Genomic DNA, 144,179 nt, shown 5'->3' on the forward strand with positions numbered 1-144,179 from the left:
TGTGGTGCTCTTTCGTGGCATGAAACCATACTGCTGCTCGCTGATCGTCACCTCTCCTCTTAACCTAGCTTCTATTACTCTTTCCCAAATCTTCATGCTGTGGCTGATCAACTTTATACCTCTGTAGTTGTTACAGTTCTGCACATCGCCCTTGTTCTTGAAAATCGGTACCAGTATGCTTCTTCTCCACTCCTCAGGCATCCTCTCACTTTCCAGGATTGTGTTAAACAATCTAGTTAGAAACTCCACTGCCATCTCTCCTAAACATCTCCATGCCTCCACAGGTATGTCATCAGGACCAACTGCCTTTCCATTCTTCATCCTCTTCATAGCTGCCCTCACTTCCTCCTTGCTAATCCGCTGAACTTCCTGATTCACTATCCCTACATCATCCAACCTTCTCTCTCTCTCATTTTCTTCATTCATCAGCCCCTCAAAGTATTCCTTCCACCTTCTTAGCACACTCTCCTCGCTTGTCAGCACATTTCCAGCTCTATCCTTGATCGCCCTAACTTGCTGCACATCCTTTGCAGCTTGGTCCCTCTGTCTAGCCAATCGGTACAAGTCCTTTTCTCCTTCCTTAGTGTCTAATCTGTCATACAACTCACCATACGCCTTTTCCTTTGCCTTTGCCACCTCTCTCTTTGCTTTACGCTGCATCTACTTGTACTCCTGTCTACTTTCTTCATCTCTCTGACTATCCCACTTCTTCTTTGCCAACCTTTTCCTCTGTATAATTTGCTGTACTTCCTCATCCCACCACCAAGTCTCCTTGTCTTCCTTCCTCTGTCCTGATGACACACCAAGTACCTTCCTAGCTGTCTCCCTCACTATTTCTGCAGTGGTTTTCCAGCCATCTGGCAACTCTTCACTACCACCCAGTGCCTGTCTTAACTCCGGCCTGAACTCCACACAACAGTCTTCCTTCTTCAACTTCCACCATTTGATCTTCGGCTGTGTCTTCACTCGCTTCCTCTTCTTGGTCTCCAAAGTCATCCTACAGACCACCATCCGATGCTGCCTGGCTACGCTCTCCCCTGTCACCACCTTGCAGTCTCCAATCCCTTTTAGATGGTGCCTTCTACATAAGATATAGTCCACCTGTGTGCACTTCCCTCCACTCTTGTACGTCACCCTGTGTTCCTCCCTCTTCTTGAAATATGTATTCACCACAGCCATTTCCATCCTTTTCGCAAAATCGACCACCATCTGTCCTTCCACATTTCTCTTCTTGACTCCATACTTTCCCATCACCTCCTCATCACCTCTGTTCCCTTCACCAACATGTCCATTGAAGTCCGCTCCAATCACCACTCTCTCCTCCTTGGGTACCCTCTCCACCATGTCGTCCAACTCATTCCAGAATTCTTCTTTTTCATCCATCTCACACCCAACTTGCGGGGCATATGCGCTGATAACATTCAGGAATAAACCTTAATTTCCAGCTTCATACTCATCACTCTGTCTGACACTCTTCACCTCCAGCACGCTCTTGACATACTCTTCCTTCAGAATTACCCCTACCCCATTTCTCCTCCCATTCACACCATGGTAGAAAAGTTTGAACCCACCTCCGATACTCCTGGCCTTACTCCCCTTCCACCTGGTCTCTTGCACACACAGTATGCCTTCCTTTCTTCTTTCCATCATGTCAGCCAGCTCTCTCCCTTTACCAGTCATAGTGCCAACATTCAAAGTTCCAACTCTCACCTCCACATGCCTACCCTTCCTCCTCTCTAGCTGCCTCTGGACATGCTTTCCTCCTCTCCTTCTCCTTCGCCCAACAGTAGCATAGTTTCCACCGACACCCTGCTGGTTAACAGTACCGGTGGCGGTCGTTGGTAACCCGGGCCTCGACCGATCCGGTATGTAAGTCTTATTTATGATCCGCATATTTGATTTGGCAAAGATTTTACGCCGGATGCCCTTCCTGACGCAACCCTCCCCATTTGTCCGGGCTTGGGACCGGCACTAAGGATGCACTGGCTTGTGCATCCTCAGTGGCTGGGTTCGTTCGTATAAAGTTAATACTGTAGCGAATTCGGGGGACAGTGCATACACAGGAACTGCCGCGACCGGGAAGCGAACCCGTGTAGCCCGCACCGCAGGAGGCATCGCTAACCGCTCGACTAAAGAGTCACACTCGCGAGCCAGCGGCCAGGGTGTCTTCTTATCCATGCACGTTACACTACCCCCCTCCTTCGGGAAGCGCGTCCCCGCGCTTAAGCATATCAGCTCCTTCACGCCTCAGGGCGCCTACGCTTCCGATGGCCTTACGGTCGCTCCATCCCACTTCTGACACCAATGTTAGCGAATTCGCTAACATTAGCCTCCTGCGGTGCGGGCGATACAGGTTCGCTTCCCGGCCGCGGCAGTTCCTGTGGTTGCGTTGTCCCCCGAATTCGCTACATTGGTGTCATAAGTGGGATGATGAGACCGTGAGGTCATCGGAAGCGCGTGCGCCCAGAGGCGTGAGGGAGCTGATATGCTGAAGCGCGGGGACGCGCTTCCCGAAAGAGGGGGGGTAGTGTAACGTGCATGGATAAGTAGACACGTTGGTCCTTGACTAATGGGTCGGACCCTTCAGTCGACTGGTTAACGTTGTCGCTTGCGGTGCAGGAGATACGGGTTCGCGTCCCGGCTGTGGCGGTTCCCGGGCTGCCCCCCGAATTCGCTACAATATATTTCCACTCATTTAAACCGTCAACAGGGTCCGTGCCGCTGGATGAAGAATGGCAGCGCCTCGCCGCACGCCGAACAATGGCCGAAAATCTTGTTTTAAATACGAATTTCTCCTTAAGCCCTGAGCTAAAGTGGACGAAGTCAAGTGGCAGGGAGTACTCACAGGTGCGAGGTGGGAGAAAGGGTAGGGAGAAACGTCCGACCTTGCCGAACAGATCCGCTGAGGACGCCGCTCTTACTGCAGCACGGTCCGTTCACCTTAAACATGGCAGCCGTCGTCCATTTCCTTGTGTCTCGACCCGAACTCGCACAAAGTTCCGTTTTGCAACTACTAACTTTTTGGTTACGTTAACACAATCAAACAGCAACTTCACATCCACACTCAACTTTCACCGTCTTCCTTAGTTAGGCGCCATGTTCTTTTTTTTCCGACGACACACAAGTCCCGCCCTCTACTTTTTTAAAAAAAAAAATAGGTTTACCGTTGTTGGCAGTCACTGATTGGCTGATGAAGTGCCCACTCATTATTAGAGGCAATTTAACCCTTTACAAGTCAGCCAGTTTCATGTGGTTGGCGACATTAGATCACATAATGCTTATAGAGCCTATGGATTTAAACAAACGGGATCCAACGTGAGCATAACACACTACCAACAAAATCAGATATAACCAGCGCAATGAGTGGGGCGTGTTATTTCTCCAAGCTAGATGCTCTATCTGGGTTTTACCAAATTGTGCTGGATGAGGAAAGTGCTAAGCTATGCACATTTAATACGCCATTCGGGAGACATTGTTTCTTACGGTTCCTGTTGGGTATCAGTTCGAAAGCCAAGTTTTCCACAGAACCGTGCAGCAAGTATTGGATGGAATAGAGGGTGTGAGCGTTTTCATTGATTATGTGGTAGTCTGGGGCAGCAAAAAAGAGGAATATGATGAGAGACCAGGGTCTTCAATCAACCACAAAGATCAGGTCTGAAATTCAATAAACATAAGTTCCAGTGTGGGGTGAGAAACATTACTGACTTGGAAGAGAGACTCTCTGATGCAGGGGTGCAGCCAGATCCGGAAAAAAACCGGGCAATTACAGAAATGCCGGTCCCAGTAGGCAAGAAAGACCTACAAAGAGCCTTAGGGTTATTCAGTTCAATTCAAAACTTTATTGCAGACTCAGGGTCCATAACAAAGACAAATAGGTAAAAGACTAACCCCAGACAATACACGGAGTAAACACAATAAAACAACATAAATGGGACAAATCAGTGTCTTATAAGAAGGCAGCTATACCAGTGGTCCCACTGCCGGCATTGGTAGCGTGTGGCACTGAATCTTATATTAGTTAAATCCTTGATGATTACATTATCAGAGTCACTGAGCCAGCAAATAAATTTATACATGAGCTTTCTTAGAAGAGCCTGAAAGGTACCGACTCCTGCAGCCACAAACATTTCACTTGCACTACACCATCTAGGTCTTTTTAGCAGTATTCTCATGGCATCAGTATAAGCCACTCGAAGCCTCTGTAAGCTTACCTTTTTTATAGTTTGACCACAGGTGTGCAGTATAGAGTGTTGTACAATATGCTCTGAACAGAGACATCTCCACACTAACTCAACACATACCAAACTTGCGTGATAGAGTGTTTTCTTGTGCATACATCATGCGGCATTGCCTATAAATATAATCGTCTGTCATTTGTTCAGTAATATAGTGGCCAAGATATTTCAACTCATTACATACCTCAAGATTATTATCAGACAATTTAAAATCAGGAAATTTTAGATGATTGACCTCTTTGGTTCTGCAGATCATGACAAAACGCTCTTACTAGCATTGTATTTGATATCATGCTCCACACCGTACACAGAACATATATCAAGGAGCTGCTGGAGACCAGCGCTACAGGGACTAAGAATGACAAGGTCATCTGCATACATAATATGGTTCACCAAGGTATTACCCATCATACACCCACTCTTACAGGCTTTCAACTGCTTGGACAAATCACCAATAAAAAGTAAACTGTAGAGAACTGGACACAGAATTCCCCCTTGTCTGACACCATTGCGAAACCCCAAATGGGGCTGAAACACTATTACCCCATTTCACTTGCATAGTCTGGAGGGCATACCAACAAGCCAGAATTCTCACAATGTATTTAGGCACCCACCTCTCTTTGACTCAATTTAACAAACAATTTTCTATGATTAACATGATCAAAAGCTTTAGAAGCATCAATAAAACACATAAGAACCGATGAGTTTTGGCCTCTACATTTGTTTACAATTTCCTTTAAGGCATATATACATAAGTCACTTGGTTCACAACCTAAGGAAATTTGTTCCAAATCTATCAGCAAACACAAGAGCGTCGAGAAGCCTTTTAGAAACTGACAATACATGGCAGTGGAAATCCGAGCATGCACGAGAGTGTGAGTGGCTAAATGTAATGTCATCCAACATTTAGTTGAAATGAAAACCTGCATACTCTTGTGACCACATTCTATTACAGCTCGCATCAGTACACACCATTTATAGTTTGCATTTATATATGAAAATTATTTTAAATGACTGAAAATCCACCAAATAAATCTTGAAAAGAAAGCAATTAATGGATGGATGGAGGGTTGGGGTGTGGCAGATTTGTCAGTTCAACCTGCATATGTTGGGTGGCATGGATGAGAACAACTAATTTACAAGCCTACAATAATTCCCTGTGTCTGTCTTCTCCAGTCCAGCAGGACGGCACCCTAAAAATGCTGAATGAAGCAGTGAGGCAGAAACAGGCTGTTTCCCATGGAGCTATCGCAACTGATGCAGGAGCTCTAGGGATTGAAATACAACTTGACAGTATTGAGAGGGGGACCTTGAAGAAGATGCATCCGATATAACTAAATACACAGCCCTGACGTCCACATCCAAATGTATGCGTACACTGCAATACAATATGCACATGACACACAAATGGTCTCTGAGTGTGTAAACGTAGCAGCGCCTTGCTCAACCATACCTCAGGCTATGTTTGGGCTCTGTTATTACTTTTCTCTTTCTGCTGTCACCTCATGCTGTACTCTCGCTCCTCTTTTCTTGTACCACTTAAATATATCCTTCCACCTGATTTTGGTAATGAAGGAAGGCGAGGGATCAAAATACACTAGGACAAAACACACCAGGACTATGCTTTGGATGTGCTCACATCCTAAATTACACAAGTCCAAATACACGCAGACTCTCGGGCACAGCACTCTAGGATGAGAAAACCCCATGCCAGTGACAACACTGTGTTAAACTTAAAACAAACATGGCGTCATTGTTACCAAGAGATGGCAGGTTTACAAAAAAATGAAACTAATCAACCTAATTATACATAATGAATATAGGGTTTTGGAACCCAGCTCATAAGTTACAGGCTGAAGTTACTGAGGTGACAAGCTGAGCAGCAATGGACTGGACTGGCAAGAAATTAAACTTACATGGTTTTGATTTGAGTTTCGATCAAGCAAACTAAGACAAAAAAAACAACCTTTTTTAAACATGTGTTTACTGGCCTGTATGTGCCCCTGTTGTGTGTATGCTGAAACTGTCATGTATGAATGTGGGTATGTATGCAAAAAAGTGTGTGTGTTAGTGAAATATGCCAAAATGCTGATTAAATCCCTTAGTTTCTCTTACCCAACAAGCTCAGCCACCCATAAACAGCACATCTCTTCCAAAGTTTTGAAAGGATAGTGTCCATTTGAAATCAGGTCAGTAAAAATTCATGAATTGTGTTTAAAAGTAAGATTAAGATTGAATTAAATGTCCACATTTTATAGTAGGGAGCTGTCAATTCAAAGACTGTAATGCTGGTGACATTGTTGGAGATTGTAAAAATATTGAACTTTTCTTGAATGGCAATTTTTAAAGCATTATTAGAGAGCGCTATGTTAACATGAAAATAACAAATAAACAAATGAGCTACACAATAAAAATTTCAGAAAGGACTTTTAACCAAGGTGAAAAGAAAAAACAAACAAAAGACACTTGACATTTTACAGTGTGCTTAACAGATCTCTCTAGAGCATTTATTTCACTTCTCATTCCTCCTCTCTTGACATCTCTCCCCAGTCCAGCCCGGGTAACACTGGCACAGGAAGTGCTTGAAGTGTTCGCTGGAGGGGTCAGGGTGTATATTAGCATAATTAAGGTCAGAGGTCATAGATGACACTGAAGTGATCATGTGACCGGAGTTGGGCTGTCTCCTGGCGCAGCGTCCGTTGCCATAGCAATTTTGGAGGCTGCAGCGTCGGGTGGCGGATCTCAGCGATTGGACGTAGCGGCCTAAGACTGAATGGATGTAGTCTCTAAGAAGAATACATTGATGCTGGTAGAGGGGACCAAAAGATGGACACACACCCGTGCACGCGTGCACATGCAAGCAAGGACACACATTTGGGGAGAGACAGAGAGTCAGACAGAGACAGAGAGAGAGAGATCATAGAAAATTTTCATTAACAATAATGCAATGTAGTCTTTACAAATTTTGCCCTAACAAAGCGATGACATATGTGAGTGTCACACTCAAACACACATACCCCCAATCATACGTGACCAGTTGCTTTTGTACACACATACACACAAAACTTTTTTTAGCAGACACACAAACATACACACACAAACACACTTGTACATAAGAAAATGTTTACTGATTGATTTTTCTTTCCTCACAAATCTTACCTTGGACTTGGCAAACATCAGCTCCCCCCACAGCACCACTCCTGCAGCCCCGAGTGCTGCACTCTCCCCCAGGGTGTGTTCCAGGTCTGACTGTATACACACACACACACGCACGCACGCGCACACACACACACACACACACACACACCGCATAGTTGGTCAGTCCTGTATCTGGAGGACTGTGGTCACGTTGTTGTGCATATGCAAAAATAATTAAATTCCATTGTTTATTTATGTGTTTTGTGATTAGTTAATTAATTTAAATAATGTTGGGAAAATGGTGTGCATGTGCAAGTCTGTATGCATGCATATGCATATGTGCCATACATCATACCTTACTGAGAAAATGGAGAGTGTGTGTGAAAGCCAGTCTGGCATAGGGCAGCACAGGTGTGGCATGGTTGGCAGTTTTGCCATGGTGCCAGGTTGATGCCACTCTCAAAGCTTCCAGCAACCTGTTTCTGTTGAGACAAGAGTTTATCAATCAACCATTTAATCAATCAATCAATACTTTCATTTCAAGGCGGTCAGAGGCCTGCCACATCCTGTGTGCAAGCGGGATTTATTTGTTCCCTAGAGCTACTTAAATAATCATTAGTCTTTGATTCGTGGATCTGTCTTGAGTAATTACTAAGACATGCTTTAAAAGTGCTTTACTAAAGAAATAAAACCAGATGAGGCAACAATGAGAATAAGACCAAAAGACATGAGCACAGAGGAAGTAAAAACAATAAATGAATAAGACCAAATAAGTAGGAATAAAAATAAAAACTGTAAATATAATAACAACAAATATCAAACACTTCCAAAAGCTTTCACAAAGACAAAAGTTTTAAGAAGAGATTTAAGAGAAGCCAGAGACTTAGTGTGAGTTCAGTAGGAAGAGAGGTCCATAGTGTGGGGGCTCTAACAGCACAAGCCCGATCACCCTTTATGGGAATAACCAGCAGGGCTCCATCTGGGGATCTTAATGGTCGAGAGGGCGTATACCAGCTCAATAAACCAGAGATGTTATTTAGGAGCAAGACCGTTTAAGGCCTTAAAAGTGAGCAATACAAATTTCGAATCAATTCAAAATCCAACAGGGAGTCAGTGTAGGGAGGCAACCACAGGGGTGATGTGACCGTCCATCTTTGTCCTGGTAATGAGTCGAATTCGGTCGAGGATGGATAGGCATTGATTATTGAATGAATTTAACAGTGCATCTGGATTGAGCGGGGATATAGAGGGATTAAAGGATGGTGAATTAAAAGCGTCACAGAATTTCACTGCAGAACCAGCATTGAGAATGCGAGAGTGTGTTGTAGGATAGTGACTAGGAATAGAGAGCTGTACTGGAACTTTAAAAACAACAGCTTTATGGTCAGTTACAAGCATATCCACCAGCTTAAGACACTTGAGAGAGAAACCAGATAAGAGTTCAAGGTCTAAGATGTGACCTTTGGAATGTGTGGCCCCTTAACAGATCGAACGAGGCAAAAAAAAGATCTAAAAATGTGAGGTGAGGGAATGGGAAGGACAACACACATGAATAATAAAATCACCAAGAATAAGCACCCTGTCATATTTTGGCATGACAAGGGTTAAAAGCTCAGAAAACTCAGAAATAAAACTAACTGAATTAGGGAGCCTATAAATTAAAATGTGGCGTAAAGGGGGATGGCCGGTGATTAACAAAACTTATAACCTCAAAGGAGATAAAATTACCAAAATGAACAGGATGGCACTTACGACCTAACATAAAAAAACAGCTAGGCCACCCCCTCTTCCAGAGGGCCTGGGAATATGAAAATATGCAAATTCAGGGGGCTAACCTCAATCAGAGGAACAGTGTCCCCTGGGGACAGCCATGTCTCAGTAATAAAAACAAAAAGTCCAGATCATTAGAAACAATGAGATAAAGGACTTATTACCAAGAGACCTCACAGTCAAGAGGCCAAAATTGTTTGGAGTCAAAACAGAGTGAAAAGAAATGGGAATACAGCAAATAGAACATAAATTGCAGATATTTGCTCCAGGTTGTTATCGTTTCTATCATTAGATATGTGGTGTGGATGAGAGGCCCTGGGCCTAATAATAGTCTGTATGGGGAAAACGCCCAGTGAGAGGGTTAATGACAGATGAGGCCAGTGGGAGGAGCTAGCGGGGGGACAGTACTGTGGGATGCCACCATAAGCAGAGATGGAGGCTGCGGGAAGGAAGTGTGGGATATAAACAGTCAGAAATGCGGAGAGGACTGTATAGCACGCTGCGAGTACTGCATCCCTAAACCCCATCAACCTCTGTGGCAGGTGTTTGTTGGGTAAAAGTGCCTGTGTATTAGCTAAGGAAACAATTCAGCTAGTTTGTAGCAAACAACACTTTTGAAGAGCAGAGCGAGCACCCTGAAGCATATCCACTTCATTTCCTGGGTCACTGCCTTTATCTTTGTGCTAAACAAGAAATAGGAAGCCATAGCATGTGTAAAAGTGATTTGTTAGTGGTGATGTTTTCCGACTGTGGTTGCAACTTCAATCATGTTGTCCTTGTACACTCTCTTACAGGGATGTCCTCACACACACACACACACACACACACACACACACACACACATTTCCATACCTGACCATTAGAGCTGCATCCCTGGACCCTGCCAGCCTCTCCGGCAGATATATACTGGGGTAAAGGGCGGTTGACTGGTGCCATAGCCAGGCCAACTGGTCATTCTCCTCTCTTGTCCCGACACAACACTGTCCTGTGTAGTTTCTGTCTTAAAACCAACAATACACACCACACAGACACAGGTCAATTTTCATGCCTCACAATGATTGACTTTGAAATTTCTGAGACGTGTGTTTTAAAACTACCCAGACAACTCCATGTCCTGCTCCAATGCCAGACAAAAAGAGCAGTGTTAATTGATGATGGATATATTAACTTAATATTGAGTGGAACAGTGGTGTTGATGTATCGTGATTTAGACTGATGTGTCTGTAAGAGTCATTCATCCATCCATCCATTATCCAAACCGCTTATCCTGCTCTCAGGGTCGCGGGATGCTGGAGCCTATCCCAGCAGTCATTGGGCGGCAGGCGGGGAGACACCCTGGACAGGCCGCCGGACCATCACAGGGCACAAAATAAAATAATTTAAAAAATTGACTCAATCTGTTGGAATTAATTAAAATGTATCTGGAATAATTAAAAAATATCTCTTTACCTAAAGATTTGACTGCGAAGTCTAAACTGAGTTTCATGTGAATGGGGGTGAAAGATGGGAAGAGGCAGTAAATGAACAAGAGCGGGCGGTCTGTCTGAGTGTGTGTGTGTGTGTGTGTGTGTGTGTGTGTGTGTGTGTGTGTGTCAGTTTTTCATCTACGTCTGTCTTCATGTGGGTTGTTGAAGCAGGTGGGCAATCCATAAAACCCCCAGAATCCACCAGAGCGAACTCTCCCCCCCAACTGCAGCGTCTCCTCCATGATCTTCCGCGCGCCTCCCTCAAACTGCCGCCGTGCCATTGACGTCACCACCCTTTCAGACAGACCGGGTCTCTCCTGCCTGACCAAGGCCTTTGACAGCTGCCGGTATACTGTCTTGGTCCCGAAGTCCATGTCCCACAGCGGACGCCACTCCTCCCAGTCGACGACGGCCAAACCGGTGAAGTTGGGCTGCAGCAGCGTGGCGATCTGCATCTTGGCGAGGGAGAAGTGGGCGGCCAGGTCGCTGCGTTGTGGCACTCCTCCGTTCACCCTCCAACCTGATGGGGAGATGTACGGATACTTCCCCAGGTGGTCACGGTAAAAAATAAGGATTTTCTGCAAAAGGTCAAAAGTTTAATCTCATATAAATGTGAGGCATACTGGCAAAAGGTGTCTTCATGAAATTCCAATTAATAATAATAATAATAATAACACATAGATGACACAAACCAACATTTCATTCAAGTGGAATTTTTCTTTTATTTAAGAATAGGTGGTATTTTCAAACTTTTGTAAGAATACCAACATTTTCAGCATGGGTGCACCGTGCATGGAGCCCTCAAAGGCCATGAGGAACGCATCCTCTGCACCCCATTAGATGCGAACAACATCCTGTAAGTAAAAATCACCTGTCCCTGGAATTCCTCCGGCTGGTTTTCTACTATGTGGAAGTCTCTCAGGTCCAGGTGGACATTAAACTTTTTCTGACAGCGTGCCGTGGGCATGTTCCACACTACCACAAACGGCCCGTCCTGCAGAACTGGACCTGCAGCAGCCAGACCGGGGAGGGGAGCCTCCTCCTCCAGACGTGGGTCTCCATGGACCGAGGTCCCAGCCAGACAGCCTGTTGGAGGGGAGATGAGGAGGAAGAGGGGGGTGAAGAAGATGGGGAGAGGGTGGTGAGACAGCTCCATGGCTGCCCGGTTAAAGGTTTATCCCTCCTGAAAAGAAAGAGACATGAATATCAGGTTAAATCATCCATCCATTATCCAAGCAGTCATTGGGCGGCCGGTGGGGAGACACCCTGGATAGCTGCCAGTTCATCACAGTGCCAACACACACACCTAGGGACACTTTAGTACGGCCGGTTCACCTGACCTACATGTCTTTGGACTGTGGGAGGAAACCGGAGCACCTGGAGGAAACCCACGCAAACACAGGGAGAACATGCAAACTCCACACAGAGAACGACCCGGGACGACCCCCAAAGTTGGACAACCCTGGAGTTTGAACCCAGGACCTTCTTGCTGCTAGGCGACCATGCTAACCACTGCGCCACTGTGCCACCAGGTTAAACCACATAGCCCTAATAACATAGGGCTTAATGGGTTCTAGGAAGGCTTTGCAAGCACCAAAGGACAGGACTACTGATTTTAACATGAAGCGACAAGTTATGAACTTTTAAGAAATAAAGCCAGAGCTCGTGTGTGTGTGTGTGTGTTTGTGTGTGAAGTAAAAATGCAAAAACCAGACGTCAAATATAAACCTTATTTCACATGGGAGAGTCTGTGCACCACTATCTCTCCCCTACTTTTCACTGATGCAGTTTAGTTCTGCACAGGTCATTAGAAAAATGTAAATTCAAAACTGAGTGACATTCATTTTAATGGTTTCTATCGTCTTCTACAGCATTACTGAATCATTAATACTGTCAGCACACAGCCATCTGTGCCATGTGAAGGATGACAAAACAACATTAAGAATTTAAAGAGATCGACATTTATCAAAAAACACACAAAGACAATACACATTTCAATAAAATTCTCTTTGTTTCAGTGACATGTATGGAACATCAGATGTCGAGTGTATTTCTAAAGCCCTCAGTCCAAGTTACAGTCTCTACAAAGGGCTTTACTTGCCCAAAAAGCCAGATTCAGTAAACCCCCACCCCTGGACTCTCGATTTGGATGAGGAAAAACATCAAAAACTAGAAAAAAAACTCCACAAGAGAGAAAAACAAAGAAGACTCATCAAATTGTTCAACACCAAGTCTTTAAAATTGTAGAGTTTAACAGTACTTTGACATTTGAGTAAGGCACATTCAAACCCTCCGTTTCATATGACTCGCTGTCTACACAAGGCTTCATCCATCCATCCATTATCCAAGCCACTTATCCCGATCAGGGTCGCGGGGATGCTGGAGCCTATCCCAGCAGTCATTGGGCGGTAGGCGGGGAGACACCCTGGACAGGCCGCAACTCCATTACAGGGCACACACACACACACACACACACACACACACACACACACACACACACACACACACACACACACACACACACACACACACACACACACACCTAGGGACAATTTTGTATGGCCGATTCACCTGACCTACGTGTCTTCGGACTGTGGGAGGAAACTGGAGAATCTGGAGGAAACCCACACAGACACGAGGAGAACATGCAAACGCCACACAGAGGACGACCTGGGATGACCCCCAAGGTTGGACTACCCCGGGGCTCGAACCCAGGACCTTCTTGCTGTGAGGGGAACGCGCTAACCACTGCGCCACTGTGTGGCCCCCAGGGCTTCAATCAGGTCTAAATGTTATGCAGCTAAATTGTATTTAGACACACTGTGGGTGCGAGAAGCCTGTTACTGCGAGGTGTACACCTGGCTAAGGTGTAAAGAAGGTATGTGTGTAGAGAAGGTACACTACCGTTCAAAAGTTTGGGATCACCCAAACAATTTTGTGTTTTCCATGAAAAGTCACACTTATTCACCACCATATGTTGTGAAATGAATAGAAAATAGAGTCAAGACATTGACAAGGTTAGAAATAATGATTTGTATTTGAAATAAGATTTTTTTTACATCAAACTTTGCTTTCGTCAAAGAATCCTCCATTTGCAGCAATTACAGCATTGCAGACCTTTGGCATTCTAGCTGTTAATTTGTTGAGGTAATCTGGAGAAATTGCACCCCACGCTTCCAGAAGCAGCTCCCACAAGTTGGATTGGTTGGATGGGCACTTCTTGCGTACCATGCGGTCAAGCTGCTCCCACAACAGCTCAATGGGGTTCAGATCTGGTGACTGCGCTGGCCACTCCATTACCGATAGAATACCAGCTGCCTGCTTCTGCTCTAAATAGTTCTTGCACAATTTGGAGGTGTGTTTAGGGTCATTGTCCTGTTGTAGGATGAAATTGGCTCCAATCAAGCGCTGTCCACTGGGTATGGCATGGCGTTGCAAAATGGAGTGATAGCCTTCCTTATTCAGAATCCCTTTTACCCTGTACAAATCTCCCACCTTACCAGCACCAAAGCAACCCCAGACCATCACATTACCTCCACCATGCTTAACAGATGGCGTCAGGCATTCTTCCAGCATCTTTTCATTTGTTCTGCGTCTCACAAACGTTCTTCTTTGTGATCCAAACACCTCAAACTTGGATTCATCTGTCCACAACACTTTTTTCCAGTCTTCCTCTGTCCAATGTCTGTGTTCTTTTGCCCATCTTAATCTTTTTCTTTTATTGGTCAGTCTCAGATATGGCTTTTTCTTTGCCACTCTGCCCTGAAGCCCAGAATCCCGCAGCCGCCTCTTCACTGTAGATGTTGACACTGGTGTTTTGCGGGTACTATTTAATGAAGATGCCAGTTGGGGACCTGTGAGGCGTCTGTTTCTCAAACTAGAGACTCTAATGTACTTATCTTCTTGCTCAGTTGTGCAACGCGGCCTCCCACTTCTTTTTCTACTCTGGTTAGAGCCTGTTTGTGCTGTCCTCTGAAGGGAGTAGTACACACCGGTGTAGGAAATCTTCAATTTCTTAGCAATTTCTCGCATGGAATAGCCTTCATTTCTAAGAACAAGAATAGACTGTCGAGTTTCAGATGAAAGTTCTCTTTTTCTGGCCATTTTGAGCGTTTAATTGACCCCACAAATGTGATGCTCCAGAAACTCAATCTGCTCAAAGGAAGGTCAGTTTTGTAGCTTCTGTAACGAGCTAAACTGTTTTCAGATGTGTGAACATGATTGCACAAGGGTTTTCTAATCATCAATTAGCCTTCTGAGCCAATGAGCAAACACATTGTACCATTAGAACACTGGAGTGATAGTTGCTTGAAATGGGCCTCTATACACCTATGTAGATATTGCACCAAAAACCAGACATTTGCAGCTAGAATAGTCATTTACCACATTAGCAATGTATAGAGTGTATTTCTTTAAAGTTAAGACTAGTTTAAAGTTATCTTCATTGAAAAGTACAGTGCTTTTCCTTCAAAAATATGAACATTTCAATGTGATCCCAAACTTTTGAACGGTAGTGTATGTGTAAATGTATGGCGTGCATCTGTTTTTGAGTCTGTGGTCGGCTAAATCCACTGTCCATCTGTAGGTCTTTGGATATCTGTATTATTCTTTTCCATTCATATGTGCCCGTGTGTGTGTTTGTTGAGAGACGAGGAGGAAGAGGAAAAAAAGAGCATATCTGCACCTTTCTGTGCGCGTTAGGCCATTCCCGTATGCCTTGTCATGTTTGTGAAAAAGAGCGATTGTTTGTGCATGTTTCTGGGCATTCCCGTGTGTGTGTAAACATACATGTATACGTCTGTTGGTAGCTTGTATATATACACGTGTGTGTGTGTGTGTGTGTGTGTGTGTGTGTGTGTGTGTGTGTGTGTGTGTGTGTGTGTGTGTGACTGTATGTGTGTGACTATATGTATTTGTATGTGTGTTGGTGTGTGTGGGCATGTTTCTACCTGTGAATGTCTAAATGTGTACGTCTCATTGTGTGTGTGCAAGGCCAAGTATATGCGCAGATTCGTGTATGTGACTCAAGTGTGTATCAGACCGGTCATCCTATGCAAATGAGGATGTATCTGCATCTGAGTGTATTTGAGAGATGGTGTGTATCTGTATGAGGATGTGCATGTGCGTATTTGTACATGTACACCTGTGTGTATGGCTGTGTATGTGTGGGCACATCTGAGTGTGTGTCTGTCTGTATTAGTGTGTGTTAAACGTCTTTGTGCATCCAGAAGATGGGGACTCCCTTGGCATCTCTGTAGGGCGTTTCAGTGAGTGTCTGAGGTGCCTGTTGTCCCGCTGAATAAGGAGGGGGGAGATGGGTGGGAGTAGGAGAAAGAGGGATGGAGGGAGCTGGAGGAGGGGGAGGAGGAGGTGGAGGTGAGGGGATAGATGAAGGCGGGAGAGGAGGAGGTAGATTAGAAGATGACCGGATGGAGGGAGCAGGTGGAGGAGATTGCAGCTTTGGGAGAGAGGGCCGTGGAGAGAGGAGGGGAGGGGGAGATAAACCAGCAGGAGGGGGCGACATGCCAGCGCAGACACCTCCGGAGTCTCCGTCCATCCCCCGTGTCTGACTGTCTCTCATCTCTGTCCGCGTGTCCGCTGCCGGCATCCTGGAAAACCTCAACAGTGTCTCCATGGGGACGAACGTCGTCATGGCGCCCGCGTTCTGCACGGGCACTGACAGCACATAGCCCAGGTGGGCATAGAAGTGCTGCTTGTCGTGGGTGGTCAGGTACAGGCGCTTGAATCTGCGGCGGCTGGCGTACCGCTCCGTCTCCTCCATCAGGATCCGCCCATGACCTTTACCCCGCTCTGCTTTTGACACCACCACCGACTCCACGAATAGACTACCTACGTGACCTATGACCCTGGACAGCCGGGCATGACCCAGGAGACGCTCCGCCTCCCCGGTGCCCTGGAGAAGGATCAAGCTGACAGGAAACTCCTGGCAGGACTTCTGCAGGGAGTGGACCCTGGCCGCCTGGCTCCTCTGCCACTCCGAGTTGACCAGGTCAGCGCAGGGGACTAGCAGGTCCGGACGCCGGTGGATCGGGACTGCGTGAATCCTCTCCAACGTTTCGCCTGCAGAGTCTGTTTTAGTGTGGTTTGTCAGGGCACTGCAGGGGGTCCCTTCTGCTTCTGTGCCCGCCACTGACAACTGATGGTCATTCCTCTCTGCTCTGGGGTGAGAGGTGGCTGTTAGGACCACAGGCTCCTTTCCAGTAGCTTCCATCTGAGGGTCTGATGTTAGGATGCTGCATGGGTCTCTGTTCAGCTTGTCGCCCGTCTCCCATGTTGAGTTTGCAGATGTCGTTGGTTCACACCTGTGGCGACCGGGGTTCATGTGAAGTCAACTGGCATTCAATTCTCATTTGACCCCCCCACTCCCCCCACCTCCCCCTTTTATGAACATCAACCGAATTTAGCCTAAATGAATCCAATACCCTGACAAAACTTGGATGGAGCTGGACCCGAAACCAAATTCAGATGACATGCAAAAATATGGCTTATACATGACATGCAAACAATGTTGTTAGATGCCTTTTTCTTTGCTCTGTAGTTGATTATACTATACAGCAGGTATAATCAGCCCAGCAGTCACACTGGTCAAAGGCATATTCTGACTGCATGACTGATTCCCACTCCTGATCGGTTGCTATGGTAATAGCTTGTAACCAGCAACAGGTAAGGCTGGCGTTACATAGTGAAAATATTCATGCAAATTAGTTGAATTAATAAGAAGTGATTTGCACAGGTTCATGCAACGTCACTGTTACACAAAGCATTTCAAACACCAACCAAAGCTACACCCAAAACACCTTTTTTTACTGCATGACGGACAAAAGCAAACGAAAAGACAAAAGAAAAGGTTATTGCACGGCAATTGAATAATACAAACGTTACATAAGCAAACTCAACTGATGGTTACCCAAGTTAAGTGACGAGTTAATCTATAAACTGGCCGGACAAAGAAATGACCTTGAAAAAATTGTAATATGCTGCAAAATATTTAAATGAAACTCGCCTTCAACAAACTCAGTTATGCAGATGTCTTTTTCAAGGCTCAGTGCCACTAGTTTCAATTTGCCATCCACTGTTTAAAAATATCAGATGATACAATACACTATTTAGACCGTGAGATAAAGTCACGTGACCTGGCAGCAGCACTTTGATTGTCTGTTGCATGAACTCGGCTGCAAAAAGTAAAACGAGTTTCAAATCTGTTCAGTCTGTTCACACAGAACACGTCAGTGAACTGCATGGGCTAAAAAGACCGTGCAATCGAAACGCAAAGTGAAATGAAACCATGGACCATGAGACAGTTGTGCCTGGGGGGGGGGGGGGGGGGGGCTGTATAAATTCTTCAGAAGCACGGTTGTTTAAATTGTGTTGTTGCACAAAACTTCAGTCCCTGTATTGAAATGAAATGAAGATTTTGATTTTGTCTTTTAAAGCATCCTTATTAAACACAAGTACGATTCCATGACTGAAAAGTAAAACTTTGATAACTTAATAATGATATAATAGCATAATAATAAAATATTTATTCAATATAATATATATGATATATATATTATAATATATGATATATATAATATATCATATAATAAATGATAACAATAAAAACACGTTGTGCATGTCAGGATATAGTCTTTAGTTTCAATTACAACCACTCAGCGACAATCCTTCTGATGCTTACTAGACCACTATCCTGATGTTTACTAGTCGTGTTACAGGAAACATTACACATTTTAAAGAGCACTTCTTACTTTTTTTTGGTACCCCATCCATCCATCCATCCATCCATCCATCCATCCATCCATCCATCCATCCATCCATCCATCCATCCATTATCCAAACCGCTTATCCTGCTCTCAGGGTCACGGGGATGCTGGAGCCCATCCCAGCAGTCATTGGGCGGCAGGCGGATAGACACCCTGGACAGGCCGCCAGGCCATCACAGAACCCCACCAGAACAATGTTAAATGTAAAAATAATGGGCCCCTCATGGATGCCACCACTCACAGTTTCAACAGCCCCGAGCAGGAAACCTCAGAAACAATTACACGGATGTAAAATGAGCGGAAATGAGACGTTATGTTTACAAAAATACACTCATGCCACTTCGGTACCTCACCATCTCATACTACTATAAAAATAACCAAAGGCATATTACAATTTGCCCTGACCCCCCCCAAACTCTTTTAATAAGCCCGGCGACTAAAACCAGCGGCGCCGTCGTGTCCGGGCGGAGATAATGAAGGCGGCTGCCTGAGGAGAGAGCCAATGCAAAACAATTACACTTAGTTGCAGGAGCACAGGTTGATATTCTCTCATGTCCACCCCGTTTAAAAAAAATAATTTTGTTTGTTCTTTGTTTTGTTGTTACAAGGACACTGTGCTTGCAGCCACAAAAGGAAAGCAGATTTGACCTGGTAAATACTACATGCAGGCTTAGTAACAGGGTAAGTAACACACACACTTCATGTGGTGTCGACACACAGCCTGCCACAAACACAAACACATGCCCATAACCACAACAGTGTGTTTGACATTCATTGGAAGAACACTGTTTCCTGGCATTATCTCTGGGTTGCGATTTCACCATACTTTTGGCCGCAAGGCAGAATTGAGACACACACACACACACACACACACACACACACACACACACACACCTCAACTTACCAATCAATAAAATGTATTTTTCTTGCGTGGACTGAAAACATATTACACATTGGTGTGCAGACAGAAACTGTGTGTGTGTGTGTGTGTGTGTGTGTGTGTGTGTGTGCGTGTGCGTGTGTGTGTGTGTGTGTAGTGAACTGAATGAACATTTTATTTCACTAAACCAAGCTGTTGACTCCAAATGGTAAACAATTCGAAAATTAAAGCTCTTTTATTCAGCTACAACTACAAATATACAGATATAAGTCAATGTACACTGTGCATATAGTGTAGCTACACTGGGCTACAGACGCCCCTGTCTTATCAACTGACGTGTGTCTATGTGGAAGATGCTATGGTGTGTGTTGTATGTTGTGTTTCAGCAAGCAAGTCAAAACTATATATGAGATAGTTAAGTTTTAAATAAACTAAGTGAGACTTTTGGTGCAGATTCAGGTCAAAACTAACCTACTGTGACAGACTCGTGAAAACCAAAGCCTTGCAAGGCAATCAGAACTAGTTTTAAATGCAAACTACAATTCTAAAGGAGTTAAACTGCATTTTAAAGAACATGTTGCCACTTGCCAGGTGGCTTTACCACACAATGGTGCACCTTGCAACACCTTCGTGTGGTAAAGCCACTGTGTGGTTTATTTGGCCGATATATCATGAGAGATATATATAGGCCAAATAAACAGCATACCGATTTAGTCCAGAATAAAACACTGAAGCTCTTTATGCATGCTCAAAAATCCAGGCAAGAAAATCACAGGAAGTTGAATCAGTTCATCTGGACACGTTTATTGAGAGAAACGTTTCATCGTTCATCTACGAGATTGAAGAAGTGACTTGAGGTGACTTCGATGAAACGTTTCTCTCTGAATAAACGTTGTGTCCACATGAACTGATTCAAACTAAACCTCCACCCATCCATTATACAGAGTCTGTGGAGCCCATCCCAGCAGGCATTGGGCAACACCAGCCCTGTCCAGAGACACCTTGGACAGGTTGCCAGTCCATCACAGGGCCCACAAACAGAAAGATAAGGGTGATTTAGAGACTCCAATTCACCTATCGTGCATTTCTTTTTGCTGCGAGGCAACCGTGTTAACCACTTAACCACCCTGTCACTTCTAAGTTAAACCTATTTATTCTTACTGATATCATCTTCCTACTTTTTTTTTCTTTTTTGGATTTCCTCTCCTTTTCTCCCCAGTTGTACTTGGCCAATTACCCCATTTTCCGAGCCATCATGGTCGCTGCTCCACTCCGTCTGCCGATCCGGGGAGGGCTGCAGACTACCACATGCCTCTTCCGATACATGTGGAGTCGCCAGCCGCTTCTTTTCACCTGACAGTGAGGAGTTTCACCAGGGGGCTGTAGCGCGTGGTAGGATCACACTATTCCCCCCACAGGCACCCCAACCAACCAGAGGAGGCGCTAGTGCAGCGACCAGGACACATACCCACATCCGGCTTCCCACCCGCAGACATGGCCAATTGTGTCTGTAGGGACACCTGACCAAGCCGGAGGTAACACGGGGATTCAAACTGGCGATCCCTGTGCTGGTAGGCAATGGAATAGACCGCTATGCTACCCGGACACCCCCATCATATTCTTACTTGAATGACTGGACTCAGTTATACCATACTCAGTGTGATAATGGCTGTCCAGACTGCAATATTGCTTTAGTGCCCTATATATTTTCATGTATGCAGTCACAGATATATTGTGTGCCAGTATGTGCTTATCAAATTGTCTTTGCACCGATGCCAACAAGAAAAATCCCTGTCCACTGTACACACAATGTTGATTTGAGCAATTCTCTTGTTAATTCTGTCTTTATCATTGGTCCAGAGGAGGAAGTAAGCCTATTAACCAATACACTTGACTACACAATTTCCTCAGAAGAGTATTCCGTGAGATAAGGTTTGTCCAGACAGCAATATTATTTTAGTCCCCTATGTATTTTCATGTATGCTGTCATAGCTATATTGTGTGCCAGCATGCATTATAAAACTTTGTCATCAAATTGTCTTTGCACCAATGCCAACAAGAAAAATCCCTTTCCACTGTATAGACGGTGTTGGTTTGAGCAATTCTCTTGTTAATTCTGTCTTTTTCACTGGTCGAAAGGAGGAAGCAAGCCAATTAACCAATAAACTTGACTATAGAATTTCCCCAGAAGACTTTTTATGTAGCTTAGACATACATCACATCCACTCCACAAAGCAAAAAGGATCTCATTTGTGTCTTCTAAGGCTCAACTATGGCTCTGTTCTTTGTAAAATAATTTCGTTCTTTGTAAAATCATTTCAACTCTTACTAGGTTTAGTCTGTTGTATTTAGATGTTTTCAGGGATGTCAACCGCTGGAAACAATACTTTAGCAGTGTTAAGTTGTCTAAATTCACAAATATAGCCACGTTTCAATCTTGTTGGCTACAATGTCCAATTTAAGCATGTTGTAGTATGATGTCTATACAGTTATGGGATATAGTGAATACTATCCCATATCACAGGGCTTTACTAGCATATCACCAAATCCCCTGAACGTATTACATAATACTACACATTTAAGACAGTAATATACACTGATGAGCAAAAACATTATGACCAGTCACAGGTGAACCGAATAACGCAGATCATCTCCAAACAAGGGCATATGTCAAGGTCTGGGTAGATTAGATGGTAAGCGAACAATCGGTTCTTGGAGTCAACATGTTGGACGCAAGAGAAATGGGCAGGAGTAAATATCTGAGTGACTTTGACAAAGTCCAAATTGTTATGGCCAGACGACTGGGTCAGAGCATCTCTGAAACAGCAAGGCTTGTTGGGTGCTCCTGGTCAGCAGTGGTGAGTACCTACCGACAGTGGCCCAAGGAGGGACAAACCACAAACCGGCCACAGGGTGTTGGGCGCCCAAGGTTCATCAATGTGCAAGGGCAACGAAGGCTATCCCGTCTGATCTGAACCGCCAGGTCTACTGTTGCACAAGTCACAGAAAATTTTAATGATGGTTACAGGAGAAATGTGTCACAACACACAGTGTATTGCATCCTGTTGCATAGCCGCAGACTGGTCAAAGTACCCATGATGACCCCTGTTCACTGTCGAAAATGGCTACAATGGGCATGCGTGCGTCAGAACTGGACCTTGGAGCAGTGGAAGAAGGTCGCCTGGTCCAATGAGTCCCATTTTCTTTTGGATCATGTGGATGGCCGAGTACCTGTGTGCCCTTTACCGGGGAAGTGATGGCACCAGGATGCACTGTGGGAAGACGACAAGCTGGTGGAGGGAGTGTGATGCTCTGGGCAATGTTCTGCTGGGAAACCCTGGGTCTTGCCATTCATGTGGACATCAATTTGACATGTGCAACCTACCTAAACATCATAGCAGACCAGTCGCAGACCCCTTCATGGCAATAGTATTCAATGATGGCAGTGGCCTTTTTCAGCACAACAATGCACCCTGCACATATTGTTCAAAAAGGTTTGAGGAACATGACGAAGTGTTCAAGGTCTTGCCCTGGCCTCCAAATTCTTCACATCTCAATCCGATTGAGCATCTGTGGGACATGTTGGACCAACAAGTCCGATTCACAGCGCCTCCACCTCGCAATTTACAGAACTTGGAGGATCTACTGCTAAGGTTTTGGTGCCAGATATCACAAGACACATACAGAGGTCTTGCAGAGTTCATGCCTTGGTGGGTCAGCGCTGTCTTGGCGGCACATGGAGCACCAACAACATATTAGGCAGGCGGTCATAATGTTTTACTCATCAGTGTATAATTCACTAGAATGCATCTGGATGAAGCCAAGTTAAAGAATTCAGAGCTTCAACATGAAGAAAATAAGATAGCAATAATAATAATGATAATAATGACAATGATAAATTGGTACAAACTCACCAATGGCATAACCTGAGGACCAAAAAAAATGTCAGTGTTGAGAGCTCACAAAGGCTGTCAAACAGCTATGACATTGTTACCAGCTATGCACATATTGTCATTTCACACACTCAAAACATGTAGACTGAAAAAAGGATGTTGGGAAATTGCAACAGGAAACATGCAACTATTTCCTTATAGCTGATAAGCAAAACTGATGATATCAAACTTTAGTTGAGTTGCAAACGTTGCAAACTAGGAAATGGCCAGGGGTATAACGGTAAGGCAAAGTAAACTACATGTGCTTTGCCCTGAGTTCTTTGCAGCAACTCTCTTTCATATGTTCACAGTCTTCCGGTGCCTTTGTAACGACACTATGAGCCCAAGAACTAAATTATGGTTTGACACTACCAAACCTTTTCACTCAGTTAAACTACATGAAGGTTTACAGCACTTGTGAAAATTTGTTCATCTTCACTGTTTAGCTGCCTGACATTTATTAAGGCTGGTACTAGCCCTGAGACAGGATCCTGTGGTAGTCTGATGGTATGTGTTGTTGCTTCTATCAAAGGATCCTGTACTGCTCAATAAAAGTTTCAACCTGCAGTAGTTGGAGACGTTTATAACGAAGAAACTACATTGAATTTCATTCACCCAAACAGATGTCCACAATCCTTCACTTGCACAATTTATAGGCTTTGTTAAACACGAGCACACGTAAAATTTCCAATGCAAAGAAATCAACGATGGCTGACAAATGCCTTAACTTACTCACTGGTATTCTGTCGGCCATCTTTGATTCATTACAATGGAATTTCTTGGGCATGTTTTTGTGTGAAGTCTATTTTTGCATGGAAGATGTGTATAGCATGTGCTGCTGCGGTGGAAATATACAAAGGAATGATTATGGATATCTGTTCGAGGCAAGTGAAATTTGACGTGGTGTTTTCGTGGTAGATCGCAAGGTAAAATTTCTATGTAGGAGCACAGGACCCTTTGGTAGCGTGGAGGAAATGCTTTTGTTTTATTGCTGCATCGTGCCAGATTACTGTAATGACCTACTTTTCACTCTCACAGATGATAACACCGTTTCTGAATTAGCCGTGGAACTTCGGCATGTTTATTTCGCTCCATGCATAACGTGCACATAATCCGACTGACCCTCGTCTACCTTCCCACTCCCGTGGCTGCTCTGTTTTAGTATCCCATAATTCCCTGTGTCCTTAAAGGTGTATTCCCCTAATACTGAACATCAAAATTACCATGTAGTGAATTGCACCGTTATTCTTCCAAGACCCCTCGTCTTGCCCCCTGTGGACCCGATAGCACTAATAGATATCATTTAACATGGAAAAAATCAGTAGGTGGCTCTCCCCCGGATCAGTCACAGACCGTATTATTATTATTATTATTATTATTATTATTATTATTATTATTCCCTTTACTGGTGGATTGCAAACAACTTTAAGGTGCATACCGCCACCTACTGTACAAAAGTGTGTAACATCGTGTCATTTTTACCCTAATCAACCTTGTGTTACTTAAATAGAGTGCCTACAGACCTAATTTGAAGCGACTTTGTTATTTCAAATAGAAAAATAAAATGTGCTTTGCGAATCACCCGCCATCTTGTGGCTCCTGTATGTAACTACAAAATGGCGTCAGACCGCGGAAACAATCAATGACCGGCCTCCCCAAAGGGACTGTATGAGGGCCAGACCGAGAAGAGATGTTTTGAAAACTGCTTTTAAAATCAGTTTTGGATGGCCAACTGTAGCTTCCAAAACGCGCGTAGTAGAGATAATAAACACAATCTCATTACTCTGCCAATCCGGTTGTACAAGTGAAACCGGGTATTTCTTGCCCGGTGCGGGATTGGATACGGGGTGTACTGCACCACAAGGCGACATCACTAACCGCTCGGCTAAAGGGTCAGACCCGTTACCTAGGGGCTAACGTGTGTTATTAGTAGTTTACACAAGTATTTACCGGATTTTTTTTCTTTCCTGGTTAAAATGACTCAAATGTATACTGACTGAAGTAACAATATACAAAACACGTTTTTTGTTTTGTTTTTACAGCAGACGGACATGAAACCTCTTATTTGAAAAAAAAGCTAGCAATTAAAATTAATTTCAGGAGGGGTTGAAAAAAATACTCAACATTAGATGGAAACGGCCAACCAGCTTGCATCGGTGCGAGTGCGTTTAGTTTTGGGTTACACAGATATGTGATAATAGGCTATTTCACAATACCACAGAAGAGCAGAAGTAGTTTTTTGCTGTGCAATAAGTGGTTTTAACAAAAAACAAACCACCCAACAAAAACCCCGCCTTGTCCAATTCATCTTTTTTTTTTCGTCAAATGCCCGAAAAGGAACTTATTTTTTTCTCGATCCATCCATTTAAGAACTCTGTAGAAATCCCAGCTAGTAAGCTAAACCCAAGTATCGTCCCTCTCCAATGCGCGGATATTGGGGCGCCATTTAGGCAACAGGGCGAAAAAGCAAACAAACAAAAAAAATCTCACTTTTGACTTCAAGGGAAGTAACATGGGTCAGAAACTGTCGCGAACAAAGAATATGGTCAACATGCACGATTGGTTTATTATGTACTTTCATATATTGACCATCATTTGGGCTTGTGGGCTGTGTAAAACAAGGCCGGCGTTATTTGACGGATGGCGGACCACCGTGAATAGGGGTGGGTGGTCAAAACCCGAATTATTACCCAGTCTACGCAGAATACAATTTATAGCGCAGAGACATTTAATTACAATGGATGAGACTGTTATGTCTGCACACATCGACAGTGCTGCATTTGATTTGGTGCTGTTCTATTGTGCTGGGATCGATTGGTGATGCCTGCGGGCTCTGGGTTGTTTGATCGGGTCTGCCTGTGATGCTGTGTCAGTCTAAATAAAGAATGCAACGTAGCGGTTGTGTCGAGCGACAGCGCTGTGTCCTGACGTGATTTCTAAATACAATAGAGACATTTTAAAAAATCGTTCCTCGGCTGGTTGATTAGCAAACGTGTTGACAGCTACCATTCAACACCTCGCATATGCAATAAAGGCAACAAAACGCTTTCCCCAAACTCTCACAGCTGACTGTTAAAAACGTGCGACGGGAACTACAACAGGTGGGGGAAAGAAAGCTTTATAAGTGGAACGCGGCGGACATGTGTGGGTTTCACGCTTAACTCCCGAGTCCTACACGGCGGACTGACCCGTGATTTGGGGCGCTATAAATAAAACGTGACGTCAGTTTTGCAACACCCTGGCGACGTCCATGGTTGTGTGGCTACACTACACCAACCCCTGCCGGCGTCCATATACGGTAAATATACAGACACATTACCGAAGGCTCGAAATAGGCGTCGTCAACTTTCCAAACACAGTAACAAAGACTCAGAGGACTGTTTTGCCAGGGAGTCTGAGGGGTCAAGTGGGAGGCTGACTCAATATGTCGATTTAAGTCAACGAAGAGTCTGCCGGTTTGTTTCTTTTTTGTTTGTTTTGCCAAATACGTGCTCATTCAATGCTAATCTGCCGGGGTGTTACAAGCCTGAGCGACTGTCACTTTTAGCTTGGCCAAACAGACTTCATCCGCACTTCGTTAAAATCAGAAAAAGGTCTATAAATGACCAACGGCCGGTGAATGACCGCCACTGATCAACCAATGAACATCACAGACCTAGCTCGTTCACAACTTCACAATACCTACATTATGAGTTTCACGGTTCGCCTGCGTTGTGCTTCCTCGGGCAATTCCTGCACGGACTTCACACACTGATCTGCGGTCAGATTGAATTTCCACACTATGGTTCGCAATAGAGTTGATCGAGTGTGGTATAACAGGTCCACGATCAGCCTTTGACCGAAGAAGGAAGCGACGTGGCCGCCTTGCAGCTTTGCGGTCTGTGAACGCTGCTGCCACCCCGTGGTTAGGAGGACTTACTCCGCACACAAAATCGCTTGTTTAGCGAGGCAACTGAGGTTTAAATCAAACAAACCACAATCAAATATTTCGGTGTACTACAATCTAAATGTGATACGCAACACCCTTGATGTCGGACGAAGGTCAAATCGTCATATAAGGGTCACAAAGTAAATCAACTACAGACAGCGTCAACGTGACGTCACAGGTTTGGCCTTATCAAAGTGCCTGCAGAATATTTTGCAATCATGTGCGCTAAAAGCTGTGAATTACACTGCAGGAAGTTCAGGCGTCTTTATACAAAACTATCAAATAGCAACTGAAGACATCAGCTTCACCACTTTTTGCTTGGATAGGTGCCAGTACCCCCACGACCCTGGGAGCACAATAAGCGGTTTGGATAATGGATGGACTAAATTGTTGAAACGTATTTTTGAATTGCTCATCCACGTCTTCTCAAAATATTATGCAGTATCTACTGAAGCATTGGAGGAGAGGGTCAGCACTGAATATTAAATTCATTTGTGCAACTGCACGTTTTTAACTACAGTGTACCAAGTTAAGCGAAGTTTGTGACACAATTCAACTAAGACAAGACTTTTAACAAAATGTTTGCTTTATTTTTTTATTCAGGACAACTCATTCAAGAATAATCAAGGAGAAATAAGCACTAACATTTTTATTTAATAATTTTCTGTTTTACATGATGTCTGAGATGGATGGTGTTTTTATCTGAATTGGTCAAAGTAAAACCAAAAAAAATAAATGAATATAATCATGATGATAACAATACATTAATAATTAATTAATACAATGTGTGGCATCGATGACAGAATACCAATGGCCCAGAAACAAAGGGTTGTTATCGTTTTTACTTCTTCTGTGGTACTGCAATAATCACCAGCACTAACTCAACTCAATCAACGACAGTAGAGGAAGAATTGGAGTGCGCTCACAAAGGTCTGTACTCCAGCCTCCAAAAGAGGAAATACTTTTTTTTATTTAAATAATATTTTATCAAAGCTTGTTTTTTATTTTCATAAAATGTTTCTAAAACCTCTCTTCTTTGTCTTTAAACTTTACTCTTTTTTGCATGAATATTTTTCCTTTTCTGCAATTTCTCTATTTTCCCACCATGTGTTTGTTTTTGCAAATATAGGTGCCTGTGTGTTTCAGCATGTATATATGTATCAGTGCATGTCTGTGTGTGTGTCCTTGGCTGAGGCTTGTTGGAACAACTGCGTATTGTCTAAGTGCATATGTGTATGAAAAGCATGTACTTGGTGAGAGGTGTTTTGGGGTGTGTGTGTATGTATGCATGCATGTGTGTGTTTTGCATGTCCTCTCCTCACACTGGTATTACCTGTGTTACAGTCAAACTGACAGGGTAAGGCGGGCAAAAGCAATGACAAGTGGTTGTTTGTGATCTTTTGCCATGTGTGTTTGTGTCTATGAGGTGAGCTTATCAAGGAGTGTGTTGAGCTTATATGTGTGTGAGGGTGAGTAGACTATCTTTTGTGGGTGTCTCAGTGCCTATGTAGATCCCAATGTACATATATCTAAGTGTGTGTGTGTGTGTATGGGGGGGGGAGTGTATATTGGTACATAATCACTCTTGAGTGTGTTAATGTAGGTGGGTAAGCATGGTTGTGTGTGCTTGTGCATGTTCATGATCTGTGTAAAGCTTATGAGTTTGTCTTAGCCACTATGAACATGACATGTGCATTTGTCTGTATGAGTTCTGTGTACGTGAACATGTGTGTATACGTGTGCATGTATGTATATGTGTGTGTGAACACGTGTCTGTGTATGTGTGTAGAAGGCACGGGGGGCAGTTTGGGAGGCTCAGTCTCTCAGGTCCATGCTGGAGCCAAACAGGGCCACCAGCTGCTCCTCATAGTGGGCGATGTTCCTCTTCATGATCTCCTTACAGGAGCCTAGAAGGCGCTCGAATGCCTGCACATCTATTACTGGGGGGAGAGAGAGAAGAAAGGAGAGACATATTAGTACACATCAATGGACAGAGAGAAAGAAAATGCTTCTGTTGTTCTCTCCACATATTTTACTGCAGAAAGACAAAAGAGGAACAGACCCATTAGTGCAGGGAAGATGTTAGGACATTTAATGGAGAGAACGCAAGAGAGATTTGCTATGGCATGCACACATGTTGCGCAGAAAGAGATGGATACCAACATATAAAACGCCTGTAAGTGTACAACTAGCACTTATAAGGGGATTTAGAGGGTGGGTTGGAATGGGGTGGGTAATCAACACAAAAGCACATCGATCACACAGCTGTGCAATTCAGGGTAATGGGGAAACACTCTGAACAGATTTCACTTTGAGTGGATGAGAAAACGAGAGACAGGATCAACTCTTGAAAAACCTGTGTGGACATAAAAAAATGAGGAGCTACTCATCTATTGTAGAGACAGAATTAGTCTAAGCACTTACAAATCCTATTATCGCCTCACTACCTTCCACCCACCAGACAGACAGGGGATCAAACAGCCCATACACAATGACAAAAAGAATTAATCTAAAATTTAAACACAGCTAAATAGCTCATCACTTTAAATGTTTTGTGACCAATGACTAAATGTCTGTCGGTACTGAGCAGGTGAACAAATTAAGTCACTGTAATTAGCTTTAGAAGTATGGACACAGCCTTTAATTTTTTTTTTTTTTTACAATTTCAAACCAGGATCCCAGTTTTGAAGAATATTATAACTTTGTTTTGTGACAGTTTCCCACAATTCAATATACCCATTTAGCTTAAAAAAATAAATAAAATAGTTCAGCACTCAATATGGAGAAATTAAAGTTCATTTTATCCCCAAAATTTATGGTTTAGTAAAAATAGCTTATTGCTTGTTTTCTGTTTCAGCAAGTAATTTTAGAACCAAATACTTCACACATTCATCACACGGTCTATGAACTTAAAAAAACAAAACACCATCAGTAACACATCTCTCTTCTTTACCCAAACACTTGACGACTCCCTCCGCATAGGCTGAGGCGGCACGGGGCTTGTTGGTGACCAAGGCCAGCTCCCCAAAGTAATGACCCCTGCTACAGCGCGCTATTTCCACCTCCACATTGTCTGCATGGTCGGCCTTCGTCTGGAGGGAGGAAGAGACAGATGAGAGGAATGAAGGGAACGAAGTGTATTCCAGTTCATCAAGTCATGATTTGTGCTGTTGCTAGGGCAGAAAGAAAATAAAGGTTAGAAGTATGTTTAATTTTTTTAATCATTGGTGGCTTGTGTGCTGAAGACGTTCACTTGTGTGAGTGCAGTTGTGGAAGTGACAGCAGCTTCCACATGTTACAGAGAAGTTCTTTTGGACAGTTTGGTCGTTTTTGCCAAAACAATGTTAGTAGTGAAAATCATACGACGAAGTAGGACCTGAAGAAGGGACTTGACTTGAAAAGAAATGACTTGAGAATAGAGCTCACAAAAGTGCTTTACATACAGTGGATTTTACATTTCAGCACAGCTTGCGAGGGAAGTCCTTGTCTTGTACGACACTTCTGCAAAGTGCAGCCCCATTAGGCAAAATTGCGTTACTTAAAAATGTGCTACTTAAAAACCAGGCTTGGATGTTAGAGGAAAGAGGAGGTGGGTTAAGTCATTGTGGTTGTCAAGCGCTCGGCCCCCACCCTATCAGACCAGACACCCCTCCCAACACACACATATATACAGTACCTACTCTCAAAGCTGTTTGCCTGCATTTAGGCCTGCTTCATTATGTGCAGTTAGTGTTAGTTAATAGTTAGTGAGACAGCAGCTCACCCTGTTGGCTTGAAACATGCCAACACAACACATACATTCATGTGTGATAGAGAGATGAGCAAATGAAACGCGTTACTCAGTGTGATCAATACACTGTGGGTGTAATATGTTATAAAGAGCATACTGAAGTCCTTAAACTGAACAGTGAGATATTTATAAGACGAAAGAATGAGGGGAGGGGGAGGAATCAGCCCTTACTTTACTCTTCATCATAATCTTCACCTCTCCAGATTCTACGATGTAGAAGCAGTCAGCTTTGTCGCCCTGTGGAACAGGAGGAACACGCACACGTGCACACACACACACACACACACACACACACACACACACACACACACACACACACAAACACAAACAAGTCATTTATATACTGTGAATGAGACACTTATATCAAAACAAGTTATGAGCAGGCCAAGATATTAGCACTAGTAATAACTACAGAAAGGTCTTCAGTGTGTTGTCAAATGACCAACACTTAAGCATTCTGTTTCATCAGTTTGACTGGGTAAATGAGTAAAAAAGGAAATGGCTGCCAAACTTTTCATCCTGTTGGGCACCATAAGGATATTTAGAGAGAAGGAAATAAATGGCATTATTGCAACATCCATCTCTACATAGAAAACTGTTGATATTGAGCTAAGTTATTTACAAAGCTAGAAAATATATATAAATTCCAAGAGGCCCAGTGATGATCAATTAACAATAACTGACAATTAACAGAATTATAACAGGACCTTTGGCATCACCAGCCTGTTCATGTCACCTCGATAAATGCCATTTGGTGGTGGCTCATCCAAATGGAAACATACAATTTCAACATGGTGGACCCCAAACCAGATCCAACCACCGAATGCCATGCTGTAGAGTTTAAGCTATTCTGTACCAAATCTCTGAGTCTCACCTGCATGATGATGCGTTCACCTTCTGAAAACTGCTTCATTCCTAATACATCCACAATCTTCTGCCTCTCTGACACCTTTACAGACAGAGGATTGGGAGAAAAAGAGAGAGAAGGGAAAAGAGGGCACAATGGAAATAGCAAGGCAGTGAGTGTGACAGCGTGTAAGTCAATGACAGAGAAATGTTTCATTGTTTTAGGAGTGTCAATTATGGCCATATCACTACAAACGGACATGCTCTGATCCCTCCTTCGTCCCCCGATCCCCTCGTCTCCCCTCCTCACCTCCAGAGATTTGAGTAGGGGCACAGACTCAATGAAGCACTCGTACATCTTCCTCTTCTTCGCATTGTTCTTCACGATGAGTCTACGGAACGTGGCACGGTCCTGGAGTGCACGCATATGCATGCGCACACACACAATAACATAGAGAGAGAGATATTCTTCAAATGTTTTTTTCCGAAGCAAAATAAAAAGCTTGACCATGAAGCGCTTCAAAAGATTTAGCTGAGGCTTGGTAAAAGTCTGTATTCTTCCAGATTTTGAGACTCTGGGACAGAAATCTCATTACCAGAAAAACAATCTAAAATGTTTAATACTCATTTATAAAAGTCACAACTTCCAAAAATATCAGTCAGTAAATCAAAGGTGACTCCTTTTCTTGTAAACAGTGGAGATGCAGAGGATGGGAGAGTGAAGGTGGAGGTGGTGGACTACAACTCCACAACTAAAACACTGCTGGCTAGGGTAGGGACACCATTTCGCTTGAGACACATTTGACAAAAAGCAATATGAATGCCGATTTTGTTTTGAATTTAATATTTAAGGTACTTTAGCCAGTAACAATTTACTGTATACAAATGTATTCTTAAATACACAAAATGTCATCATTGTGTGACCTTTACAACGCCACTTAATAGCAATTCCATTTATGCTGTGATCGGGTCCCATTTCCCCTCTACGGCCACAGGGGGGTGCTGTGTCAGGGTAAGTGATCAGTAGAGAGACTTCATTCATGGAACGTGGAGAGCTCCATTCTAGTCGTGACATCAGAGCCGGCCCGACGCATGAACGAACTAAGCGCCTGCTTAGGGCCACCATAGCCACCAGAGGGCCCCCAAGAGTGCTTGAAATTTTTTGTGTGATCTATTATGTCAATGGTAATCATTCAAAAATTGGTTAAGTGGTTAGCTTGTTTACAGTAAATGCATTGTCTTCTGGTTTAGTTTGTTACTTTTCAGTACACCACGTTCAGTATGCCACTTGGTAATGTATAACTTTGAATATTAAAGTGCAAATTAACACCAGACCACTCTTGTGAGTTTGCCACCTTTTAAGATTAAAAACCATAGAAGGGTAAAAACATGCCAGGCTGATATTGCTATGATGTAAGCAACACAGCCACAACTAATAAATTTGATAACGGTAGTGTCAGATTTACAGTAGTGCAAATGATTAAGCATTGACAATAGTATTGGCGGTGCCGAGGTGTTGGGGAGGCAAATCAAATTCTGCTTAGGGCCCCATAAAAGCTTTGGTCGACCCTGAATAACACGACTCATACCCAGGACTGAATATGTCTGATAATGGTAACTCAATTAGTTCATTTGACAAACCTTTATAGAGCCCTACAGCTAAAGTCTCTCATTTCAAAATGAAATATGAACATTTCAGAGAACACCATGAGAAAAATAAAAGCAATAACGATTATGAAACTAAACTTAAAACCAAAGGGTGGGATCTCTGGTTCAAGTCTCCATGTTGCCTCCGGCTTGGTTGGGCGTCCCTGGAGACATAGTTGGCCATGACTGCAGGTGGGAAGCCGGATGTGGGTATGTATCCTGGTCACTGCACTAGCGCTTCCTCTGGTCGGTTGGGGCGCCTGTTCAGGGGGGAGGGGGAACTGGGGGGGGGGAATAGCATGACCCTCCCTTGGGCTACGTCCCCCTGGCGAAACTCCACTGTCAGGTGAAAAGAAGTGGCTGGCGACTCCACACATATCACAGGAGGCATGTGGTAGTCTGCAGCCCTCCCCGGATTGGCAGAGGGGATGGACCAGCGACTGGGATGGCTCAGAAAGTAGGGTAATTGACCAGATACAATTGGGTAGAAAAAGGGGGAATCCCCCCTCCCAAAACCCCCCAAAGGGCGGTACTTTTTAAAGTGGGCAATTTACAAACTTGTCTCTTGAGGAAATGACCACTTTTACAGACTTAATTGCATCCCATTAAATACTTTGTGTGTGTGTGTGTGTGTGTGTGTGTGTGTGTGTGTGTGTGTTTAATCTCACCAGTCCCCATAGCGCTCCCTCCTGGGTGGCAACGATGGTTGCAGCACGTGGCGTGTTGTACATGAGTGCGAGCTCCCCAAAGCTGCCCTTATTGTCATACTGGCCCACACACACTCCTTTTACCACGATATCATACACACCTCTGGTGAGGTGTAGCGGGTGGGGGGAGGAGCAGAGATATAAACAGAAAGACAGGGAGAGAGAGGAGTAAAAGATGGATTTCAGAAAAATGGGCAGATGCAAACAGAGGTGGGAAAGAGAGGAGGAGGGGGCCAGAGAGAGAGAAAGCAAGAGAAACAAAGAGGCAGAGGGAGGAAAGAAAAGAGACAGAATTAATTTGCAGAACAGACCAAGTGAACCAGAGAGGGCTCCCAGTGATTTAGTAAGCATCACGCTGGAGCTGGAGTTTAATGCTGATCGCTGTTGCATACTGGCCTACTGACTAGTTTAAATAACCACCCAATTACAGTTTATCTGCAGCCTGGGAATATGGCCTTGGGTCAGCATGGCAGACTGAACCAAAAAGTTTGTAATTTTGTGCACTTTTGTGTGTTATTGTGTGGCTATTTCAGTATAGTTGTTCATATTCTCTCCATGTGTTTGTGTGGGTATGTGTGCATGACTGCATGGGTGCCATCAGTTTGTATGTGTGAGTATTTTCATGCCTGTGAATACTGTTTTGTGTGCTTTGTGTTGTGCCGACTTGCATTTGTTTATATCTGTGTGTGGTTGTGGATAAATATATTGCCAAAAAGCAGTAATACTTCAGTGAAGCACCCCCGCCTTGAGGATTAAACCTGGGGGGAAGGTAATATGCAGCGTTGTTGCTCTGAAGGATTAGCCAGTAATTTTGTGAGATAGGCTGTCCTCCCATTGGCTGTGCAGCCGGCCTAAAAACCATGTTGCTGGTGGAGTATTAACTTAGTTTGACAGGATTACTGTGACGAGGACAATGATGATCACTTGTGTTGTCGGGTGATTGCATACAGTTAAGCACGATGTAATCTACACCCAAAGTAAAACGTATTAGTGCTGCTGTCTGTTTCCATGAATTGAAACTAAGCAGGTGAATCTGGGTGAGGGCTGTAACCTGCAATGGACTTCGCCTGTCAAAATGCCCCTCTGTCAGGGGGATTAAGGTACATATAGTCCAGGCAACCATTAACACCGCCCAGGCGCTACTCTTATCACACTGGGTGACTGAGTCACCATACATACAGGTCTCACAGCCACCACATAATTCACACTACCCCACACTGCAAATTCCCACCACACAACTCTGGGTGCTCTGGTTGTACAACATCACAGAAGAAAAAAAAAACTTTAATAATGTGGTTGTAGCAGTGCATCCAACTCCTGGGGCCCACGATCAGCCATTTATTTTTATTTTTTTTGGTGAAGTTTTGCTGTTATTCAACAGCAAGACAAAAACTGTGTTTGTTGCAAAACAACAATGCTTGTTTGTATTCAAGCTGCACAACTTCTGCTACTGGCATCGTTTCTGCTTTCGTGTTCCCTCCAGCTTTCATTGGCTATTGATGTGGGGTAACTGGTCGCTGGATATCAAACATGTTTGAAAACAGCCATGGGGCTTGCAACTCCAAACGTCTGAGTTGCCGTCTGGATCCATGTTATGTCACTCACTAATGTGAGTGTGCTACACTTCGACAGGAACCAGCAGCAACAGACAGCATTTTGTTGGCAACAAAGCACCAACTGTAATAGTTGGCTATTCTGAACCCACCTTTAGAGGGGTGGACCTCTGGAAGTTAGATAATACTTTCAAACGCTTATTCTTTTTTTTTTTTATCCATATAGTACAGCAATACAGGTGCCATAGTCAACATGACTTGTGAATTTTGAAATGAGCCTATAACTCTGGAAACTGTTAAAATAATGTATTGTAAAAATAAAATAAACCTCTTACAGGCAAGCTTTCAAGGATTGACCTACTGTAGAACAAATACAAGAGCAAAGATATTTGAAAATGTTATGCCAACATAAATATTTCATGTTTTCCCCAATAAAGTTGAAGTAATTTTCAGTTTCCAAGTGTCTTCAGTGAATGCAGACACTTGGAAACACTGCAATGCTTAGTAATAAATCAGGACAGGTATTGCAATTAAACGAAAAACATTGCTACTGGCAATGGTATTGGCTGAAATGACCATGGAAATGGACTATCAGATATCATCAAAAAAATCTAATATTGTGCATCCCTAACACTGTAGGTATCATACTTCAATTCCACGCTACTGGTGGCATTAATACTACCCCTCGACAGACCGGGGGGGGGGGGGGACAAAACAAACAAAACAAAAAAACAGTATGTGACCGGGCAAACATGTTGTTCTCAAAGGTCATCACATGTCCTGTGTACAGGGACTAACTGTACTGGACTGGGTGTATGCAGATGGTGAGATAGCATGCTACAAGTGTAATTGGATGGTAGTGCGTCGCACTGAGCTGGGCTGTGGAGTGGCAAGCTGATATGTGCAGCTCCCGATCAGGGTGGGCCAAATTAACACCAGCCAAACAGTGGTATAGTTTAGTTGAAAATTGTACATATGGTACACACACACCCGCCAGATACTTGGGTAAGTAAACAACCAACATCTGGAAGTACTTATACTTGAGAGGGTTTTTAAATTGAAGAGAACAGCTGGTGCATTTGGAATTGATTATTGACTAGTGCTGGTGCACAAAAGAGCTAATGTGTGGGGGGGTTATTGAAAAGGCTTATCTAACAAAATATGTTCCAGTTTTTAAAGGGTATTAAAATCAACGTACAACTCCACAGTGATTTGATTTACTTTCGGACACAGCGTAAGTATCTCGAAAACCGCATCAGAAAGGCCCTGTGACTCATAAGTAGATTCCAACCCATTATTTTAAAACCTCTACACACTACAGAACATCATAAGCAGTAGAGGGATTAGGAGGAGCAGTAGTACATACTGCTAACATGTACCCATATCAAACTTATATATATATAAAATCCAGTGAGTCAAGTAAATTCTTTATGACAATACAAAAGCCTGTTTCATGCCATAAGCAATCATCAGCTGTTAAGTATTGACAGCTGATGATATCTGCAAACACAGAACAAGACTAGGTCAAAAACTAGTGTACGGCTGGATTGTGCATGATCAACGTTCAAAATTGTGGCCAATTTGTTAAGAGGGGTAGTCAGTGGTAGTGTCTATAATGGGAATTCCTGGATATTAAATGTCCATCTGCTATTTTCTGTAGTGGTCCCAGTAATATTAAAGTAAGTTAAAGGGTACTGAAGTAGTATACCACATGACATGGTTAAGCTACGTTCGGGGGGGGGGGGGGAGCTATAAATGCAGTTGCAAGAACAACACTTTCCACTCATATCTTGGGATGTTTGATTTCAAAAATAACTTAATTTTAATTATAGCTATTCTAATTATCTGTTGTCTCTCATCTGTTTCCATCTGCAGACGTCTCTAATTTTTCTACGACTCACTGGCTTGATGGGCAAATTCACAAAAGGACTGCGCAGCTTTTGCAGCCGCTAAACCTGCACAAATAAGACAAAAAGAAAAAGTGCAACTCTCAAAGCACCCACAAAGGGTAAAATGCACCCCTAACTGCACTGCCATGCAAATTGCATCTTGGTGTTATTTTCACATATCTAGATTAGGTAATATGCATACATTTGGTGAAAATTGGTCCCTTTCTATGTAAATGAGCATCATTGAAAAAAAAAGCCCAATTCACAAACACCACCACTAACAGCCACACGGAGTCAGAGTGAAAATTATCAGTGTCTCCAGGGAGTTGGTGGTAACTGACGTCCAGACTTTGCAGTGATCATGGCAGCAGTGAACGTAGCCAGGCGAAGGCATCGTCATGCCAGGCGTGCTCGTGAGGGGATATTTCGAAAGAGAATATCACTTTTTGATTTAACTGAGATGGAAATAATTCGTGGATACAGGTTGCCCAGTCAAACAGTTCTTGCTATACTTGATGACATCAAGAATAACATTGAACCTGCCTACTGTGTTCTTGATGCAAAGCCACCATTTATCCTTTACCACCTGGATAATTGCAATCAGACGCAAAACAATGGCAAACTGCACTCAGCAGCAAAACTTTATGGGCGTGTTTGCGCTGCAATGTCTTTTGTGAATCGGACCTTGAGACAAGGCAGATAGCAGTTGCAAGTGATGCACAATTCCTCGTGCTATCAGTGGCCGCAATCTATTCTTTGTGAATTCACCTATAAGTGTTTTGCCAGATTGATTATTATTTGGGATGCTTTAAGTCTGCACTCTCCCCTCATGCCTCTCGGTGCACGGACAGATTTTTTCCTCTTCTAAAAGAAGAGGAAGAGGAAGACCAAGAAGCCAATTTGACATTTTATTCTTACAATGAATTTGTTCTCTGTAATTAACCCATCCTATTGTATAGGAGCAACGGGCATCTGTGGGGCAGTGACCGGGGACCAACCTCAGTTCTTTTTCCTATTGCCTTGGTCAGGGGCACAGACAGGAGTATTAACCCTGACATGCATGTCTTTTTGATGGTGGGAGGAAACCAGAGCACCCAGAGGAAACCCACGCAGACACAGGGAGAACACCCAAACTCCACACAGAAAGGATCTGGGACGGCCTGGGTTTCGAACCTAGGACCTTCTTGCTATGAGGCAACAGTGCTAACCACTGGGGCACCACGATGCCCTAACTGCCTCTACTCTGCTCTATGCTGGAGTGTTACCAGATGTGGAAAGAGCAGCAATATATTCTGTACGGTAGCGTGCAATAAACGTGGAATGAGCTGGAACCATTACACATGACCGATTCATTTTGAAAGAGCAACACCCAATAGGGGAACTCCCACTTCCATGTTTACCGGTGACGTCGTTGGTCACCTGACCAATCGTGTAACTTCAGTGACGTTGTTGGTCATCTGATCCAGCGGCCCAATCATGTAAAACTGACCACTGAGTCAATCAGTCAGGGACCAGCCAAAAACACCACAACAAACACTTTGCACACAAATGGTTTTGCTCACATACAAATGTACAAGCTCCACGGACCAAATTTTCACATAACTGGATCAAAAAGTAGTTTAAGACAACTCCTAACATTTTCTGGCTGTGTTTCTGCTGCTAGATGGGTGGTGTTAACTGTGTAAGAACAATCCCACCAGTGTGCGATAAGATGTCTTGTGACTCTCTAAACCTCCTGGCTCCCAATCAGTTTCTCTGAGTGCCAAAATAAACCACACAAGTACTTGCAAATACTACCTGACCCAGCTAATAAAACATACACACAGGCTGATTAACAAGAACCCTGATACATAAACAAACAGACCGAGGGACAAGGCAAACAGTGTAACAGACTAAAAGAGACAAAACAGACAGGAGGACCAGAAAGCTGCACAAGACAGAAATAGAAACAGACCGATAGGCCAAAAGGCAGACAGACAGAGAGGTGGAGATATGGGACAAATATGCCGTGTCTTCTACCTCTCTATGACGTAGAAGTTGTCTCCATCGTCACCTTGGTCGATGACATGCTCCTGGGGCTGAACCAGCAGCTCAAACATGGCATCCAGCACCTCTGAGAACTGCTCCTAGAGAGAGAGAGAGAGAGAGAGAGAGAGAGAGAGAGAGAGAGAGAGAGAGAGAGAGAGAGAGAGAGAGAGAGAGAGAGAGAGAGAGAGAGAGAGAGAGAGAGAGAGAGAGAGAGAGAGAGAGAGAGAGAGAGAGAGAGAGAATGAGAAGAAGAAAGTGAGGCTGTGCCAAAGCGAGAGAAAGAGAGTGTGTAATGGGTTGGACGGTTGTCCCAATCACCACATCTAGTAACTCCAAAAGCTAATCCTGCAGGAAAAGCAGAGATAGGATCACCTAAGATTAAACTTTTATTAATTCTGTTCGGGAAATCGATTGATACGGAACATGAGAGAATAATGAGAAAGAAAAGGAAGGGTGTGTTTGTGTATTTGTGTCTAACCTTGTTTAGCAGTCAAAACATTAGGATTTCTTTCCTAGTAATGTTTTAAACAGCAGGATGTCTTTGTGCGTGTTACCTGGTCTAGTGTTTTAAACAGCAGGATGTTTTGGTGCGTGTGTCTGTATTACCTGGTCTAGTGTTTTATACAACAGGATGTCTTGGTGCGTGTGTGTGTTACCTAATCTAGTGTTTTAAGCAGCAGGATGTCTTGGTGCTTGTGTGTGTTACCTGGTCTAGTGTTTTAAACAGCAGGATGTCTTGGTGCATGTGTGTGTTACCTGGTCTAGTGTTTTAAAAAGCAGGATGTCTTTGTGTGTGTGTGTGTTACCTGGTCTAGTGTTTTATACAGCAGGATGTCTTGGTGCGTGTGTGCATTACCTGGTCTAGTGTTTTAAACAGCAGGATGTCTTGGTGCGTGTGTGTGTTACCTGGTCTAGTGTTTTAAACAGCAGGATGTCTTGGTGCATGTGTGTGTTACCTGGTCTAGTGTTTTAAACAGCATGATGTCTTGGTGCGTGTGTGTGTTACCTGGTCTAGTGTTTTAAACAGCAGGATGTCTCGGCAGGCTTCTTGCAGTCTGCAGCGCTGTTCGTCTGTTTTGGGGTGAACCACTCTGGGCTCTGTGTCCTCATCATCATCATCTGGGTTGAATGCCTCTGCACACACTGTAGGGGGGTTTACACAAACTATACTGTCATGTCCTCACACAAACACACAACTGATGCATCAGTCTATTATGTAACCCACAGAATAGGGAAAGACTAAAGGCAGGAGGGGACAGCTCATCACAGGACACGGGCAGATTCCAGAAGTAGGAAAACAACACATTAAGGATGTGGACACGGACCAGTTTCAGTGGACTAAGAACACCGGGGATTCCAAAACGTGAAATATTGAGGCTATGACATCTAGCTAAGGTATTCATTCAGCCTTGTGTTCACCCAGTAAAAAAGCTCCTCTCGTGAGTGAGTCACGTGCTTGTGTGTAAGATACAGCTTGCCCTGGCCGGAACAGCGAGTTTAATGTGAATTTAATGTCACTTTTATCTTTGAGTTAATTCTGCAGGAATACAGCTTCGTTTATTGAGATAAACATAACTGGTGCTGGCTGCCAGTCGATCCACTGGCACTGAGGTGAAAAGTAAATCCACTTTTTTGCTGACGAGTGATGAATCCGACACTTCCAGGAGAAGGACGGCCTGAGAATCTGAACTCACTATTTCCATTTGTTTACTATAATCACCTTCTAGGAAGGCAAACATTGCACTATAAAAATGAACTACAGTTGCCCACTGGGGACTGGGGTTCGCGCCCCGGTCTTGTCAGATCCGACTATGGCCGGACTCGACGAAGCAGCGATATTGGCAACGCTGTCTTCGGGAGGGGGGCGGAGTCGGCTTGTGTTCGTCACATGAATGCGTCTCTGGGTGTGTCGGAAAAAACAGTGGTTCGGCCTGGAGTCGCCTTGTCACGAAAGTGGCGAGGCGTCTCCTTCGAGACTGCCGGCCGGAGAGATGCAGTTGGCGAACGCACGCAGTACGTGTTTGAATTAAAATAGGGATCGATTGGCCACTAAATTGGTAGAAAAACAGAAAAAATCAGAAATAAAATTAAGAGAAAATGAACTAGATAGTTGATGCATAAAGTCTGACTATTTTGTTAATTTGTCATATTATTTTACTTAATTTTTCACAAAGCAAGAGAGGCAAGATTGAGATGGTTTGGACATGTGTGGAGGAGAAATGCTGAGTATATTGGGAGAAGGATGCTGAATATGGAGCTGCCAGGGAAGAGGAGAAGAGGAAGGCCAAAGAGGAGGTTTATGGATGTGGTGAGGGAAGACATGCAGGTGGCTGGTGTGACAGAGGAAGACGCAGAAGACAGGAAGAAATGGAAACGGATGATCCGCTGTGGCGACCCCTAACGGGAGCAGCCAAAAGTAGTAGTAGTAGATTTTACTTAATTTTTCAAAAATTTACTTTATTTTGAATTACTTTTGTGTAAAGCGCTTTGAAACTCCTGTTATGAAAAGTGCTATATCAATATTTATTATCATTATTATTCAAAAGGATTGTTTTTCCTTTTTTATATACATTTGTTTTCGAAAGGTACTGTATTATTTTGTTTTCAAAAGGCCACTACAGTGAATGCTTTAATGTGCCTACTGTATTTAGGCGAGATGTTTTCAATATAAAGTAGGCTTTTGTTTTATTTAGCAGGACCAAAATAATGTTGTGAAAAATAACATCCAGTTCTAACATGCTTACGCCTTTCTCTCTTCATAGTGTTGCATAATAAATCACCCTCAAAATAAACAAACAAACAAACAAACAAATAAAAATAAATCTCGAAGCCATAAAACTGCAGTATTTCCTCAGACAATTGTCACACCATCAAAATCTCATATTGTGACATCTCTACTACATGCAGAGAGATATGGGCACATGTTTTAGCCACAAATATGGTTTAAAAAAATGCATGTGATTTTCTTCATTCCTCTGCTCCCCTCTCCGCATAACAGTCCTTATCCCGTGGACACTTAGTTCTTCTCTCTCAGAAGGGTGCACCATGTGCTGTGTGCTCATGTCAGCATCCCCCCAAATTGGCCTGCACGACATGAGGAAAATCTGCAATGTGTGATGACTGTTCAATATTGTGATGATGATATGACTAGCGATAAATAAACAAATATCGAAGTGTGCATATTACGTAGTCTACACGCAGTGCCCTTTGGTGTGTTCTCCAGGGAAGTTGGCTGTCTGCAGACATTGCATTTTCAGTTCAAAGTCTTGATCTAACAAGTGTAGAGTGAGGCTGGTGTAGGGCTCTGTCATTCAACTGGACCAAAGATCATTAACATATTAATTTCTTGTGTGTATTTATTATTTCCATTCCTGTTTGTGTTGTGCTTTAAGTCAATGGAAAGGAGGTCCTTTAATCGCTGAATTTCTGTACGCCGAAATCTGTGAAACCTGAATATACAGTGCATCCAGAAAGTACTCAAACCCCTTCACTTTCCCTACAATTTGTTATGTTACAGCCTTATTCCAAAATGGATTAAATTCCTTTTTTTTTCTCATCAATCTACATACAATATCCCATAATGACAAAGCAAAAAAGGTTTTGTAGAAATTTTTGCAAATTCATTAAAAATAAAAAACTGAAATAATGCATGTACATAAGTATTTACACCCTTTACTCAGTACTTGGTTGAGGCACCCTTGGCAGCGATTACAGCCTCAAGTCTTCTTGGGTATGAAGCTACAAGCTTGGCACACCTACATTTGGGGTATTTCTCCCATTCTTCTCTGCAGATCCTCTCGAGCTCTGTAAGGTTAGATGGGGAGTGTCGCTGCACAGTTATTTTCAGGTCTTTCCAGAGATGTTCAATAGGGTTCAAGTCTGGGCTCTGGCTGGGCTACTCAAGGACATTCACAGACTTGTCCCGAAGCCACTCCTTCGTTGTCTTGGCTGTGTGCTTAGGGTCAATGTCGTGTTGAAAGGTAAACCTTCACCCCAGTCTGAGGTCCTGAGCGCTCTGGAGCAGGTTTTCATCAAGGATCTCTCTGTACTTTGCTCCATTCATCTTTCCCTCGATCCTGACTAGTCTCCCAGTTCCTGCCGCTGAAAAACATCCCCACAGCATGATGCTGCCACCACCATGCTTCACTGTAGGGATGGTATTAGCAAGGTGATGCGAGGTGCCTGGTTCCCTCCAGACATGATGTTTGGCATTCAGGCCAAAGAGTTCAATCTTGGTTTCATCAGACCAGAGAATCTTGTTTCTCATGGTCTGAGAGTCCTTTAGGTGCTTTCTGGCAAACTCCAAGCGGGCTGTCATGTGCCTTTTACTGAGCAGAGGCTTCCGTCTGGCCACTCTACCATAAAGGCCTGATTGGTGGAGTGCTGCAGAGATGGTTGTCCTTCTGGAAGGTTCTCCCATCTCCACAGAGGAATGCTGGAACTCTGTCAGAGTGACCATTGGGTTCTTGGTCACCTCCCTGACCAAGGCCCTTCTCCCTCGATTGCTCAGTTTGGCTGGGCGGCCCGCTCTAGGAAGAGTCCTGGTGGATCCAAACTTCTTCCATTTACGAATGATGGAGACCACTGTGTTCTTCGGGACCTTCAAAGCTGTAGACATTTTTTTGTACCCTTCCCCAGATCTGTGCCTCGATATAATCCTGTCTCGGAGGTCCACAGACAATTCCTTTGACTTCATGGCTTGGTTTCTGCTCTGACATGCACTGTCAACAGTGGGACCTTGAATTGACAGTTGTGTGCCTTTCCAAATCATGTCCAATCAATTGAATTTACTACAGGTGGACTCCAATCAAGATGTAGAAACATCTCAAGGATGATCAGTGGAAACAGGATGAACCTGAGCTCAATTTTGAGTGTCATAGCAAAAGGGTGTGAATACTTATGTACATGCAATATTTCCGTTTTTCATTTTTAATAAATTTGCAAAAATATCTACAAAACCTTTTTCACTTTGTCATTATGGGGTATTGTGTGTAGATTGATGAAAAAAAAGGAATTTAATCCATTTTGGAATAAGGCTGTAACATAACAAAACGTGGGGAAAGTGAAGGGGTGTGAATACTTTCCGGATGCACTGTAAATCAATGTCGTTGCACAGGTCTACCAGATTTAATCTGTCGTGAAGAACTTGTTGCCTACGCACACTGTGTCCTCCTTTATTTTGCAGCAGATTTTCCACTTGCTCAAACTAAAAGACTTAGTGTTAGGTGTAAGTTTCAAGATATAACTTGAGTCTACATTAAACGTGATTTGGCGCTACGGTATAACTTTTAGCTGTTCATAAACTTGAACATAGTGCCGATTTACGGTCGAACTATGTAAAGATGTAACTTAGTTATGCTCTGCTGGTGCAGCCGGCTACAAGGCTCCATCTGATAGGTCAAATGTTCCTGTGCTGAGTGTGAATGCATGGCGCGTGTAAATAAAATGATTTTTCTTATTCATCACATTTCAGGCAGTGTTTTGTGACGTGTTTATCGCGCATGTTCATATCGCAATGACGATGAAAATACGATTTCTCGGTCAGCACTACCTCCAAGTCACATACATATTTCTGTGTGCAATTTTAGATGGCTGACCTGACCGCACCTCATCCTCTGCTCTCCTCACACGGCCCTTTACAACAGCATGGAGTTTGAGAAGGAGTTTAAATCGAGCCTACTTAATGCGTGATTGGGTTGAGAGGCTATGATGTCACACAATAGAAGGAAGAGAGGGGAGGAGCAAGATTACAGAAATTTTTATTTATCTATTTAACCTTTATTTAACCAGGCAAATCATTAAGAACAAATTCTTATTTACAATGGCGGCCTGGCAAATGGCAAAGCCTCTTTTAGCCACAAACATGGTTAAAAAAGTGCATGTGAAGGGGGTAGGGTCTAAAATAAATGTCAAAAGTTAAAAGGACAGCAGCACACATTCAAACATTTCCAACACATCCACTACTTAATACAATCACAACAAGCATTACATAAATGACATGTAATCTAACACAAAAACATTGAGCAGGTAGCTAGTTAGCAGACAACCGCATCAGGCAACACAACAGAACAAGAGTAGCATTCACAAACAGTTAAGACAAACAGGCAAAGAACATGGGACAACCACAAGCAGCAGACAGAACAAAGGTTAGGGAATATTAATGGGTCGGGACACAGCTGCATGTATCAGTGCAAATGTCCATCATAGATCATATAAACTAGTAGGGGTGGTAATCTAAACATTTCTATAGAGACCACATAAACAGCGGTGTAAATAACTGCCGCACAGGTGTGTATCTGTGGTCAAAATAAAGGAAGCGCAGCAGATAATATGAAAAGAGGCGCTTTTGTGTACAGGCATTTTTGGGACAGTTACTTACTGAAGCGTTAGGATTTTCTCCATACGTCACTGGTAAGGAAGCCATTTTGAACACTTGTTAATGTTAATAATCAGTTGTTAATCTTGTAACTTTTAGCCTTCGTTCTTGATTAAATGGATTTGTTTTTTCCCCCCGGTGTGCATAACTGCCACTGTGGGCTATGCGTCGCAACTGTGGTCACCGACTCACTTACTCATGGACGACCTGAGAGGGATGTTCAGTAGGATGCACTCGCAATTGATGTATGAACACACGGAGTCTGCAGTTGGCCCCCTTCTCACTGAACACTACCTTGGTCCACCTACACAGGTGGTGCAGCACAGGTGAAGCATGGGTCTGGACCAGTGGTACTCACTCCGTGGCTCGCAAGCCTCACGTGGTTCTTTGATGACTATGTTGTGACTCTTCAAGTAGTCTCTAATTTTTACTCATCGAAAATACTTTTAAACGGGTATTTCAAAAGATTTTGCCCAAGACATTTTTTAGTAGTGATAATCCTATAAAATTTTAATTTGCCATTAGTTACAACCACTGACCTATGAAAACCTGTGTTCTCCTCCCTCTCCCTCCCTTTCTGACCGAACTACCAATTGATCTCTGGTCGTTCTGATCCTGAGTGTGCTCATCTCGACAGTGGAAAGCTAACGTGCAGCTAAAATGGCAAAATAAATGATGAAAACACTAGTACGAAGAACAGGCTACAAGATATTCTAAGATGAGCTGCATTTATCTGCTTTGTGAGAACATCCGACGTCAAGTAACGTGGCCTACCGAACTGATAAACGTTAAACAGAACTGAACTGCCCCTTTGGATCACTGTTTCCAGGTAGCAGAGGACGATTACAAACTATTGTGTTGCAGGAGTGTCACAAATTGCACTGAATAGGGTAAATCCAATGTTTACATCCTGCCAACCTTTTACTGACTAATATACTTTTGTACAGTAAAACTGAAGCACTCTCACTCTGTATGGGTCTCTCTCTCTTCCACCTCTTGACTCTCACTGTGTCTCTCTTTCCCCTCTCTGTCATTCTCGTGTTCTCCCACCTAGAGAACTGACTGTGTGCATGTGTTTCTTTCTGTAGCCTCTCCCCCTCCCCCTCTACGTGTCTCTCTCCATCTCTCTCCCTCTGTGTGTGTGTGTGTGTGTGTGTGTGTGTGTGTGTGTGTGTGTGTGTGTGTGTGTGTGTGTCCTCTCTGTTTCTCCCTGCTGGGGAGAGAAAATACAAAGCTACAGTTACGGATGTTGTGATCACGCTCTGTATGTAGCCTACTACATTCATCTATTTTTATGGTTATGGACTTTACTACAGTTGTTTTGGGCTTTACTACATCAGTGGAGCTTGGGCTGATGGTCTGTCTGTAGTCTAGGCTACTACAGGGGCAATACAGGCATTTGAATTGCCAGGGCCTAAGATTATTCCTGACCCAAGTCTTAAATCAGTTTCAACACATAGGCCTATTCACAAACAGGGCAAGGCCCTGAGTTGGACTAGATCAGTCAAACAGTTAAATAGCCCCCCCACAAGTAACATTTTTTAATTCAAAACGTTCATGTCTAAAAGTGTCATATTGATAGATTGGGCCTCGGTGTCTTAAAGTATGGATTGTGAAATTAGGTGGGTTACAAGGTATTGTGAAGAGAACTCTGTAAATTTTACACAAGGCCAACTGATTACTGACCCCCCCCCCCTTCGTCTCCCGAATTGTATCCGGCCAATTATCCCACTCTACCGACCTGTCCCAGACGCTGCTCCACCCCCTCTACCAATCTGGGGAGGGCTGCAGACTACCACATGCCTCCTCCGATACATGTGGAGTCACCAGCCGCTTCTTTTCACCTGACAGTGGGGAGTTTCGCCAGGGGGGACGTAGTGTATGGGAGGATCACGCTATTCCCTGCAGCCCCCCCCCCGAACAGGCACCCCAACTGACCAGAGGAGGTGCTAGTGCAGCGACCAGGACACATACCCACATCTGCCTTCCCACCTGCAGACACGGCCAATTGTGTCTGTAGGGACGCCCGACCAAGCCGGAGGTAACACAGGGATTCAAACTGACAATCCCCATGTTGGTAGGCAACAGAATAGACCATCACGCCACCTGGACACCCAGCCAACTGAATTTTTTTTATCGTTTCACATATTCCACCTATCTATATACACACATATGAATTTCTTCAAAGGGGCCAGACCACAGGGTCAGCCACAATGCAATGCCCCTGGAGCAGTTTTTGGGGTTCAGTGCCTTGCTCAAAGGCACTTTGGCAGAGACAGTGGGCACCATAAATATAATACCAGCCACCAGCTTTCAGCTAAAATACTCCTGTCAGTGCTGGGGATTGAATAAGCAATCTTTTGATTAATGGTCAGCTTTTTTACCTCTAGGCCATCCTGCCACCTGTGGTGGCACAACATGACAAGGGTACAATTATGTCTTAACACTAGAACCACTGGGATTTCACTCCTACCTAAAACGATCATAGGCGGTCAAACTGACGGCTGGTTTTTAAACTCTATATTCTATCAAGATAAATACCAATTGAGTCATGATGACTGCACATGGTCGTTTTAGGTAGATCTTATAACTTTTTTTGTGCGATTGATCTAAAACGCACTTTAATGCAAATATGTGCAATTTTAGGAGCATTCAGGGAGTGGCAGGTGTGTCTTTTTTTTTCTCACAAAGTTATTAACCTTTGAAAATCCAAAATGGTCATAATGACCACCCATGGTCGTTCTAGTGTTTGAACCGTCATCCCCGAGAGGGAATGATCATATTTTTTCTGTTTTAGGGAAAAAAATGGAGGCCCTCTTCAATGAAAAAAATATGTGATACACTTTAAAAACTGCAAAAAGTAGGTCTTCAACTTAAGGTTAACGCTGCAAACTGTACAAATGAATGTCAAAACTATGAAACATGGCTTTTCACAGTACTGCAACCACCAAGAGGTAGCATACACACCTTAATGTCAGAACTATCATAACAAGCAACCTTCTTACGACACTGTGATAGACAGGAGCAGCTGTCTTTTTAAAGTGGCAGTAGCAGCCACTGTGGTAAATACAGTCACCACCACACCACACTCAGACACTTATCAAAGTGCAGTGCTATGTGACTACTGATCACATGTAATTACACATATGTAAACATCTGACAAGCAAGGCAGAGTGTGAGAACACAGCAGCAACACACAAGAACACCTGTAATATACACTAACATAAGCACATGTGCTCACACACACACAAACACACACACACACACACGCACGCACGCACACACGCACGTGCAAGCATGAAAAGGGACACAAACAGAAAGCATTGACATGCAAATAGACCACAGAAGCAAAAAAAACAACAACAAAAACCCCACACATACACACCGATACAAAGACTGTAATGCACCACTTACAGTGCTTTACATACTGTATACACAAAATACTGAACACACACATACACACACAAAACACAAAACTATGGGTGACAGACAGATGCAAAACAGTACGACAATTCACTTTAGTTAAACAGCATTCGACATGCATGACACACATAGGACAGACACACACAAATACAAGCTGTAGGTGAACCACTTAAGCAGTTAATGTATGCAACAATGTCCCTGGTGTGGATTACATTTGGGCTACATGATGTCAAAGATAAACACACACACAGACACCTTACCTGACACTCTCCTGTTGAATCTGCTGGGTGGTGGAGCTGCAATGAGAGAGAGAAAAAGAGAGAGGGGTGAAATTAACAGAACCGTACTTTTTATTATTTAACACAATGACATTCAATATGATTCTGCAAATACTTTTAAATCCTCATTGCAATTGTCTGCTTGAAACAGACTGTTTGATAACAATAACTGAATTGGGAGTGCAAAATGAAAAATGACAAAAGGAGTGGAGAGAGAAAAATGAGAGAGTAAGAGCACTGAAAGATGGAAAGACAAGAAAAGACAGTAGACGAGGGGGGGGGGAATTCTCAGCAGTGGGGTTAATATTCTCTAGGTCTCACATGGATGCTACTGTGAGCTGTGGCTATGACCTCCATCGTCCCCAGTTACAAAGTTTCACAAACCCATAGGCACTCCCCACGGATTCACACAGCTAAAAACACTAGATAAACATGCAAACACACATGCCAACACATGTCCACACACACAGACTACACACATGCTCTCTCCCTTTCTCCGTCCCAAATGCCAATATATTTATTCTTACATAACTGCCCCGAAAACAAACAGAGTAACCAACAATTAACCAGTAAAAGCCAAGAAACCAAGACCAGGTAGCTCATCCATAGTATAAAATCTACACCTTTATCAGTCCTTAGAGCCAGAGGACCATAAAGTGGTTTCTTTTTAAAATTTACAGGACAGCCAAAACACTTTGGCTTAAGTCTTCTGACCTTACAGTTCTCTAGTTTAACAGCAGCTTAAATATTGCTCTTTGAGTTTTGATAACTTGGCTAGTGAACCAGCAAATGTGGCTGATGAATTCTGACATGCTAGGAACCCACTGTGACCCCTGGAACAATTATTTACATTTGTGCACTGGCTTGCATCCAAAGTGTTGTGTACAAACTCAGTGCAACCCTATGTTTAATATGCAGTAAATCTTAATCATTTTAAGATATATCATCTCTTCAAAAGCCTTTATATCCATTTAGGGATATTCATTTAAGGTAAACTGTTACTTGATTTCCAAGGTTAAGTGGGGGAGGGGTAAAAAAAAAAAAGAACAACAACAAACTAAAAAAGCAAATACCACCCCTACATAGAGTAAATGTTAGTATTTTAACCTAGCATATTAAGGGCTGAACATGGCCTACAGCTTCTATCATATGCCAGTGAGTTTTGTGTTGGTAATCAGCCTGTCAAAGCAGGAATCTCATCTCCCAAATGGTGGACGTCTCATTCAGGAATAATCCTGTTCACTTTCACATGTCATTTTACCAGACAAGACAGCACATCAACTTGCTGCAGTGTCTTGAGATAACATTGGCATAAATAAACTGTTTTTGGACAGCAGTGGATTAGTGGAGACTTGATCAGCAGCAGTAATGATTCTAACTTCTGGTCACGCCCTCTGTGCTCTAATGCTCGGCTAGTAGATAGCGGTCATCCAGTGTCCTGTGCCTGGGAGGACACTGTTGCATATGAACATGCACCAGTCTGTATAAAGTGGTGAGTCAAAGGAGATCAAACTCTGTGGTGTGTGTCATTTATTCTTATGTTTTGCCCCCCCCTTTTCTCCCCAGTTGTACTTGGCCAATTACCCTATTTTCCGAGCCGTCACGGTCGCTACTCCACCCCCTCTGCCAATCTGGGGAGGGCTGCAGACTACCACATGCCTCCTTCAATACGTGTGGAGTCACCAGCCGCTTCTTTTCACCTGACAGTGAGGAATTTCGCCAGGGGGATGTAGTGCGTGAGAGGATCACGCTATTCCTGCCAGTCCCCCCCGAAATGGCGCCCCGACCAACCAAAGGAGGTGCTAGTGCAGCGACCAGGACACATACTCACATCCGGCTTCCCACCCGTAGACACGGCCAATTGTGTCTGTAGGGACACCCGACCAAGCCAGAGGTGTTGGTAGGCAATGGAACAGACCGCCACGCTACCAGGATGCCCCGGTGTGTGTCTTTTTATATCTGTGTTCTGTGAGTCCATGAGTTCTAGCCTTGTAAAACAATTGTTTTTCTTTTTAGGCGTGTGTGTGTGTGTGTGTGTGTGTGTGTGTGTGTGTGTGTGTGTGTGTGTGTGTGTGTGTGTGTGTGTGTGTGTGCCTGTGGATGCAGACATAGCCTGACTCTTCTATGTGTAAGTGTGCACGTGTGTGTTCATGAAACTGTGTGCATACGTTCCAAATGTGCATATGTGTTTGGCACACACACACACACACACACACACACACACACACACACGCACGCACGCACTCTCTCTCTCGTCCATTGCCACCTTATTACCATGCTGTCAGAGTCCATTAGATCGAAGTTGTTAAGACAAGGACCTGGGGAAATTCACATATGCACCACAACTAACACCAGTCACCTGGAGGTGCACACACAAAACAACTCTCTATTATTTGCAAGGATATAGCGTTTCTCCTAATCTGTCCACACTGTGTGGCCATTACATAAAAGTTTCACATTTCCTGAAAGGCTGACAGTACCCCAAACAAGAATGTTTTAAAAATGCTTTTGAAATTTCTATTCTCTTTCAGTTGATATATGTCTGGTGGCCAGTGGGTTGAGAGGTGGCTGAAGCTGTAAGGTTGTCAGCATGTAAACAAACACAAAAATACTACTTTCACATGGACAATCTCTTGAGTAAAGTAAACTCACATCTCTTGTCTTGACTGGCTGTTTCAACTGACCCAATTCACCGTTCCCTATAGACAGACTCACTCAGACCCGTCCTAATGCCAGTGTTTGAATTTTATTTTCATTAGTTTCCCTCCTGCCAGCTTTCACTTTTATTTGACTAGTGATGAGAGACTATGGGGAACTACAGGGGAGAGAAATTTGTTCCTGCAGCAAAAGTCCTGCACTGGGTTTGAATCCAGTGTGCCTGCAGCGAAGGTCCCGCCATTGGGTCTGAATCCAGTGTGCCTGCAGCAAAGGTCCCGGCATTGGGTTTGAATCCAGGACACTGCAATTAGCCCTGAGCCAATATGGTAGGCGCTCCTCTGGCTGAGCTACCAAAGCACCCCAGACATGTTTGCACTATGCCATCTCTAAAAAAAGGTCCTGCCTCAGGGCAAGGGTCAGAAATTGAACAGTTTTCATTTTCAAAACCTTCCAATTTATTTTCAAGGATAAAAAAAAAGAAGTCTAAACCATAGCTGGTAACCTGCCAGAGTGGCTGGCAAGTTTGCCTGCCAACATAGAGCAGTATTTGGGTATGGACTGGAGTGAATTTTTAAAACTGTGAGTCTGTCTCTGTCTGCCTTGAGTTCTTTCTGATACTTGGTGTATCATTTCGCACAGCTAATTTGGTTATTTATTGGCTTTAATTTTTTTTTAAATGCCTTCAATACCTTCTCCAAGTTACTACTCTTAACATTTTACAGTGTTCTGATAGTAAAAGGCGCGAAGGTGCGCCAGATCCATGAAAATGAAAAATAAATTCTTCAATTTCACCATCAGAAAGACATGACTGTTAGGGTTAATACTTCTGTTTGTGCCCCTGACCAAGGTATAGTATAACAAGACGAACTAGAGTCGGTCCCCGGGCACTACACAACAGCTGCCCACTGCTCCTAGCTACACAGCTAGGATGGGTTTTAAACGCAGAGCATAATTTACCCATGAGGATTAATGAAGTATATCAAAACAATTTTTTTTTTTTTAAATTGGATTTCCCTCCAATCTAAACATGTAAGATTTGGATCAATACCCTGCTCTCCTTGCTTCTCAGTGTGAACGCACAGTGCTAGCACCTGGCTGTTTCCCCTTTTCCCTCCATTTTTAGTTTATTTTTGTTACTGCTATCTCAGACAGGGAGTAGTAATATAGTCTCATAAGATCATAGTCCCTTGTTCCCTTTCGGAGTCTCCCTCCTTCTCTTTCCTGCCTTTCATTATATCTCTCGCCCCCTCACCTGTCTCAAAGGGACCGACCCTCCTCCCCCACATGGCTCCAAAAGATTCTCTTCTTTGAAATCAGGGGTGTATTGGTTGGTAAGGTTGTCTTGTGTCATGTTTCATTGTTAAAGGCTGGTGTGGGTGGTGAATTTTAGGATTTATTAGTTACTATGACCAGTGTATAAAACTTTTACATATGCACTGAGGTCAATGTGAACTTTTCAGAGTATAAGTGAAGGGAAAAAAATAATGCAAATGCCCCCAAGAGGAACATTCATGTGACTTCCATGTGTGGTGTGGAGCTGTGTCATTTCCAGCTCCAATGAGGAGGTGCCTCCCGATGGAGTCTGCGCACAACCCGCAGGCAGATCTCTTTTGGTAAAAGCATAGTGAAAGAAATGTGTTCTTTGAAGCATTAGGGATAATAAACACGATCATAAACACAGGCAGGACAATGTCAATTAGCACTTTAGCCCACAATGTGCAGGCCCGGGAGTAAACCCAAACGGCAGCCTTCTCCTTACGACTTAACCCTGGGTTGGTATCCTGCCAAAACTGCCCATCATTATACTCACACTCTGGCTTTCTCTCTCTTTCTCCCTCTCACACATACACACACAGCATGCAAATCTACAAAAATGCATGCATGCACTACGCCCTTATCCTAACTAGGATTCCTAATCATGGCTTAAGTATTTTTTTATATATACTTCAAGTTGCACATGTATGTGGTACATATAGATTTTTTTCTATTTTTTTATTCCATGTATATTTCTTTTGTTTTCAAGTTTATATTTTTTCTCTATCTTTTTATTTAATGTATATTTCTTTTATTCTGTTTTCAAGTTAAGTATTTTGCCTTGCTTTTCTATATAGAAAACGTGCTTAATCAAAAAAAAAATTGATGACCTATTTCTGCCTACCCCAACTTTTTCCCCCCCTTTCATCCAACCTCTCCCTTACCCTTCCTTGCCCTTACCTCATTTCACCCCATCGCCTCTGTCCATAATGAGCTACATACCCACTTAGCAGGAGCTCACATTCCAAGCTGCTTAAAAAAAAGGCTTGTTTTGATCCAGGCCAAACTTATTAACAGGCCACATCACTGCACGCAGGTCAATACTGAGGTACAAAGACCAACACAGAAACACACCTCTACATCCAGACGTGAACATGCAGCACCAAGGGTATAATCGGGTCATGTATGAACACATAAATTAATTGTGCTTAAATAATCAGGTGTGAAAATAACTAGTGCTCATCCTTCACACGCAAGTACCATTACTTTCAAATAACATTTTCTCTGGCAGTGCTGGCCACTGCCTTCTGTGATAGCCATGATTGCTAGACTGCATGCAGGAGAGAGACTAGTATACTGTCTGAATATAAACTGTACAATTACTTAAGGAACAATAAAGAAATGTACAGCTATATTCAGTTCTGATACTTTGATGCTCTGTAGTGAATGAATTTGAAACTCCATCAGGGATTCTATGTACTGAATGCTTTTTTCTGTAATAGCAGCTGGACGTGTAAGTGTTTGCTATTGGGTGTTAACATAATCAAAATATGTGAGCACACACTGGTGTGTGCACCCGTATTTCTATGTTCAGAAGTGTGAAGTGCTCTCCCCACAATCACACATGGAGGACATCAAGTGTGCACCTCGGGTTGCCGTGGCAACCGACCACAGGGAAGACCTCCTCATCGCCATAACAACGCCACCCCCTACTCCCCCCATCCAATCCCCTCCCCTCTCCAGCTTGTAACAAGAGGTAGATCATCTCTCCCTTTCCCTCTCTCTAACCCTCCCAATACACCCACTCACTAGCAGAATGGTCTCAACAGAGGAAAGAGGGAGAAAGAGAGAAAAGAAACAAATGACAGAGACAAAGGACAGGGAAAGATGAAAGAGAGAGGGATAGAGAAGACAGCAGGCAGGGAAAGGGTGAAAGAGGAAGAGAGAGAAGGTAAGAGAAAGAAGATACACAAGAGAGGATGGATGAGATGGCTAGTGATATGAAATGACAGAAAGAGAGAGGGGGTTCAATATACAAGTCTGGTGGAGCAGAAAAGGGAAGTTGGCAATGGAGAGGAGAAGGGAGGAAAGAGGAGGGAGATAATGGCAAGATACCTGTTGATATTAAAAAAGAAAACTAAAAGACGAAGAGAGGGGGTAGCAGAAGGAGGGAGAGGGGGTAAGATGGGGCAGTAGAGTAATAGTGACATGGAAATGAGAAAGAAGTAAAGGAGAAGGGGAAAGGTAGGTGATATTTAAAGAGAGAAAGGGAGAAAGAGAGATACAGCTAAATAGATAAAAACAAATGAGTGAATAAGTAAATAAGGGAGAGAAAGGGAGCCATTCAGCCATCCTCCCAAGGTTTTCCAATTGATTTTCTCTTACAAGCTTTCTCACTGTTTGACTGACTGACTACCGAGTCTGTCAATACTTCAGCCACTTAGCTGGACAAAAACTAAATACCAACAGGAATGTGGTCACTTTTCCACTCACACAATAAACATCACATTTTTGTATCATACATATAAAGGCTAGATTGTTCGAGTGGTGTTAATATGATTGATGAAGATAATCAATAGACATCAACCAGAGCTTTCCATGAGTACCAGCTGCCTGCCAGCCAAACAGCCAACTACTCATTTAAGTCCAGCCGACTACTGTAATATATCCATTTTTGATTCTAATACAATAGTCTTGATTGACAAGCTGCAAATCATTATGCATGTACCTTTATGACCACTAGCTTCAACTTCAAAAGAATGTGAGCATGATGACAGAGAAACGTGCCTGTCTGTTTGTATCAGCCCCGCCCCCACATGCTCCATATGAATGTGTGTGTGCGCTCAGCTGAGAGGCGGTGTCCTGCCGAGTAGAGAGTGGTGAGTCGTCTTCAGTGTTTCAGCAAAATTGATGACAAAACACATTAAGAATTGCACTGACTGCACAGAAGGGGACACCCTCATTAGATGGGCTACTTCTGAAAGCATTGGAAAACACCAGTGGCAGCAACTTGATGATTGCACAGGAAGTAAAAAAGTCCACTGAAAGCGCTGCATTGTCCATATATGCCACCACAGACATTTATGAGCTTAATGAATGAATGAATTATCTTTATTTACATGGCACTTTTAACATCACAGCTATCTCTCTAAGTCACATTGCAAACACACTAAAACAGGCAATGTTGTCAAAGTAACAGGCCTATGTCATAGTTTGAGGAAAATGTAGGCTATGCCTCAGCCTCATGCTGTAATTTTAGTGTAAAATGTAGAATAATGTATGTGTGGAATAGTGGTATAGTGGAATAAGTGGCTTTAGAATGTGTCAGAGGCCACCAAATTTGGGCTTTTACAGCCAAAAATTTTCTCCGACGGGGGGGAATATGCCCCCCCCCAGTTGGTTACTTTCCCCCGCTGGCTAGCTACTCAATATCCTTGTAGAAAGCCCTTATCAACAGAGACAGACAAACAGATAAGATAGTCAGACAGCCCAAGAAACGAGTTAGACACACAGGACACATGATTCCTTTTCCAAGGTTGCGGGGCAGGAATTGTTTTACAGAAGTTCATTCAGTGCAAACATCAGTAAGAAAGGGATATACTATGCACGTGGAAAATAGCCTTCACTCTTCTGCTCTATTTATTTCTGTATTATTAATGACTATACTGGCAATGTTTGCAGCAGTGTTCCTACGAGCTGATGGAACTCACACTTCACTTGCTGTTGAGAGGGCTGGCTTCCAGACAGGAGAGACAGGTGAAGAGAGGGGCTGTGGAAACCAAGTCCTGGCATGGATCTTCTACCACCTAACCTGTTGTTGTTCTCACCTCCTGGTTTCCCTTTTGCTAAATAGATTCTTGGCATTGAGAAGTATGCAGCGGGAAGGAGGGATATTGCCTTTTATCAATTTAAAAACAATCAAATTGCTGGAAAATATCACCCAGGGATAAGTCTGTCAGCAAGACCAGCCACTTTGGCAGGGCGTCAACTGGCATTGGCTGTGGTCTGTTCTGTATGATCAATTTGACAAGAAAAAAAGAAAGAAAACTAAAGTGGCAGGGGCATGTCTCAGGTTGGTTGCCTCTTATCTTGTCACCACAAAAAAAAGAAAAAACAAAAGAAGAAAAAAAGTCAAGACAACTGGCGAGCAAGATGTGGCAGATCAAACTCTAACTCAGCAGCTATAATAGGTTCCAGACACCAGATTTCACGAAAAGGAACACTGTGAGGACTTAGCTCTCTCCCAGTGCACTGACAGCAGTCAGTGGCATTGCTGTCACCAAAATGGCAAATTTGTGTTCACTATGAACATCAGGGGAGCAGCACAAAAGCTGTCCTGTCATTTATAATTTGTTTCATCAATTCTCAGGCAAGATACTAGGGAGCTTACTCTACATGTGCTGTGCCGCTAAATTGGCAAACGAAGTGTAATCAGAAATTAATTGAGAATGGCTTTCTCAAGATCAAATTTAAAGTTGCACAATCATCTGCTTTAATTTTATAGTTGTTGATTCATTTAGGGAGCCAACTCTGTGAATACTATACAACCCTTGCCCATCTCCCTCACAAGTTCTCTGTGATAAAAGCCTGGCACCCTAAACTGACCACCACAATCTAGGATTTTCCCTTTATTTAGGGTTTAGGTGTGCCGGAAGGTGGGGCTGAGGGCCATCAATTATCTCATAAAATCAAATTCGAATTTAGACCTATCAGAATTATCAAAATGTAGATAGATCTGAATCTTACTCATTAATTTGGTCACTAATAAATTAAATATCAGCCAGGTGCAGCAATCTACTCAAAGCAATCTGATACAAACTAGACTACAGTGGACCACATGTTGGTCATAATGGCCTAGAGACAGAACACTATGATGATAACTCACTACCGCATCTTTGAAAAAGATATCCATTTTATTTTCAATAAAAACAAATGACTATATACACCTTGAAATTACATTATTTCTTGAACGACTTAATTTAATAATCAACCAACAGTGACACATTTTCATTTTTGAATCATGATTTAGGATTCGAGCAGTGATTTATTTTTTTAAACTTTGAAGCAGATTTGAATTTTAATATTTGATTCGACAGCCCTAGGTGGGGTTGGGGTTAAAAGGAATGGGTTGTATTGGGTCTGAAACCAAATAAGGTCAATTTCATTATCAAAGATCAACGAGAACCTTTTCAAACATAAAAATAACAACAACAAAAAAATCGGTCCACTATGCACTGGAGTCCTCTCCCATATGAACAGGGATAGAAGGCCAGTCTAGTGTGAATTGAAAAGACCTGCAAGTATTTTTAACTTTTCATGGGCAGTGTGAAGCAGTAACTGACTCCCTGTCAGCCTGCACTGTCAACAATCACTGAAGCAAGCTGCTGGAAAGAGGTGAAAATAAGTTGCTACAGTGATTAACTATCACTTGCTAGCTAACTCGTGTCAGGGACATTTCCATATCAATGAGGGAATAAACTTGGCCCAGGAACCTTTGTCATGGATAACTAATGTATAACAAATAAAAACAGAGCAGGGATGTTGCAAGACTTGGAGGAGAATATAAGACTGACATGCGAGGAATAGGCCTGTGGTTGATTACAGAAGCAAGATAAATTACCTCAGTGAAACATTTGACCAAAGCCAATATTGGGGAAAAAAAATCCGTCATAAAATTAGGCATGTCAGAAATACTGGTAATTACTGAGATATATGACAAGTTGTACCAGATTTTAAGCTATAATTGTCTTTATCTAAATATACTTGCTAGCTTGTCACCACCTCTTCTCTACTATCCTGGGTCTCATTCTGAAAAAGGGCGACATCTTCTGCACTGTCAAGCTGAAAATCAAATGAACTGGTGTGATCCACTATAATTTTACATTGTAAAATACTTTTTATAGAGCCTCTTTCATGCACATAACCATGTATGACACGGGCTACTTAACATGGGTTCAACCTGCACTTGACCATTCATACCAGATCATGGTCATGGGTAAATATAGAGTTTGTCACTGTTAACATAAGACCCAAGTCTGCAACTCAAGTTCCAAATACGTCATTGCTTAACAGGGTGTCTGTGATGAGACTTAATAGTGGCCACTTTGCTTGGTTTTGTTTACAGTGGAGTATCAACATGGCAGACGGTGTAGACTCACTGTAAAGCATGCAACTAATTTTGAAAGGAGTTTATGCATTTTTGTTTTATTTAATGCTGTTTTTAAGCATTCTAGTGATTACCAAACGTGAACTGTTAAATAGTTTTGGTTTAGAACTCTTGCCAGGCAGCTCAACAGACAAAAGTAACATTACAGCCAATGCATCTGCAAGTAAATTTGCTGGTCATTTACAAACATTTACCTTCATTCTTTTATGTTTGGTTGCGGCCCTTTCATACTGTGCTACCTCCTGCAACACAGCCTACAGGAGTCACTCCGTCATGGTACATCAAAACAAACACTAAGAAGGAATTTAATAGTATAAATAACACACTTTTTTTCTTAATGACCACTTAAATTTGCTTTTATAGACTGCTGTAGCATAATGTTAGCTTGACTGAACCATGGAGTGCTTTTTTGCACGGCACAAGGATTGTGGATTTGTCCCCCAATAATTGCACTGAACTGTAGATGGTGTCTGGTATGAATAAATGGATGGATGACTGCGGCAATAAAATCTGCCTATGAACATGAGCACTGAGCATAAAATAGGGATAGACCTAGAAAAAAAATATGAAATGTTCCTTCAAGCAATGCGTTGTCTTCAATCAAAACCTGTGTTGGGTAAACATGTATTCCCTCTTGACCTAGATTAAGGTGCTTACATTGCAGTTGCAGTGATCAAATTATTGCCTCAACTTACATGTAAACAGCCACTCATTCTCTGTCCCCCACCCCCTTTCACCCACTCTGTCACTGTCCGTCTCTCTCCTTCTCCCATTGTTTTTCTCCTCTACTTCTCCCCTCTTCACCTTTCCTGTGTCAGTTCCCTGTCCTCCCCTTTCTACTCCTCTCATCTTAAGGTATGAGTGATAGCAGCACATGCCTCACATGCAGCGCACCACCGCCCACCTGAAAGAGAGGGCTACTGACATGGAGAACCACCATAGTCAAGCGCGCCCGCATACGCACACACACACAGACACAGACACACACACACACACACACAGAAGAAAATGGAATTCACACACATTCTTGTGGTGAGTTGAACTTTGATGCAAAATGCACACACACGCGCACACACACACACACCAGCGTCAGGCACACAAGGCAAACTTGTACTCACTATGTTGACAGACATGCACACAGGAGTTGGAGCACACACACAAAACAATGGCCAAGTTCAATAGCAGACTCAACAAACTACGTCATCATCAGCACTTGTTCCCTACCCTGCAGCCACCCACACACAAATACCTCTAAATGCATTTATATAGAACACAATCATTTTCCTCATCCTGTTAGGTGATAGGAGAAAAGAGCTGCTCAACAATGTTTCTCCTTTTGACATTTAACCATGGAGGACCATCACAGGAAAAAGGAAACACTGCCACCAATGACTGAGAAATTAGAGAGAATGCGTCACCATTAGCAGTTGCATTATGTTGAATTTTTGTTGGTCTGTTTGTTTCACACTTCACACATAACCTCATGAGTTCTTCTACTCTTTTCTAAGCCATGACATTTTTAACTTTGCACTTTCTTCCCCCATTCCTGCTCCTTCCCCGTACTCCTCAACCCCTTCCTCTTTTCTCCTTTTTCACTCTTCTACCACATTATTAATTGAACTAATTCTCTACGTTATTGGCTCTCAACCTGGGCGTCAGGACCCGTATGGGGGTCGCGAGATAATTTTCAGGGGTCGCCAGCTGGTTGTGGAGAAAAAAAGCACAAAATCATACAGACCGATGGTGCACCTGATGCAAAAAATAGGTGTACTGTCTCTTTAATTGCTGTGCTGTAACAGCCCTGAGTATACTTCAAGACTTTGACAGAGCAATGTTAGAGAGAGTACAATACTAAACGGCTGTACATTTAGTAGATAATAAGGTAACACTTTAGTATGGGGAACATATTCTAAGTAAAAAAAACTTAATTACTAGTGAATTAGTAATGATGAAGATGTCACTTTAGTAAGGGGAACATATTCTAAGTAACAACAACTGAATTTAGAGTAATTTAACACTATTAACACTTGTACTTTTGTGTTTTGTTATGTAAGAACAGACCATATTCATTACGTGTTAGTAAGGGAGAATAACTCTTCTTGTGGTACTACCACCTTATAAAGTCCATACTAAGCAAAGCATATTGAGATGGTACTACTAATAAGCAATAATTCTGAGGTTATAGAGGGAAAACTCATAGTTAATGGCTTACTGGTTGTATAATAAGGCCATGCAGAATACGGCATTAATAAATGCTTAATAAAGACCAATGAAGAGCCAATATGTTGCTAATTTGCATGCTAATACGCACCTAATTAATGGTGTATATGTTCCCCATACTAAAGTGTTACCGATAATAATAATCATTCTTCATATCAGCATCATCATGAAAAAACAATTCAGGCATTGAATGTTACAGGAATCGAACATAAATCGCTAACAACAACCTGACTATTCTGGGGGGTTGTGACTTGAAAAGGTTGAGAACCACCGCTCTAGGTACACTAACAACCTGCACTAGAGCTCAAACTGAGTGGAAAACAGGGATGGATGTAGGCCAGAACTGCTAGGGGAAATACAAAAAACCCAAAACAACTGCTGTCGATTGCACAATTTAGTGCATCCAGGTGGTCAGTAGGGTCTGGTTGCCAGCTTTAGCATGTCAGTCTCTGACCCTCTCTTTCTCAGATCGTGTCATCAGCTAACTGATGGGGACAAAAAAAAAAAAAAAAAAAAAAAAAATTGCCCAAACTGCAGAGGCAGGTTGGAGACTAGTGGAAGCGATCTATGCACTGTCTGAGCATTATTCAGAATAAAGATATTTTAATGATGGAAATAATTGATTCATGTGACAAACATAGGTGAACGTGTATTTTGAAAAACACATTAAATATTACGCTTTTCTCTGTGTGTGTGTGTGCGTGTGTGTGTGTGTGTGTGTCTGATGTCTGTTCTGATATTGTGGCAGTCTCATTTCTGCATGTGTACAGTCAATACTATGTGTGTGGTGGTTTTACCGTAGGTTTTGTGTGTATTAGTTTTACTGTGTGTGTGCGCCCTTGCATGTGTGAGATTGTTCTAAACTCCTCTTTTTCTACTTTGTGCTGCCTACAGAAGCTCTGGGTAACCTTTTTTCTTAGGGTTTAAGCAGTAGCAGCAGCCAGTGAGTGTACAAGTGTTGACCTCTGCAGCACAGGGGCCACTACTGTATCTGAAACAGTACCGGGCTAATGGACAAATCTGATTCAACAATGGCCACACTACAGCATAATATACACAGCAGCACATGAATGAACAAATACAGAAACATATACGAGCAAAAAAAAAAAACCCAAGCCAAGACAAAACAAAACAAAACAAAACAAACATGTGGTAACCCATGCACAACACAAAAACACAGTCATACAAGTACACACACACAGACACGAACAGACAAGGTAGAACAGAATCACTCAGTCTATCCACCTTGGTGGCTGATATCTGCTTTTTTCTTAAAGACAAAGTCTACCCTAAAATAGAATTCACACATTATTCTACAATACCAGACAGCTGATTCTACATATACGAACTGCTTTCTTACTTTTTAACTTGGCAATAAAACGCGGAATCCAAGTACTGAAAGAGCGGTAAAATAAAAAGAGAAATAATAGAAAATATTGGAAATAATGTGAAAGTTGTTAGGAATAGTTTGTGCTGGTGAGATTGAGTGCCCATCACTTTTGAACAATTTTTGGTTATGTACATTGAAGAAACAACTAAAAAAAGTAATAGAACTTCTTTAATGTCAGCTCAAAAGAAAACATGAGTAGTTATGTTTTCCATGATGTTTATGAAACAGATCATATCAGTGCAGCTGATGGTTAAAATCTGCTGTGGGTTCCCCCTTTTAGAGTACACCATGGCTAAGAATACTGTCTCATTTAGACTAGATTAATATTTGAGAGCATCTGAATAACATAAATAGGGCTGTGCTTTGTGGCAGGTTTGCCCAGTAGGGTAATCACGGGGAGTGAGCGTGCCCGTCTATTAGTACTGGCTGTTTCACGCTGGCAGCAAAGAACACACAACTCTGTCATATGAGAGTCAGCTGGGGAATATAAATGGCTCATGTGCAGATCACACATTACATAACATGGCAGTAGGCTATTGAATAGAATTGGCACACAGCAATGATGTAAAAGCAGATATGAAAGAATTTTTGTTAGGTTTTGACGTAATTTTGGACTTCAGCTACAAAATTAAATGGGCTATGTAGAGTTTTGTGTATGTGTGTGTGTGTGTGTGTGTGTGTGTGTGTGTGTGTGTGTGTGTGTGTGTGTGTGTGTGTGTGTGTGTGTGTGCACATGCGAGCACATGTGCATGGTCAGCGTATGTTTATGTGTAAAGCTGCTTATGCACACTGTTTAGGCCTCCTTGAAGCAAAATATGACTAATAACTATTACTAACGGTTGTTGACTGATGCTGGTTGAATCAAAGTCAATGTTTCCCCTCCCGTAGCCATTAGTGGGTGGACTGCCCAAAAATCAATAATACCCACCCTCTATCGACAGTGAACTGTGAAAATGAATGATTCATTTTCTGTTGAAAGGAAAACATATATGTGCAACAAAAAGTATTACTGTAATACAAAATTAAAGGTTTTCAAAGGAATAATCTATAGCGCTCTAATTCTCTATTTTTTTCCACAAAATACAACTTTGTATCTTTAAAAAATCCATATAGGAATGCTGCAGCACTCTTGACAGTGCATATGTCGCTCACTGTCTGGTATTTTGATGTTTACAGGAACATGGTGGGTAATCAGTGAAGCCCACACAGAATTTAAGCCCACAGAGCTCGGACGAGAAATCTGCAGAAATTCCACAGAATAAGAATTACAACTGCCACTTCTCACTTGAACTTAATGTTTTATCTGGTGCTACAGGAGAACAATGAGGCAGTACACACTCACACAATGTATATCTCAAACATTTATCCATCCATCATCCAAACCGCTTATCCTGCTCTCAGGGTGATGGGGATGCTGGAGCCTATCCCAGCAGTCACTGGGCGGCAGGCGGGGAAACACCCTGGACAGGCCACCAGTCCCATCACAGGGCCAACACACACACACACACACACACACACACACACACACACACACACACACACACACACACATTTCCACCTAGGAACAATTTATGGCTGATTCACCTGACCTACATGTCTTTGGACTGTGGGATGAAACTGGAGCACCCGGAGGAAACCCACACAGACGGGGGGACAAACTCCACACAGAGGATGACCCCCAAGGTTGGACTACCCCGGGGCTCAAACTCAGGACCTTCTTGCTGTGAGGCGACCGTGCTAACTACTGCGCCACCGTGCCAAACAGCTTAAATGAAACAAATGCTCATCTCGTAAATATTCCTTTTTACACTTAATTATTTCTTGATGCTACTTTTACTTTATCATTGTATATCTATTGTATTTACACTTTAAATAACATTTTACACAAGGGATTCCCAAAGTGTGGTGCATGCACCCCTTGGGGTGCTTGAACTGCCTCTAGGGCAGGGGTTGCAATCTTATCCAGAAAGGGCTGGTGTGGGTTAAGGTTTTTGTTCCAATCATGCAGTTACACACCTGATCCCACTAATCAACCAGCAGAGTCTTTGCTGAGGAACTTGATTAGGAGACTCAGGTGTGTAATTGCTTGGTTGGAACAAAAACCTGCACCCACACCAGCCCTTTCTGGCTAACATTGCCCACCCCTGATAGATCCATGAGAGAAACATAGAAAGATAGACTTGTTTCCATTTATTTTTTGCAGGTTTCCACATCAACTGCTAAAATGGTACTGATCTCAAGCCAGCTATTCTGACGAGTATATCTGTCATTATTCAGCGACAATGACACTTCGTACAGATGTGGGTTATTGCGGGTCCATTGTCTTCAAAACTTTCCCCCATTGTTGTCGATGCGGACGTACCAACTATCCCCATATTGCCCCTACCGTTCATGTGCATATTGCAACTTGCAGACATAAGCGTTAATTTTTGAGGACGTACACAACCAATGCTCCAAACTGAAGCAGGATACGCGTGGCAGCCATCATGCAAAGCGCATGCAAACACGTAGTTAAAATCAAGTTTATCTATGGCCTAAAAGTGTCAGCTTATTGAAACTTTGTTGTAGTGTAGTTTCAGTTTCATTCGAATGTGAGAGTGCATTGTTGCAATCTCTTGAATATTTTGGTATATGTCCTGATTATTTGTGCATGATTAAACTTGATGTATTTAATGGGGCTATAAATAGGCTATGTTGCAGTTTTGTTTTTTGTTTTTTTTTTGAAGGTGTGGGGGATTGAATGTCTGGGCATTGCCTAAAAAGTTTGGGAACCACTGTTTTACATAATAATGATAATAAAAATTGCCATCTTCATGGCTTCTCAAATAAATCTGTCTGGGTCATACAGATAAAATTAAGATAGAAAATGTATCAACAACCTATCCAATTTTTTGGAGCAGGGGTTCAAGTACAGAATTGGGTTCAAGTCAATTTCATTTCATTTTGTTTATCAATCAATCAATCAATCAATCAATTAATCAGATTTTATTTGTATAGCACTTTTCATACAAACAAATGTAACAAAGTGCTACACACAATAAAATCTCCCCCCTCACAAAAAAAAACAAATAAAAGTACAGGCAAATTTCATAAAAGTACAGACAAGTCTAAAACTGAGTTAGTAACATAAATTAAAGTGCCATAAACACCGATTAATTAAAAGTAACAACAGAGTCGAACATATAAAAATAGCAAAATATACAAAACACACTCACACACATACTATGACTTTAGATGTAGGCTGTTTTAAAAAGTAAGGTTTTTAACCTGCTTTTAAATGTGTCCAGTGTGGGGGCCTCTCTCAGGTCCTCAGGCAGGGCGTTCCATCTACTTGGGGCGTGAATCGGAAATGCAGCTTCCACTGCTCTAGACCTAGCACGAGGGATGGTTAAAAGACCACTGCCATTGGACCTGAGAGTTCTTGCTGGTTTGTAAGGAATTAACATGTCTTTTATATAGGGTGGTGCAAGGCCATTTAGCACTTTGTATACAATTAACAGAATTTTAAAATCAATTCTAGTTTTGACGGGGAGCCAATGCAGAGATCTATGAACAGGTGTAGTGTGCTCATACTTTTTAGTTCTGGTGAGAACACGTGCTGCTGCATTTTCAATTAACTGTAGTTGGCGCACAACTAATTTTGGGAGGCCAGTGAATAGTCCATTGCAGTAGTCTAGTCTACTTGTTATAAACACATGGGTTAATTTCTCGCAGTCTGATATTGATAGAAAGCCCCTTAGTTTTGAAATGTTTTTAAGATAGTAGAAGGCTGATCTTGTGAGATGATTGATGTGGCTCTTAAAATTCAGATCACTGTCTATGATCACACCAAGATTTCTAGCTTCACTTTTGCACTCGAGAGACAGAGAGCTAAGATAAAGTGCAATTCTCTGTCTCTGAGTCTTTGCACCAAAAATAAGTATTTGTCTCGTCTTTGTTCAGTTGTAAAAAGTTCTCTGACATCCATAGATTAATATCGTCAATACACTAAATTAGGGAATGTATGGGATCTAGGTCATCAGGAGATAGAGATATGTACAGTTGTGAATCATCTGCATAATTATGGTAATTTATTTTGTGTTTCTGTATAACATGTCCAAGTGGGAGCATATAGAGACTGAATAGTAGTGGTCCAAGAATCAAACCTAGGGGGACCCCACACATTATACCCACTTTGTCTGAGGAAAAGTCTCCAATAGACATAAAGAACTGCCTGTCCTGAAGGTATGTTCTAAACCAGCTGAGAACCGGGCCAGAAAGGCCGGCCCATTTTTCTAATCTCTCTATCAAAATTATCAACAGTGTCGATGGTGGCACTGAGATCCAGAAGCACAAAAACAGACAATTTATTAAGAATCTGTGTTCATATGCAGATCGTTCACAACTTTGATAAGTGCTGTTTCTGTGCTATGGTGAGATCAAAAACTTGATTGATAAATGCCTAGAATGTTGTTAGATATTAAACAGTTATTAACTTGAGAATAAACTATTTTTTCAAGGATTTTGCTGGGGAATGGTAAGTTGGAGATGGGCCTGTAGTTGGCAATAGCTGTTGCATCAAGATTACTCTTCTTTAATTGCCAAAGCCAGATTTTCTTCAAAATGCAAACTATAATAAAAGATATTCTAATTACGGGAATAATCAGTTCATGTGACAAAAAACAAAAACTTTATTTAGCTCATATGTTTATTTTCAAAAACACAACGCAAACCAGTTATGGCTTGAAAAACCATAACAGGTTGTACCAGTTTATAATCTACGAAGACAGTGCTCTATCATTCTTAAGTGAACTTTTGTTATTTTTCTTTTGAATTTACTAATTGGAAACCAAGCCTGATTAATAAAAATGCATATGAACTGAAATTTGTGGTGGTTCAAATAAATCTAATAGCCAAAGTCCTTTTGTATTAGATATCTTTATGGTTATTCTGCTATCCAAAGCTTGTCAGTAGACTACACCAGAATGACAACAAACCATTATTTACGCTTTCATTTTCTACACAAAGTCCATATCACTCCTTTACTTGGAATGTGAGGGGGAACCAACACAAAACAATACAAAATAGATACAAAATAGAACATGATGTGACTGGGACCAAGTCTAATAAATGCTGTGAAATACGTGAGATTGTGAATCACAGAGGAAGAGTTAAAGTGAGGGAGGAATATTAACCAGGATGGTGGCTAGCACTGCATGGAAGGAGAAACTCTGGTATAAACACACTAGAGTAAGATTAAGGCTGTCATATTCAAAACGGCAACCAAACTGAAACAAGCATCCTTTGACAAGTTTCCCTTCTTTATAGATTGCTAGCTTCTCTCATTTCTAATTTCACCATGTGACATGGCTAAAGGTTTTAGTTAGGGCTGGTGACAGGAAATCGTAGTGTAACACACTGGCATGCAGACATGGACATAACCATACGGCAAAAATAACAAAACAAAACATACTTTTTCAATTAAAACAAGACATATCATTGCTTCATAGACAAGTAAAAGGCAAATTCAATAATAACAACCTGCTTAAATCAAAGTTAGGCCGCAGTGTTCTGTATTGCTGCTTGATTTACTAATAAGGGTGGATTTCTCACACACAAACATATGGCTGAGCCAGCAAGGAGGAGATACGCTTGATACATGAAGTGTCAGCACTGGGAGAAAATGGATGAGAGTTAAATTAGTTGGCTCACTGTACACACACCTAGTGCTTCCCTGCTTTATAAGTGGTGATGGTGACATGACAGTGTTGAATCTATTGTGCAAAAGTTGCACACACATGCAAATAAGCAAAAAGATATCGTACACACTCGAGGGAGAGCAAATTATACACTTATGATGTACATTAAACATGCACACACACGCACACAAAAACCAACGCACAGAAACACATACATGTTTTTTTTTCCTTCTTTTTTTTCAGAAACAAATACATATGTTTGCATGAAATTACATGCACTTCCATTTTTCCTGGGATGTTTGGGCTTTTTGTCCACGGGTTTCCTCTTTGTAACAGATGAGGAGCAGGGGTCCATGAGATAACTCAAACAGCTTGTCTCACTAATGGACCGTTCTCTCCCTTTTTCTATTTTTTACTGCCACCTCTTCCTCCTTTCCCTCTCCTCTGTCATTCTGCCTGGCCCCCACCCCACGCATTTCCTACTCAAACTGCTCACTTTCTATCCCTCTCTTCCTGTCTCTCCCCATCTCTTTATATCCGTGCATTTGCGCATTCTCTCATTCCACATACATTCTGTTGTTAAGCCCTTCTTTTTTTGTCACCCAGCCCTCCCTCTCTTTCTTCCTTAATGATTCTGCCTCCCCCATCTCACACATCCTCCACTATCCTGTATTTTCTCTCTAGCTCTATTTACCTCCTTCTCTCACTCCCTCTCACACCAACTTTCACTCCATTTCCCTACCACTGTCTCTCTTGCACTGTCTTTCTCTCCCCTCTCTCTGACCATCTAACCCCTTTTCCTCTCCCTCTCACACTTTCTTATACTCTAAACTTGTCTCCAAAGAGCTAACTCTCTTCCTCTCAAACTCTCGCTCTCTCCCACGATCTAAACTTCTCCCTCCCCCACTATCTAACCCTCTCTCACACACACATGCATACACACTCTCTCCCCCCCCCCTCACCTTCCATCTCATTTTGTAGCAGACTAAAGTCCTTAAAAGGAAGTAGCCCCGTCCTGCTTAGCGCTGTGATGGTTTTAACCCGTTCACTGCATCACCAGCCCTGATGCAACTACTTAAACCTTTAATACCTGACCTGAACGTACTACTTCCATGCTCTAAACGTCAGACACATGCTGCTAAGTGATGGCTGCTGCAGGCGAGCCTGGTTGACCCTCTTAGCCAACACCCACAGGTATTTGTTCTAGAAGTCTAATACTCAGTCTACAGTGGCTGGTACACAAAATAGATGTGCCCCTTCTTCGTGAGTTGCTCTGAAACACAATTCAAGGTCAGATTTTTCTGTGGCAAATTTCACACAGACTGGTGCTTTACCAGTGTGGTGAGATTTGATGACATACCAGCTTTCATCCCCCGCAGTTGATCTAAAAACCGCAGACAGGTTTCTACAAAGATGCTCATTTTAGTTTGACAGAAAAGTTACATCAGACCCTGTGTATTGGTAAATACACCTATACAGTAAACATTTTGCAGAGGTTTATCACCATGCATATTCCTACCTGTTAGACACAATGCAGTAGTCATTGAAGAAAGTGCAAAGGCAAGTTCCTTCATACACCTTAGCAATGAAGTTAGCTGGGCACCAGTTAAAGTTTTGTGTTGAGCTTTATCATTAATTTATCACAAATAAGAGGAACACCAGAGTGTGCCAGATACAAGAGTGAGTCAATTAGGTTCAATATTCTGACTGCACATTCCACAGGTTCCAAATTCTATGGATTGAAATAATCAATCCACTAGGGATGTATGGGTATGGCAAAAATTATAATCCCAATTATGGCGCTAGATATTGGATCAAGATTATAATCACCATCATCAGTCTTGGTTTCAGGAAACATTACGTCACTGAACATTTGCAAATTATAATATTGGGCTTATCAACTTATTTTCACTCTACTCATTGCCACCTTTTTCCAAAGAGATACATGTTGTTAGGTTTTTCTCTTTCTTTCTCACCTGTCACTACAGTTTGTCATTTAGCCATTTGATTTCCACTTTATCGTACTATGAATATACATATTCATACATAGCCCCTTTAGAAACCTAAACTTTTGTCAGTTTAATGCTAACTTAAGTCCTATTTGCATGGAATTAGTATTACCTGGGGACCTCAAGGGATTTAGAAATAACTCCGTCCCCACATTGGTATTTTGTGCAGCGTATTCGCATGGGATAAGCAAAGTCTGTATTTTAGTCGATTTTACTGATATTATCCCCCAGATATGATGGAAAATGTCTAGGCTCCGCCTAACATCTGCTTCTGAAATCTTCCTCTGGCTTTGCCCTGCCCAGGCATAGTTCACTATCTTTTGGTTCCGATCGCACGTGCTCACGTGACACCTCCTAACAGTGCAGGTAAGATGGGTCATTGGTGCGCCTGGCGCCCAAGGGGCTGGGATCTCACCTTAGCTGGTGCATGCCAGCCTTACTTTCATTGCAGAAATTTCACTTTTGGTGGACTTGAACTTGCTCTTTCTGTGAATGAGTGTCCATGCTGTGTAGCGAGACGCGCATCCTGAATTTTCACCCAAAATTATATCAAAACTTTCATTTATAATTTCCCCCCCGCAGGCTCCATAATTCCTGACTGGGAAAGGGGCAGAAAAATGGTGTGGAGAAAACAAAAAGCATTGCCAAAAAAAAAAGAAGAAGAAAAAAAAGACCTCAAATCATTGAGATGCCAATTCACACGGTACAAATATCAGATGACCTGTGTTTGCCAAAATATGATGAGTAATTTGCGCTGGAATTTTTACTCTAAAAATTACAGACATGGCCGATTTGCACAGAATTAAGATCACAGATGACCTCCGCAATTATTACAAATTACTAGAGGTCCCAAGCAGTGGCGACTCTGACACAGAAAGCCTGGTGGGGCACAATAAATTCGGTATTGGCAGGATCCGACTAGTCAATGAAACTACACACAAACCTACTTGCTCAATGAATCCAAACACAAACGCACTTCATCGATGAAGTAAATCACAAATGCACACATTAACGTAACACAGCGCAGGAGTTAGCAGAAGTGGAGACAGGGCTATGAGTGATGTCATCAATAAAGGCATTTGAGCTCACACAACTGGTATATTACCTTGTTATACGGCATCACATTACAAATCCAAAGGTATCAAGCAGCAGGGGTTATATTGGGATTTGTTATGTGTGATTTGAGGGTTGCCATGGGTGCACATGTGTGTGCACAGACTACAAAATCTGATTGCTGTCATTTGACAAACTGTAAATAAAATACAAGGTGAGACAACCCTCTGCGCTGAACACTAAAATGCTAATTAAAGTCATTCTAGATACTGTTGGCAGTGTGCAAAACTACTGTTGATGACAATAAAATCTTTCTGAATAAGTGCACCTGTATGAATGGTGTTGTTACCACTAAAGAAGAGAATAATAATACAAAGTAATAAGAACAGAACAGTCTCTTTAACAGCTACACTCATCTGGAATTAACTTACGTCTTACAAATATACAAAGGCTGCCAACACCTTTTCAAATTTCCAAACTTTGCCATGACTGTTGACTATCAAAAGATTTGAGGCAACCTGTCGCAAACTATCTTGCGTTAGTATAATTTTGCAAAATCAAAAAAAGTTTAAGCAGAATATCAGATCAATTTACATTCTGTTATTAAACCTATCAATTTCTGACCTTTTTTTCTCCCTACCTTGCCATCCACCTACGCCACATACTGGTTTCCAGCCTAACTTGATTAACGGGATGGTTCATATCAATTTACAGTCACAAAATTTAGCCTAGCAAAATGGCCCTGGCTGCTGATATTACTGCCAAACCTAGCTAGCTAAAATAAGTTACTTGGCTGTCTGAGGACATGATGAGTTTGCCTTGATTTAAAACAAAAAAAACTTGATGATAATGAATGACCATGGTCACTGGTTTGTAATTACGTTTACAGGAGTTTTCTAAAATATCAATGTGAATAGAGGAGACATTGTTTAGAGGGAATGTCAGATGAACTGCGTGGTACAGTCACTTGTGCCACGGTGAGGACATTTTCCCACCAGTTAATAAATTCATAATGACAACACCAGTGTTACTAGATACGCTGACCGGACATTTTGTCCGGGGGTGCGCCTTCGCTGGATGTCACATGAGTTGGTGCAGCAGCCGGTGGATACGACTGTCAGCTCGCCACTGACCGCGAAAGTGATGACAAAAACTTAATTTTAAACTAAAAAAAAAAGTGAATCGTTATTTATATTCAAATAAATAACGATTCTAGCTATTCAAGGCCAGCATGTAACATATGTAATCTATTAACAATAAAAGCAGAGTAAAAATGTATGAATAAATTAATCGTTGATGGAAGATATTTTTTTTTGCCGGTGTTCAACTCCACCTGATGACATTTAAGGTGCTATGTGGTGGTGCTGAGCCCTGGACCGCCCCAGCCCAATTTAATCCCTGTCAAGCAATATACGATCATTGTGGTCTGCAATGGTAATAGCACATCCAAAGCAACATTTCAGAGCAGGGAAACCCATTGCTTTCCAGGCCTTAACCTACAGCCAAAATAACACGCCTTGTAGTAATGCAAAATAGACTCACCAGTAACATTCATTACTTGAAAAGCAAAGATGCACAACGATCTTTCATCTTGGCCAACTTGTCAATAACTTTTCTGTCAAAGTCTACCAATCCACGAATGATTTCATTTTCAATTGCTAGCATAGCAAGTGCATTTAAACTTCTGTTGCTCCATGGTGTCAAATGGTGCTGCATGTAGCTGCGTAGCAACGCCAATACCATAAAATACGTTCATTAAACATCTTGTCATTCATTCTATTATCTTTTTATTGGCTGCTCTCAGCATGGGGCTAACATAATCGTGCCGCACAGATCATTATTGAAAACACGTTGAACATGGGCACAGTGTTTTCAACTGCTCACTTGGTTAAACAAACGCTGACGGGCCGGCCACATGCTCACCAAACGAAGACTGCTAGGAGAAGTACTGACCTTTACGCAACAGGTACAGGAAGATATCTGGAATGTATCGGACAGCGCTACCCTTGTCATATGTAATAAACGTGCAACAATGTACGATATGAAGAAAAAAATATTACTTATTACAATGAATTATTGATCGTGTTGTGAAATCGCAACATCTGGTGGGGCCAGGCCCCATCAGCCCCTAATGCAGAGATGCCATTGGTCCCAAGGTAACACTAGTCCCGTGCGAATAGGACATAAGGCTACTTAACCCACTGAGCTATACAGGCTGGTAAGCAATACTGCTTTTATTCCAACTCCTGCATTGAAGTAGTAAAGCAGCAATAGTGGAAACAGAGACATTAATTCTACTTTGCTGATCCCATCAATAGTATATTCCTTTACCACTCTATATCACAAGTATAACAAAAAGAACAGGCCATTAAAAAGTCAAATCACTCTGGTCATAATAAGGTGCCATTTATGCAACTCAACCACAACTGTCCCATATCAGATTGAAGTCCTGTTGTATGAATGGAAATAGTCACATTGACATGCATAACAGCACTAGCACCAGGACCTTTCTCAGAGGTCAGAAATGTAGTTTTGATTTTTTTTTAAGTTTTCAATAAACATTTTCATGACCATGCAGTATTTCAAGATGGTGGTTGATTTGGCTGTTAGTGTTGCAATTAAAGTTTTGATTCCAGTGTAAATTTAACTAATTCTAAAATTAAACAAAAACAAATTAAACTGAACTTTTTATGCAAAATACCACAGATGTGAAACACAACAAAACAGTACCCTGACCTGAATGCTTTGAAGATTCAATTGCTGCCACAATACTCAAAGCCCAAAATCAGTATTCGAATTGTTTTTTTTTTTATATATTATTTTTAATTAGGCCTATTGCCCCTCCGAAAATAGCCCAGAAAATAATCAAGCACTATTCATTATGCATCAACACTGATTACTTCTTCTCAGAGAAGGATATTTTAAACTTTTAGAAGATCTATCTACCATAAAACTCTTATCTGCCCGCAAGGGGTTTTGACAGAACCACGTGACAGGCTTACAGCTAGGTTAGCAAGGTGTCCAAAAAGTCAAGTTCATAATTTGTGAAGATGACCCTCAAAAAGCTGAATGCTAGATTTGCAAAAGGAAACTCGTATGCCATCACTCGACGAGTTTGGCAAATCACCTGAAAACTGCACACCCAGGAGGGGAAGGTTACACACACACACCAGTGTTTTTGTTAAATATAAAACTGTAAACATAAAATGAGCCATGTTGCCTGGCTCAATCAAAACCATATCCGACCCTGACTAATACCAGGGCTGGGTGATATGGTGAAAAAATGTTTGGATACTTTCAAAACTTTCAGTGATATACAATAAATATGTACACATTATCTGAATTGGCTAAAGAGATTTTTTTTTTTTTGCAATTAGATGAATAATATAAAACTCAACAGCCTTCATTAAATGCAATGAGATATGCAAACTTGGACGTAACTAACTAACACATGCCAGGAAGTAACAAATAACACTGTAATTCATACTGGCTAAATCGCATTTGCAACAAACATTTTCTGACAGCTGATCACAACCTTGAATGTACGTAGTTTTGGGAATGCTTCTTGAGCAAAGAATTTAAGACTTGGTTAATCTAAGAATTAGAACTAGGGTCAAGTCATATCTGGAGTCTTCAAGTGAAATAATCGTGACTTTCAGTGTTCTGGACTCTGTTAGTCATTGTTTAAATTGAGACCTTTATTCTGTCGACGGACTTTTATTTTGAAGTACTTCCTTCGCGACCGGCAAATTGTAATCAGGAAGTGTTATACTATCTTACCGGTGCGTTGTGGGTGTTGCAAAAGGTTATCCGCCATCCTTGTTTCTTACGTCTTGATACACACAATGTTTGTAAGTATTTCAGTTTATGTGGCCTATATTTACAATAGCATTACAAAGTCTACCCCATTAATTTTTCGTTTTATCTCTAGTATGTTATGCCTTGTTGGTTTGTGCTAGCTTGATATGTGTTAGCATGTTCCCTTTTGCTAGTCGTATGCTACTTTATACCCATCTGCATATTAGCTAGTCTACAGCTCTTATTTCGTGCACCGAGGCACTCTTATTTGTACTTTTGATAGGTCTTACGTGTTCATTTTGTGTACGTACTATGTAGTACCTTCAGTTTTGTAACTGCGGTGTTATATTGTGTTTGTATGTTTCAGTTTCACCTTTTGGAAAGTAAATATCATAAACTTCACTCCGCCTCCTGAAATGATTGACTGCCGAAGAGTTTAGCTGACTGGATAGTTGGGTTATTGCTCAGATCCTCCGAGACCAGTACAGTGAAAAAAACATCATAACCGTAAGAAGGGAGCAGCTGGGTAAGAGACTGAAGGACCATCATACAGGCATTGAGCAAGCCTCCACAACACCCTCCCCTAATGTCCTCACTTCAGCGAGCCCACACTTCTTCTCTCAGCATGGCAGAAGGAGGCGCACATGCTAAAGTGCTAGAAAGATGTGCCACAGAAGAGGACCTCCACTCATTACGTTCTCGTTCCTCCAAATCATCAAGTAATTCCAAACCATCACTCGTCATCGCCAAAGCACGAGCCAATGCTGAGGCAGGTATCTCCAAGATGGCCTATGCTCAGAGGGAGATGGAACTTAAACTACAGAAGGCCATCATTAGATACATACTGTAGAGGTAACACTCCATTAGTAGCCATAATAATGAGCAGTCCTCTGTGTCTCTGAAACGCCACCAAAATTGTGTTGATGTCACTGAGGGACAATCTGGAATGTGAAAACTTACTTTGCAATGTAGTGATGCAATGTAGTGTTGTTATTCTTTTTTTTCTTTTTTACATAATACAGCCCATTGGCAAACCCTCCATGGGCTTGACAAGACAGAGGTCTAACCACATGACAAGATTATAACCAGAGACATTCGAATGTTTCAAAAAGTAGGCAAATACCATATTTCCCGGACTATAAGTTGCTGTTTTTTTACTCGTCTGACTGGTCCTGCGACTTATATTACAAATCGACTTATTCAATGTAATTTTATTGGACAATACACTGCATTTCAACTAAGTCCACTAGATGGCCCTGTTCAATCTTGTGACTCAATTGAAAATACTGTACCGCCATATAAATGCAACATATACACCGAAGTGACTTATATGTTTTTTTCCTCGCAACACTTTTTTGCTGAGTGTGATTTATACTCTGGTGTGACTTGTAGTCTGGGAAATACGGTAATTCCACACTCAGTTTGCTGTTAAACAGACCACCGCTGAGTGGTTTTCCATGAGACAAGGAAACTTATGGTTAAAAAGATATCTTATTCCTCACTCCTTAAGTGGGGCTTAGTTGACTCAGCTGATTCAAGTAAGTACAATAACTTCTAAACAATTATTCAGATGAAAAGAAATGTTCTGATCTCTGAGCTATAGTGAATTTCAGGTTAAACCATGAAGTGACACTTTAGATCATGCACAGTTGGAGGTTTGGGATGGTGCCCTTCAATAGCGAACCTGCCCACCCTGGTAGCTGCACATATATCATTACCAGGGTTGCTAGGTGTGCACAGCTACAAGCTACTAGCTATGCACCACATGAAAAAGAGCCATCGTGTAGGTGGTTAGCTTTGCAAAAGAAAGTCAGTCGCAGCTTTTCCTGGTTGCTTGCTGTAGCCACAGACTCGTGTTAGCTACCAGAACAGCCACACATGCTGCTAACAGCGCCTCCGTGATCGTCATTTGAATCAATCCACCAATGATTAGTCTTCAGTTGTTTGCGTGAAATATTCCTGCCTTCACCAGTCTACCTGAATGCGCCCAAATTACTCAATGGAGTTTGATAGGACATGAAACCTCTTCCTGTGACATTAAGTCCTTCTGTTAGTACTTTACCAACTCTCTCATACTCACGAGACAAGGAGGGGTCACAAGACTACTGCAACAAGCCCAGTCTGCAGGTAACTCAATTTGCCGCATTAAAAGCACACTAAGATAACCATGATATACACCATGTTGCCTACTTTCATACTGCCAACTAAATTATTGTGAGTATATCCAATACTTGATATATCACCCAGCTCTAAATAATACACTACCACCTGTCTGCTCCCAATAATGGAGAATGTTGAGACAATGGCTTTCCAGCCATGTTGGCTTTCCAGAGTTGCTGGCGTGTGCTTCCAGAGTACTGGCTCCAGCCTCACTGCCAGACAAAGTGTTATGCAATGTTAAACTGAACACTGCACAATGTGTCACCAGGTTAATGAGATTATTAGCCTAAAGCAACAAAACTGACTCTACTTCTTTCTGCAGTATGATAAGACTGGACATGAAACAGAGGTTTCACAATCAAGCATTCCAACAGCGATCTGCTATTTAGAAATAACAGACTGTAGAATGCTTTCATTGACCAATCAGAATAGAATATTCAACAAAGCAGTGTGTGCAAGTTTGAAGAAAGTATATGGCAGTTTATGTTGTACTTCCCCTCTGTCAAAGCTTTAATTATTCGTTGATAACTCGTACCAATGCGTCGAAGTCTTATGTATTTAGGACAGCTCTACAACACAGTGCACCAATTTAGGGAAATCATAGTATCTTGCAAACCAGATAGAAAAGTATTCCTTTAGTATACTACTACAACTACTACTACTACTACTACTACTACACTGTGCAACACATGCTCTAGCTTGTGTTTCACCATGTTTCCCTTGGTATTAAGCCCCCCCACACACACACACTTATGTCTTCAGTCTCTCATACACGTTGCCTCCAACATTTTTTTTTTCTTTTGTCAGAAGCAACACATCAGTGAAGTGCACTAGCATGCACTGGCTAACTCTGACAGATGCTTCATGCTTGCGTCACTGAGGGTGCACAGTCCAATGCTAGCTTTATTTCATCTCCTTTGAAGTGCAGCTGGAAGGATATGGCCTGATGAACTCAACAAATCACAGAATCAGGCTACAATTAGTGGACAATGACCAAATAGTCAGAAACATTAATCCTAATTAAACAGTGGCTTACTATATGTGAAAACTTGAAATTCTTTCCAAAGCTAAGAATATTCTGTTCATAATGGTGAATCCAGTCAGCAGGCAACTGCCTATACAATGTAGAATAATAATCTTTGAAATTTTTCCAAAAGTTTGAGAAAGGTGGATATTTTTTTCAGACAGTGAGAACGAACAGGAGATTTAAGGGCCTGGTTGGGATTTTTCATTTAAGGAATGTTGCCTAGCAGCTGTAGAATGTGACATAACAGAATGTGGACGTGAGGATTCCTTTTGTTTTACCTTGCATAACAATGTACTGAATTTTGCTTTGAGTCAAATTTCTCGACTTATTCATCCTTCAGACCAATGACAACTTACAGTCTTTTCCCCTGACAGCAAGCCTTAATACAACATATTGCCCCTTTAGCCACGTGGTGAACTCCCAAGGAATTGGCCCGTAATCCGCTTTTGGGTCCCAACCCATAGATCACGAGACAAGGACCCAGAGACATTAATTGTTATTGGAGCAATAGCATCACAGTAGCTTTGTGTTGTAAAGGCAAAAAAGGATATGCATCAAACCAAGGCTGAATTGCAAGCCAACATATGGCTCCTATGATGATGGGTCTCCACATGACAACAGCAGCAATTTGTTTTCTTGAGCCCAGGTCCCAAGATGACAATCAATTAATTCATTTTGTTCCCCAAAGTAAAGAAGTTATAAAAGTTTATAAAGCCATCATAAGCTACCAACTGAACTGCATTAGCACAGCGGTGCAGCCCAGTGGCTGGACTACTGAGATCCTGTGCGTGGTCAAACGTCAAACAGCAGAAAGACATTAGTGATGGGCCTGTGGGCAGAAGGGAGCAACATGCTCTCATCAAACTATTGGGGTGTAACATAAACAAGGCCAATCTGTTCTTCCCCTATGTGACCATTTAAAGTCACAAAAGAACTCTAAACCTTATTCTGAAGCTCCTCTTTAGAATTCAGCCATTAAAAGGAATGCCATAACTGGTCAACTTGTAGTTATGGCTACAACTTCCTGTTTAACAAAGTATGCTACTAATGACAAAAGCTTGAAACTGATTCTTTTATTTCAAATTTAACTGTTACTCTTACATATAACTGAATTTGTTACAGGCTTTTGTTTAACATCAACTTTAACTGACATCTGAAGAGCCAAGTAGAAAGCCTCTCACCTGATGTTAGTGAAACAACATACCAAACTTTAAAATATCACTGTAAAAGCTTGTACTAGATCATTCCCAACATAAACTAGCCTGTAAAGGAAGGGAAAGGATATAATACAATGCTTAACTAAATAAAGCCTCAGTAATATGGGCAGATGAGGGTCAACTTGTGCTCACTCCCTCTCTCATTCTTCCTCTTTCATTGATTACTTTATTATTCCAACACATGCAAATATGCGTGCAACTTACCCTTCAAGATAAATTATTTGGGGGTTAAGCAAAGACTGCAATATCAAGGCTGATGTATAAAGGCACTGATATGAAGAGTGATGTCAAGGCAACACTAATAAATAGACATATGTTGTGAGGGAGACAGTGAGAGAGAAAATAAAAGTAGAGGAGTAGGCCTGTGAACTATGGGTGACCCTATGTGTTTGCTTATCTGAATCCTGATTAGGCAAGGTTGCTGCCTGTCACTCTTTTCAGTTTGCAATTGGCTGAGACGAGTTTTGAGGCCAGGGGAGCGAAGAGGTCTGTGTTTGTTTCCATGGCAACGCTGACAAGAACAGAAGGTCGGGACACTTTGTAAAACTAACCATCTCTCTTAATGGTATTAGAATAAGCACATAAATCCTTTTTTGTGTCCATATGTTACCATAACCTTCCAAAGTTTGTTTGAGGGGGGTGAAATAAGGCACTGAAAATGTTGTGGAATAGTAGCCGAAAACCAGCCAGGCAAATTTCTCAGGATTCAAAACTCATTTAGAATTAAGTTTGAAGTCGAATAAACTAAAAATGTTGGTCACTTTTTGTTTGAATTAAAACCTGCCTGGGTAGAAAAGTGTTTCTCAGTAATTCTACCAACTCTCAACTCTGCCAAATTCTTTAAAAACTAGCCACAGAAAAGAAAAACAGTTGAAGATTCAAAGTCTGTTTGACTGCCAACTAAAGTGGTTAGCACACATGACATCCTTGACACTTATGACCGATTACAGCACACAAGATTTGATGATGGTTGGTGTCCATCTGAAACATGCATTTTGGAATCCATCAGCCACTGAGGCTCATGCATGAAAAGGTCACTTTCCTATCTTGAGTATAAACCATTTCTCAACAACGTCACAAAACATGAGACAGGATGTACAGTTCTTCAATCTAAAATTGTAGAATAGAGATGTATGGTATTGATGAAATAATCAAATTGTTTCTATTTAATATATTCCAGTACAAAATTAATCTATGTATGAGGCATAAGCAAAGAATTTGCAGCAGAAGTGCTGTTAACTGTATCAACTACTATAAAACCATCAAGGCATTTCAAAAAATGTAACCCTAACCCTGGTGGGAAAACCAGTTTTTTCGCCAAAGGTTACTGAACCTATTTTGTCCACCAGGGTAAAACCACCAGCTAAATGCAGATAAATCTCGGTCTGCTCAACTGTCAACTTGGACAGCCCCTTAAGACGATACCAAAAGAATATCTAGAGGTTCTTGTGTTTCTAAAATCTGTTTGGTAGGCAGCTGCTAAGCTCTGGAATCAAACTGCCACAGTGGCTAGCAAAACAGCAAGATTTATTTCCTTTCCTGGTCTATGGTTATTGTAGATTATGACATGATAAAAGCTAAGAGCACTACCTAATAAAAAGCAACTACAGTCATTTTCTCCCTTTTTGCCCACTGACATACATTCCCAATGTCATTTTTTTCCTGGACAGTCAAAGCCAATTTCATCAAAATATGGTGTAGGCAAGTAGTTTTGAAGATTGTCGTCATGGGACCCATATTTGTAAGTATTTCATTTCCCCACAGACCACAATCTGCCAGGGTATAGACTCTTTTTTTAGACTAGCAACCTACTTAGATTCCAAGAATTAGGCAAGGCATTAGCGACGTCAGGAACGACAGCAACATTTTTCCCATTTCCCGCAATCCACCCGAGACCTGACTCAGTCTTGACAAACGATGATTCACAGCAGACTACCACATCATTATTAGATCGTCTTTTTGCTAGTATGTTTAAATTAATTTTTTCAAACCAGTTCTTGTCGCTGTATTCTGGTTCATACAATTTTGGCTGAATGCTAGATTCTTCAAACCATCATCAAAATCAGAGCTATCCAAAAGTTCTTCAGTGGAGAAATTTTGCTGTCCATGTGATTTTGGGTACAACAGCCAAGTGCTTTATCGTAAATATGGCTGCTGTGCTTTTCCAGCTGAGACATAGCACCACCCTGTGCTCCATGAGCAAGGATCAAAAGTGAAATTTACCTCCCCATTTCTCAGCAGTAGTTCTTCAGCCACACAGTTACATCAGTAAAACATCATTGTACCGCAGAAGTAAGGGAGATTTCTACAGCAAGCTCCGACAATACAGAAAAAGTAGGAAACTCTGCTGGACATTACAGACATGGAAACCCTTTGAGTAATAAATGCAGATATGGTTGAAAGCGAGTATATGGGTCTTTTAATGTGGCAACTAAAAACATGGTCAAAAATTCAATGTGAAGACATGAAAGTGAGTATCATATTCAGTATTGGGCCTTTACTACAAGTCATGATGGGTGACCCCACTTGACCAGGCAGTATATCTGCTTTGGTTTGGAGTGGGTACCATAAGAATTTGATTGATACCACTACTCTTATTGACACCACTTATCAATTTGGTACTTTTTCAGTTCTTTGAGACTGTATGGTTAAAAAGGAAAAAAAGAATAACATCGATTTATCATTCTCTGGCTACTAGTGTAAAAGGACTTTGGGTTTGGCTGCGACAGGTGGTAAATGGGTTGGATCATGTTGCTTGAAGCCTGAACCTGACAATCTACAAAAAGTTACCAGATTTTTAAAATATACTCATAGCCAAACAATTAGCTAAGCCATTAGCTTTGAAAGCAGGGCTGAATCAGAATCAATGATTCTTTTTCTGATTCTGATTAGCTAAGCCATTAGCTTTCATTCATTAGCTTGTTTGTAATAATTTGTAATTAGACTAGCAGACTCCAGATCTACAGCTCTGGTACAACATACCTGCAGTGGGTGAGAACGATGGGACTTGCAAGGGATGGACTGCGAGCATAGCAGTCTAAAACTGGGGATTTTCATACATTTCTGTTATGCTTGGTCAACACGTTTGGATAAAACACTCTTATTGCTCCCTTACTTGTAAGGGTTTTATTTCACTTTTGGCAACATGCACTGTCCTCATAGACTCAGGTAAAGAATAATGACACTTTTGAACATTTTATTCTCTCTGCCGTGATGACACAAACGCCTATCAAGTTGTCCATAAGAGCACAGCCCTCCTCGGTCAAAGATAGGCACTGAGAGGGAGGGACAGTGAGAATATGACTGTGACGGTTGCAGGAATTACTTGAAAACTGTATTTGCTACTAGGGAAATCTCACCCCCCAATTTCTCCAGTACCGATAACAGAACCAATAATGTCAGACCTTATCAATACTCTGGGTTTTACTAAGTTATTATCTGTTTCTGTTTAGAACCAGATTTCAAGCCTTGGTGCCTGCTATTTTGGCTATCTCCCCCAACCTGCCCACCTGCAATCTTCCTCACACTTGACTGACTTCAACTTTCTCTCCAATTCTTCCTGTTGATTATTTTTTTCAACAGACAAGACAAATTCCCGGATTTCTTAAAATAAATCTGTATGCAGAGCAACAAAGTATTTTTCTGCCAAAAACCAAAATTCACTAGCCATTTTCCATATGTTTTAACAGTTTTCAGAATAAAACAGACATTTGAACAATGGCTAGATATGTGCAAAGCTAGGACATAGTAAGGTAGTCAAACCAAGAAGCCACAGTCATAATAGCGGGATTTGGTGGGTGGCCTGTGTTAGCCCTAGTTGCCATCTTTCTTTTTCCTCTTTCATTCATTCTCTCTTGCTCATTCAAACTCTCCCTCTCTTCCTCTGCCCCTCCCCTGCACTTATTTTCTCCCTCTCCTTTACCGTGCTGGTATTGGTTCTACTAAAAAACGACTGACACCAAAATTAACATTTTAGCAACTTTAATAATATTTTTCAAACAATTAAAAATGGCCGCTGTCCAACACCTGCAAATACAGCAACTATTAATCTGCACTGGAGACTATTAATTAACTTAGACTATTAATCTGCATTGGAGAATGCTAGTTTTTTTTTCTAGAACAGAGCAACAAAGGAAATTATGTGACCACCACACATTGTAAATAGTGACATGACGCGCACAATCACACGCAAATTACGTGCCGTCGTTTTGACTGGTCATGGTCATTTTAGGTAGATCTTATCATAACTTTTTTGTTTTTGTGTGTACAATTGATCCAAAACAAATTTTAATGCAAATATATGCAATTTTAGGAGCATTCATGGAGTGGCAGGTCTGTATCTTTTTTCCCCCACAAAGTTATTAAACTTTGAAAATCCAAAACGGTCATATGACCGTCTTTGGTCATTCTAGTGTGAAATCATTTTCTCCATTTCTGCATGAAGTGCTATGCTGAAATACATTTGCACTGCAGAGAATGTGAGGTTTCCTTTGTCAAACAGGTGTGTGTATTTCACTGCTGGGGAAACGTGAGGATTCAAACTCAGCAGTCAAAGGACTGAAGCCACATTTTAGCCAACTTTGACAAATGTGGAGTCAGCCAACAGCAACGATCACAAAGGAACAGATTTACACATTCTCAAAATCAGCCTCTCTCATGCAAGCACAACCTCCGTCTGTCTTTCTCTCTTATTCCCTTTCATGACTCCTCTCATTCCTTCCTTTAACCCCTCATCATTTTCTCACTCACTCCACCTTCTCCCCCACTGTATCCCTCTCTAAATTTGTACCCCTCCCTCCCATCTCTCTTTGCCCATCCACCCTCTCTCACTCCTCTCCCTTCTTTTCCACACCATCTCCTAGTGTCTCTTTCCTTCCATGTCCTTTCACTCAGCCAGTCCCCATGCCATCTCTCTTCAATTCTCATTTCCCCAGTCTGCCTTTTTCATCCCGCCTCTCTACCTGCCGTTTTCCCTGTCCATTGTGACCCAATGAACCCCACTCCCATGCCTCTCCTCTCAACAGAGCTCAGCTGGCGTTCACAGCCAGCTAATGTTTTCATTTTCACACTTAAACTTCTACAGAGCTTTGATGCCCAACATTTAGCTGCTTAAGCTTTCATACAAAACATCAAAGTCAAGGGTTTGCTTTTGAATCCATTGTTGTAAATGCACTTCCTTCAGTAAACCAAGCTGAATAGAGTTTGAGATTGGCAGAGCTGTAAGGTATTGCGCTACACTGCTGGCATCCTGCTTTTCTTAAAGCTGCATAAAGCCGGGATCAGACTACATGATATTTTTGTCTTTCACGATAGTTACCATGTCAGATTAGGCAATCATAGTGCCATACATTATTGCTGTGTCTTGGCTGAGAGACTGGGAACACTACAAGTATGACCCTGAGCAACCATCATATGATCACGATCTTGCACAAGTTCATAGGTCATCGGGGAGGAAGGTCAAGAAATTGTCACTCATGGCTATAGAAAAGCTATGAGTGATGCTGACAGTCTTGTGTGCTGAAAATAAAAAGAAAGAAAAAGCAATTCTGGATGCTGCTGTGGTAGTGCTACTGGGGAATGATAACCTAGCATACCAGCTCCTCACTGGATGGCTGAAGACCCTCTGCTATTTCTTGCCAACATCTAGCCTATCTTTTTTGACTCTGTCATGATACTACCTCGAGAAAATGTCAAAAAGGCAGGGGTATTTTTGCCACTGCTCAATGAACCTCTCCTTGGTTTCGTCTGTTCCACCTGAAAGCAGCAATAGCAGCATCGATTTCTCTTTGCCATGTTTAGATACATATGTGCCCCAGAAAGCACTGTGTCATTCTATTGGTCAACATCAAGGAACACGTCGTAGGAGATGTCAGACTAGGCAGGAAAATACAAAAAATTCTGACATGCTAGACTTTTTGTCGGTGTGTCATGGAGTGTCCCAGACGCCACATCGCTGTTCTTCAATTATGTCACACTACACAGGGTAAAGACACCTGTTCGTCATTCATAATTGGGCCAGATGCTGGAAAATTGTTGGCAACGATAAAATCATGTCAAAATCAGGCTGAAATCATGTAGACTGATCCCAACAGGAGGGAATTTCTACCCAATAATGGTAGACAATGCTACACGATGTTTAAATTGAGGGTAATTTCCAAAATTCTGTTTCATGTTGCTTGAATGACATGAGAAAACAGTCAGAGACTATTCCGCATGGCTTCTAACACTGCAATCGTTTTTTTTTCTTTCATTTGTATACAAACAACTGTGATCTGTGGCGAGAATAGGGTGCGGGTTGAGGATAGCCTGGGGAGGTGGAGGTATGCACTGGAGAGAAGAGGAATGAAAGTCAGTAGGAGCAAGACGGAATACCTATGCATGAATGAGAGGGAGGACAGTGGAATGGTCAAGATGCAAGGAGTGGAGGTGACAAAGGCATGAGTTTAAATACGTGGGGTCAACTGTCCAAAGTAACGGGGAGTGCAGGAGAAAGGTGAAGAAGAGAGTCAGGCAGGGTGGAGTGGGTGGAGAAGAGTGTCAGGAGTGATTTGAGACAGAAGGGTACCTGCAAGAGTTAAAGGGAAGGTTTACAAGATGGTTGTGAGACCAGCTATGTTATATGGCTTGGAGACAGTGGCACTGACGAAAAGACAAGAGGCAGAGCTGGAGGTGGCAGAGTTGAAGATGCTAAGATTTTCACTGGGAGTGACGAAGACGGACAGGATTAGGAATGATTATATTAGAGGGACTGCTCAAGTTGGACGGTTTGGAGACAAAGCAAGAGAGGCAAGATTGAGATGGTTTGGACATGTGTGGAGGAGAGATGCTGGGTATATTGGGAGAAGGATGATGAATATGGAGCTGCCAGGGAAGAGGAAAAGAGGAAGGCCAAAGAGGAGGTTTATGGATGTGGTGAGGGAAGACATGCAGGTGGCTGGTGCGACAGAGAGAGATGCAGAAGACAGGAAGAAATGGAAACGGATGATCCGCTGTGGTGACCCCTAACAGGAGCAGCCGAAAGTAGTAGTAGTAGTTGTATACAAACAATATCAAAGTAATTGATTTAAATTTTTAAGTGTAAATATAATGTACACATTAGATAACTGTTCTTAAATACGTAAATTATATCACTTTCTGTGCACCAGTAAAGATTTCGTGGAGAAGTCCTTGACATGCTCAGTAATCGACAAACAGGTAAAATCGGCAATTCATGTAACAAACTGTTTTTTTTTTTTAAACTGGGGCTTGGGGGAGATTTTCAACACCAATAACAATTAAAAGCAATATTTTACCATAAAAAATGTCCCTCATGCAACTTCAAATATTAACTCATTCACAGCTTGCTAAAATAAGCTAGGAAATAACACTAGTAAGGTCTGCTCTATTATAGCTTCAAAGATAATCAGGACAACGGTACAAGATTTTTTCTCAATGTCCAACAATTATTTTTGTTTTGAAAGGAAAAAGAGACACTTTTTCCATCATATAAAAGGACGTAATGTTTACCAGATATTCAAAAGTTCAACCATAATTAGATACAGTTTTACCTGATTAAAGGCTCCCACATACGATGCAGTTTTGGCCATCTTGCATGTTAATGGATGTTAATTGTATGTCACATTGTACAATAGCAAAATGAAAACCTTGACAAATCCCCTTTGTGACTGCAAGTTGAAGATGGACTACTGTCAAATTGTGCAAATGGAAACAATACAACCTCAGCCAATGGCAAGTTGATCATGCCCAACACAAAAAGGCAACCTGGTCTTACGGAAATTCAAAATGGTCGCACAAAAAAAAACATGCAGTTGCATAATAACCACGATTTTTGCTTGAAGAAATCCAAAAATCAGACAACATGGGTTGGCAATTCTCCAAAGTGAGTTTGAGGTACAATAATATTGCAGGCTATTTTTCACAAAAGTGTAGGGTATTTTAGACTAGTAGATGACTTTCATTGATTTCCCTACAGCTATACACACACTCACACAGAAAGGGAGAACTGAGCAATGTAATCCTTTTTGTGAATTATATACTGTTCAGTCGCTGTCATTTTCTACCATGCACCTATTGGTCACAGAGGGTGTCATAGCCATAGTTTTTATCATTGCATCCCCTACCACTCTATATGACCACAGCCCAATTTTTCTGACACTGTTAGAACTTTTTAACCATCTTTCCTCTGGTCCTAAAACAACAAAAAAATCCCAAAGTCCCAGTGCAGTGACGGGCCAGCTGTGCTGTAGGAGATGCCATCCTTCGGATGACATGTTAAAACCGAGGTCCTGACTCACTGTGGTCACTTATCGCAAAGAGTAGGGGGTCCCCAGGTGTTCAGGCAAAATTCCCAACCTGGCTCTCTCCATCTGGCCACCTAATCACCCCCCCCCCATGTAATTCACTCAATGATTCATCCCTATCCACCTCAAGCTGATGTGTGGTGAGCGTTCTGGCGCAAAATGAGTGCCGTGCATCACCCAGGTGGGTGCTACACATTGGTGGTGGTTGAGGTGCGTTTCGCCATCTTCACTGTGAAATGCTTTAGGTGTCTAGATAAAGAGCTATATAAATGTAAGCCATTATCACTATCCATCAAAGTCTCCAACTCGGTGCATTGGCACTCTGTCGGTGACCCTTAACCCTGTCATATTGTAGAACCCAAGACACCCAACCACAGTTCACAATGAAAGATTTGCCCACAATTTGAAAAACTTGTCTGAGACGGCACTAAAAGAGCCAAAATTGAACAGTGTGTGGGGGCTTGGCTTAACTGTGCATCCCCACAACTAGTTTTGTCAAGTCCACGTCATGATAGCTGGCATAGGTATGAAATTATCTGTTGGCCCTATAAACTAATTCTTATATGTTCTAAGATGACATCAATTGTGTGAATGTGTGAACATGCATGCCAAATAATAAGACTATTAGCCCATACAAACCTTGAGAGGCTGCTTGTGTATTATGGTGCATATGGTAGATTACACAACAAGGGGACAGAAAGGTTATATAGCATTCCCTCTTATCCCAGCCCCTCTGGAATTAGTTAGTGCTAGTGTTAGTGTCAGTGGAATTAGTGTAACAAATGAACAAGATTATTAGAATTTGCTGGAATTTCACTGGACATGACCCTCCAAATTTCAGGAGGAGAAGACAGGACTAAGATGTGTGAAAAAACAGACAAAGACAGAATGGGCAAGAACTTTCCTCTTTGAGAGATAGAAAATGATAAACAGACAGAATGAGATAATAAAACAGAGAAATTATAACGGCAATTAGCCATGTGAAGTCCAAGCAGGAGTAGGGGTGGGAGATGTAGTGTCAGTGGAAAAACTGCACCCGCCCCATTTTTCTGCTCTTCCACTAGCGACAGCTGATGAACAGGGAATGAGGAACTGCCAAAGTTCAAATGATGGCTATCAGTGCACAGAGGCTGATCAGACTGTGCTACACACTATCCTACCGTGCCCCAATCTCTCTCGTTCCCTTTTCTCCTGTCTCCACTGTTCATCTCCTGTCCTCCCTCTGGCATTTTACATCTATTTTCTGTTTCTCCACTAGATCAACATTTCCTTTTTTGCAAGTCTTCTGGTCCCTTCTCTCTTGTTCTGTCAGGTTTTTTCTTGCTTTCAGTGTCAATTTGTGTTAGTTCCTTTCTCATTCTTCCTTGATTTCTCAGTCTTGCTTCGCGTACTTTCCATTTCCTATTCCATCTTTCTCTCTGTGCTCAATTAAGGGTGACCAACCAGGTGATCATTATGGCATCACATAATAAAAATGTAAACTTTCTGTGCATTCGTGTTCTCCTATCAACGAGATTATCTCTTTGCAGATGCAGAGAGACATCCATGCTTCAAATGGCTAAAGGCACAGGTTTTCTCACATGGATAACAGGTCTGGAAGTTTACCTTGAACTTCAGGCACTTGTTGGCATCCAATTTGAATGTCTATGAATGTTCTCATTCATCCAGGTCATAGTTATCCAAAGGAATTGAATCAAGTACAACTGGACTTGGTGATATATCCGTGAAGATGTTTCGCCTCTCATCCAAGAGGCTTCATCAGTTCGTGCCTTTCTGACTAGACCAAGCTAGTCTGACTAGCTTGGTCTAGTCTAGTCAGACTACCTTGGTCTAGTCAGAAAGGCACAAACTGATGAAGCCTCTTGGATGAGAGGCGAAACGTCTTCACGGATATATAACCAAGTCCAGTTGCACTTGATTCAATTCCTTTTGATCCAATTTGAATTTGTGAATGTGACATGTGACTTAAGGTTTAGCAATACATTTGATAAATTCCTACCCAGCACTACTACAAGGTCTGCTGCCTGGCATGATTCCAACCAGCCCGTCGAACAGTAACTAACCTAACTTCATTTTCATAAACTGACACAGGCACGGAGAGAGATAACAGAAAAATAATCTGACAGAGAGAAAGACACGTAGATAAACATGCCAACAGGTACACAGGCTATGTAAAGATGCAGAAACAGATAGGAAGGACGAAGAGGGAAGTAGAGTACAAGTAAGGAGACAGACAAGAAAGACCAACATGCAGAGACGCTGCAGGGCAACTGAAAGATGCAGAACCGGGTGGACAGAAAATGAATGTAAAGAAAGAGGTGGGACAGATACATGGTCCAATAAACAGGCAGGAAGAGCGAAGACCAAGGTATGGAAACAAAAAAAACAAAACCTGTAGATATGCCAATAAACTGACACAGCAAATGGGAAGATGAAATGGGAAACAACCAAGTAGAAAGCAGGTAATTAAACAAACACGTAGACAGACTGTTACTCTAACAGGTAGACAGCCAAACAGTAGTATTAGCCGTCCCAGGGCTTTTCCACTTAGCTTCGTCAGTCAGCCAGCGCAGCAGGGCTCTATAGGGATGTTAGGGAGCATTGGATTTACCTGCAGGCTAAACGCAAAGCAGATACACACTCTGCAGGCTGCTAATCAGGTCACCTGTTGCACAACACAGCATGTAGACCAGCAACATACACAAGTATGAAGACATGCACAAATGCACACATTCAAACAGACATACATGTTGGATGCGTATGGTCACTGCATCTCCCTCAACCCCCCCCCCATACACACACACACACACACACACACACACACACACACACACACAGTCCCTGAGGGATAACTGAGCATGGACATCTCAGTATTGTTTGTTTGCGCTAATGGCCACCTCCTACATGTAGCCATGGTGATGACAATTCATCAAATACAATTGACAGCGAGTGATTAGAATGGAAACATTATAGGAAATAAAAACGCAGAAAAGCGATTAGAGTAGACAATGATAAACTGATATTTCAACAGAAACAAACCAAATAGAGCAGGCTTAGATATTCTTTTCTTATTTGCCATCAGTAGTAGACAAGTGTCAGCTGGTGCATCAATTACTCCTTGTAGTAGGAGTTGTTTTTTATACAATGAGACTGCAGTTGAGCGAGTGACAACTAGGTTGGACAAGACAGTCACTAATAACCTGAAAGGTTAAAAGGAGGTCAAAGAGAGAGCAAGAGAAACGGTGGAGAGCAAAGGCGAGAAGTTGAGAAAGAAAGAAGGAAAGAGGTGGAAAGTAAAGCCAAGAAGAATGGGTCAGAGAAGGAGAGATGGCAAAGGAAGGCTCAAGAAAGAATGAAAGTGTGTGTGTGGGGGGGGGGGGCAGAATTTGCCTTACATTTATGTGATCATGCTACAAGCCACGTTGACCCCAAGGTTTCAAGCAGCAAACAAACGAGTAGTGCATTGGTCTACTCCACACAATGAGTGGCCTTATCATATCAAGAAAGCATCTACCAGTGCGTGCCACTGGATTTTTTTCTGACACGTCTCTGGAGGTAGAGGCTGGCGACCAAACTGGTTTATCTAAACTGATAGATCACAATGACAAGACTGGTCTCCAAATTCATTTCGCTGCTGCTCAGAGGTGGAGTTGCTGGCAGGGGATCAGCTTTTCATCATAACATAAATCCCCTCATCCTCTGTCCCTGAATATTATTTTCTCTGGCAGCACGTTGGTCTAATATGATAGTTCTACAGCCAATGGGATATCATTAAGTCCTCCAATGCCACCTTTAAACTCCTGACTTCTGGTTGCTTGTAATGTTAGCAGTGAGCAAGGAATTAGAGCTTGTTCTGCAGTTGCATCCACCTCTTTCATTCATGACCCTGTTTTATACCCTATACATTATCATAGACTAGGTAGTTTAAAACAGGAGTCAGGAATTACGAACACCATTTGTCATTTCGTTTCATGCACTTGCATATATGAAATGAAACCAAATGCTGTTTACCCCAGCCCACAGCAGTACAACACAAAGACAAAAACATCTGAAAAATACAAGAACACGCATATCCAAACTAACATATATATATATACACTACCGTTCAAAAGTTTGGGATCACCCAAACAATTTTGTGTTTTCCATGAAAAGTCACACTTATTCACCACCATATGTTGTGAAATGAATAGAAAATAGAGTCAAGACATTGACAAGGTTAGAAATAATGATTTGTATTTGAAATAAGATTTTTTTTACATCAAACTTTGCTTTCGTCAAAGAATCCTCCATTTGCAGCAATTACAGCATTGCAGACCTTTGGCATTCTAGCTGTTAATTTGTTGAGGTAATCTGGAGAAATTGCACCCCACGCTTCCAGAAGCAGCTCCCACAAGTTGGATTGGTTGGATGGGCACTTCTTTGAGCAGACTGAGTTTCTGGAGCATCACATTTGTGGGGTCAATTAAACGCTCAAAATGGCCAGAAAAAGAGAACTTTCATCTGAAACTCGACAGTCTATTCTTGTTCTTAGAAATGAAGGCTATTCCATGCGAGAAATTGCTAAGAAATTGAAGATTTCCTACACCGGTGTGTACTACTCCCTTCAGAGGACAGCACAAACAGGCTCTAACCAGAGTAGAAAAAGAAGTGGGAGGCCGCGTTACACAACTGAGCAAGAAGATAAGTACATTAGAGTCTCTAGTTTGAGAAACAGACGCCTCACAGGTCCCCAACTGGCATCTTCATTAAATAGTACCTGTTAGAGCCTGTTTGTGCTGTCCTCTGAAGGGAGTAGTACACACCGGTGTAGGAAATCTTCAATTTCTTAGCAATTTCTCGCATGGAATAGCCTTCATTTCTAAGAACAAGAATAGACTGTCGAGTTTCAGATGAAAGTTCTCTTTTTCTGGCCATTTTGAGCGTTTAATTGACCCCACAAATGTGATGCTCCAGAAACTCAATCTGCTCAAAGAAGTGCCCATCCAACCAATCCAACTTGTGGGAGCTGCTTCTGGAAGCGTGGGGTGCAATTTCTCCAGATTACCTCAACAAATTAACAGCTAGAATGCCAAAGGTCTGCAATGCTGTAATTGCTGCAAATGGAGGATTCTTTGACGAAAGCAAAGTTTGATGTAAAAAAAATCTTATTTCAAATACAAATCATTATTTCTAACCTTGTCAATGTCTTGACTCTATTTTCTATTCATTTCACAACATATGGTGGTGAATAAGTGTGACTTTTCATGGAAAACACGAAATTGTTTGGGTGATCCCAAACTTTTGAACAGTAGTGTATATATATATATATATATATATATATATATATATATATATATATATATATCCAAACTAAATGAAAAATCACTGTCCAAGGGAAAACAGAGCAATATCATGGATCAAAGATGCGTTCCAACTGCACTGATAATTCCCATAGAATTTGGCTAACGTTGTATTGGATGCTATGCCAACTACGGTGGTAACCAGGGGTCTGTTTGGTTTTTAATACTTAAAAGTCAGTGCATTTAGTCAGTGCACATATAGGTAACTCCACACAGAGGATGACCTGGGACGACCCCCGAGGTTGGACAACCCCAGGGCTCAAACCCAGAACCTTCTTGCTGTGAGGTGAACGCGCTGACCACTGTCCTCTGTGTAGAGTTTGCATGTTCTCCCCGTGCCTGCGTGAGTTTTCTCCGGGTGCTCTGGTTTCCTCCTACAGTCCAAAGACATGTAGGTCAGGTGAATCGGCCATACTCAATTGCCCCAGGTATGTGTGTGTGTGCGTGTGTGTGTGTCAGCCTGTCCAGGGTGTCTCCCCGCTTGCCGCCCAATGACTGCTTGGATAGGCTCCAGCATCCCCGCGACCTTGAGAGCAGGATAAGCCATTCAGATAATGGATGGATGGACACAGGTAACTGCTATACAGACATATATACAGTAGACTTTTTCTACCGTGATTAAGGGTACTCTGGTGCATCCAACAGATCACAGACCATTGGATGTTACGGAAAGAAGAAAACTCCCTCTCAGATACTGTTGTTACATTACAGTAAATAAACACTGTAGGAATTTGGACTGACAATTGCTGACAAGAGGACTAAAACCTGTTATTGAACTATGGTCAAAAGAAAGCAATGACTAATAAATGATTGCGTCTTCCCTACTGTGCTCTCTATATATGGTCACCCTGCATAAAACCTGCACTACCCTGTAAATAACTCTTATTCTGTAAACAACATCTTAAAATTCTAATTTAGTTGTTTGCAAATACAGCTCTTGCCACCCAGTGCTGGGCATCAGGGGCTGTCATGTGGTCTCACATTCAACTCTGAAGTGGTATTGATTTCACCTTATTGCACCTTACATATATATATAATTTTGTTATTCTTAAACTTTTACGTTAATATTTATTTTATTTTTACCATTTTTATCTTTTATTTTCCCTCTTGCACCAACATACCAAGACAAATTCCTTGTATGTTCTTGTACTTGGCAATAAATCTGATTCTGATTCTGGAATTGTTCCAGCATTTCATTTAAATGCTGACTATGTCTTGATGCATGCTCAATAATCCAGGTATAGAAATCCCAGAAAATTGAATCAGTTAATCTGGACACAAAGTTTAGTGGGATAAACGTTTCATCACTTGGTCAGTCTCAGCTGACTGCAGGTATCCCCAACCTTATTCACATTGCCACCACCACTAATAAGAGTTACAATGGCCACGTGTATTATTCACAGAGGATTGGGGAATAGCTGCAAAAACTCTTTCGAGGATGAGGATGTGCACATCCTTTATAGGGAGGAACACTGGTTTGAAAGGGGAGTCCAAGAGGCCATCTATGTGAAGAGGGAACGACCATCCTTGAACTGAGGAGGGGGGCAAAGAGTACATCTGTCGCCATCTTACAATGCTGTGATTGCAGCTTTTCCTCAATACTCTGAATAGTACACGTGGCCATTGTAACTCTAATTAATGGTCACAGCAATCTGCATATGAAACCTGTGTTAGATCACCAGTTTCGGTTGTTAGGCAACTGTACTGTTTATAAGGGTGGGGATACCTGCAGTCAGCTGAGATTGACCAAGTGATGACACGTTTATCCCACTAAACTTTGTGTCCAGATGAACTGATTCAATTGTCCAGGAAATACTATGTATCACGGCCTTAATTGCTTAAGCATCGTTCAATTTATGAGTTTATTCTGCACTTCAAAATGCCTTCACATGCCAAGACTGACTTTAGAATTGAACATCAGAAGATGCCAAAGGTTTTTCGACTAAAACCTGTTCAAATAAATTAAGTATACACGTGAACTCAAATATTTTCATGCCAAAATAAAGACTCATTCTAAATGGAGAGTGCTACTGCCTGACAAGAGACAACTGCTCACACAAAAATGAAAATAATGCCCATTATGGGTTTCTTTTGTGGCTCTGAGATTTCCCTCAACGTTTTCTTTAAAAATTCTCATGTATATGAATAAAAGACTCATTAGGGCTGCACGATTATGGACAAAATGATAATCAGAAATTATTTTGATCAATATTGAGATCACGATTATTGTGAGTTTTAGAGAAAAAATATATTTTCTTTTAAAATAATTCTCCTGTGGGTCGGCGGTGGTGTAGTGGTCTAAGCATTGGCTTTGTGTGGATGCAGTTGCCCACTGTGGACCGGGGTTAGCGCCTCGGTCTCGTCAAATCCGACTATGGCCAGATTCGATGAAGCAGCAATAGGCCCTTTTCACAATGACGTGAATTAACTTCCGCGAAGCAGGTTATCTTCACTTCTGTTTGCGCCGTAGATAACTCATGGATGTTGAGATGACTTCTGAAAATGTAGGAATGCTTAGCCTGAAGTAACTTCGAAAGGTAACGTTAAGACTAGCTAATCATAGTCATATGATTATGACTATGATTCTGTCTGTCTTTCTTTAAAGTAATTTTTTCTGACTGTCTGTCCATCCGTCTATCTATTTTTCATAATACTGCAAGTCTTATGACACATAGCATGGCTGAAATATTTTAGTTTTCGTCTCTGAATGGTCGACAGAAAGATCATATTTGTTCCGAGTTGCTGTAGCACACTTTCATTTGTTCGTTTTTCCATCCGACCTATTCTCAGCAAAGAGCAGCAAAACCACATTTCGGCAGCACTGATTTTCTTTTCATCTATTTTAGGCAAAGTCCATCCTTCACTTCTGTTTGTAGTATCTTCATTTTCAGATTGGTTGAGATGGCGTGATCTTTCTAAAAGTTATTTAGTTGAATTCAAGATCTCTCTCTCTCTCTCTCTATCTGAACATCTCTCTCAAGATCTCTCTCTCTCTCTCTCTCTCTCTCTCTCTCTTTCAAGAGCTCGCTTTTTTTTCCTCACTATGATTTAAAGTTATTGCCTTTAACATAAGTTATTTAGCATAATCAAACAGGTACCGTTCAATGAAGAATGTGTAGCCTTTGTTGAGTTTGGACCGTTTGGTTAATGCAAATGTTTCGGCAATCCGTGGTACCTCATCTAGCTGTATTTCAGGCAGGTTTGTGAGCGACTGTGTAAACTCCATAGTCCGTCCGGAAGTTAGCATACCCTGCAAGGAGTCAGAACAGAAGTTCTCTGACGTCATGTGAAAAGGGCCTATAACTGGCAACGCTGTCTTCGGGAGGGGGGCGGAGTGGGTTTGTGTTCGTCACATGAATGCATCTCTGGGTGTGTCGGAAAAAGCAGTGGTTCGGCCTGGATTCACCTTGTCACGGAAGTGGGGAGGCGTCTCCTTTGAGACTGCCGGCCGGAGAGATGCAATTGGCGAACGCATACAGTACGAGGGTGGGTATTTGAATTAGAATAGGGAGCGACTAGCCACTAAATTGGGAGAAAAAGGGAAAAATCAGAAATAAATTTGTAAAAAAAAAAATTCTCCTGTGTGGTCTTGTGAGAAAAAAATGACATTTACAAGCATCGACTATTCATTTAAAAATTACCGTTGATGTAATGGAATTGTCAGGCTCAAGTACGGCTCCATTGTTCTGCTTGACCAAAGGTCAGTGGCAGTCACAAAGTACTCGACAGCTGTGACATCGCTCTCTATTTCCCCTCGACGTTTTGCATACAGTGCAGGTAATGCCGCTTTGGAAAAATAATTGCGTGAGGGGATCACACACCTTTTGTCCAGTGTGTTGGCCATTTTCCTGAAGCCTTCATTGCTCATAGTGTTTATTGGACACATATCTTTGGCCAAATGGAATGCGATTGCATTGGTTATTTCAGTCTGTCTTTGGGAGCTGGATGGATACAGTGACGAACTGTACAGGGTTGCTGTTATGGATGTCTGAGTTGACGTTGGACAGGGATTCAGTGAGCTAACATTAGCAACGTTATTCTTCTTGGCCTTCATACATTCAAGGTACTGCAGTTTGTGGTGGTTTTTTCAGGTGGTTGAAAAGATTAGTTGTGTTGCTTTGTGGCACACACACAATTCTATGGCACTCTTTGCATATGACTTGTTCTTGGTTGACATCACTTGCTCTAAATCCAAAATATTTCCCAACAAGGGATGATGATCTGTTTCGAGGGACAAGCTCTTTGCCTTTTGCCTTCTGCTCCAGGAATTTGATATCCGTTTTGCCCTTACTCGTCTACTCTGGACTGCAGCTGCAACAACCAGAAACTTTTTGCACAGGCTGCCGCTGCAGAGTTGGCACTTAAAGGGAACAGTTGTGATTGGTAAGGCGGTTAGTTTAGGAAGCGCTTGATTTGATATACAGCGGAGCATTCCATGAGCGGAGCACGCATTGTAAATGTCAATATCGCAGTCGATCATATTCAATTAATTGTGGGAAGCCAAAATCGTGATCGCGATTAATATTCGATTAATTGTGCAGCCCTAAGACTCATACATGATTATTAGACTGCTGACAAGACAAAACTAGCATTCTTCAGAGCCTGTGTTGAAAGTATCTTACTTTATGGGTCGGAGACATGGACCATGAAAAAAGATTTTCAGGCGAGACTTGGCGGAACATACATACTTATGAGAGTTAAGAACATCTCCTGGCGGGAGCACAAAACCAACGCTGAAATCTACGGTGATACACCACCTATCTCAACCACAGTTGCACAGGGGAGAGCACATTGCTACAGAGCAAAAGATCAGATTATATCCAACATTATCTGTATGCGTCTCCCATGTCCTAACAGAGGAAGCAGCCTTTCAACTACATAGACTGTATTTCAAAAGACACTCAAATAAATGTTCAAGACCTACCAAATCAAATGGGAAACGGAATACTGGCGTGACATTGTGAATGCATGCTTGACTGCGGTCAAAGGATGATGAAACTGCTAACCGATGAATTTAAGCCAACAAAAAAAAAAGATACTCGAGTGGACGTACAGTGCACAGGAATCCTTCAATGTGCCTTGATAAATAGCCTTGCATAAAAATCTCCCATTTATCTTCTGTAAGATCTGGAAGATGAAGACCAACTAGGAACAGAAGAGTCTGTTATGCGTCTCCTGGCTGCGAAGCTTTGTTATATTCTGTCAGGGTTACTGAGACGTAGTGTATGCCAGTCATTGCTTCTGCAAACGTTTCTCTCTATCCCCCTCCACCTCTCTTCTCGCTCTTAAGATATCTGCTTTATCCCCCAGTCCCTTGGAAAATCCACATCTTTTATCCTCACTGGGAATCGTCGGGCCTTTCCTCCACCAGGCCATCACAGGGCCGACATAAACAAACATTCATACCTAGGGACAATTTAGTACGGCCGATTCACCTGACCTACGTGTCTTTGGACTGTGGGAGGAAACTGGAGCCCTCGGAGGAAACCCACACAGACACGGGGAGAACATGCAAATTCCACACAGAGGACGACCCGGGATGACCACCTGGACTGAACCCAGGACCTTCTTGCTGTGAGGTGACCGCGCTAACCACTGCACTACTGTGCCGCCCTCTACACTTCATAGTTCAACTTAATTCCAACAGGTGTAAACAATATGGAGTCAAGCTTTCACCTGCTCAGGGCTTTTCATGGAAAGAGCAGGTTACTCAGTTATTATGTTGACAGTGCTGGGCAATATGGGAAATATTATCATGATAATCATTGGGAATTTTATGTGATTTGAATGTAGGCCTACATCATATATGCTTACATATGCAAAAATATCATGTTTATAAATCCAACTGAGGTCCATCACGCATAACTGTTTGGTAAAGTGTCATGTCAAACCAAAACTAGTTTTGAAACAAAACTCCCTCCAATATTTCAGACCTCATTATGTGTGAAATTTTAGGTGAGAGACTGTCACTATCATTAATCTAGACAACAATATTGTCAATTACAAAATGAAAATATCCAAATTTAATCTGAGTACAATACCACTGATAGACGATAAACAATAATATTGAATTGCCCACCCTTTTTTGTAAACTTAAAGGAATTGTTCTGATTTTTTCCAAGTTTATCCCTATTTTACACTCACCACTCATGTAGTACATAGCTGGGTTTCATTCACACAAAGAGTGCATGATATGTTGGTCATCTTATCAATATCAGCCAATAATTGCTTAAAATATGTTATTGGTGCACATTTCATATTCTTATCATTATCAACAGGTAATCTCCACTAGTGGAAACTAAGACACATGGTTATGATCCAATGAAATGGAAAATGACAGCATAGGTATCAGCTGAAATGACCATGAAAATGATCAGTTATTGGCAAATATTGCACTATATTGGATCCCTTATTTTCCCAGTCATCCAGCCTTTTCTTCATATTGGACATGCAGCTTCAGCTTGCCTTTGACTGTTCAATGCAATTAATGGCGGACAAATCCACAGTGCTTGTTCAGTACAAAAAAAGCACTCTATGCTTCAGCCAGTTAACATGGCACTACAAGCAGTCTATCATAGCAAATTCAAATTGTCATTTGAAAACTTTACAGTCGTTTTTACAGTCAGTATGATTAAACGGATGGATAACTGTGAAAATGAAACCTATAACTATGTACTACATGAAAAGTGAGTATAAGGTAAGGACAGAATTCATAAAATACAAACTATTCCTTCAACTTACTTCAATTAAAATTTTTAACACTGGTCCATTTTTGTAGCCCTGCTTACTATAGCAGGTCTTACTTATCTTCATTATGTTAAGGCATCCTAAACATTAGCCCAATGCCACTGCTTAGTGATTGATAATAAGATCAAACTCTGGGCATCTCCCCCTATGATGGAGGCATATAAATTTGTATTCACAACAATGCCCACTTTTGTCAAGGAGCTTAGGTTTACGTTGTGATCCTGCTGTGGATTTAGTTGGCAAGGGCCAGACAACCCTCGCAATGGTAAATTGTGCTGTTAAGACCATACTGTCCATATGAGCATACATTAAATAAACAGCTATCTACTTCATTTACATTTCAGGCATCTATCCGACACTCATCCGGAACAATTTCCTGTAAGCGCAAATAGAAGGTTAAGAGCACTACAATGAATCATTTCATTACAAGAAAGCGCAGCCTAACAATAGTTGACTGATAAGAGGAAAGGTGGATTTTTTTTATTTTGAAAATAATGATTTATCAAGAGAGAGAAATGAATCTCAGATACAAATGCTATTAGTGTTATACAATAGCCATGTTCATCTTAATTAATTACCTCTACCCTAATGAATTCCGTTTTAATCCTGGGTTGATCAAAGCCTCTTCTGCCTGTAGAGGCCTGTTGTGGGCTGTTAAAACCTAATACAGTATTCCCCAACAGCCTGATTTTTTAAACTACATTATGGGTCAGACCCCAAAATGGGTCTCCAGCTAATATCTGGCAACACATGACATGAGCAGTAACGTGTTTCATCTGCTTGAATCCAAGGGTGAGAGAATCAATTTCTGAGTCCTCAGCTGTACAAGGGAATAACATGGTGAAACCAGGCTTGAGCTTCGGTTATAAATAACTTGCACCATTAAGATTCTCAACATTCTCAAACATAAGTAGTGTTTCTGTGATTTGCTTCACATTTGGTTATACACAGATATGATTTAAATAATAAGTTTGATATTTTGTGATAACCCTTATCCTGCTAAGTCCCATGTGCTCCCTCTTTATTAATTAAAATGTTAGTGCTTTTGGATTTGTGGTCCTGGAATTATGGTTTTATTCTACTTTAACATGCGTTGCAAAATTTAAATAATTTTTCACATGTACTGAGTTTCTCACAAATCTCTGTAATGACACTAAATTGAACAAATTGGACACAAAAGTCTTGGCTCTGTGAAGACAGAGAGCACAAACTTCTCAGTTTAGAAATTTGGCAACGCAAGGAGGATATTAAATGCTGCCAACTGTGAAAATTCACTGAAAATTTCCATGCCTACTTTTAAGCGGCAAGTTTGCAAATGTACTCCTTTTGTAAAGAGTTCCTGGTAACATGAATGTATTTTTAGGACCAAAAAATAGTAGCACTGTAGCGCTCTGTGGGTCCAAAGGCTAAAGCAAAGGTCAGGCAGCAGCACATGATGTCTTTAGCTATACAGGCCTGTGCTGTTCCCTACACACATTTTGGAAATGAGGGTCCCCTGGGGCCAGTGTCTACTAACCAAGTTGAGTAATCCATTGTCATGGATGTCCTGCGTGTGACCCTACTGCATCTAGGGAAAAGCTTCCTCCGTGGGACAGTAATCCAGAATCGACTTACTCTTCTTGCAGCGGACTTTTATGATTTAAGGAAAATATTCACAGCCGATTTCTTATCAGAATGTTCTAGTAAGAGTTACGGTTGAGTATTGTTTAGATTTAGATTTAATTGTTCCAATTCCGGTTTGGCTTCTCAAATCCAGCTCCAGTTATCATGATTTTTTTATGGGGGGGGGGGGGGCGGTCCAGAGGCATTAACTATCATCTCAATGAAGCAGGTAGGGTTCAGACACTATATACCATAGTGTTTCCCTTACCTAGGGCTTTCAGTTTTACTTGGGTGGGCTGCCCAAGTATACAATTAGCTGTTGTATAATTTCTCTTTTTTTTTCAATGAAAAAAAAAACGAGTGCAAGGTGCTAATGGTACTAACACTAGCTGAATTTCGGTGTTAAGACGACTGGGACAGAGAGAGAGACATCAAAAATTGATCAATCTTTGTCTTAAATCATTCTGTAGTAAATGCTTTACCATATTGACGATTCTTACCCCCTTGCATCAAATTACGTTACTAAATCAATCAATCAATCAATCAATCAAATCAATCAAATTGCATTTTATAAAGCACTTTTCTAGCTGCAACAGCCACTCAAACAATCGTGTTTTTGCTGTGTTGCTATTTTCTTTAGTGAAGTTCACAACACATTTGAGTGTTGTTCTAGTCAGCAGTGTCATAAACAGTCTACATGCATTGTTGACACACGACATAACCAGTGATTAGGACATTAGGTCAGCAGGTCATGGGAGCAGAGTAAAGCCTTTTTAAACACTTTTAATGTTCAATGTATTTCACTTATTTCGCAATAGCGACTGAACTACCCTTTTAGCATCCAATAAGCAGCTTTGAAACTCTTTTCTTAACCAATTTATTCAAAATTTGTAACCACTTTCAAGTCAGAACCTGTTCCCATAGAGCTTGAATTTGAATAGGCATGAATCAAGTCATACCATATCTGTAGGTTTTTTGATAGGCGAGCACACACACAGATGTGGAGACACAAACACACCCTCAAAGCCCTTGAAACTGAGGTCACAGCTGTTTGACAGTGCCCCAGCTATACTTGCACGAGTGTGGAAACCCAAAATCCCCTTCTCACTTTTACAGCCAACTTGCCTGAATCTCCCAAGAGTGATGATATATGAGAAATGTTTGTAAACTAAACGTTTGGCCAACATTGCCTTCAAAAGGGCCGGGTATTTATTATGACTCAGGATGGATATCTATGCAGTATCTTACACAATGAAAGAATCAAAAGGAAAATTGAAAAATACTACAGAAATAAATGGAGCAAAAACCTGTTTTTTTTTCCTCCCAGCCAGAGCACATGGTAGTTTCCAAAATTCACAAGCCATTTTCGGTATTTTACAAGAACACAACAAAAAAATTAATTTTAAAAAATGACCAAAACGGCTAGTAGGGAGACAAACTTCACCAGAAACAGTCATAATTTACCAGCATGGTGTTGGTAACTGGTGTCAACTCCTTATTCCCTTGGACAAAATCATTGGCGAAATGCCCCAACACTGCCCGAAATATGTACCCCGTGCATCACTGGACTGCACGAGATATGCCTGAGATAGATACAGAGCTCATCAATGCTGAGCTGCTCATTGAGAAAACACAGAACCTCCATTCACAAGGTAACAGCCCGTGGCTCTACAGCACACTGTGATCTGATCTAGGTCATGTTGCTCTTAGCAGCTCATAGCAGGGAAGAGCTGCTATGGGCTGAGCTGTGGAAGCATTTGGATCTTCTGCCTGCCTGCCTACCCATAAAGCAAAGGAAAAGATCTGAAGTGAGATGGCGTGTGTATTGTGACTATCAATACTTCACTACCCCGCCTCCCTGATAAATCTAACACATGTAAGGTGTTCTCATTCAGGGCTCTATAGTAACATTGTTCCCGAAGCAACACTTTACAAATTTGGGAGCAGTGACAAAAACAGAGTGAAAATAGGCCAAATAGACAAATGGCACTCTTTGCTTTAAATCTCAAGTTGCCAGAAACTTCTCTCTGTAGTTATAGGGAACAAGAATTCAACATTAGGCGCACATGCTTCCAAGATTCTAGCTCTTCAAATCCTGCCTTTATCCTTTTGTCATTGTCAATGCAGAAAACAAGCAAAAATAAATACAAACTTTACAAATACAATCAGTAGCTCCAAGTTCCATTCTGTGCTCTAATTTCAGAGAATTTCAGCAAAAACATTCTATGTATTATGCTTACATCCTGAAGCACCAATTTTGGAAAAAGGGAGCTGAAACAACACTGAAATTGACAACTGTCTGAACAAATTACCCACTGCTGACAAACCAAGTGCTTAAGGATTTGACAGGATAAATTTCAACTTTAAAGTGGAAAAGCAAACAAAATATAATATCCCAGTGGTCTGAGTGAAATCCAACCAAAAAAGTAGCACAGTAAGAATAAGACCTATCTAGAATGATATTTAATCATGTATGAAACCAGTAATGGCCTTAAATTCTAATAGCTCAATGATAGAAAAGAGTGAGACAGGCAGATGAGGACTTCCTCTCTAACTTATCTACTCAATGGGATATTGTGGGTTCAAGTGTAAAAATTGTGTCTGGAAATATGGAGACTGTCATGTACACTGAGAAATTGCTCCACCTTTTCTACACTCTCAAGAAAAAGACCAACAAACTGAGTACATCAGTGACAATGTTTTCAGGCCTTGCCTTCACTTTCTCAGGCGTTGCTTTCACTCACTTTTCTGCTTGCTTGTCTCTTAAGTTTCCAACCATCTTTTTCTCTCTCACACGCAGTAACACACTCACATATCCACTTTATCACCACTTCATTTGACCAGCATCAACTTACGTTCAAAGTCAGAATCATCGTCATCTTCATCATCCTCTCCGTTGGACTCTGTCTGCATCGGCTCTCCGTCAAACATCACTCCTTTTCCCGGCTTGCCCCCAGTGCCAGATGCATCCTGATTTCTGGTGTCCCGCAAACGGGTGAAGTACTGTACTGCAAAATCCACCAGGTCTGACGGTCTTTGTCGCAGGACCTCCACAGTGTAGCCTTGCAGCAATTCTGTCAACCCCACCGGTATCTCAATACTCATGGTTGTGTGTGGCTCGGTGGCGGCGATTGCGATCTAGCTACGGACGGAGAGATGATTCACAATTTGTTAGCCATTTGAGTAATAATTTTTTTGTGTGGATAAGTGTCTGTATGTCTGCAGCCATATAAGTATTTGGGGATAATGACAGCAGTGCTTGGTGGCTAGACTGGAAAATAGCAGTTTAGAAAACTAGTGCAATGGTAATCATGTTTGAGTGGTTGACAGACGCAAGGACAGCGATGATCTACATGGCACTGTAGCTATGCGATATTGTCAACGATGAGCAGCCAACTAATCTAGCGCTGAGACAGAGCACAGTTCCCACGCCTGCACCCGTCTGAAAGAAGAAGATATAGGCCTAACGTTAGCTGTGGCACGAAAGATAAATAGAAAAGACTACTTTATCACATATGTTAAAGTTAGGTGTCGTTAGCAAACGAGTTTTCAACTTCAGCGGGTTGACGACTATCGCTATGGGATTACCTAGCCAAGTGCCTACTCGACTCTACCTTATGGGTAGAGTATCTAATTGTAGTTAGCTTTTTTTAAATATCGCTAGCTTAGTGTGCTAACAAATCGGGGGGGGGGGGGACAGGTTAGCCACCTTACCTGAGATCATGTATCTCGCTAAAAGAAATTCCTATGACAAATGTGGCAGATGTGGAAGTGTGGTGCTCCATTGTAATGCAGCTCACTTTTACAGCATAGGGCAACTGCTTTCAACCTACTGCAGTGTGTTAACGTTACCTTTCACGGAAACCTTTCCCCGTTAGCTGTAGTGTGACCAACCGGTCGCGGGGAGATACGCCGCAGATAAGCGGCAAGCTGGATAAACGTTGCAAGCAAATCCAATAGTACCGGACCAGTAAACCGTTTCGGTAAGGCAACTAGTTAGCTAACTCTACTGTATGTCACTTACGTGCGAATCTGTCTCCCCGGCTAAACTAGCCAGTCCCCTCCTCGATGTCTTCCCTGTCCTCTTCTGTTTCGCCTCTTCTTCTTAACCCGTCTCCTTGCCAGTGTAGCGACAGTAACCCTCCGCTGAAGACGCTTATCAAAACGTTATAACCCAACGAATTGACGTTAGCGTTTATCGAGCTAACGTTAGTGAGTCAAATCTTGGCTTAGCCAGCCAGCCGTAGAGCGATGCTGGCTAGACTGAAAAAAAGCGCTCGACTTCTCCGGTTCAGCCTCTGGAGCTACGTCTACACTCCGGGGAAGAGGGTGGGACTTGATACGGCAGCGGGGAAAGCTGGCCAGCTGGCTAACTAGCACACCTGCTAACTGCTTTTTAGCAACCGCTTGGCGATTTCCACTCTCCGCAGCACGATAACTAGTTCAGTGAGAGCCGAGGGACAAATCCAGAGCCCGACGCTTGGCAAACTACACAAAAACCGGAAAAAATATCCGACAACTCTGACACGAAATACCAACGAAAAGCTACTCTGGAGGTTTTGTAAACGGATAACGGGTCAAGGATAAACAAATTCGGTGGACATCCGGTACCGGCCTCGAGGCAGTCCGCTGGCACTCCACTGGCACTGACTTTCCCCGGGGCGTGGCTAACTCTGGACAATCTGACATTGAATGATAGGCGGTTTCACCAATTACAAAACAGTCATCGCGTACCAACCAATTGAGTCAGGGACTCGTCAGTATAGGGCGGGGTTAAAACGAGGTTTCTGAAGGTCCCCAATAAAGCGCCGCACCTAATTTATCGGTCTTGTCAAATCATAAGATTTGTAAAGGTGAACGCACCCTCAGATCTGTTGCAAACCCCACTGAATCGGTGAAGATCATTCTTAGGGCGGTGGACAAGTTGACTTGATCTTTTGCCATCGTGTGTCAGACTATCAGGCCATATAAACAAGACTTGCAAGATGCAGAGCACTCGGATTTGTACGCCAAAGATTTGTACCAAAGATGCACCCATCGAGCACGCTGTTTTAAGTAAATATACATAGGATATTTTGTAATACACGTGTCTAGTCTGAAGGGATGCCGAAGAAAAAAATGAAGACGAGTGAGACACCTGTTGTAATTCAACGTCATACACTTGTCAATCGTTTAGTTTTCCCCATTCTCCAAATGTAACTGAATATTTTCTTAATTCTTACCCAATGAACTCAGACCTCGAAAATGATTTCACGTTGCCCTTTCATATCTCTCCGCTTTTTTTTGCTTTTTTAAAAAATATTTTCCTCAGGCAAAGGCCTAGAATCAATGTCCCCTCTTAAATAAATCAGCCTAAGGGAAGATTGCAGTGTGTTCCAGTAGATCTTCACTAAACTAAGAGGCTTGCTTAAATACCAGCACAGACCAGGTAATGCTCTCAAGTCTCCAGCTTCTCCTTCGTCCTCACTCACCTCGCTTTCATAGACCTAAAGCCGTTGCCATGGCCACAGGAAACCCAGATTTAATTTGTCGAGTCGTTTTCTGATTGGTTTAAATACTGTCCTCCATTGGGCATGGGGATTAATACAAGCCTCCGGTCTCCCTCTGCTGGGGGGACATATAACATGTAACACCTATGTGAAACGGAGTGCTAATTGCTGAGCAGTAAAATAATATTTTAGTTTAATCAGAGGAAAATGTAAATAGAACAACATCCTTGTGATCTTCAATCAAAATGCAAGACCCTTCGTTGTCCCGTGAGGCAAATTTGATTTAACGAGGCCCATTCAAATGCACAAGGGCAATAGAATAAAGGCATACAACTTGAAAACGCCATTAAAACAATTAGCATATTGTGGTGACCCACATCTATATAACTAGAGACATTCACCTAAGAGAGAATGCACTTCCGCTTCCGGTCCAGAGAGTTCAGTGTCGTTGTCGAAGATATGACATGTAAAGTTGGAGCTAGTAAACTACCTCGACTACGTCTACTCTCACGTCTCCTGTCTCGTTGTTTTCTAACTCCACATTGGTGACCCCGACGTGATCGAACAACTAATACGAGTATGTTTGACAACGACGACGCCGGTGCTAACAACATGGCTATTGCTAACGCTAGCATTTACACCGCTACTGTGAAGCTACCCGACTTTTGGCAGCATAATCCACGGCCGTGGTTTCAACATGTGGAAGCCCAGTTCCAGCTGAGAGGGATAACGCAGGATGCAACGCAGTACTTCCACGTAGTGGCGGCGTTAGACGCATCGACAACGGCGCGAGCAATGACACTGTTGGAAGCTCCGCCAGCTGCTGGCAAGTACGATGCTATAAAGACATTCCTCCTGAAACTATTTGAACTGTCGGAGCTGGAGAAGGCAGACCGTTTACTGTCCCCGAATGGCCTCGGCGACGGCAAACCGTCTGAGTTAATGGAAAAAATGCTGTCTGTGCTGGGATCAGCTGATCCGGCCTTTCTTTTCACACACATTTTTCTGAGGCAGCTCCCCGCACCTGTACGCACAGCACTGGCCAGTTCTCCTCTCGCCGCCTCCAAGGACTACCGTTCTCTGGCTGCTGAAGCAGACAGGGTTTTCCTGGCCAACCGGCAACAGTTTGTGCATGCCCTGCTACCCCAGCAGACCGCCCCACCACCACGTGTGTACGACTATATGGACACCGCGGCTGCGGTGACAGCCCGCCGTCAACCTGACGACGGGCTCTGTTATTACCATGCCAGGTTTGGGGCAAAAGCAAAACGGTGTCGCAAACCCTGCAGTTACAGGGTTCAGGGAAACGCCAAGGCCGGTGCTTGTTAACGGCTATGGGCGCCGGCCGTGACTGCAAGCTGTTGTTCATCAGAGACTCCTTGTCGGGCCGGCGGCTGCTGGTTGACTCTGGCGCTCAACGCAGCATACTACCAGCACAAGCTGTGGACACGATGACCGACAGTCACGGCCCCCAGATGGACGCCGCCAACGGCACGTCCATTCGAACGTACGGTATCAGACATGTGGACGTGTGTTTTGGCGGCCGACGTTTCGGCTGGGACTTTGTGATGGCTGCTGTATCCACCCCGCTCCTAGGTGCGGATTTCCTCTGTGCTTTCAACCTGCTGGTGGATGTTAAAAACTGTCGCGTGATTGATGCCGTCTCTTTTGCGTCATACCCCTGCACGCTTGGGGGCGCTGGAGCGCTGTGCCTCGCTAACACACTCTCCACCGGGGATCCATACCAACGCCTGCTCGCAAATTTCCCCGAGCTGACCACACCCACCTTCTCCTCGGCGGTGGCCAAGCACGGCGTGGAACATCATATCACCACAGTGGGGCCCCCAGTTTACGCCCGGGCCCGACGCCTCGACTCGGCCAAGCTCGCAATAGCCAGGGAGGAGTTTTCGACTATGGAGCGCCTCGGCATTGTCCGCCGTTCTGACAGCCCGTGGGCTTCCCCTCTTCACATGGTTACTAAGGCCAACGGGGGTTGGCGCCCGTGCGGGGACTACCGTCGCCTAAACAATGCCACGACCCCCGACCGGTACCCCATACCGCACATACAAGATTTCTCTACCCACCTGGCGGGCGCTGCCATCTATTCCAAAATCGACTTAGTGCGGGGGTATCACCAAGTGCCGGTCCACCCACTGGATGTCCCAAAAACGGCTGTCATCACACCCTTTGGGCTCTTTGAGTTTTTACGTATGCCTTTCGGCCTTAAAGGGGCGGCGCAGACGTTTCAGCGCCTTATGGATTCTGTGCTCCGTGACATGCCATTTTTGTTTGTGTACTTAGACGACATCCTCGTGGCCAGCGCGTCGGCGGAGGAACACATGACGCACCTCAGACAGCTGTTTGACAGGCTCAGCGAACACGGCCTCATCATCAACCCAGCTAAGTGTCAGTTCGGGGAGTCGTCCATCACCTTCCTCGGGCACCACATCACTCCACAGGGGGCCGTTCCCCTCCCTGCCAGGGTTGAGGCTGTCACCATGTTCCCCCGCCCCCGCACTGTACAGTCGCTGCAGGAATTCCTGGGCATGGTGAACTTTTATAACCGTTTCCTGCCCCGTGCCGCCCACATCATGCGTCCCCTGTATGAGGCCCTGCGGGGTAAGAAGTCTAAGGACGAGCTGGACTGGTCTTCGGGGATGGACGAGGCTTTTGTGGCCGCCAAGACCGCGCTGGCCAACGCTGCGCTGCTAGCTCACCCGTCGCCTGCCGCCCCCATAGCCCTTACAACGGATGCCTCCGACTACGCCGTGGGGGCCGTGTGTGAGCAGTGGGTGGGGGGGGGCTGGCAGCCGTTGGCGTTCTTCAGTAAACAACTCCGTGAGAGCGAGCGCAAATACAGCACCTTTGATAGGGAACTACTGGGTCTCTTCCTCGCAACCAGACACTTTAGGTTCCTATTGGAGGGCCGACAGTTCACCGCTTTCGTGGACCACAAACCGCTGACGTTCTGTATGGCCAAAACCTCAGAACCGTGGTCTGGGCGTCAGCAGCGTCATCTCGCGGCGGTTTCCGAGTTTACCACGGACATACAACACGTGTCGGGCAAGGATAACTCCGTCGCCGACTGCCTTTCACGGGCGGTTGTTAACGCCGTTCACTTGGGACTCGACTACGCCGCTATGGCAGCGGACCAAGCCAAGGACGCGACCGTTCAAGACTACCGGTCGACCCCTACGGCGCTACGGCTGGAGGACGTGACGTTCGACGCTGCCAACACCACCCTCCTCTGTGACATCTCCACCGGTCAACCGCGCCCCCTGGTGCCTACTTCCTGGCGGCGCCGAGTTTTCGACACCGTCCACGGCCTTTCCCACCCGGGAGTGAAGGCCTCGACCAAATTGGTGAGCGTCAAGTTTGTTTGGCCTGGGCTCCGTAAGGATGTTAGAGCCTGGGCCGGCTCTTGTGTGGCGTGCCAACGCGCCAAGGTGCACCGCCATACCAAGGCCCCTTTGGCGCCGTTTGTGGTTCCAGAGAGGCGGTTTGACCACGTCAATGTTGACCTGGTGGGTCCCCTGCCCCCCTCCCGTGGTTATACGTTCCTCCTCACTATTGTGGACAGGGCCACCAGGTGGCCAGAGGCTATTCCCTTGTCCTCCACGACGGCAGCAGAGGTAGCACGGGCGTTCATCGGCTGCTGGGTGGCCCGTTTCGGCACACCGGGTGACATCACGAGCGACCGGGGCTCCCAGTTTACCTCGGAGCTCTGGACGGCGGTCGCTGAGCACCTGGGGATGAAGATCCACCGCACTACGGCGTACAACCCGCAGAGCAACGAACTTTGTGAGCGGTTCCATCGGGACATGAAAGCCGCTCTGCGGGCAAGCCTCACTGGCTGCGACTGGATGGACCGGCTCCCATGGGTCATGCTCGGCCTGCGTTCGGCCCCGAAGGAAGACCTCCAGACCTCCTCCGCTGAGCTGGTGTATGGCCAGCCCCTGCGAGTTCCGGGGGAGTTTCTTCCGGATGCTACGACTCCCTGGTCGGCCGCCTCTCACCTCAGTGCGTCCCGGAGCGCTGCCGGTGCCTTCGCTCCCGTTCCAATGTCTCAACACTGCCTCCCCCGGTCCTACGTCCCCAAGGATCTGCCATCGGCGAGGTACGTCTTCATTAGGCACGACAGCCATCGGTCCCCGCTGCAGCCCCCATACGACGGGCCCTTCCGCGTCCTGGAGGCGGGGGATAAGAACTTTGTGGTGGACATGGGGGGCAGGCCGGAGCGGGTCGCTATAGACCGTCTCAAGCCTGCTCACTTGGACATTGGGGAGCCAATGCAATTGGCCCTACCCCCGCGGCGGGGACGCCCTCCTAGGTCGGCCCCGGCACCTGCCTCTGTTCCTGCTTCGGCCCCGCCTATGGCCCGGGTTTCGGCCCCATCTGTTTCCCCTCCTGTGAAGCGCAGCCGTTATGGCCGCAGGGTCCACCCCCCGACTCGTCACTTGTTTTCCCCGTGACTTTGCACTATGTCATTGACTGTTCTGTTGTAGAGTCTATTTTTATGTTCATGAGTTGCGCTTTTGCTGTTTTGCATTGTTTTGTGTAGGTGAATTCTGGGGGGGCCTGTGTGGTGACCCACATCTATATAACTAGAGACATTCACCTAAGAGAGAATGCACTTCCGCTTCCGGTCCAGAGAGTTCAGTGTCGTTGTCGAAGATATGACATGTAAAGTTGGAGCTAGTAAACTACCTCGACTACGTCTACTCTCACGTCTCCTGTCTCATTGTTTTCTAACTCCACAATATATGCTATTGGAACGTATCAATTAATAAGGCTTGTCGTCGTCATCATTATCGATTGGTATCATCTTGGGCAAAACCAAGATGCAAACGATTAAAACCAGTGCCCCAACCATGCAAATGATAATCCGCAGATAGCATTTTGTTTTGATTTTTCAAAAAAAATGTGTTAAGATAACATTTTAGTTTAATCAGAGGAAAATTTAGATAGAATAACGTCTTTGTGGTCTTTATCAAAATCATATTCAGTCAAAATTAAGTCCCTTTATAGCCCCGTGAGGCAAGTTAGATTTAACAAGCCCCATTTAAATGCACAAGACAACACACTAAAGGCATACAACTTGAAAACATAATTAAAACCAATTAAATATGTTTTTGAAACATATGTCAATTGATAAGGCTTATCGTCGTCTTCATTATCATCCTCCTCATATTCCCAAAATGTGTGAACAAGCTGGTGTTGGGAGTTTGTCTGGCTTCTGGGACCGCATATCTCTCCTTATTATGAGCCATCTGCTGTTGTAGGTACACGTGAATGGAGTTGTACTTTCTACGGTGACGCCCCCATAGGACGCACGTAACATGATCCAGCGGAACACGAACGCATCATCCTTTATTCCAAGTGTTCGAGAATAGTGAAATAAAGAGGGCAGGGCCTCTTTCCTCCTCTACTCAAACATTTTCTAGCTAGCTAGCTAGCTAGATAGATAGATAGATAGATAGATAGATAGATAGATAGAGATCAGTCATAGAATAAGAAAAGCCAAAAAGAAAGTCGGAAAAAAGAAAACAAAAAGGAAAACAAAACAGCGAAAGCCAACCAAAGATAGACACCCACCTGATAGAGCAACTGAAAGTATTAAAATTATGTTTAAAAACTGTTAGGGGAAAACACAGAAGAGATGTGCGTATAACATAGTGGGGTAGAGCCTGACATTAACATCGTCGTGTCTCCCATCTCTCTCCCAAGCTTCCCATCGTTCTCCCCTATAGCGTCAGTAAAGCAGAATGCATTCAGAATAAATTAAGAGACATCATTTGCTTATCTGTAAATGGAGCAACTGACCTCTGTCTGACCCAAGTTGCCCAGTACCACAGACCATCAATACAGAGCTGTCTGTTTTCTCATTAATGCTTCTTAAAACTTATGCCTTATCATCCCCAGCCAAGTCCTCGGTTCATTCATATCTCTGTGTACGTGTATGTGTGTGTCTATGTGATACAACGCATTCTGCAAGGCAGTCATACTTACATTCATGTGCTGAGACTGCCTCGTTTTCAATGGAAATGTTACGTTGTGTCGCCCTCTACTGGTCGATAAAGCTGTGTCTCCCTGGCAACCGACTCCACAGTGCGAACTATTTAAACTTGTTCAAGTGATGTTGCTGCAGCAGTCCTCAGCCTCCGTCTCCATAGAAACCCCTGTTAGAATGGACTCCGCTGCTCATTGTACTGGGATGCGTTTATAAGAGGACCGATTAGTATGATTACAAATCCTTTAATCCTAGCAAAAGCAATTTTTTTTACATACATGCGGAACAGACCATGACAATGAGCCAGCTCATCCAGCTTTGTTAATGGGCAGTCAAATGTAGCCTTGAGAACTAAAATTCGTCTGCAAGTGGATTTTTAGGGGTCCAAGCAGCGAAGCTGGTGGAACCCTATTGTATTTGTTAGGATTATTATTATTTTTCTCCGCTAAAAGTGTGTGAGGCTCAGCAACCGTAAGTCCTAGACCTAGACCAACCAACTTTGGTACGTGGATTCCTATGGCCCCCCACTACTCAGGCACCACAAATCACCTATGTCAGCCAGATGGTGGCGCTGTAACAAAGGGTCATGCGTAATTCCCACACCATAAGTCAGATCAACACAAAACTGCACAGACCTATGCATCTGAATATGCTCTACAACTTTGTTATTGGGACCACATATGTCAGCCATATAGTTTGCCCGCCATTTTGACTTGTATTAGTTTGGGCGCGGTTTCTCAGCTAAAAGTGTCTGAGGCTCAGCAACCATAAGTCCTAGACCAACCAAATTTGGTAGGTGCATTCATACGGCCCCCCACTACTCTGGCACTACAAATCACCCATATCAACCAGATGGTGGCGCTATAACAAAGGGTCACGCTTAAAATGCCATAACTCCCACAGCATAAGTCAGATCAACACAAAACTTAATCGATCCATGCATCTCAATGTGCTCAACAGCTTTACTATTGGGACCACCTATGTCAGTCATATAGTTTGCCCGCTATTTTGACTTATTTGGTGTGGAAGTGCTGCAGCTCTACATACCACACGCCAGGACACCTGGGTTTAACGACATACTTTTTCTTTTACGGCAGTCGGCTAGGACGCAAGAAATCGGACACCGTCTGGTCCAGTTTTGGAAACTCTGGCACATGTTTCTGAAGCAATGGAAGTGTTACGACATTTAAAAAAATTACGATAATCGTCTAGGACACAGGCGACCCAAGTAATCCGACATTGTCATATCTAGTTGGAAACTCGGGTAGGCTACTGTTTCTGAAGCAAGATTCTTCAATCTTTATTACATTACCAACAGCGGTTTAGTTTCATGTTGAAACGGTAGTCTATTACAGGCTAGGTGTATAAAAGGCCCCTACGTATCATAGCGTTAATTATTTACTTTGGGTGAAGGTATATGATCATGAGGACAAAACCATTCAAATTGCTCCATAGGGGGCGCAACAGTGCCAATGCTTGGACCCCTCCCAACGCCGCTTGCGGCTTTAATTTTTATTCTTTTGTTTTGTTTTGTTTTGTTTTACGTGATTTATTTCTCACACAAAGTTTTTATTTCTTACCACATTAAAATGTCATAAAAACTAAACTATAATACACAAGTACATGGTGGGGGGTGAAATGGAGGCAAGACCACGTTATAGAGTTGTCAGAATATCCCACTCAGGTAGGCAAGGTTAGTGTTTGAACGGTCATAGTTTATTTTGTAAGAGTGGTAACCTTATGAACATCGTAATAAGTAGTTTGACATGTAGTGATTGAGAAGTAATATATCATCATAGGGTATCATAAACATATACATCTTCTTTATGTCGTATATAAAACAGCATTTAGTTGGTTTAAACATTTACATACAATGCATGATACTTTCCCTTAAAAGGAAGACTTGGGTATGTAATTATCTGGAACTGTGAGTCTGGTTTCAGTGGCCTAGATGTCCCGTGTACCCTAAGGTCTTCACCACAGCCTTTTGACTACAGCCTGACATCCATGTTTTGGACTAAGCAGCTGCCAACACAATATCAGATTAGAGTTTATGCTTTGGAGATATAGCACGAAATGTGATATCATGTCACATTAAGATATCATTATTTCTCAGCTCAGTCTCTATTTGGATGCTGATGAAGCTCTTCTATACCAGCTTGTAAATCAGCTTCTCACATCTGGCTTTTTGCCAAGTTATCTGTATTACATAGCTGAGTTTCCCCTTTAAAGTTAACCAATACATTTCTGCCACGATTCTTGTGACAAAACCCTTAGGCAATGAAGACAATTTTACCCACAGTCACAGCCAACAGTACTACTTTATTCAATTTACATGGACACCGACAGCGATGATGGCCCGCCGTAGTTGCCTGAAACGGTCGCTCATAAATCATGACCTCACAAACAGCCCCCCAGCATCTAAACACGAAGACATCAACAAACACAATGATGTAATTCAACACAAAACAGTCTTAAGGGACTTCAGCAAGCCAATACCTGGAACTACTTGTATTGGACTTGCTCCTTTCATATAATCTGTCACCAACTGACTTGAATTGGTTTTTCACTGGAACCAAAATCAAGCCAAAAGGAACCACTCCAAAGCTTTAAATTCTGCCAACATGGAACTCCAAACAGGCCACAAATCATGCTCAATACCATATTTTGACACAGAAGGCTCTTGGCAGACTAAAGCAAAGCAGGCGATTTAAAGGAGCCTAACTGGGAGGTATTTTAGCATGTATACAAAGGTTCAATGATCAATTTTACCTCGGTGTGTTCAGAACTGCTGGTCAGCAGATGAGCAGATAGACAACAAGCAGAGAGACAAGAGGGAGGAGACAGGCATGCAGAACACTGGACAGATCAGATGGAATGTCAGATAGACAGACACAGATAGGACCTAAAGGAGGTAGAAAGGTAGAGAGACAAAAGCAAGGACAGACAGACTGCTGGGAGATACTGTGGACTATGGCAGGTCCATTACCACAGATAGAACACTGTGTAATCCAGCGCTGCACAGCAACACACAAATACACGTGCACGTACACATGCACGCGGTCATACAGACATAGGTCATGGGAATAAGGCACGAATAACATAAGATCACATTCCAAAAATAAACATACTTCTCCTTTTCTTTTCTTTTGTAAAAACAGTATTAGTCTGAATGAAATTCTTGGTGAGTTGTACAATCCCATGCTTCCTTTCCCAGAGGCACAATGCTTTGCACTGTCATATATATATATATATATATATATATATATATATATATATATATATATATAAACAACCCTTGTCTTCAGTGTTTTCGTGTCTCAAATCCTTCTTCTTTTAAGTTGAAATTTGACGCAGAATTTTAATGAATGGATGGAGCTTCGTGAACCTCAAGGGGCTGATGAAACGCCATTTTTATCATTTCAAAGACACATGACACAATGTGGAAAAGCGGGGGGCCGTGGGTACAGGTTGTCCACAGATGCCAGTCAAACCCTGATTGTTTGTCAGTGAACAGCAGAAAGACACTGGAGACGTCAGAAGATTCAGACATGAATGACTCTGACACACTTCAGCTGTAACTACACAACTGAGATTAACACAGTAGTGTATTTAGTCCCTCTCGCTGCAAAATCAAATTGGTGAGTTTTTTTTGTTACTAACCAATTTACATACATGCTTCTTTTTTTTTGGACTCCCCCCCTTTTCTCCCCAATTGTACTTGGCCAAATACTCCACTCTTCCAAGCTGTCCGGTCGCTGCTCCACTCCGTCTGCCGATCCCGGGAGGGCTGCAGACTACCACATGCCTCCTACGACACATGTGGAGTCGCCAGCCGCTTCTTTTCACCTGACAGTGAGGCGTTTCACCAGGGGGACATAGCGCGTGGAAGGATCACGCTATTCCCCCCAGTCCACCCCCCCCCGAACAGGTGCCCCGACTGACCAGAGGAGGCGCTAGTGCACCAACCAGGACACATACCCACATCTGGCTTCCCACCTGCAGACATGGCCAGTTATGTCTGTAGGGACGCCCGACCAAGCCGGAGGTAACACGGGAATTTGAACCGACAATCCCCATGTTGGTAGGCAATGGAATAGACTGCCAAGCTATCCGGACGCCCTACGTACACACTTCTTGACACTTACTGGAGTTATCATTAAACCCTACACATCAGAGTACATAGTATAAAAAAGTGCCTTGTCATGCAACAAATTAACTACCCCTATAAACACCATAGACAAGATAAATAGAAATTTTGTAAAGTACAACACAACTTTGATTTTCCTATATCCATTGTGATTAGCACTGCTCTTCATATACTAGTGTACAGTGTATTACACATTTCTGTAGCAGTCAATCAGCCTGGCCACTGGGTACATGGGCCAACACTGTTGACAACACCAGCAGGTTTTGAACAAGATATTATTGTTTTTTGTTTTTTTTAAGAAAAATTAATCTTTTTACTGGCATTTTTACATTCACGTTATACAATGAAAGAACTATTTCAAAGTAAATTTCCAACATTTGAAAAAAATAATAATCTGCTTTTACAAAATCATCACTACCACATCTTGTGGTATTTTTGAAAGGGCATATATATATATATATATATATATATATATATATATATGATACATAACTAAAGTCCTTGGCTGACAAAGAATTAATGCTGTTACAGGTTGGATTCTCTGTAGATTAGAGATATGTCATAAGTATTTCATAAACAGTAGACTATTTCCTTTTTCTACCTCTAAAACAGATATTCTACTCTTGCTGTAGCATGCGAGGACTTGAGGAAAGACTTGTAGTGAGTTCATTTGTGCAAACTCAGCACTGTCTCTCTATAGCACACTGTAATTTCATAAAAACTACGGAGCGTGCGGCCTGCGCCGCACAGGTCTCCTTCAAATTCAATGGCTCCATTCTCTGAAACAGTCATCAGTCAGCATACAAAAACAATGGCCCTATTCACAAACCCCACGGCCAATTGAACTTAGCTTTGTTGGAAACTTTTAAGGCCATCCCACAATGAGCTTTGTGTTCCCACCCCTTCTCCCCACAGAACTTCTTGTGTTTTAACTAAAGCTGATATTGGTGGCGGAGTGGCTTATTTACGCCTTACCGGGCATTGCATCTGCATAGATGGCTGTTTCGACATTACATTAAACCTATGAGCTACACACTTGTGTCAAAGTACATGACTGTGTAACAGAATGTGTTATGGAATGGACTGAGGCTCAAGCAATTTAAAACATTATATTGGGGATAGGATGATATGGGAGGAGGGAGGATGGGCAGGCTTGGCAGAGGAACATTCATCCCAAGCTTCGTAGAGGAAAGAGTGATTTCATGGGCCCATGCCAAAACAATAGACCCACCTGCCTTGAATTAACTTTGTATGTAGGTCTGATGGCACTGCTGGAGCTCGATGTGTTCGCTCCCTTATCATTACTCACACACAGAGGGAATACGCAGCCCAGCCCACAGCCAGCAGCCCACCAGTAACCAGGCAAAGCATCACAGTGAATCCTGCACCATTAATGAATAGACATTTTCTACATGGTGATTTTCCTCTGGCAAACTGCTACCATGGATACTGCATATTTGATGTATTTATGCCTGCTGCAGCTTACCAAAAGTGGAGTTTGTGTTTACTAAATGAGAAAGCCCCCCCCCAAAAAACAAAACAAACGATCATATACTGAGTTATGTGTGAATGCCATCTCCAGTGGAGGTTTACAAGTACATTATATTTCAGATCATCCATGGGACTGAAAATGGATTTTATATTTCTTCTCTGTTAAAACACATTACATCAGCCATCTTTTGAAGCCTTGTCATTTCAAAATATAAAAAAAAGTGATTTTTATCATTGATATTGATGACTTTCTGACAGTTTCACAACAGGACGCAGCGGTTGACTTTGTCTCAAGGTTCAGAGACAGTTTTGAAAACCTCAGGGACAAAACTGTACATCTGTACAAAACAAAGCAAAAAAAGTATGAATATCCGAAATTATAAATGCACTACAGCTAAAAGGTTTCTTCTGGACACCAGTAGATTCTGGTGCTGTCAGCAGACCAGTGACCTTAAAGTTATTCCTCTATTCTAAAAATCTTTATGCATATGGCCCCAGATCTCTCTTTACTTGTCATTTGCAGTAGCAGAACTATTTGGTGCATCAGTGCACTGACTGGACTGTGTGTCAACTCTAACCGCCATCATTCAGTAATATGATCAGGGTCACAACCTAATCCCCCTATAGAAGTGCGTGGCAGATCAGATGAGTGTGTGAGGGTGTATGAAATAAAATAAGCAAACATACAAGCAAGCAAATAAGCGTAACAAGTGATATCTCAGATTGACTCCCACTTTGCAGTTTTCACAATTAACCACTAGAGGGTGTAGTTGTCGTAAGAAGTAGGTGCCGGGAGCTAAAAGCCAGTGAGCGCAGGATGTTTTGACCCACTAGTCACCATGGCAACAACAATCCCCCCACCACCACCATGGGCGAGCGGGTGGAGGTGTCACAAGGGGAGATAAAGAGAGCGATAAAGTATGTGTGTGTTTGTGTGTGCGTGCACATGCACGTGCGACAAAAAAACAAAAACCAAAAACCAAAACAAAACAGGGAGGTTAAGGGAGAGGGCCAGACACTGGGCCAAGATGCTATAAAACAGAAAGTGACAGAGAGAGACAGTCAGGCATGGAGAGGGAGACTCATATCATTCCGTCAGCATGGCAGTGATCACCCTGGTTACTACACATGTAAGACATCGATGGGAGGGGAAAAAAAAAAGCCCACTGTGCCTGCCAACCTGCTGCCGTGGTGACATGTGAAAAACGGTAACCGTGGACACGGAACTCCATCTCCTCTAGGTTCTCTGCCTGAGTCCCTTTAAAGTCTGGGGGAAAAAATAAATACAAACCAGGGGGACGCCCCATGGAGTCGAGAACAAAACACGATGTATGTCCTTGAGGATGTGATCAGTGTGTGTCCTCATGCCTGTCTGAAGTCTAAAGTCATGCTCGATCTATGCATCATGCGGGTCCAACGTCGGGGTTGAGCCACTGAGTAGAAGAGTCACAAACAGGCGTGCGTCTGATCTTTGTCTGCGCTTGATGCTGACGGACAGATTAGCGTGACACCAAAGACAGCGGAGAAATGCGGATGAGCAACACTAATGTGTACCTGCTTTAATCGGCAGCCAGAACATGCTCGGTGCATGTCAATCCATCTTTTATGTGCCAAATGTACACAGAAGTGAAGCCAGGGTGAAGTATTCTCCCTGACCTAGACACAAGTAGATATCTGTCTTATAACATTTCTGCCGTGAAACAGTGAATGGCTGAGAAACACGCTGAGAAGAGAGTTGCTAGAGCCAGCACCGTCATGTCTGCCTTTTTCTTTTTAGGTGTGTGTGTGTGTGTGTGTGTGTGTGTGTGTGTGTGTGTGTGTGTGTGTGTGTGTGTGTGTGTGTGTGTGTGTGTGTGTGTGTGTGTGTGTGTGTGTGTGTGTGTGTGTGTGTGTGTGTGTGTGTTGTCTCTTTGTCTACGCAGTTGTCACTGAACTACGATGGTGACCGCCCATCCGAGGTCTGTGTGTCAACTCTCTCTCAGTGACTGAGCAGAGCATTTTCTCCCCCCCCCCCAAAACAAAGCAACTATCGATATCCAACAACAGTTTTTAAACACCTTAACTCATAGAGCACGGTAGAACAGTAAAAGTGTAGTGTGGGTTACAGGTCTGATTCTCACTAGCTATGCTAAAAATGTAAGGTTTTGTGGTTGTGGGAGGTACTTGAAGAATAGTGTTTGCTCAACTGCATGCATTATGCAAACGGAAGAGGGCTAGACATACTATGCAGTCTCCTCTATTGTCTGCATTGATGGAGCGCCGTCTCTACATTTTCAGCCTGGCTCCAGCTGAGGTCTGTGCTTAATGAAGAACATAAAATCTCTGGAGGTTGAGACCCATTCCCACCCCCAACCCCGATAGCACTGTCAACCATGACCCCCAAGGTCAATGGTTACAGGGGGATGACCTTTAAGTGACTTTCGAGCCTCCTATTCTCGTCCTCTCTCCTTCTGAGGGAGCGGGTGAGTGTGGAGAGAGAGGAAGGCAGAGACAGAAAGAGCAAGCATCTCCATGATATGAAGGCTGGTGCTGACTGGTTAGAGCCCCCAAGCATCACTTTTCAGGGTAAGAACCACAGTGAGTTATATTTAGAAAGAGACAGTGAGAGACCCACAGTCTGAAAATATCTCCAGCATCCTTATTTAGACACCGTATCCTTTACATTCACACATCACTACGTCACTTCCTTCCATGCACCTACCGACGCCTTCTCTACACCTTCCGAACCATTCCAACGGTAATCGACCATTGACATTGGCTGTGAAATAATAACAGACACAGCGATCCGATGGTCATGGCTTCACAATCAACTCTACTTCCTCCAACATTTGACATCCCACTAAGAGCAACTGAGAACAGCTTTGATGGAATGTAAAATTAAAAAACATATGAGATAAGTGAAAAGACAAAGCATGAAAAGGCTAAAAGAAAAGGAAATTATGAAAAGGTGTTGCTGGATCACTCATCTTGAAAGTTTTAGACATTGCAACAGTGACCAAGGGAGGTGGGACTTGAAGAGATTTTTAAAATCACTATGTGAGAAAAGTATAGTTGTTTAAATAGTTACTTATGATGTCATTTTAAATAATGTGCACCGATTGTGATGGTAATGGTCGTCCATAACAAAAGCTAAGATAAAATGATAAAATACAATCTTAAAACCACACGAATATAAAACCTACTGCCTGGATCCATCGCCTCAACTGGCTTAGTTACAATGGCAACTTTTCCAATGAGTCGAGGAAAATGCTAATCAGAATCATATTTTCCTGGACTCCCGAAATGATGGATTTAATTCAGGTCAAAAAAAGTCTAGGGCTAGTTATAGATGGACAAAAGCCATGTAAATACATTATTGATACAGTTAGCATAGCCGCAGCATTTCATAAAGACCGAAAGAAAAAAATGTTTGGAGGAAGTCAGGAGAGCAGGTGGTTTGTAATATTAACACACAGTATATACACAAGCTACGTGTGTTTACAGTGCAGGTTTCCAACTGACTCTGCCAGAGCTTGTCAGTGCAAAATGGCAAAACTAATATTTAGGCAATTCCTATAAACCCATGTAGGGTTCGGTCAGGTCATCTGGACTGGTGAAAATTGAAGTGCAGTTTCGATCTAACTGCTAAGGAGACAACAGTTTCTCCTAACCCCCCTAAATACTGCCGAGGGAATGTTAATTAACCAATAAATTAATTAACAAGATTTACTCTGTACTTGTGTCTTTCTCTTTTGTACTCGCCCACTGATATTGCTTATACTGTACCACAGAACCACCATGGTGGTACTGTGTGCAGAGGGTGTGTTGATTCTATGAAGACTTGCAGTGTGGCTGTGTGAGGACCTATACTTGTAGTTATACAGCTACCACACAGACAAGGTAACCTGCTGGTTTAGACAATAATTTTTTTTTTAAAAACGAAAAAAAAGGGTCTACCAACCAATCAGAGGGTCTTGGTTTGGCCCTCAATATCCCTTATTCAGATAGCCTTAAGAAAGGCATTGGACTCCTACCAACTTGAAGTGCATTGGTCCGTGGCTGACCTCTGACCTCCCAGTGGTTGGGGTCACTGGTACTGCTTAAAAGAATCTAAGGCTGTATGCAAAAAGATATGAACTTCACAAATCTGCATTGAGAACCTCTTAGCTCAGGCTAACAGTAAAATTCTCCTCAGCCGATGTGATTTGAAAGAGGTTTACTGGAGTTAGCGCTCAAATGGCAGTCAGCTAACCTCATAGGGCTGAAAGGTGTCCAGAACATTCCTAACCCCAACCTTAACCATTATGAAGTGATGTTGCAAAACTGTCCACAAAATTTCCAAGGTATCTTCACCCTGGTGGGAAATAGTGAGCAACAGATAGTTGAATATGTGGATATACTGCGACTGAACCCCTATAAGATACTGGCAATTTAGCTGATGAATGGGTTTACTAGAGAAGTGGGTATATTGTAGTATGCACAGAGGAAGAAGCATCTGTAATCAGATGTAGCCAAAGATGGAAGTGTCAGTGCTGTAATTGTCAAAAGAGGTATCTATAGTCCCTATATCCGGAAAAAGAGGTTTGTCACACTTAAAATGTCCAGAGATAGAGGCGGGTACACTCCATATACCTGGGGACACTCTTAATGTACACTACTGGATGGTGAATGAGCCACTGAGTTGGTGAGGTTTGCAGATCTACTGTGGCGGCGTGGCAGGGAGATGTGGGCGAAGCCTAAGAGCTCTGCTGTGGTGGCGTGGCAGGGAGGCGCTCTGTGATCCAACTGGTCACCTCCTTCAGCACCGATTCGGCCACCTCGGGCAGGTCGTGGTGTAGGGCGTGGTAGCCTCCTTCGTAGACCTTGAAAAAAAAGAAAATCATGAAAGAGGTGGCAAGAAAAAGTATGAGAGGGACAGTGGCGAATTTAGGTTAAAGGTCACATACAAAGCTATTGTTTGATCTGCATTGTGGCAGATGAGTAGGGCTTGGTGTGAGAGGAAGTAGAGAAAATGACAGGGGAGAATTCAAAAGTCAATGTAAAATGCTTCTCCATTCCCCTGGTAGACAGGTTAAAAGCAACACTGAGAATTACTTACAAATACCATTCGACCCTGGTCTGAAGTCTCATGAATCAGTAAAACAGTTCACCCTCTCTTCTCTCTCTTTCCTCGCTCACTTTGTTTTTCATATTATTTATTTTTTCATTTATATTATATTTTATTTTTCTATATTTTTGACTACATATACACATTAGTACCATTCTCGGTTTTAATCATTCTCTCTAATATGTTCTTTGCTTGTTTGCGTCTTTCTTTCTTTCCTCTTATCTTCATAATCATGTGTTTTGAAGTGATACGGTAATGCAACATGTGAGGCCTATCAACCCTGAATAACAGACCCACGTTAACCTGGCAGGAAGAGGAAGCAGAACATATGAGGAAGATGGCAAACGATGACTCTGCATGCCCGTTTAACCATCACTTCTTTTCTTAATCTTTCTGTCATTTTCACTTGTCTGTCTTAATATCGACATGTTCTTCAGTATCTATCCATCCCTGTTTCTTTCTTTCTTCTCTTCTCTGACTTTGTGATAACTGTGATGCTATCTGGTCTCAGGCTTACCAAATACTGCATCCAGGTGCAGAAACAAAGGGGAAGTAGAACATGTTAAGAACAGTTCAAAGAAAAAACGAGCACTTTAATGACGCCCCCCCATTGTTCTTTTACTTCCTTTTTGTGATGTATGGAAACTTGTCTGTTAATCTGTTTGTCTGTCCTTCTGTTGATCAGTCTCTCTGTCTGTCTCTTTATGCCACTGCCTGTGAACTAGTCTGCCGGCTTTGATTCTATTCTACTTGTGGCAACTGTGTGGCCCTTTCTTCAGCGATGGTATGAGTTCAATTCCCAGTGAATATCTACCAATTTAAAACGTACGCTAGACTGAGTGGGCAAAAAAACTGAATGATTCGCAAAAGTGAAACAAGGCGATGCTATGTCTGCACCTTGAGTTTCTTGTCAGCGCTCGGCGCCATGTCGAACATCATTTTGGACCCCCTGATGTCGCAGAGCTTGTCGGCGTCGCCGTGGAGAAGCAGGAATGGCCAGGTGATGGAGGGGATCTGCTGCTCGATGCGAGCCGCCGCCCCCATCAGCTGCATGCCAAACGACACGCGCATCCCGCCATGGAAGTTCAGCTCATCTGCATCGTATGCCTCCACCTGACGGGATAAAGGGAGATAGGGGTTTGGGGGGGGGGGGGCGAGAGAGAGATAGGTTGGGTGGGACAGAAGGGAGAAAGAGGAAGAGTAGGAGTGAGAATGATGGTGAAAGAGAGGTTGATTCATGGAAGGAGATGGAGTGAAAAAGGGGAGAGAAAGAGTAGGAGGGGAAGAAATAGAGGGATGGGAGGAAGTCAGGCAGGCAGGGAAGAAGGGCGAATTTGGAGAGAGAGAGCAAAGGAGACGGGTAGAAAGAGCGATAGAGCGGCATCAGTGACCGAAGTCTAATTCAGGTCATATTCAAACAGCATGCACAGTACACAGACTGTGGACGGTGGTGATACTGCAAGAAAACACAAACACCTCCCGGTCAAAGAGTTCTCACTGTCAACTTACATCAGCCATGTTCCATATCTACTTCACCTTTATGCAAATACAGTGAAAAGCCTGCTCAGCTGGACAGCGGCTAGAAACCACACTAGCGGTTTATTGAAGACAAATGTGTACTTCTGCTTTGAATAACAAATGACTGCAAGGTGACATGTGACACAGACAGTCTTGTCCTTGTTAAGAAAGCAGAGGATTGTGGATGACACCATGGAACCTCATCATATGTAGCTGGCAGAGACATACGTAGTTTGGTCTTGAAATACAGAATGCCATTATTTGGAAAAAAATAAACTTAAGCCGACATACAAAATGACGGCTGTCATGAAAGTACATTTTAGGCTGGAAGTTATCAAAGTTATATGAGTCATCCCTAGATTTGTATAAAATCATTGTGGATAGAATATTTTTGAATTGTTGACTGATAAACATCTGGAAACCATTTTTTTTTAAAATTAAACCGTTAATCATGAAACAGCAAGAAACTCATGTTGTACCTTTATACAGAAATGCGAATATGAATATGATTAAGAATGTGAAATTTCATAGGGGACCACCCCCCACTGCTTCCCCATTCCCACCCCAGAGAGGTCAGAGGTCAGGTTCAGCTATAGAGCAGTGGTCCTAGTGCTGGCAGGGATTTGGGGTCTTGCTCAAAGCCACATTAACAGCGTGAACAATCGAATTCACAGAGCTTAAACCCTGCAGTTTAAGATAATCTCTCTAAGTCTCCTCAACATTTGTCCTATTCTTTTTGTTGGAATCATAAAGACCTTAGTTCCTTATGGAAACAAATGTGAACAGTTTTATTGCCTGTACATGGTAGTAGCAATAGGTGTCAAGAGTCACTGGCCTACCAGTGAATCTTGACACCTATTGCTACTGCGGTGAACTTCACTGCGATTTGGTGTGGAAACACACCAACACGCATGAGCACACACGTATGTGGATGCTCACACAAAAGGGCGTCGGTTCAAAGGCACGAAACAGAACACACACGTATGTGGATGCTCACACAAAAGGGTGTCGGTTCAAAGGCACGAAACAGAACACACCCAGGCATACACACAAATACACACACAAACACATAGAGGGATGAAACACAAATGTATGTGCGTGCGCACACACACACACACACACACACACACACACACACACACACACACGTACACATTCACATATGCAATCAGGGGCATGACAAAGAACACAACACTGCTCAAAACCAACCATGATCCTTAATAATGATCAGTAACCACATGTTGTGTGGAATACAGACTTTTTTTTCCATAAAACTATGCTAAACGCACACACACAAACATGCATGCACACATGTACACAGCCAAACAAACACATACATACACTTGCACTAAGGAAGGCATGCAGACACACACACAATTGGATGCAACAGTGCTTCTGGTCTGGAATTCAAAACATCTACTGTGGAACTCTTTCATTGTCATACAAAATACACACTGCCCAAAATATTCAGGTCCATGAGTTCAGACACGTACACACATACCCCCCCCACACACACACACAAAAGTATGTGGTTACTAAATGTGTCCCCTGAGAAGTCTTGAAGCTGCACAATGCATGCACGGTATTTTACATTCATGACTGACGCCAAACAGCTCTCCAATATTCCCATCGCTCATGGGAATATTCGAAGAGCTGGTTCTCACCGAATTTGTATCTTCCTGATGTAATGCAAATTAAGACCACGTGAAAATGCACACATTCCAGCTTCCCACCTGTTTCTTGTCCCGTGAGACCCATTTGGACTCGATGGAGCCGAGGGAGAGACTGGGCAGCATGTGGTTCAGGACCTTCGCCAGGAACACCTGGAACAGAGCCGTGGCCGAACACTTCAGATGGTTTTAAACAGAACAACCTTCTCTGTGTTCGGTGACCCCGAGTTTCCCTGCTGTTAGTCTGAACCTCCACTATCTTCATTCAAGAGAGGCCAAAAACTGTCCTTTTCCAGACCTCAACCGACAGATGGTCTCTAAACATGAATCTAATCCTGTTGTGTATTATTGTGCCGCTAATTGTAATTTGAATCCCATTTCTTTTGCATCAGTGAGCTTACCACTTCCACTAATTGCATCTGACATGACTTTTGACAATGATATAGTTAGTGTTTAAATGTCTGTAAGGTGAAGCATGGGTACATTTGCTAATTGCTTACTCTCTTTTCAGCTGCCTCGGAGAAAAACAGCTGCTCAGTGAGAAAATGCCAAACATAGATGTGACGACTAATACAGTATGGAAAGGAGAGAGGGGGAGTGAGTGATAGAAACAGCGTGTGCGCTGGTATGTACGATGTATGTGTGTGCGTTTATGTAGGACTGCAGAATATAAACACCACCTTTCCTCTTGTTTAAAGGAGACTAATGATGAGGATTGGTCGGCTAAATCACAAAACTCTTAAAACTCTCAAGTAGCTTTTGACATAAGTCTTGTCAACACAAAATGTACTTGTACCTTTGATTCAGTAAGAGATTAGCAGTCCTAGTCAAGTGGTACTTAAGATTGTTTCTTGCCCTGGCAAAGATAAGAAGTAGTGGTATAGCACGTGTCAGTACTGGAGGGTCTACGTCAAGTTTAGTAAGATGATGCCACTGACTCACAAGATAATAGAGTAGAGCTGTGGTTTAATGAAAGCCACTTTATTTGACATTGTATTCGTACAATGAATTGTATTCTTACAATGAATGCGTTGTCTGCATTTAACCCATCCTACTGTGTAGGAGCAGTGGGCAGCTGCAGCGCCCGGGGACCAACTCCAGTTTTTCTTTCCATTGCCTTGCTCAGGGGCACAGACAGGAGTATTAACCCTAACATGCATGTCTTTTTGATGGTGGGGGGAAACGAGAGCACCCGGAGGAAACCCACGCAGACACGGGGAGAACATGCAAACTCCACACAGAAAGGACCTGGGACGGCCTGGGGTTCAAAGCCAGGACCTTTTTGCTGTGAGCAACAGCGCTGACCACCCCTAATACAGATATATTCACCTGTACCAGGGGTGGGCCAACATGATCCAGAAAGGGCCAGTGTGGGTGCAGGTCTTTGTTCCAACCAAGCCATTACACACTTGAGTCTACAAATCAAGGTCCTTAGCAAAGACTATTGTTGACTAATAGAATCAAGCGTGTAACTGCTTGGTTGGAACAAAGATCTGCACCCACACCGGCCCTTTCTGGATCATGTTGGCCAACCCCAGGTCCTGGATGATGGAACAGATTCTCACTATCAGTTGCGATCTGCTGTCTTCATAACCGTAATGGGGTTCGAACCCAGGACCTTCTTGCTGTGAGACAACAGTGCTAACCACTGGGCCACTGTGCTACAATAATGTGAGTATATTTAGAGAGGAGAGGAGAGAACAGAGAAGAAAGGAGGGAATAGAAGAGGTGGATGAGAGATATCCTCATACCTTGAAGGGCGTGGCTGAGTCTGGGTTCATCTGGACCATGGGAGCGATCAGAGCCACCCCTGCAAAATCACCGGGTCTCTCGCATGCTGTCAAGATGGAGATGGCACCTCCCTGATGGGAAAATGACAGTTCAAATATGAATATAATACAAATTATGAGGTGGACATTTGTTTGACAACAATTAATGTCAGGTTTTAGCTTCAAAAGTGATGCTTAGCTCTTGCAGCAGTTGTATGAATACGAAACTAAATATGATTCATATTCAGTGTAGGACATCTTTTGTTTAAGTAAGTGGGGATTTCACATGACATCTACCATTTGGTCAAAACCTAAAACCAAACCATCTGTCAGCACCTAAAACAATGTAATTATTGCAGGAGAATTGCACCACCAACCCAGGCAGTGTTAGTGTCAGCCGACTGCAGCAGCTGTGTCTAACCTTAGTGCTGTCTTTCCTTGTACACTAATCAACATTTGAAATTGCAATTCAAATTTACACGAAAATTACCCCAACTGGCAAACCTTAGTATTTACATTTTTAGATTTTAAGCAAACAGCTGACACTGATATTCAAAGGAAACCAACAGTGAGAAATGAAAGGACAGAAAGTTGATATCCTGATGGTAGTCATGTGATCCTATGATGATAATGTGAAACCAATGGCCAACGGAAAGGGAAAAAAATATCAAAAGAAGATAGAAAGAGCTGAGTAAAGCTCTAGCGGTGCAGCAGAATAATACGTTGGGGTTCACGGTTTGAACTCTGACCCGAGACTGGGCGTTGGAAGGAACATGACTGACAGTGTTCCCGTCTGGGCAGCCTGTCTTACAGATGGTAGGGCTTCTGTATGGCTGCAGGTGGATCTGGGGGTAATAGTGCGAGCCTCTGCATGCATCACACTCTCTTCCCTGAGAAACCTGCAGCCGTACAAGTGGAAAGAAGCGGTCAGCCAGTCAGCATGTGGCATTGGATACACTTTGAAGTGTGTGTCCTCCCTAATCGCCGTAGGGGTTGTGCTATGGCGCCGTCTTAGAAGAACAGAAAAGTATGGTAACAACAAATTGGGAGGAAAATGGAACAAAGTAAGATAAAAAAGGGTGGGCATCATTTTTCTAAGAGTCAAGTCAAGTCAAGTGGATGAAATTACAGGGAAAGAGAAGTGAGTCACTGATGGTGGTGATGAGGTGGGGTGACATGTGGTCTTTCCTAAAACAGATGAGTTCTCAGCTTACAGCAAAGAATGAGGAGTGACTCAGCCGTTCTTTTCTTTTTTCTTTTTTGGATTGTTCCCTCTTTTTCTCCCAATTGTACATGGCCAATAGCCCCACTCTTCCGAGTCGCCCCGGTCACTGCTCCACCCCTTCTGCTGATCCGGGGAGGGCTGCAGACTACCATATGCCTCCTCTGATACATGTGGAGTCACCAGCCACTTCTTTTCAACTGACAATGAGGAGTTTCACCAGGGGGACAGAGCGCGTGGGAGGATCACACTATTCCCCCTCTCCCCCGAACAGGCGTCCCGACTGACCAGAGGAGGCGCTAGTGCAGTGACCAGGACACATACCCACATTCGGCTTCCCAACCACAGACACGGCCAATTGTGTCTGTAGGGACGCCTGACCAAGCCGGAGGTAACGTGGGGATTTGAACCGGCAATCCCCATGTTAGTAGGCAATGGAATAGACCGCTATGCTACCCAGACAACTCAGTGGTTCCAAAGGGAGAGAGAAGATCATTTCATGAAGGTTTTTACCAAAGGAGGAAAGAGAGAAGAACAATGGAGAAAACAGGCAAGAGGTTGAGAAGGACAGAAGAAAAACAAACTGTCTTTGTTGAAAAGGGTGTGAATTCCCACCCTGCTGTTCTGGGGTGTTTGATGTTTAAAAAAAAACAGCAGCAAAAAAAAGAGAGCAATTGAGGGCCATGGAGAGAGAGGGATGTGAAGCCAAAGCCCCGGGGATACCCACTGTGTGCTCCCAAGCAAACATGAGGCCTTGACCACACCTTGGCACTGGGTGCACATTTACGATTGTGATTTAAATCCGATGATGCAGGGCCAAGATAATTAGTGGGGCTGAGGCTGCCAAGAATGAAATCAATTTCCCATGGCTGACTTGGGCTCCCTTTCGGTTCTCATGCGCAGCGAGCGTCGGCACATCTCGTGCAGGTGCACACAACTGATGTGGATGGGCAACGCAACTCAAAGGTGAGTGCGTACATGCATGCAAACATGGATCGGCAGACAGATATGTCTACAGGTAAAGTGCATGCAAATTCAAATGGAGACACCAACACTAGCACCAACACACATACGCACAAGGAAAGACACACACAGATACATACACGAAGACATGGACGTAATCACAAATGTGAACACATTCTTTGCAAACGTGCAAAGAAGTACACACAAATACACATGCACAGCCATTTTGGATGGGTCAATTTGGCTGGAATTTTCTTGAGACTAATTTGCTTCAACTTTGTTTATGTGAGCACTCTTTGTCAGTGGTTTGAATATTCATCAGGCTGGGGCCAATGGCAGCATAGCCTCCTGAAAAGAGATGGGAAGTGCAGGGAAACAAAACATTTCCCACCAGAAAATCGTACTTTCTAAAGACTCAAACATACAAGCACAAATGCTCCTGCACATGGTACGTACACACACACACACACACACACACACACACACACACACACACACACACACACACACACACACACACACACACACACACAATGATGTGCGTGTGTGTCTTTGTACCAGAGATAAGTGTGAATTGAGAAGAGAGTAGAGAGGAGTTCAGCAATGGATAGAGTGAGAGACAGCGAGAAGGAGGGAAAAGAGAGAAAGAGTGGGCTAGAACAGAGAAATTCTTTAAGAAGCTGATTGGACAACTGAAGCCCTCTTCTCTCTCTCACACACATGCACACGCGCGTACACGCACACACACACACACACACACACACACAGACACACAGAGCTTGGGTGGAGAGTATGAATACCAGTATTGTGTACTGTCAGTACCCTGATACTGGGAGGATTAAGACTGTAGAAAACTGCCTGAGGCACCATCTAACCTACAAAGCATTATATAGATTAAAAAGGCATTTCTTAGATTAAATAGCTAACATAATGTCCTTTTTAAAATAGATTTACATTAAAATATTCACATAAAAAAGATATTAAAATTCACAATATGACCTATGAGTGTGTGTCTATAAGCCATTTTACTAAACATACATGGAATAAGCAGTTATGAACTTTTTAATGTACTTAAATATAATGTAATGTACTTATATATAATATAATATAAAGATAACATACTGGCATAACACAGATCTATCTATCTATCTATCTATCTGGATGACAAAGAATGCATATATTGTGGGAAAAAGAGTAGAGATGGATATGACAAATGAGAAAAAGAAAAACAAATTGGGCGATAAAACAACAGACTGAAGGATATATCCGACTGCACAAGAAAGAGGGGATAAATGGAGAACACGGTGATGAGGAGGAGGAGAAATGGACAAAGAAGTTGAAAAAGAGACAGATGAGTCTAAGGGAGAAGAGGTAGAGAGGCAGATGGCTCGATGAGGAAAGGAGGACAACAATAGCTAAAAGCCTTGGGCTTGGTAGGACTTGAGATATGACAGTCCTTTTTCAGGACCTCCAGAAGATAGAAAGCTATTTGTGATGAAATGTAACAGAAATGTAACACAGAGAAATCAAACCGTAAGGAAGTCAGTATCACACAGCATTATAAGTGGAGGAAGAGCGACAGGTCTAGAAAAACAACAGATGAAAAAAAACCCAAGAGGACAGGGTGGGACCAGTTTGAATAGAGAGATGTAAAAGGGTGGATGGTGGAGGAAAGAAAGCAGGGATGGCACAACAGATGGCGGATAAGACAAGTCAGGTGATAGTGGAGAGAAGAAAAGTGACTCAAGAACCCTATCCCTAGGAGGGAAAGAAAGAAAGAAAGAAAGAAAGAAAGAAAACACGAAGTGACCAATGCAACTCGACTTTCCCAATTGTGGCTGACAGGCTGAACAGTTTGGCAGTTAAAGGTGCAATCCGTAACATTTCTCCTTATGAATTGTTCTTTCATCCATGCTGGACCATGGAGTCAGGTTACATAACGCTAACTGCCCTCTTTGCCATGGCTGGAGACACTCTCCAGTCTCCATATGCGATAGGATGAATGTGTTGGAAACAGCTCCAGCAGCAAGGGGGGCTGAAACGTGATGTCGATGTGGTGATTCTTCTGTCAGACAGACTATCAATATAACTGTAGAGCAATATGGCGATGTGGTCTGATGAAGTTCAGACTGCCTGCATCAGTTGTAGTCTGAGGACCGCATTTTAACAAGGCTGTGGAGTATTTACTGGTGAGCTGACGGCTACTCCTTGTTTGAAGTCTGAGAAAATCCCTTGCAACAGGTCTATTTCTCCCTGGCTCCTACATCAAACTATGTTGGACAGGTCTTCTGAGTGACCATCCAACAGAATCGCCACGTCGTAATTACTTTCCAAATGTACAAAATAATGCAAAATCTTGGGGACTGCAGCTTTAAGACACAATTTCCTGTTTGCAACTTCCACTGTCCAGTGGCCATTTTTATCACAGGACTTCAGCGAAATGACACAAGTCCACAAGCTAAACAGGAGGCTAATCTGTCAGTCATCTTGGAGGAAAACAGGAAATAACATTGCCAATCAGATAGTCAGTGACAACTGTAGAAGCTACAGTGGTCTACCCATCTACCCTGCACGTACAGAGGTATGACAGGATGGTTTATTAGATCTTTTATGAGGTTGTATGAGGTTTTGTTATTTCTTAAATGCATTCTTACATGCAGTGATGGACGGGGCTCAAAGACCGGTCCTGGCATTTGCAACATACACACCGGCTCTATTTCCAAACCCACCGTCAACACATTTCGTTGACGTAAAAAGCTTGAGATTAAAAACCATACAGTCAATATCAAAATGCAGAAATGTGAGATTGACATTTTCAGACTGACAGAGCGTTAAACAGAGGTTACGATGTGATACGCTCCGCTGGTAAATTAAAGTCACATTTAGCACCGTTTAGCGAGACATTCAGCCACAGTACACAACAATACACCAAGACAGGAAACCAGCATGACAGAGCCACAGCACTTAGGGCTAACGTTTTGAGACATTGAAATTAAGTATTTTGAATAAAAAAAATCATCAAAAACTTATTTTTTCTTTTCTTTATTTTCTAAATCTATGTAATGATCTATTCTAAGTGGCCCATTTGCCCCACTTGCCAGATGGCCAGATGCTTTACAAACGTCTCTTATCTGTGGTTGCTTCACAGTACTGGACAAGATAATGACCAAGCGTCCAAACCAAATTTCTCTCAGATGGTTTTGTTTTGGAGAGAATTAAACAAGTTGTAAACCGTATCTTTCCTCCATTAGCCCTGCAGGGTTTTCTAAACAGTCCTTGAAGTTAAAGAGGTATTTCCGAGGCAGAGAGGTGGGGATTATTTGAAGGGTGGTGGTGGGGCGGGGATGGTAGGGGGCTGGCTGTTATTTGTTCCTACAAAGGAAAATCCAATGCTGCCTCCCCTCATTTTTTTGTTGTTGGAATTTTCCTCCTTTTTCTCCCCAATTGTATCCAGCCAATTACCCCACTCCACCCCCTCTGTCGATCCGGGGAGGGCTGCAGACTACCACATGCCTCCTCCGATACATGTGGAGACGCCAGCCGCTTCTTTTCACCTGACAGTGAGGAGTTTCGCCAGGGGGATGTAGCGCATGGGAGGATCACGTTATTCCCCCCAGTTCCCCTCCCCCCAAAACAGGCGCCCCGACCGACCAGAGGAGGCGCTAGTGCAGCGACCAGGACACATACCCACATCCGGCTTCCCACCCGCAGACACGGCCAATTGTGTCTGTAAGGACGCCCAACCAAGCCGGCGGTAACTCAGTGATTTGAACTGGCAATCCCTGTGTTGGTAGACCACGGAATAGACCGCTACGCTACCCAGGCGCCCCTACTCCACTCATTTAAAATGGAAATGAACTGAATATACAAGCTGCAATGACATGTCCTCCATCACACGCTGCTACTTGTGAGCCTTAGAAATGGGAAGATTTGATTCAAAACCTCAACTGAAACATTTACCAAAAAGAATGAAACACACTTTTCATTTTAGCAGGCAGAATCCCTCGCTCAGTGCCTCAAAAGGAGGAAAATCGAGGGGAGAACTTCGACATTTGACCCTCCAGCTCTGCTCAAACCAGCTGATCACAGGTGGAATTTCAGACAGACCGAAAGTGACTACATCTACAACAGCTTTATTGCTTAATATAAACTGGAGCGGAGTCCTCGGATGTCATGATACCTCTTCAGGATATTATCATTGGAGCGGCTACAGGTGGTTTCCATTGTCCCATTGATTTTAGGTCATGGTAGTGCCATTACACATACGGAGGAGCACAGTGGCAGCAAAGCCAAACAGGAAGAGGAGTGGTGGGAAGGGGAAATGAGGAACTGAGGCCTGTGTCAACAATTGAATTGGCCTGAGCTTCCTAACAACGCCCTGTGCTCTGAGGGCTCAGGTTAAAGTAGAGCTTTTCAGCTGATCGGCCGGGACCGGTGACCGGCCCCAACCAGTCTTACATATCCGATTTTTTTGCCGGTCATGACAATTTACACACATGTGCCACACCTCACCACACCATGGTTTACGACACACACACAGCGCTACAGACACATCACAGCCACACACATACACACACACACACACGCACACAACATGCATGACGCGCACACAGTGGCACAGAGTAACATCACAGACACAGACACACACACCCACACACAATATGCATGCCGCGCACACAGCAGCACAGAGTAACATCACAGACACACACACTCACCCACACACAATATGCACGCCGCGCATACAGCAGCACAGAGTAACATCACAGACACACACATACGCACACAACACGCATGCCACGCACACAGTGGCACAGAATAACGTCACAGCCACACACACACACACACACACACACACACACCCACACACACACACACACACACACACAACATGTCATCGGTGTGGAAGTTCTTCAGCTTGAGTGAAGACGACTCAAAGCTCACAATTTGTAATATGTCTAAGTCCAAAATAAGCCATGGAGGAACAACACTGAAAACATTTGGAACAACTAATCTAATCAGACATTTAAAAAAACCATCAGCCCGGTGAACATGCCCAATTTGAAGAAGCTAGCAAAGGCAAAACAGCTAAAAAAAGCTAGCAAGAGCACAGAGCCAGCTACAAGTCAGCAGCCTCTGCTATCATCTTTCATTGGTATCAGTATGAAAAGACCAAAGCCATTACGAGGAAAATCGTGGAATTCATGGCACTGGATGACCAGCCATTGTCCATAGTCGAGGACAGAGGTTTCAGAAATTTGATGAATTATCTGAGCCCAAAATACACAATACCAAGTAGGCGATACTTCTCGGACATCGCGTTACCAGAGTTGTTTAATGTTGTTTCACGCCACACACGCAGCCTGCTAGCTGACTGCAAAGGAGCAATCCGTTTTACAACGGACATCTAACATAAGCCTGATGTCAGTGTTGAGCCTGACTGCTCAATGTGGGTGGATTACGATTTCCAGCAACACCAAGTCCTTCTACACTGTGAAGAAATGCCTGGGTCCCACACTGCTGCCAGTCTAACAGCCACATTTGACACAATGTTACAACAGTTGGACATACACAAGACCAGGGTTCATGTGGTGTTGCGAGACAACGCTAGAAATATAACCAAAGCTCTTAATGAGGGCGACTTGGCGAGTTTGCCCTGCATGGCACACACACTACAGTTGGCGGTGAATGAGGGTTTGCTGTCCCAATGAAGCATCATTGACGCCATGTCAACTGGAAGGAAGATTGTCAGACATTTTAAACACTCTCCGCTCACCTATTCATGACTTCCCAACATCCAGGGACAGTTGGGTCAGCCTAAGAAACGATTGCAGCAAGATGTTCCTACCAGATGGAATAGTAGATACTATATGCTGCAACCGCTGATGGAGCAGAGACGCGCTCTGGGGGCATACGCTGCAGAGCATGAGCTGCTAGCCACACTCAACACGCATCAGTGGGGGCTCATGATCATGTGTTTAGCCTCCTCGCACCTTTTGAGGAACTCACAAAAGAAATCAGCTCCTCGATAGCAACAGCCACAGACGTCATTCCAGCCATCACTGCGCTGAAACGGCTTTTGGAGAGAAGGGCAGACAGTAGACACAGACCGCAGAGTGGGAACTGCAAAAACCACATTGTTGGGGGCAGTTCAGAGAAGGCTCAGCAACATCGAAAAGGAGCCGCTGTACACTTTGGCCACTGTGCTTGATCCCAGGCAAGTTATTAGCCTACTGCTACTGTAGTAATATAAATATTATTATTATTATTATTATTATTAATCTATTACTATACTTATAAAACGAATTTTAATGAACATAGCTACATAGCTATAGGCTAATAGTTAGGCTGTGTTTGCCTGGCTATATCTGAAACACAATCATTTGAACTATCCTTCTTGTCTTTGTCCGTTCATGCAAAAGGTACAAGAATCGCTACTTTTCAGCAGAAGTTAAGGATCAAGTGAAACGGCGGCTTCTGACTATGCTGGAGGGGGAGACTGGACACGCACCTAAGGAACCTGTCACAGAAGCATCCACTGCACCTGGACCTGTCACAGAAGCACCTGCAGCATGTGGTCTCCTGCTTTCAGTACATGACGAAATACTGAAGGAGAATTCTGAGGTGGAGCAACTGCTGGCCAGCCCTTCGTCTGTGCAGGTACAGAGTTACCTGACTGAGTTGCCCATCAGCAGAAGTGAAAATGCATTTACCTTCTGGAGGATCAATAAAGATTGTTTCTCTGCATTTGCTCCACTTGCCCGAACCTATCTCTCTGCCCCATGTACAAGCGTTGACAGTGAGCGCTTGTTTATCTTGGATGGACATGTGGTAGATGAGAGAAGAAACCGACTATCTGGTGACAAGGCAGAGATGTTTCTATTTGTGAAGAAAAACTTGCCATTAATGTTCCGGGTGATTGCAGTAGGCCTATACATATGTTGACAACAACCTAAAGGTGCCTTGTTATGTTCTTTTGTTTCTATTACCTGTTGCACTTCATTTTAGTTGGAGGTTTGTAAAAACTGCAACCTGTAACCTGCTTCACTTTTTTATTTTGAGATTTGTAAAAAAGAGAAAAAGGCCAAGGTCCTGTAATCTGGTGCATTTTTAAAGGTAATGGAATTGCAAGTTCCTTAAATACATAGATACTATTTCAGCCAGAGTCAAAACAAAAAGTCTTTTTTTTTTTTTTTTTAACCACAAGATGACACTATGACTCCTTAAATCTCCATTTACATTGGTCTGGGCTCCATGGATAACCTTTTTTGTAAATAACATTAGGTGTGTTGTTATATAGCTCTTTTGCACCTGTTTTCTTTTGGGAATGTAAAAGATGTTAGGTAAAGTGAGATACGTATACTGCAATTCATTTTCAGTTGGATTTTATTTGTTCAGTAACCTGGAGCACCTTTATCTTGAGATTTGTTTGAGTGAGAGTAAGAAAAGTCCTGTAACCTGGAGCAGTTTTGGAGAAAATTTTAAGTTATTTAATAGTCTTTTACTATGAACATAACATATTTTCCATTAAAGAAGGGTTACAAAAATGTTTGTATATGCTGTTAATTATAGTTCTTAGAAAGAAAGAAAATTGGTATCGGCAAAAATCGGAATCGGCAGGTCAGACTTTTAAAAAATCGGAAATCGGAATCGGCCAAGAAGATTGCAATCGCTGCATCTCTAGGTTAAAGTTCAAGTTTATTTGCTTATCCACACATGCAACTTTTCTGATCGACCAGAAAAGGGCATGAAATCAGAAATATATATTTTTTGCAGTTGCGATTAGGAAAACGCCAGGAGCTTTGAGATGACAAACTGCCAAAATGACTGCTGTCTCCCCACACACAGGGGAGAAAAGACCAGAATGTTCCAAAGCCAGCAAAACACAAAACAAATGCTAGATAAAAACACAAGTAATTTGAAATGAAAGAGAAGAAGAAGAAGTTTCACTCACACTGAGATAATCTCCCATCTGCACTGAGATGAACTTAAGAGGGTTTGGTGGTTGGTGGGTGATTGCAAATGACTGATAAGGAGGAGGAGAGGAATGAGAGAAAATGAGGAATGAAACGGGGGCAAAAGACCAAAAAAGAAGAGAGAAGAAGTAAGAAGAGTGAAAGGGATGATGACGAGAGAGACAGCCAAGAGAAAAAAAACATGAAATGATGTCATTATTTTAGATGTTTACAAAGCCTGTTGGCGTTTGATTTAAAATGGTTTAACACTGGAACCTCATCGGCTGTCCTCACCAACTGCATGAATGTAGATGTTAAACTAGTGAACATCTTACATCTTTAAACATGGGACTTTTCAGAAATCTTGAGCTTTAAAATGATGCTATCGAGGAGCAGATGCATCAGCAAGCCATACGATAAGCCATAAGACAATTCCCTACCAATGATTTGTCTGCTTTCTGGTCCCGGGGAGCCATCAAATAGACTATCAGTGAGGGTTTAAATGTCAGCGGTTAATACCTAAATCCTTAAGTAAATATTGAGTCTCTAAGGTTGAAAAAAAAGTGTATTCACCGATGGAGGGTTTTTCTTTTTTAAAATGGTGGGGAAAGGGAAAAGAAAATATGTGGGATGGAGGGAGAATGACAGGAAAAGACATAAGTAGGAGACATGACAAATGAAGGGATAGGTGGAGGGGGTAGATGTGGTCTCAGTGGGGTGAAGGGATGATATCAGTAAAGGAAAGTAGATGAAGAGGTGTACAGCCTGGCATACATGTCTTCAGAAAGCAGAGAGGGAAGAGGGGAGTTTTACATGCGTGAAATAGATATGGAGGGATAGAGAGAAGAGCGAAGAAGAGCAGGAGCGAGGGAAGGTGAAATCAACGTGACATCAGCCGAACCGGTCTGTTGACATCCAAACGAGCCCCCTTCCACCATTTGGTACCACAGTGTAAATGTTTGGCTGTGCAGATACAAACAGCCTAACACACACATGCGTTTTGGTTGTTATATCAACATATCACATACAAGCGTGCCCCTAAAAGGTTTTCAAAAGCAGACTAGGATATAAAGATTTGTACACCACTCACACAAATGGAGAATGCAGTATTTGTGATTAAGCCTGGGATGGACAAACCCCATACCCATTAGATTAGTGGCTTGTTCATTGTAGACAAAAAAATGTCTGGGCCAACAAGCAACTAAAAACACTGGTGAACAAAAACAGCTTTGAACATAGCTTGATTGTTGCATACTACCAGAAAAGCCTGCAAGTTTCTCATCACTTGCGAAATAAAACCAACTTGCTGGGGTAGTGAGAAAAGCTGAATCCTGTTGCGCAGGGCCCAAAGCTTGCACGGATGATGGTACATTCCTCTGAGGATTAACGAGTCAACAGACAGTTTTCTTGACGATGTAAAAAGCTTTTCTGCCAAGAGTCTCCGCAGCAAAGACAAGTTTAATTTGTTGTTGGTAACATATGCAGCCCCGTATGCTGTGTTGTATGATAAACAGCTGGCTTTACAGGGAGAAGCAGCTCTGTCACATGCAGTTTTTGTTTTTCCACATATGTCCTAAAAACGTGCTGTTCGTTTCTCAAATCCCTATGAACATATGTCATTGCAATGAATACAGCCTCTTCCTTAATTAACATCGAATATCAGACAACAGATTTACATTCTCTGAAAACATGTCCACTGAATGACAAAATGGCCTGTGAGCTCTTTTCCAATTGTCATATAAATACATAATGAATGCAACATGTTCAGCCAGTGGTGTTAAAAAATATCTGAGTTTGAACAGAATCAGATGTGGAATTTAGTATATTTGACTTGTTCATTGTACAACTTACTGAAAAATCTGTTCTATGAAACCTTATACAAGAGAAACATGGTAAGTCACAAAGCTACACACTGTTGAAAACAATTCTGTCCTTGTGTAGCACTGAATACACTGACAGACTAAAAATAGCCCACTGGCTGGCCTAGATACACTCTTTGTGTGCAGGGATTATGCAATAGAACACCATTTCTATATGCATTATATTTTGCCTCCTTACATTTCTAGATCGACGCTTGACAAAACAAAGGTGTTTACAGCTACATTTAACTTACAATTAACTATTTTGTAACTAAGGTTTAAACGAAGGGTGACCCATAATATGTTGCTTTCATGCAAGCGACCATTTAGCAAGCGTAAATATATAAATAGACTGCATTCATATAGCGCCTTTCTAGTCTACTGACCACTCAAAGCACTTTACAATGTATGCCTTACATTCCAACACTGATGGCAGAGCCTGCCATTGCAATGTGCCAAGCTGATCATCAGGAGCAGTTGGGGTCTCAGTGTCTTGCTCAAGAACACTTTGACATGCTCTCTGAAGGAGCCGGGAATTGAACCAGGAACATTTCGATTACTGGATGACCCGCTCTACTTCCTGAGCCATGCCGCCCCACTCTAAAATTCAAAATGATGCCCAAATGTTTCACTGATGTCTGGCATCAACACAAGTTAACCTGCGTAGAAGTGATTAGGAATATTACACCTGTGCATACTGGCGGCACGGTGGCGCAGTGATTAGAGCGGTCACCTCACAGGAAAAAGGTTCAGGGTTCAAGCCCTGGGGTTGTTCAACCTTGGGGGTCATCCCGGGTCGTCCTCTGTGTGGAATTTGCATGTTCTCCCCATGTCTGCATGGGTTTCCTCCGGGAGCTCTGGTTTCCCCCCACAGTCCAAAGACATGTAGGTCAGGTGAATCAGCCATACTAAATTGTCCCTAGGTGTGAATATGTGTGTGTGTGTCAGCCCTGTGAGGGCCTGGCGGCCTGTCCTGGGTGTCTCCCCGCTTGCTGCCCAATGACTGCTGGGATAGGCTCCAGCATCCCACGACCCGGATTGGGATAAGCGGCTTGGCTAACAGATGGACATCTGTACATACAAGTGTATGCATTTGATTTGTTAGACATTGATGGATATTTCATTTAGAATGAAACTTATCAGTTCTTCTGAATGTGATTAGTTTGAAAATATACAATCTAAGGCTAAAGGGGTTTCAAAATAAAAAGAGAGAAAATGTACAAAAGAGGAGCAGAAGTGTTGAAGAGATAGTCAACAATTTTTCTCAATTTTGGAAAAGATAATACTGAAAATACAAATGATTCGCTCAACACTGTCTGTATCATACAACCAGAGAATCGGTCTTCTCTGAGCATCATTATTATCACCTGAAAACCCCTCAACTTTAATTTTGGTATTCTGTGGCTCTTTTGATACATTCACTAAGTTAGAGGAACCCACCAGGAAACATGCAACATTTTCTTCTCTTAATTACAACACCACAATTATTATTAAGAAGCAAGCTCAGCAGAGTCAGCCAGGGGTGAAACATTTGATGAGATGTATCTAATTAACAACGGCAAGCAATGGCTGCAATGTTGTGAACTTTTAAATTTGACTGTGAACCGTCACACTTTAGCTGTTACTTTTCACAAAGTCCTGACAATCTTCTTTTATCCAAAGAAAAGTCTTTACTGTGGGTGCGGCATTTGGTTGTGCAGAGGCTCGTCAGGCCAAGTAGGTTTGCACATAGAAGGACTTTGATTTAGTGTGATGTTTGAAGCCCGGGAACACACAAGAAGACTATAAAAGTCCTAACTGACAGGAAAAAGACTCAGCGTCACACATTTAACGTCTGACCTTCACCAATTACAGTCGCTGGTTACTAAAGATGTACACACACTTGCCGATGAGCTCACACTTGCCCAGACTCAATTTGTAAAAAATCAAACATGTTTGATATTGTCACGCAGTGCCCACTGTTCAAAGGTTCGATCAGGAGGCAAGTGATTTGAATATTGAAACCCCACTCACTAAAAGATAACGTGGGCTGCCTGCACACGGTGCCTTGCCCTATTCTGTGCAGACTGGTGCAATCTCTCCATGATCTTGAAAATCAGATTTCATAGCCAATTAGTAATTATAATCGGCCATTAAATTGTTGAGGGCAGCATGGTGGCCCAATGGTTAGTGCGGTTGCCTCACAGAAAGCCCTGAGCCCTGGGGTAGTCCAACCTTGGGGGTCATCCCAGGTCATCCTCTGTGTGGCGTTTGCATGTTCTCCCCGTGTCTGTGTGGGTTTCCTCCGGGTGCTCCAGCTTCCTCCCACAGTCCAAAGACACAGCCATACTAAATTGTCCCTAGGTGTGAATGTGTGTGTATATGTGTGTGTGTGTGTGTGTGTGTGTGTGTGTGTGTGTGTGTGTGTGTGTGTGTGTGTGTGTGTGTGTGTGTGTGTCGGCCCTGTGATGGACTGGCGGCTTGTCCAGGGTGTTTTCCCACCTGCCGCCCAATGACTGCTGGGATAGGCTCCAACATCCCCGCAACCCCAAGCACGATAACCAGGTTGGATAATGGATTTAAATCCTCGAGTGTACTCCTGGCTTAACATAAATATCCAGTAATTCGCAGGATATGATGTTAAATCCCTTGTGCCAATAATTAGGGGGCTTCACATAGAAGCCCAGTTTGACCAAACAACTTTGCACACTCATCCCTACATTTAAGGAGAGG

General features: G+C 42.8%; 4 protein-coding genes across 7 annotated transcripts in view; all 4 read right to left on the reverse strand.

The window, feature by feature from the left end:
* Positions 1 to 6,650: 6,650 nt before the first annotated feature.
* Positions 6,651 to 26,965, reverse strand: hyal3 (hyaluronidase 3). The gene is made up of 7 exons (XM_056274788.1): positions 26,891 to 26,965; positions 11,481 to 11,792; positions 10,752 to 11,187; positions 9,996 to 10,143; positions 7,729 to 7,855; positions 7,395 to 7,484; positions 6,651 to 7,041 (listed from the first exon to the last, which is right to left on the reverse strand). The coding sequence occupies exons 2-7, from the start codon at positions 11,763 to 11,765 to the stop codon at positions 6,748 to 6,750; spliced, it is 1,380 nt and encodes a 459-aa protein (XP_056130763.1). The 5' UTR covers positions 11,766 to 11,792; positions 26,891 to 26,965; the 3' UTR covers positions 6,651 to 6,747.
* On the reverse strand, positions 15,816 to 16,952 carry LOC130129795 (N-alpha-acetyltransferase 80). Its single transcript, XM_056299449.1, has one exon. The coding sequence runs from the start codon at positions 16,950 to 16,952 to the stop codon at positions 15,816 to 15,818; it is 1,137 nt and encodes a 378-aa protein (XP_056155424.1).
* A 753-nt stretch (positions 26,966 to 27,718) lies between the features above and the next one.
* Positions 27,719 to 107,039, reverse strand: prkar2aa (protein kinase, cAMP-dependent, regulatory, type II, alpha A). Of its 2 annotated transcripts, none has more exons than XM_056273213.1 (11): positions 106,313 to 107,039; positions 105,144 to 105,426; positions 49,653 to 49,688; positions 40,600 to 40,736; positions 39,585 to 39,691; positions 34,085 to 34,226; positions 32,080 to 32,181; positions 31,798 to 31,872; positions 31,095 to 31,160; positions 30,087 to 30,225; positions 27,719 to 29,073 (listed from the first exon to the last, which is right to left on the reverse strand). In XM_056273213.1, the coding sequence occupies exons 2-11, from the start codon at positions 105,391 to 105,393 to the stop codon at positions 28,949 to 28,951; spliced, it is 1,179 nt and encodes a 392-aa protein (XP_056129188.1). In that variant the 5' UTR covers positions 105,394 to 105,426; positions 106,313 to 107,039; the 3' UTR covers positions 27,719 to 28,948. The 2 variants fall into 2 exon arrangements, with proteins under 2 accessions (XP_056129188.1, XP_056129187.1); XM_056273212.1 differs by having other exon boundaries at positions 105,144 to 105,430; positions 106,313 to 107,036.
* A 16,908-nt stretch (positions 107,040 to 123,947) lies between these two features.
* Positions 123,948 to 144,179, reverse strand: part of mgll (monoglyceride lipase) — a 45,656-nt gene continuing 25,424 nt past the window's right edge. For all 3 annotated transcript variants that reach the window (XM_056273994.1, XM_056273995.1, XM_056273993.1), the window contains 4 exons: positions 129,454 to 129,564; positions 127,766 to 127,855; positions 125,412 to 125,627; positions 123,948 to 124,269 (listed from right to left, as the gene is read on the reverse strand). In XM_056273994.1, coding sequence (XP_056129969.1) covers positions 124,144 to 124,269; positions 125,412 to 125,627; positions 127,766 to 127,855; positions 129,454 to 129,564 — 543 coding nt within the window. In that variant the 3' untranslated portion in view covers positions 123,948 to 124,143. The remainder of the gene's footprint in view (positions 124,270 to 125,411; positions 125,628 to 127,765; positions 127,856 to 129,453; positions 129,565 to 144,179) is intronic.

The sequence above is a fragment of the Lampris incognitus genome, chromosome 2, assembly GCF_029633865.1.
Source record: "Lampris incognitus isolate fLamInc1 chromosome 2, fLamInc1.hap2, whole genome shotgun sequence".
NCBI classification, from domain to species: domain Eukaryota; kingdom Metazoa; phylum Chordata; class Actinopteri; order Lampriformes; family Lampridae; genus Lampris; species Lampris incognitus.

Bases quoted from the DNA above. Each gene is read 5' to 3' on its own strand.
- LOC130129795 (XM_056299449.1), bottom strand. From the start codon at position 16,952: ATGAACCCCGGTCGCCACAGGTGTGAACCAACGACATCTGCAAACTCA.
- prkar2aa (XM_056273213.1), bottom strand. From the start codon at position 105,393: ATGAGTATTGAGATACCGGTGGGGTTGACAGAATTGCTGCAAGGCTAC. The intron at 40,737-49,652 runs GTAAGGTGTCTG...ACCCCCCTACAG, and splicing joins ATTCAACAGGAGAGTGTCAG to TGTGTGCAGAGGCATTCAAC. The intron at 31,161-31,797 runs GTGAGACTCAGA...CCTGTTCCACAG, and splicing joins GTGAACGCATCATCATGCAG to GGCGACAAAGCTGACTGCTT.
- hyal3 (XM_056274788.1), bottom strand. From the start codon at position 11,765: ATGGAGCTGTCTCACCACCCTCTCCCCATCTTCTTCACCCCCCTCTTC. The intron at 11,188-11,480 runs GTGATTTTTACT...GACCTTTTGCAG, and splicing joins CGGAGGAATTCCAGGGACAG to AAAATCCTTATTTTTTACCG. The intron at 10,144-10,751 runs GTAGATGAAAAA...GTTGGTTTTAAG, and splicing joins CAACCCACATGAAGACAGAC to ACAGAAACTACACAGGACAG.